The sequence below is a fragment of the Theobroma umbraticum genome, unplaced genomic scaffold (assembly GCF_002168275.2).
Source record: "Theobroma umbraticum cultivar Fairchild unplaced genomic scaffold, ASM216827v3 scaffold_239.0, whole genome shotgun sequence".
NCBI lineage: Eukaryota > Viridiplantae > Streptophyta > Magnoliopsida > Malvales > Malvaceae > Theobroma > Theobroma umbraticum.
Window position 1 is genome coordinate 822,502 of NW_018397279.1, and position 125,096 is coordinate 947,597.

The following is a 125,096-nucleotide window of genomic DNA, read 5'->3' on the forward strand; positions in this document are numbered from 1 at the left end:
GGTAGAGATTAAATTGCATGTCATGTTTAAATCATGTCATTTAATAAATTTGTTACATGCAAGTATGGTATGTAACAACTCTGAGCAGTGTTTTGATTTACAGATTTCACTTGTATAATTTTAACCCATCAACTTTGAGATTATGTGAATATAAATCAATAAACCCAATGATGCTGCTTTTTGGTTCATAAATCGATGATGATATGCGAGAAATAGATAGAAAGAAATAGTGTTAAATTTGTTACATGCAAGTATAGTATGTTTTAAGTTTTTATAGATTTTCTTATCAAAATTTCAATTAATCATCAACCATATTCTTTTTTATTATGTCATATATGGGTTATATCTTCTACTTGCCATTTTTTTTCCTATTATGTGAATTTTATTTTTTATGATTGTAGTATTTAAAAATTAATAAATTATTATATAGCTCTTAAATATAAGTTGTAGTATTGCATTATTACTTAAAATTTCATCAATGTATCATTTTTTATTAATCCTAATTATGTAAGAAGAAATTATCTTAAATATATCTTTTTAATATATTTTACATTTTATATTTAGTTGAAAAAAAATTATTTTGAATATATAATCTTCAAACAATTCTGATTATATAGGAGAAAATTATTAATCTAGTATATCGTATTTAACTATTTATATCTTATGTATTATAGTTTTTTATTTAGTATTATATGTTTAAATAGAAATAAATAAGAATATTGGAGGTTGATGATATTAATTTTTTTTTCAAGTTTAATCAAAGATAAGAAAGTTCAAAACAATTGACAAATTTTTTAAAAGAAAATATATAAATTATTTAAATGATTCTCCTATATTTAAGCCATTGAATCTTAATGATTCAACTCATGAACAATAGCAACGTGAATCAAAATGCGAAAGACTCAATCTTAAAAAAATAGATGTTTTTCAATACATAATTAATAATTGATAAATTTAAATTTAAGAAATAGAGCACAACTTTCTTAAAAGATTACTATAAGTCTATTTTTTTCTTGATTTATATGTTATATAAAATTATTTTCTATTATCAAGTTTTTTATTATTGGTTAATTTCAAAATATTAATTTTTAAAATTTTTAACCCTTATTTTTTTGTCTTTTGACCCCCAACAAAAATTGACTAGCTTTGCCCCTATTGCCCATTCATTGATCCCTTTATTAATATCTTTTTCATTGATTCATATTATGTGATAAGTTTAATTTTTATTCGAACCTAAAATTGACAGAATTTGGTCCCATAGTATTGAACGATAGATGAATCGAAATATTTGGAAACTCCACATTCCCATGAACAATGTTAGAATTCAATTCGTACAGGGTTGCATGAATTGGGATTGTATTGCTAAACTATAATTCAAATTCCTTAGAGTTATTTTGGATATATAAATATATCTAAATAATTTTAGATTGAATGTTTACCTTAAAAATTTAATGACATTAAATTTAAGTGTTGCCACCCATTCATTGACCCCTTTATAGATCTTTTTTTCATTGATTCATATCATGCAATAGGTTTATGAACCTTACATGCCAAGGGAGTATTAAATGGTGATAAATGAAATCTCAAAATATTTTGAATATATAAAAGTAATAACGACTTCTTCATCTATTACCAATTAATTTTAGGTCAAATATCCGTCTTAAATATTCAACTTCAATAACAACCATAAAAGGATTTAAAACTCAAATATTCAAAATTTAATGATATAATATTTTTAAAAAGTTAAATTATTTAAAAAAATTCAAATAAACTTTTTTTCTTTATATTACGTTTAATCGAGTTTCAATATATTTAATTCATTTCAAATAGGCTTTTATAACTAACAATTGATTAACAATTATAAATTAAAATGTCACTTATCATTTTTTATATCCACGTGATATTAACATGTTAATATGAAAAGTGAAAATATTACTTGGGTATGTCATAATGCTATGTCAGTATGATACATCATTATCTATTATGACATTTCAAAATATTACATCAGCACTATGTGCTATAAAACGATAAGTACTGTACTTTGACTAATAATAATTAATCAACCGTTAGAAATAAAAGTGTATTGAACTTAAAATAAAAATAAAAGTCTTTGATTAAACATAATAAGAAAATAAGAAATTATTTAAATTTTTTTTAGATATTATATCGAATTTAATTCAAAATGGTTTTAGACATAAAATATAATTTTATTAAACTTTGGATCAAATCGAGATTGAAACTCTTAAATCCAAATTTTTAGAAAAATCCAATATATTTTTTATAGATATAATTCCTTACTTTAAATGGTATGAGATATGTTTTTCCTTTCTCATAAATCTCTTTTCATTTATAGACGGTCTGTACTATTTTGTACAGTTGATAAACTTTATATTCGTAAACCAATGAATGAAAGAGTAAGAATATGGCCCTTGTCAGACGCTGCAATTCCAATTCATGGCTGGAAATTCGGGGGACCCGCAGATGAGAAGACAAGCATGTGATTACGGCCTCACAGAATATAGAGTGGCGGCCAGCCTAGTGACCTAAGGTGGAGCCCTGTCAGCACTTCTTTGACTTGTTTATTTTTTTTGGATGGTTAAGGCCGCCTCTGCCGCCCATTCGCCACCCCCACCATCAAGATTTCATGGGGGGCCGCCGACTGCCCGCCAAAGATCTCATGCATGTCGTCATTCTTGAGAGCATGCTTCGCAACTTAGTAACGGGGCGGGGGCTCCTCTCCGCAAGAAATCAAACCCCCCTCCTAACTCTATTCATTTGGTTGTTTGCTTTCTTTCAATTGGTGGTCCTCGATTCCTCTTTGCTCCAGTTATTGCCTGTCACCTTCCAATGTTTTCCATCATTGCTTTCCCTAAAACTCGTTGAGAAATATAATACTTAAAAAAATTTTAAATTATTTTTTAAAAATTAAAAATAATTTTTTATTTATATCACATAATATTAATATAATATATTAATATATCATTATTGATAATAATGTAACTTACTAATATGATTATGTAATATTTTCATTTTTTACATTAACATCACATCACGTAAGCATAAAAAATAAATAATATTTTAATTAATAGTAATTAGTCAAGTGTTGATCATAAGAACTTATTTAATCAAAGATAAAAATATAAAAAGTTAATTAAATATAATAAAAATAACTTATTTAAATGTTTCAAATAGTTTAAACATTATACCAAAAAAAAAAAATCATTCATCGTGTGTTTATATTTTTCTTTGTAAGTAACTTATGTTTACTCATATCGTTGCTTTCATTTTGTAAGATAAAATAAATATTTAAAATTTATGAATAAATTAACTTTTCATAGTCGAAAAGAAATGTTAATATGTTATTAAAATATAAGGTAAACTTTATTTACATATCTTGTAATTTTATTTTTTTTTCAAATGATATTTTATAGTTTTTGGTTTTCAATTAGTACCCTGTGAATAATTTATGTTTCCACAAAATGTTAGAATATTAATTTTATTTAATAAAATTATCAAAATATATTCTCAATTCAAAGTTAGTCTAATTGTTCAAATTTTAGAATTTTTGTTTATAATTTTATTGAACTAAATTAATACTCTAGCTTCTTATGGAAATAAAAGTTATCCACGTAGTACTAATTGAGACAAAAGAAGTCACAAATTATTGTGGAAAAAGTAAAAAGGGGTGTGCATATAGCTTATCCTTATATGTATATATATATATATATATAGTATAATTTCTAAAAATTAATACTTGATAAATTAATAATTTTTATTAAATAATATTTTTGATAAGTCTCAACTTAGGATCAATGTGGTCAATTAATAATTAACTAAATTTATAAGATAATACATTGTTAAAAAAATAAGTACGTCCCATTTGATATATAAATTAATAATATCTTTATATATCAAAATTACATATATACATAACTCAATTATGAGATATTTATAAAATATGATTCTAATATTATTTATTTTCTCTTGAAATTAATGTCTTTTTAAATCTCATCTTTAATTTTTTTTAACGTATTATCATATTACAAGAGAAAATTATGCAATATAATTGTTGCTTTGAATGCATCTTTACCAGAGTCAAACTCTAATATGAAACTATCATATTCAATTTCACGTTCTTTGTCATTTCTTATGACATATTTACCAAATAGATAGATCTATGACTTTATTTAATAAGACTAATTACATTCATTAACTTGTTTTAGTTAAACAAATATATAGAATAATGATAATTTGTAATTCAGTAATTAAGTAATATTCTTATAATCACAATACACAATAGATATATTAAGTTCAATGTTTAAAAAAAAAAGAGATAAATAATATCTTAATAAATTATTAATTTATTGATTAACTAACATATCGATTAATTAATAAATTTTCAGGATCTCAAAAATTTTAATTTTTAGAGATTTAACTGTATATTTAGAAAAATTAAAATAAATTTTTATTGCAATCAATTCAAGCATTAATGATTAATGATTATCTAATTATTTTTTATCAAAATATTATTTATCATTTTATGTCACTTAACATGTTATAATGAATGATGACGTGACATAATAACATGATCATATAATATTTTTTATTTTTTACACCACTATCATGTTAGCATCATGTGAAAATAAAATGATAATTGATATTTTAATTATTAATAATTAGTCAACTGTTAGTTATAATACCTTAATTGATAAAAATAAAAATATATAAATTGGATTGAATGTAATTAAAAAATAATTTTTTATTTTTATTTAAATAATTCAAAAAAATAAAAAATATTATATCCAAAAAATAAATTAAGTTATTTTACCGTGCACGCAACAAACAAACAAAAAACAAAAGGTGTAATATGAACAATCTCTCACGGCAACTGAATTTGACAAATACGACTGCATTTTCTTTTGTAACATTAATGTTATAATGTAAGGTGGACTGGTGAAGCATAGTAATGAGAATTATTCATTAGCTGAAACCTAGAACCATAGTAGACACTAGCTTTATAAATGAAAGCAACAGATATAATTTCTCTTGGGTATAATTAATGGTATAAATTTTTGACATTGAATTCTTTTTATTAATATTAATATTAATATTAATATTACTCACATGAAATCAAAGCATTGAATTTGCAATATAGTGTTGGGAAAAAATGGTCGGATATTTGTCTATAAATTCCTGGGAGGATTTACTCCTTTGTCGGACTGGTTCAACCCACGCATAGGATTCCCTTACTCCCACCAAGTACAACCCATTAATTTTACATTCAATAATATGGTATGGACTTAATTTGATTTCTACCATTTTTCTTTTTGCCTTTTGGTCCAAACATGCACACGTGTTGATCATTACAAGTCAAACCTTATGCTATAATTAGTTCTCTTTTTTTTGAATTTTGAAATTTAAAATTTGGGAAATTTAAAATAAAAAAAAAGGATGTGAGGGGTTTTTTTTTTTTTACATATGAATAGGATTCATATAATTTTAAACTTTAATTAGCTTCAAATAAATTGTTATGATAGGGCATTTGTAATATAAAATAAAATCTGTCTTTTTTGCATATTGTGATTTAAAATTTTAAAAGCATTTTAATCAATTTAAGTATTGAAAATCATTTGGGTATTATATAAAGGAATTGATATTACATGTGTAGTGGAGAATTGAGGTTTCCGTTTATTAAGAGAAGACGAATATGTAACATAATAAAAAAAAGTTTGATTGTGTATAAGTATTTGAATATATAATGTATGAAATCTTTACAAAAATACAATGTACGTGTTATTTATTAAATATGAATTAATATTAAATATGAATTAATAATGAATAATCACAATACGTATGTGGTTTGGATACGTCCTATACGCACATCTTAAAGGTATTTTAGTAGTAGTCCCAAGAGTAAAACATATCAAATGAGAGAATTAAATCAATTTAGTGACGGAAATTTCACTAAATATGGCATATTTTCCTACCATAGGGTCAATCTATCCATGGACATTTTAATGGGCTAATCAAAGGAAATGCTCATGCTCAGCCCGCTCTGCTGTTGCGTAAACGACGTCGTTTGGTAATTCCTTTAGCCAGTACGCCGGTGATTGTGCCCTGACTGGGCAGCATCAGTTCCCAGGAATCAATAATGTCAAAACAAAGGGCAAAACGGGAAACCGCCCGTAATCTCGGCGGGAAAAAGAGCCGTTGCTCATTAGCATACCAAAAATTTGGCGCCAAAATATTTTTCTTCACTCGGTTTTGGCTGCCCGTAAATGTCCGGGCAGCCCCCCTTGTTTCTCTCTCTTAAGGTGACAACTCTGTCTCGCTCGCTCTCTCTCCAATCTCTTTTAAGAAATCAAAGTTAATATAAACGCCTCTTTCTCTTTGACACAACTCTTTCTTATTTTCCCTCAAAAACTCTCTCTTTTCCCCCTCGTTCAAAGCTCTCTCCTTTTCTTTTATTCCATTCTCTCTGCCTCTTCATTTGTTTTGATTCCTTTGATCAAAAACTCGTCTTTTTTCTCTTCTTTGTTTCCATTTTGTGGCTGGTTTCGGTCAAAGACATCACCCTTTCGCAGCTTTGGTTCGGTTCCCTTTCTCTTGGATTGCTCTGTTTTGTTCTGTTTTGAGTCATTCTCATACAAAAAACCAACCATTTCCTCACTCAAAATCCCTCCTTCTGTTCTGATTACAAATGGGGTTCTCCAAAAAGCCACAAGTAGATGGAGCATTAGACTCTGAAGGGAAGAAATGGGTAATAGCCGGTATTGCTATAAGGACTTCATTGAAGCCAATAAACACAAAACCAAGAGGAAAAGAAATCGAAGAAGATGAAGAAGAAGCATGTTCAACCACTCCAACTTCAAAAGAAGCAAGAATACCAGACAAACTACCTTGCCCTCCTGCTCCAAGAAAGCGAAGGCCTCCTTCAAGATGCCATTACACTGGAGTTCGGGAGTTCTTTACTCCTCCTGATTTGGAAACAGTATTTAAGCTTCATGTTGAGAAAGCAAATTGAGTTTCAAATTAGCTTTCCTTCTTTTCCCTTAGAGTAAAAGTTTGAGCTTTTAGGTTAGGAGGTTTTGTTGTGCCTTTTTTTTTTTTTCCTTTTGCATTAGTAACTCCTCTAATCAATATAGTGGAGAAGAGTTGAAGGTGTACAAAGATATGATATTAAATGACTAGTTTAGTTTACTTTAGTTCAGTTGAAGTTCTTTTTTTTTTTTTTGGTTTTATATATTCTCAAGTTTCTTGCTTTATTTAGCTAGTAGTGGTTCATACTTTTTTCTCTTGGTGCTTGTATTGGAATGGAGTGGAATGGTATGGATTATGGGTCTTCTTGTACCGCTTTAGATGTTTGAATTGAAGCTTGAAGATTATTAGAAACGTTTTGGTTTTTGGTCATTCGAGTTTAGCTAGAGAATCTGGTTTGTAACTTGTAGTAAGGTAGAAAAGTGGTCTGCAGGTTGAGCCACTGAGCTCAGTTGCCTTCAAATTCGCTCCACGACATTTAGGTGTTTGAATTGAAGCTTGAAGATTATAAGAAAAGTTTTGGTTTTTCGTCATTCAAGTTTAGCTAGACAATCTGGTTTGTAACGTGTAATAAGGAAGAAAAGTGGTTTGCAGGTAGAGCCACCGAGCACAGTTGCCTTCAAATTTGCTCCACAACAGTCTATAATTCATCACAAGCGTCTGTGGTCTTTGGTCATCAAAATCTTTGCTCCATTTACCGGTCAGGCAGGGTCTCAGTAAATGATTGGCATAGATATTTCCAGTAAAAAATGGCAAGGAATCTCATATCAATTTTGCACTTATTCCAATTTTCTTTCAACTCTCTCTTTCTGAGTACTTCACTCCACACAAAAATACACGTGTAGAGTACATAGGTTTTTGGCATACGCAAGGGCAAAAGTTCTAGGTGTCCCAACAAATATTGTAAAGTAAATCTTTTACATGGCTGAGATGCCACAGCAGGGATGCTTCAACATAATTTTGTGATTGACTGGCCAATCCCTCCTCCAAATATTCTTAGAGCCCAAGTACTTCTTTCATGCTCTGCCAAACCCATCTTTAATCTTCCTATCTGCCCCACTTAACCTGACCCACCACCCAATAGCTCCCCTGGAACTCCATGGCAAACCCCAAGTTGCTGCTTATGCTTTCTCTGATCATAAAAAGACAAAGTAATATTGAGCAGTAGATTAGAATCCTATGTGGGGTTTTTGTTTTTTTGACAACGAGAAACTCTTTAGTCTTTTAGGCGTTAATTTTGGAATTGGTATCAAGTACCATCAAAATATTATTTATTTGGAGGTAATGAAGTCTTGTCTTCATGCCCATGGTGTGGTAAAGGGTCAGAGATCCTTAAACCAAACAGGTTTCAACTGGGTTGATTGTAGCTTTACTGTTCACTTTACTTGTGTGTGTATATATATATATATGTATAATATTCTCCATTGACTAACCCAAATTTGTACATGTTTTTCCAGTGTCCATCAAGTTAAAACGATGGAATCCAATGCAGGGCTAGCTAGGAAGGGGGGGGGGGGGGGGGGGGGGAGTGTTGTTTACTTTTGTGAGTATTTTTCAAACCACTTGATGGCAAGCATAGCTTGTGAACTTAAAAGCTTTATTATTCCAAAGCTGATATGGTTAGTGGATAAGATTTTCAGGCATGTTTATCACACAACAAAAACCTAGATTTGTTTACAATGGAGTAGACAGGATATACTGTGCATGATCAAGCCATTTGTCTAAAAGATGATAATGGGAGGGTGGGAGAGAGTTTAACCTTATCTTAAGGTTCTCTTTGCATATTAAACAAAGGGCTTCTAGGGATTAGCTTCCTTTAAGAAAGCATATAGTAGTAAAGCTGTACTAGAAATTTATGGTCTCTTAAGTAACTTTGTCAGATAATTGTACTCATTCTGGATTACAGTGTTCACCCTAAGTGTTACTGTGTAAACAGATGTCACATGAACTTAGCTTGTTTGTATTAGGTAATCAGTATATTTCTTTCACCTAATTACTTATGGCTTTTCCTGTTGTCCCCAGGTGGGAAGCAACAGATTTTATCTACTAACTTTTTTCTTTCCCTCGGTTTTGTATGTAGTGTAATACGATTTCAGAAAGCCTATGCCAGTGAATGTGAACTGCTCCTTCATAAATAATACAATTAATCTTTCAAATTCTTTGCATGATCAGCTATAGAATCAATGGCTTTTTAAGGGTGTCTTTTTGTTCTTTTTGACAAATAAAATCAAAAGAAAAATAAAAAGCTTTTTGGCCTTCTACTTTAAAGAAAGGGGTTCATGCAGATAAACAAGGGATCCCCTCGAGCAATGAAAGTAACTGCTCTTGTCTCATAGCGTTTCCATCCTGAAATGGACTCATCCCTTAAGTAAGCTACATCCAGGTGAATGACTTCTGCATGTCTTGGCCTAATGCCTTCTCAGCAAATCTTAGTGGGCAACCTTCATGATTTATTTTCCTTGTCTGTGGGGACCAAATACAAAACCAGCAAACTTGACAAGGACATTAGAAGAGCTACTTGCAGTTCAATTTATTACTCAGTTTTAACAGTTTCCCTCCTATCATCCATCACCCAATTGCCACATTGTTATGACCAATAATGGGGATAGAGCGTAAACTAAAGTATTGGACACCATAATGCTGGTGTTTTCAAGCTATTTTAATGTTAAAAATGATAAAACAATCTTGAGATGGGGATAAGCAAGGATTGTTTTTCTTCAGACTGAAGTTTGAAGGGGGACCCTAAGTAACTCCAAACCTAGGACAAACCAATTGTTTAGCACTAGTTGGAGAATTATTGTTCCATTGATCACAATCTCTAAAACTAAGTGAGGTTGGAGATACTGAACCATATGGGGCATCACTTTCTCCCACAAGCACAATAAGGAGCCAATCTTGGCTGAACATAGTATCTTATTTTGAGAGATCAGATGGCAGGAAGTCCTTATTGGTTACATAAGAGTGGGGAAAGCTTTTAAAACAAGCTTCAACCAATGCACACTCTGGGGAATACTTGGTAGATAGTGCATTTTGCTAACTACCATGTATAATATCCTGTTCCCCCCTTGTGCAGAGGGAATCTTGACAAAAATCTAAACTTCAAAACATTTTGATAATTCAATTCAAAATTTTATTGGGATCATTATATGCTACCAATCATGGTAAAATTGTTTAGATTAGTAGGCATAAAAAACTAGTCGAATATAAGCACAAGTATTAATATATTCTTTCGAGTATTGGATTTAACGATAAATATAAATATTTGGATTAAAAGTATTAAACAAAAAGAATAAAGGATGGGAATACAAAAAGGAGACAAAAAAAATATCATTGTCCTATAATAGTTATAGTGAAATATAAATGCTGCTTTCTCCTTCTAATTCTTCAATCAATTTGACCTACTAGTTTGTATAGTTGAAAGGCTGATCAGTCAAGGACAAAATCTGTGTTCTTTCCTTACCCATTCCATTAAGAAAACTTGAACCCCATAAACTATCTTCAACATTATTGACTTGAATTGCATTTCATTATTACATTTTGCAACAAAATGTACACACTTCACAAGGACTTGAAGATTTTGCTGCCACAAAAGAAGCCGTCTAAACCGAAATAATGGTTTGGGTTTGAGCTAATTAATGTAGAAAGAAAAGGAGGAGACGGATTGGTCTAAGAACAAAGTTGAGAGAAAAGGGGGGAATCCAATGTAGACATGTACACATGGGCAGAGCCAGGAATCCTAAGAGAAAGAAGATTCTAAACCAATAAAATTAATTGAATTATGAGTTAGGACACGAGTAGTACCCTACCCATTTGACAGACCAATCATCGGCTTTCTTTTTGGGTTTGACGCGGTTTTGATTCTCTGATTTTTTTGGTGTTTAGTCCCCGCGCTCCCCCTCTGGGGCTGCCCCCCTTGGGGGGTCTGCCCAGCTGCGGCTGCCCGGGTATATTTTTTTCCATTTTTTTTATTTTGGCGGGAAAATTGCCCTTAGGGTATCAATTTTAGGGATTGTTTCCCGCCAAAAAAAAAATCAAAAAAGAATTTAGCCCGGGAAAAGCGGGGCTATGACGGCTGGGCTTTGTTTTTTTTTTAACCCTAGTTTGCGGACATGAATGCAGGGCTATATATGGCGGCTGCCCATTTTTGTGGGCTGAATCAGTGGGCCCACTGGGTGTTCCAATATAAACCGTAGTGGGCCCTACTTAGTAGGTCCCACATGATTGGAGACGTACACTTGGTTGACTTTTTCTTTTCTCATGCTTTATGCGTTTTTTTTCTTCCGCTTAGTAGGGACCGGATTGGCTTGATTGATCTAAATTTTGATCTGTTTGATTTGATTAAGAAGCTGAAATGCAAGGGTATTGTTTGGTGAGGTATGTTTGTCAAAAACGTGTGCGCTTTTACTTTGATTATGTTTTTTTTATATATAAATAAATATATATATATACACATAAATATTTTTATTATGCACATATTTTCAAGTACACGTGTAATGTTGAAAAATTTACCATAATCCTGAAAAGAGTCAAAAAGTAAAAGTTTGTGGTCTGTGGGCGTCCAAAAATACAGATACAAGGTACCGTGTTTGAAGTAAGCTCTTCCTAAAAACAAAGCTTTTTCCGTTTCAATGGTTTTAAGTTGACAAAATATTCAGAAAAAATTTTTGAATTATTTTAAAAAATTAAATAAATTTTTAATATTTTATTCAATTTAATTAAATATTTTTATTTTTATTTTAAATTAAATAATTTTTTTAATTAATAATAATTAATCAAAATATTATTTATTATTTATTATTTTATATAATATTAATATAAAATATTAATATTTTATAGTGAATGATGACGTTATGTTTTTTTTTTAAGAATTGAAGTGATAAAAAACTGAATCTTAGTGGACCGTTATAACAAAACCACTTTATTATTTATTATATTTGATCACATATTTAAGTCATTTGTAAAGGATTCTACTTATTCCTCGATCGGAATTATATGTTTTAAAGAGGCCCACATGGCTCATTTGTTGTAAGGGTTGGACTTATGTCACGTGCCGTTCAGGGGTCAAAAAATTCCTATTGCAAGTTGGTAATCGGGTGACCCGCACGTCCGTCGTTTTTGACTCCAATTTTGATTTAGAGGTGTTTAATCCTAATTAAAAACACGTTAATTTCACATCATTAACTTTTCAACTAAACACAATAATCAATTGTACAAATCAAGTGTTTTTTTTGTATTACGTTGAATTACTATTATAACACAACTATCGATAGGTTAAAATTAACTTATCTCATGATGTTACATGCTGATATAACTGTGTGATATTTTTTACTTTTCATATTAATGTTACATGAACAGAAAAATAACAAGTGACGTTTTGATTCATAATAGTTAAATAACAGTTAATCTTTAAAGACTTAATTGATCTAAAATAAAAATATAAAATTTTAATTGAACATAATAAAAAATAAATATTTATTTAAATTTTATTCTTTTAAAATATTATACTTTTTAACATAATTTTGTAATTTGTCTAATATACAATAAATCAAGACATAAAAATATAAAATCTTGCATTTAGACACATATAAGATCAAAATTTTGATGTCTATTTAATAAATATATATTTTAAATTAAAAAAAAATGAAATCGTGATATAAAAAGATTGGAACCTACCGCATTAGCTCTTGGGCTGACCAGTTGCTCCAGTTTAGGTTCAGGATGGCTCAACTCCCATGGGCTAAAAACGTTGGAAACGCATATAATCTAGTTGGGCTTGGAGTTAAGCCTTGGTCAATCAGGCTTCCTAGAAAACACAAGGGAATCAGGAGGAGGAATGAGCAGAAAAGATGGCAAGCGAGCAACAAAAGCATCAGCTTCATGTATGATGAAGACATTTATCTACAACATTAACTAGGCATGTAATGGATGGAAAGACAATCCGGTTATAAAGAAGAAAACAGAAAAGATCCTAGTTGAAGCTGAAAGGAATGACATAATGGCCAACCTACCTCGCTTTTGCCGAAAGTAAGGTTCCATTGACAGCAACATATGGGAGAGAAGAAACATGCGGGAATGCTGCTGGTCAATTTCCAGGATTTATTAAGACAGCTCAAGTTTCATCAGAGTCCTTGTTACTAGCCCCCAACACACAATTTGCTGCTGGTAAATAGATAAGTAGATCAGGTCAGTTTTGAGTATTGGTAATCATGGACAGTGGAAGCCATGGATGACTTGCATCATGTATCATCATTCCCCTTGTGGGGAGCTGACTGAATGAAGATCTGATAACCATTCAAACAGAACACAAGGCCACCAAGAAACATTCTGCCCCTGAAGTACTCTGCAATTACCAAATCTGAGAATGATCTGCCCTGGCTACCAGAAAATATACTACTCATTGCTGCTGAAAGAAACATGGATATCCTTGTAGAGTAATTTAGGATATGATTGCATATTGAACGATTGCAGCACCCTCTTTTCCACATGTAAGTAAAATAGGCTTAGCGTAAATTCTTGAAGCTTTGTGTTAAAGATATAAAATTTTATATAATACAAGATTTCTCTTCTCGTAACATGGCATCGGAGTTTTGGATTCGATAGATCAAGATTTTCTAATACTCTGAAACGTGTTTTAACCGGTGGACTATGCGCTTGAGAGCAAAACATTTTAACTCTTCCTGTTGATGCATTGCAGACAAACGAATTTGCCATTACCAAATCTCTCCAAACTATTGCAAAATTTAAAGCCAAATTACCATTACATCTGACTTACCTGATGGTTTCATTGGTCTGGTTGGTAACAAGTGCTCACCTTTTTGCATTGCTGACAATTGCAAGCTATCGTATCAATGAAAATATCTTCCTTCTTTACATAGTATGTTATGATCATTTCCTGATGTAAACATGTCAACAGCCGAATTTGCCCTTATATCCCTCCATGAATAAGATATCAGAGTGCTTGAGGAAACAAATTTCAATTCCCCATCGAGGGAGACAAATTTATTATTTCAAAGGTTCATTACTTTAAAGATAACCACAGTAAATTTCTATCAGTGAGCAACCAGAGAACAGGGGAGGCTAACTGGCTTTGCTTTCAATCTAATATCGAGAGAAAATTTGACTCAACGGAATACCTTGCCTCTCGAGTACTACTTTATTTGATAAACATTTATACTCAATGAACGCATAAACATACAAGCACCATGAATATGAAATGATTTAAGGCATAAGTATAATTGGTGCAGTGTCAGTATTCCATAGAGAAACCAACATATCATAAGAAACAATGATTTTTCCCCGTTTCAATTTCCAAATAGAACAACATTCAAGTTTTATTGCAGTTAGCTTATTACAATATCAAAGATTTTGTAGAGACATCGATTATTTAGAGAGCAAAGCAGCTCTTTCTATTCCATGACCTGAAGAAATGAAATATTTACAGCAAACAAGCTGAGTTTTGTGGTATATAGCAATTCTGTTGGAACTTCAATAATTTAATTATGTACTTCAATCATGAACTCATCAACCACTAGTTACCTCTATAACTTTATGCAATGCCCATGTCCTTGAAATGACTGAGAGCTTGCTCTCCTCAATCTGCATCTGTCTCAGCTGTGGACAATTCAAGACAAAGAACTCGACAGCCTGAGCTTCAATCCCAGGACAATTCATAATATCTACACTTTCCAAACGCTTGCAGGTCTTAGATATAGAAACCAAGGCAGTAGCAGTTAGCCTTCTGCACCCTCTCAACTTCAATTCAGTCAGATGATGGCAAGAAACTAACATAGAAATGAACTCCTTATCAAGCAACGTCTCATTATAAGACAAGTCCAATTTCCTCAGCATCCTCAAATTCTGCCCCAGTGTGGCTAGCAACCCTGGCTCTCTTTCAACAACATCACAATTTATTAAGGCCAATTCTTCAAGACTAGAATGCAAGGCAGTCCCGAGAGTCTTTAGACCTTCACCAGTAACAAGACAGCAACTTTGAAGCCTGAGTGTTGACAGACCTCTTAAATTCATAGCAACAGCTAAGAGGTGATCATTTTTGAGGTCTAGCGGTAACCTAAGGTCGAGCTTCTGCAGATTACACCTGCAAGTGCTTATGAATTCCAGCAAACCCTCTCTGCTGCCTCCATCATAAACCAACAGAGAGTTCAAAGAAGCACAATTCTCAGCCAATCTTAGTAACACCCCATCAACTACACTCCTACATTTCCTTAGCTCCAGTTCTTGAAGACCTTCCACGCACAAGATAAATGAGGAAAAAGACTCTCCATCACCAATACTCTCACAGCTCTTTAGCTGCAATTTCTTAAGCCTTTTGCAGTTCCTCCATAGCCAACCAACACCCTTATCATCTGCCTGAATTCCTGACAAGCAAAGACTTTCTAAACCGAATTCTGCATCCAATTCCTCATTTAAACACAACCGAATTCCCCCAACTTCATCATCAACACCATCAGTAGAGCATACATATAAACATAACTCCTTTAAACAAGAAAATGAAACAACCCAGTTGAAATAAAGAGGCCTAGATAAGGAAACGGTAATAGAAGTAAGGTGGGAACAAGCTTTCGATAGAGACAATAAAGAAGAAACAGAAACTGGACCAGCTAAGAACCTGAGATGATGCAGGTTAGAACAAGAAGAAGAAACTACAAGAAGCAGGTGATCATAAAAGGCAGTGCTTGAATTCTTGGAGGTATAGGTGGTGGTGGCATCAGATAAAACAAGAGAAAGAGAAGAAAGAGAAGGGTAATAAGAAAGAAGAGAAGACAGAGAAACAATCACAGAAGCATGTGGAAGGAACCTGAGAGAAAGAGAAGTTTTTGAGCTCCTGTAAAGGTTAAGCCAACGCTTGGAAACTAAAGAAACTGATAAAGAAGATGATGGAGTTGATGGCAGTCTTCTAAATATCTCTTGCAGTAGTTCATCACATAACACGGTATCCATAATCTTCTTGCAAACTCTTCAAACTTCAAGAGTTTTCTTTTCTGGGTCTTCTTTGTTTTTCCTCTTCTGACACCTACCAAGAAGTTCCCATGTTTTCCTGAGGCTTTGAGCTCTTTGTTTTGTTATTGGTGTTGACAACTGTCTGTCTGGCTGTGATTTAAAGTTTGAATTGTGATGATTAGGTGAGAGAGAAAGTTGGGTTTCGATTGCAGAGGGAGATTGATAATTTGGGCTAACCGCAGATTGAAGCGCGTGCAAGACATGCTGTTGTTGGAGGAGTTAAAAGATGTGGCTTCTCTCCATGGAAACAGGAAACTGTCTCTGACTTTCTCTCCAATTTTGAAAGATTGGAACTTGGAAGTTACTGCTACATTCAGGGGAATGCTTTTCTCTTTAAGATAATGATTTTTCAAAAGTTTTGTACATATTCCTTCACCTAGATTTATTCCTGATTCTGGGGTTTTTCATCCTTTATTAAAATTTATAGATAATTGAGGTAATCAACCATTACGACAACTGAAAAAAAAGAAGGTCCAATGTGTCTGAATTATCAACTTATTTTCTTTTCTTTTTTTTTTCATATTATCGATTTTTTGTTTTATTGTGTATCTTTAAGTTGAAAAAAAATTGATTATTTGAATATTTTAAGCATAATATTTTAAAAAAAATTTAAACTATATAAAAGTTTTTAAATAAATTTTTATTTATTATTTTTAATCCATTTCTTTCATTTTCATTTTAAACTAAATAAATCTTATAACTAATAGTCGATTAATTATTTTTAATTAAAATTTTTTTATATCATGTGACACTGACTTGATGATGTATTATGATAACATTATCATATGTTATTTTTATATTAACATAACATGGATACACGTCAACGGTTATTCATAAAAACTGATTTGATAAACATAAAAATATAAAAATTTAATTAAATTTAATAAAAAATAAAATTTATTAAAATTTTTTTAAAACATTATGAAAACTTTTTAATATTGATATAGTAAGTTATCCTGATCCAATCATACCATAAATAATATATTTCCTTTTTTAAAAAAAAATTGTCACATTTTTCTGTATAAGTTAAAAAAATTTTGAAAAGTTGACCAAATTAAAAAAAAAATCTAATCACCTAACCTTAGGGTATACTTTATGACTTATGAAATCATCCAAATAATTTTTTTTATTACTTAGAGGCAAAGGAAAATAATAAACTGTTATCTTAAATGTATATATATATATAAATATTATATAATCTAAAATCAAGCTAGGAGATATATTTTCCTTCCTAATTGATGTTGGAGGCAGGTAACTTTCACTTGAGAAAGCGCGTTTGGGCTTAGGGTTTGCCTAATAGGTCCCACCCACCTTTTTCTTTTGTTCTCCACGTCATCATGATGAACATGAATTATTATATACCCACGAACGTATGCAAAAATGAAAAATTAGCATATTTTTCTTTTTTTTTTTTTCTGATTTTCTTTACACTTAATTTTACGTGTTGTGTTTTTGCATCAACGCTTATCAATTCTGACTAGAATTCTACTGCCTGTTTCCTTGACAGATTTTTGTGCAGTTTGGTTTGATATTCAAGGCAGAATAATTCTTTTTTCCCCGCTCTTATAATCTAATTCGTTTTTTGTTTACCATTTTTGCCCTGGAATTTATTGCTTTGGATCTAAATTAGGTGACCACCTTGCGGTCTTTAGCAGGGTCATCTGTCCTTTTCCTCTTTACAATTTTTAATTCTAATTGAACCTTTTCTGCTCTCTCGGAGAAAGCTAGGTGCTGTGATGTTTTAATCTTGGGTGTTTCCTCAGAAAAGGATGTGTTTTGTTGTTTAGTAGCTTTTGGTAGGCAAAGGCTGAGGTCAGAACCTCAAGCCGGTTTCCCTTGCCTCTAGTCTTTTTCTGGCAGACTTTTTGTCGCCTTCTCATGATGATTACTGCTTAACAATAAAACCTATCTAAAACAACATACAAATTTGCAGTTCAAATCATACATTCGAACTCATTTGAACCTGTGTTTGTGTGCGTGCGCGCGTGTTTGGAAGGCTCCGTTAAAGGCAATCGAAAATGGATTCCCAATGAGAACATTTATAAGCCTGCAATTAAACTCCCACCAGAAGCATAGAATCAATAGACATCAATTTGCAATCTTTAAGAGAGAATAACTGTTGCTACTGTCACAGGTTCCTTACCTTTTGAGTGGGCATCAAGCGTTGTTCATAGATATCTCAGCATCTTTTGCTCATCCATGACAAATAGAACACTTCAACTAGAACAAAGTTGGCAAATAAAACAAACATATTCTGCTGGGAGCTAATGGTCAGCAAGGCATCTAGTCCTTATCATTTTCTTTCATCTACTTAAATTTACTTTAAAGAGCAGTGCAAAGCAATCGCCTTTTTTAAATAATACCCCACTGGGGAATTAGGCAAAACAACAGAGGATTCCCTTGCATCCAAAGAAACTATGTCCACTTGACCAATATTATACAATAAAATACTGGCTGATTTTCTCTTTCATGACCTATCTTTTTCAGAGAAATTTCAAGAAGTGTGCAACCATAAACTTGCATGCAAGCATTTACTTGTGTGTGGAAGAGTATGCACCTAAAGAAGGCAATCTACATGTATGGATGCTTCCTCCTTTCAGACCAAAGTGTACCTCTGCGTTAGTGGCCACCGGTTAAGCTTATTTGCATTTGCATGCCCAGGCTCTAGCTGTGAGGGGAAATTTTGAGTTGATTCCGGACGAAGATAATCATAAAGACCAATAACAAGTATGTCAAACCTCATTGTCAGCGTGCCAGCCACCCATCTAATTCCAAAATCAGCCCCATAACATCCGAGTTCCAGAGCATTTACAAACAACAATTGCATGTGCTCTACAGATCAAGTCCAATTTTCATTAAAAGTTTGCAATTAGGTAAGAATACAAACATTGAACTAAAATGCCCTTCATCTTCAATTTGCAGGTCCGAACAGAATTAAGCCGTGTCAACAAGTATGAAGCAAAATGTGAACGCATAATACCCAACAGGGCAAGTATACCATACCAATGAAGATATATGTAGCACTGTTCCATGCCCAAAGAGACTCAACCCACATCCAGAAGTCACCAATATTGACACTGCCAAAACCTTCAAGCATCCCTTTCAACAGAAAAAAAGCAGCTGGAGGAAAAGCAATAAGCCCTAAAACCAGATTACAAACCATTCTAGAAAAACTTCTCAAACTACCAGCTCTAAGATCAAACTTCAAAGGTCGAGCCAGCAAACACATTGGGACCATCAATAAAGCACCAATTTCTGCAGTAGCAAAATTAATGACTGACATGAGCCCCAAACCAATGAACACATATGAGATGGTCACTGATTTCACAAGAGCCCATTCTTTTTCTTGAGAAGTATTATTGCAAGAAAAAGGAGAAGCTAGAACTGAGTACAGGGTTAGAAGACTGATCAATGAAAGGACAACCCAGATCATGAAGCGGATTGTTGGGCTGGAATCAGGTATTTGGCAGATGAAATATGGAAGTAATGAAACAATAGCACCCCATACGTGAACAGCAAAAACTAATTTTGCCGAATTAAGCCACCTCCATGATCTGATGGTGATACCACCCTCACCAGTGTCAGCAATTGTAGATGGAGTGGACTTATTAGTTTTGGAATCCAAACTATTTGCATCAACGTAAAGGGAAGCTGCAACCATTGGAAGTGGCGCAATGAGAAGTGCAAATGCAATCATGTAGACCCCTACTGACACAAACTTACTAGGAGATGTTAAGAGGTATAAGAAAAATGATTGGTGAAACTTCTCAAGGAGGTTATTTACTGATCGTATAACTCCTTCAATCAACCTGCACCGAGCAACATGAAATGCTTCAGAAAAATGAAAGTGACAAAAACCAAGTTATATACAGCTAATCTACAAGTTAAGAAACCCATCTAAAGGTAAAGACCTGCCTATAGAACATCTTAACTTCAATCATTCAAAAATCACCTGAAGTTAAAATTTCAAGATTAATTTCTCACTTTGAAAACTACTTATTGATGAGAACCCCAATAGCAAATCGAAACAGAAAGCAATGAGAATGAACACTCACCTGCCACCTCTAAGAAGAATGTCAATGCGTCTGAATTTATCCAGTGAATATTTGGGTGAAATCTCCAATGTGATTGCATCAACTTGGTAGTCACGAAAAGCACCATGAGGGCCTGTTGGTACACCTAGTGCCTACAGCAAATAGGCAATATGGAGAGAGAGAGAGAGAGAGAGAGAGAGAGAGAGTAAACATCGTCTTCATGAAGAGAGAGAACCAAAAATGTGCAACCCCTTAAATTTTTTCTTAATCCAATTTGATACTATTTTAAATAGAAGATTTGTGGAAAAATGAACCAAAAAAGGAGGGAGACAACGGATAGATCATAAATGACAAAACAAGAATATTACTCTACCTGATAATACAATGAACTTGCAAGTGTAGCAGTGCCTTCAACATACTCTGTTGCTGGGATGCCAAATTTCCATTCTGGGTTTAAGCTTTTAGCCACTTTTCCGAGAGATTCAAAGACTTCACCCAAACTTTTGAGCCAACTGGAGTTAAGAAGGGACCACAATTTCTCCACCTTTACACGCAAACCTTGTCTATGCACTGCCAAATAATTTACAACATTAATGAGATCCAAGTTTGGCATCTGTCCATTAGATGCCTCAGCATAAATGCTGATAGTGTCTTCATATTGTTCACTTTGATCACTGACCTTCAGGACTAGTGCAGCAGCCATAGTCCCAGCACGTCTAAAACTATTGGAAAATTTACTTCCAGCAATCGAGTTGATTTTCAATTCATAAAGATTATTAATATCTGGACACATCTCAGAATTTGGTGTACTCAGACTGCTGAATTTAGGAATCTGATAATCTCTTAACCAAGCAGCAACTGCTGCATATTCTCCATATCGTGAATCAGCAACAAGCCATATGACATCCTTGGATAGCCAAGTAACTTGGGTTAGCAAGGAAAATACTGAATATGCAATTCCTACAGATACAGCCTCACCAAGATCACTCTTTAGGGTATTGTATGGTGTTACCAAGACAATAGCCTCCTTCCCATCACCACGAGGAGCTCTTATGATCCCAACAGTGTTGATACCATAGGACGAACAACTGAAGTTCTCTTGTATTATTCCAGAATCAGGACTAGAGAAAAAGTGCAGTGGATGAAACTGATTCAACTGAGCATGGAATTTATGAAAACTAACTTCAGCGCCCAATTCTAACATGTACTGTGCTATAACTCTTTGACTTTCTCTGAAATGGCAATATAAACAAAGTAAACAGAATTGCATCACATTTCTTTTACCTATTTTTTCCAAGCATTGTTAAGTCAAGTAAGGGATAACTACGAGCTTATAACCCAAAACCAAAAAATGTAAATGTCAAGAAGGTGAAGAGAAAACATAAAGAAACAGCAACTAATCTTCATAGACTGACAACAGCGTATCAAGTGTCTAACACTATAAGAAACAGTTGCATATCTAATATATCACATGAAAAAGCTTCTCAAAACAAACAGAAAAAAGGCAAGTCCTAATCTATTTTACATCATATACATAAGCAAATTCGGAATCAAGTAGCCTATAATATACTTGGTCAGCTCATTTACTGCCCTAAAACAATTTTCAGAAGATTTCATATGTTCGTGTATAAGCAGGTTTGCCTCTGTCAATTGAGCTTAGCCCAGCTTTAGCCCCATAATACATGTTCAACATCAATTAACAAGAACTCTAAATAAAGGTGTACAACATCATATATGCAAAAAACGGACATGACAACTATAACTTGCTCATAAGCATAAAATTCTAAAGGATTCTCTATAAATGCTACATGCTAAAATACTCAAACTCTTCGCACAAAAATAAAAACTATGCAACCAAGACTACAAAAGCATATACATGGGATCAGCACATACATTCCTGTTTCCGAAGATTTCAAGTCTAAACTAGTTAGATCCTTCACCAATTTATTTCCATCCGAAACATGCTGAGTGGAAAGCATTGGACTCGCAGAACCTGCATAAATAATACAAAAGCCACACATTAAATATAAAGAACATGTATACGATAAACAAACACTATTATAAACCAAGAAATGAATCCAATGCTTGTAAAGTAAATCACACGCATAACAAAATTAATATAAAAGATAAACTTAAATCAACATTTTCTTTCTGTGGATGAATCTAAAGTTCTATTTTATCATTTGGCATCCAACTAAACAGTAAATTTCACTCAACTTAACTTGAACACAGCTAAAATAGCTACTTCATCGGATTTAAATTATTTAAACTGAAAAGGATAATGGAGGGAACCTGGCATGAGAGCATTTTCGGAAATGTAAGTATTTTTAGCAAGAACAGGCAACAGAAACAGAGCCAAAACCCCAGCAGTGCAGCAAACGACACTGAAATATCATCAAAGCGACAACCCATTAATAACAGACTTTAAAAACAAAATTGCAGAAAAATGGAAAAATCAAATTATATAAAGTGAAAGGTAAATAAGGCTACCTCACGAGGAAGCTGTGAGAGATGAGGAAGATTCCGAGGCGAACGATTGGCCTAACTCTGGGCTTCGGTTTTTCGTCTTTCTCGCTTGTCTCTTTGGTTTCCGCCATGATTTTTTTGAGGAGATTGAAATTTGACTGATTACAGTAGCAATCTTCTCGCTGTGAAGAGCTAAAACGAGGAAAGCGGACCTTGGATGAGCCGAGGAAAGGCAGAAAGGTGGAATTCTTCGAGCCTTGAAGAGAAATGGATCGGATCGGAGGGTGTGACTAAGGAGGTTGTTGGGTCGTTTTCAGGCTGGATTCTTTTCGGCCCGTTTAGTTCTTTTTGCAGAAAATCTGGCCCATTTACTTTTTTCAAATAAAATCAAATAAAATCCTAAAAATTTAATATGGAATTTTCAATATAAATTATTCAAAATTTAACATTAAAGTTTTCAATAACATGCATTTTAATGATGTATGTATATGAAAATCCTACCAATAATAAAAAATTAAATCAAATTTTAAATAATCAATTTGTTGAAAATTCTTAGATAATGGAATATATTTAGAATTTCACTATGTGTTGGGAGATTTAAAAAAAATTAAACATTAAAGTTTTCATTTACTATTAAATAAAATTGACAAGTGTTTAACATTAGAAGTAAAAAGATAATAAAAAAGAAAATAAAAAAAACTGGGACAAAAAATAAATTATTAAATAAAATCTTAAAAAGGGTAAATAAGAAATATGAAAATTATGAAAAATAAAATTTTATATTTGAATATTTCAAATACTATTAATACATTAATGTCCAAATTTAGTCAAAACGACATCATATCAGCTGGCTGCTGAAACGCACAGTTTTGTTAACAAACGAATAGATAAGTCGATAACGAAGTGATTACCGTTGGCCGTTGGTCTGAGAAGCAAACTAGCGCCAAGCTCAAGCTCCCGATAGAGTTTTTTCTACCCCCTCTTCGAAAGGAAATGATTTTGATCCATGAAATACCAAAATCTCCCTTCCTATGTATCTAATTTTACACCTCCATGGCCATCGCTCTGTCCTCCTCCATTCTCAAGCACAAAACCAAAACGACAGCGCTTCAAGTCTCCGGCTTCCGAGTTTTCGCCTCCAAACAGAAGCAAAACTGCAGATTTCCCAAAAGTTCTGTCAAAGAAATGCTCCGGGGGTTTGGGAGCTGTCCAGCCACGTGACAGCTGGTGGAGCCTCCGTGATATCGAAGCTCCAAAATCCTCATCGGAGAAGCCTGTTACTGTTTGGATAGCTCTTACTCGAATGTGGAGCTTGATCGGAGACGATAAGTGGATCATCTTTCTCGCTATCGGTGCTTTGAGTATAGCTGCTGTTCGTGCAATTCATAATCCAATTGAAAATTTTAGATCTTTCAAATTGATTTCTTTCTCATTTTGAAAATAAAATATTCAATTCTAGGTTTCGGAGATTTCGATGCCTAGGATATTGGCGGCGTCGGTTTTTTCTGCTAACAGCGGCGAGTCCGCAGCGTTTTTTAGAAGCTCGAGGGTGTTGATATTATTGTTAATTGTTTCAGGAATTTGCAGGTATTTTTATATTTTAAAAAATGTTATTAGCATTTGTTTGAAAATTTAAAATTTTTCTTTTTTAGCTTATTTTTTATGCAAATTTCAGTGGCTTGCGAAGTGGATGCTTTGCCATAGCAAATACGATCTTGGTGAGAAAATTGTCACTTGGCTTTGTCAATTTTACTGCTAGTTACTCTTTTGCTTCAGCAAGAAAATGGGAAACAGCAATGACTTTTATAGCATATGGAACTATTGTTAGTTGTTTGCTCTCTTTAACGAAAATGATTGTGCTTTAACTTCCTAGTAAAATCTGAGAAAAATTACAAATAAGTAGGCAACATGGCCTCACTTTTCCTGTCACTTTTGTAGTGACTACAATACTTTATTTGCAGGTTAAGCGTCTTAGGGGAAGCTTATTTGCATCTCTTATTTTTCAGGTTTGTGATCTAGTTGTGATTTTTAGTACCCCAGGTTGTGATGCATATAAAATTCATGAAAAATGAATGGATATATGTCTTAATTATCTATTTAGTAAAATACTGTTTGCTGCCGATGCTTTGGGTGTAGGATATATCCTTTTTTGACACAGAAATGGTTGGTAGCTTGACAAGTAGGCTTGGAGCAGATTGTCAGCGACTCTCTCATGTTATTGGGAATGATATTCATCTGATAATCCGCAATGTCATTCAGGTTTTGGTTTTTATCAGATATTTTATTATTTCTGAATATTTGTTTCATGGTAGAGTGTGATTGCATTTTCCTTTTGCATGTTTAGGGAACAGGTGCATTGATAAATTTACTGTCTTTATCTTGGCCTCTCACATTACCAACTTTGGTGATATGTTCTGTTCTGGCTATAATATTTTCTTTTTATGGCCGGTGAGTATCCTTTCTCTTTTCACCTTAATTCAGCTATCAGATTTTGCTTTTGAGCTTATTTAGAATGTTAGTTCAGTTTGAACCAAATCCTGTCTCAATCTTGTCTTAATTGCATCAGGATCCGAGTTTATGATAGATTGATCTGTTCTACTGAACTAAAGCCTATCCAACTCTATGTATGTTGTACTTATTATGCTTTTGCTGAATTAGCATGGTTGATGTTTTTGATAGGTACCAAAAGAGAGCTGCAATGTTTGCGCAAGAGTTCAATGCCTGTGCCAACAATGTAAAAGCACAAAACTTGTTTGGATTGCTGCAAGAGTTCTGCTACTTGAATAACATTCTAATTTAACCAGTTTCTTTTATGTAGGTTGCACAAGAAACACTTTCTTTGATGAGAACTGTCCGAGCTTATGGAACAGAAGGAGAAGAACTTGGAAGGCACCATTCTCTCTGGAATTTCTCCATTAAGCATTCTTAATTCTATGGGTTTATTTTTTCTTCTTTGATTGGCAATTCTTTGGAAGGCACAGACGTTGACACCCAAGGCTTTTGTGTCAGGAAATTGTTAGTAATTTTTATATTGTTAATCCTGTTGGTGTTAGGTACAAGCAGTGGCTGGATGAACTAGGTTTTGTAAGCATTCGGGAGAGTGTGGCTTATGGGTTCTGGAATATGAGTTTTCTTAGCCTTTACCGTTCAACACAGGTTACTTACCTTTCACGCTTTACCTTTGCCTCTGGTTGGATGAATGACACTGCAAATGATAACATGTATGAAGATGGATTACAGTGACCAAGAAATAGTCCTAACATGAACGAAGATCTATTGTATGATTCATACTTTTATTTCAATATCATATTTTGCAGGTTCTTGCGGTGCTGTTAGGAGGAATGTGCATTATGAATTCCCACGCATCAGCTGAACAGCTCACTAAATACATATTATACTGTGAGTGGTTGATTTATGCTACTTGGAGGGTGGTAGACAATTCATCATCACTATTGCAATCCATTGGAGCAAGTGAAAAGGTCTTCCAATTAATGGATCTCTTGCCTGCTGATCAATTCTTCTCAAAAGGCAAGCATTGCTTGTCTCTTTTTGAGGGGATATCCCATATGCATAGATATTCTTCAGATTAATGGGGTTGTGTTTCGCTTCATTTGGTTCAGCTTTCATCATATGACATGCTGTGAGAAGCACAATTTCTTGCCTCTTATTATGATTCAAATTATTGATTCTGCATGGAATCGCTTAAACAATTTGCAGAACTTTGCATTGTCTTTTTATCTGTGTAACTTCTAATATGTAAACAGAAAGAAATGCTGATGAAAGATACTGGAAATGAAACGAATATTGATGAATTTAGAGTCATGACTGTTTCTATTTTAGCAATTTGATCTTCTAATTCCTTTTTGATTCAGAGCTTTATTGTGAATCTGGTGTTTTCATTCAAACTAAGTTTTCTTTCAAGTAACGATTTTTTTTAATTGTCTGCCAAGTTGTTTACAGGAGTGAAGCTGCAGAGACTAATGGGAAATATCCGGTTTGTGAATGTATCTTTTCACTATCCTTCACGGATAACAGTATGTGTCATGTCCTTGTAAAGCATCATTACATGAGATTCTAGATTTTTATGTGGCTTCCTCTGCATGCTATAATTGCCATCATCTTAACATTCATCATTAAGATTTTATTAAATCCTTCAACCGGGGAAGGGATTCTAGAGATATGTCGGAGGGCCAACCACCATTGCACAACTCCATCCTTTTTAAAAGATAATCCACATAACTAAATTGGATCAAGATAAGGTCCTCCTCCTCTTCCTGATTTCCCCATGTGATAAGAGTGGATTAAAAGAAAAAACACTCTCTGTTGTCTCTAATTTTCTGATATTTTCCCAGGTACCTATACTAGATCATCTAAACCTTTCTGTACAAGCAAATGAAGTGGTTGCAATTGTAAGAAATGCCATTGCATGGTTATAACTCTGTCTTCAATTGGAGTTGAAACAAGTTTTTGCAGTTTGACAACTCATTCTTATCTTGTTAAGGTTGGTTTAAGTGGTAGTGGAAAAAGCACACTAGTGAATCTTATGCTTCGTCTCTATGAGCCAGTAAGTGGACAGGTTAGCTTTCTCATTCTCTCATCTCCATATCATCAATTTGAATGAGCTGTCACAGGCTCTCGGCTATGACGGTCATTATTCTCGTTTCAATAGTCTCTTGTACTTATTATGCTGTTCCCTTTTTGTTTTAGTTTTTTTGTAATGCACCTAATGAATTACTGGTACTCTGGAAGTTAGGCAGAAGGGCTTACATGCTAGGTGCCGCTAATTGCAGATATACATAGATGGTCTCCCACTCAAAGAGTTGGACATCAGGTGGCTGAGAGAAAAAATTGGATTTGTTGGACAGGTTAGGCTACATATTTCATTTTCTGTGAGGCATGCTTGAATATTGCTATGCAATATACTCTAATCTGCATTTCAGTCAGGACCCCCATCTTTTCAATATGGATATCGAGTCAAACATTAAATATGGTTGCCCACGGGATGTTGAAGAGGAAGATATAGAATGGGCTGCAAAGCAGGCCAATGCTCATGAATTTATTTCATCTCTTCAACTTGGGTACCAAACCATTGTTGATGGTAATTTGCTTAGTGGGGGACAAAAGCAACGAATTGCCATTGCTAGGGCCATCCTAAGAGACCCTGCAATTCTTGTCCTGGATGAAGCGACCAGTGCTCTGGATGCAGAAAGTGAGTACAATGTCAAGGTAAGGACATAAATAAAATTTTCCGAATAGGTAAAATGTAAAAGAAAACGAAATTTGTTGCGGGTCTGTGTTTGTTGTTACTGATGCATCACCTTCTATGATCTATAGGGGGTTCTTCATGCACTGAGAAATGAAAGTAGAGCTAAAAGAACTGTCATTATCATAGCCCATAGGTAAGCTCTTTTCCTTTTTTCACCTCCAGTCATTTCGATTTCTATTTTCAAGTTTGATCTTATTTGGAGCATGGAAACTAATAAACTTTGCAGGTTGTCTACCATTAAAACCGCCGACAGAATTGCCGTAATGGACGGTGGTCGAATTGTTGAGGTAGGATCTCTTCGTCTATTCTATTCCAAATGATCATGTATCTTCAATCAACCATAGCCCACTTATGCATCTCTGGCTTTATTTGTGGTCAGATGGGTGACCACACTGAGCTTCTACTCAAGGGTGGGTTTTATTCTCGATTAGTCAGAGCCCAAGCAGAATCCCTGGCTTGATCCTAAAATCCTAGGACATAAAGTACTGGCTGTTGTGTTCTTCCCTCTTTTGCAGCCACTGTGTCCCTTATCATACGATGGAAAAAAGAAAGGTGAAAAGGTATATGCAAAGTTCCAGTATCTTCACTTTTAGTTACAACAAAACAACAAATAACAAAAAATACAGTTGTAGAAGAACAGATGAAAGAGGAGCGATGGGATTAAGATGTGATCACTTGTTTCATCATAGATTCTCAAGGGCTTCAGTGGAGAAATCTCCTGGCTGAGGAACTTGCTGGTGAGGTAGGCCTTTCACTCCCTCACTTTCCTTCACTGCTTTCTTCCCACTTCTTTCCCTAGCATCCAAATTTTCCTTCTTTCGAGCTTCATCATCAACACCCGGTGGCTCATCCACCACACCTTTAACTTCCATAACCGTCTTGCCTTTCGTTTCGTTGCTGGTTTCTTGTTTCTGTTGCTTTCCATGACCAACAATTACCGTAGCTAACTTTTAAGATTTGTTGGGCTTTTTATATGTACAATTAAATGTATCTGGTTTTCATCAAATGGGTGGCATTAGCCGTGCTTGAAGTGCAACACGTATAGTGTTTTGGAGGCAGCTTTAACACGTGTCTTTGAGCCTGTTCTTCGATTTCATGCGCTGTATACTCATCCTATGGCGTATGCCAAATGGCAAGTTTGCCTAGTGACCTTGGATTGAACCGTGTGTCAAAGATTGAAAACATTTTGATATGCTAAATCTTTCTTGGAGGAGTTGTAGGTGCTGAGTCAGATTCGGTTTGGGATCCGTAGGTTGTTGTCACTTTCTCGTTAAGGCTTGCATGCTTCAGTTTCAGTCTTGGAATAACAACGTTTTGTGAACTCAACCTTTTCGTACTTGCAGCAGTAGATTGGGTTATTTGGCCATTAACTGGTCTTACTTTTTTTCCTCTTGACAACAGTAGATGTAGGAGCCTCAACGGTAGGTTTATTGTCCTTCATCAAGCAAATCTCTTTACACATGGAATTAATACAACCTCCAAATTCAGGTTGAGGTGAGAACACTGAGCCTTTAACAAGATGGAGCAGCTATTCATATGCCTTAAGATATTCACTCTTTAAAATAGTTTGTCAAGTACCTAATAGGGTCTTCTCCCTCATAGTAGATTACATTGATTGCATGTTGGCATGACATTCCGCTTATGTCCCAAGCCCTGTGGCTACACGCCCCATTCCACGAACATACCGAGTAGTTTCCTCTCACTTGTTTATCAACAATTTCCCAAAAGATTTCATGAAGATGATCCTCATTCCAATTCATCTCTCATTTAATTGCCAACCACCATATTTCTCTAATTTACTGAGTATATGAGAGAGTTATACTCAGTTTTCCACTTCCTTGTCTATTCCCTATTTCGAACCAATCTTCTCATCACATAAAGCCTTAGATTCTCGAGCATGCTGATGATTGATTTGCAGCTTGCTTTTATTATAGCTTCATTTAATGTCTCGCTCATGTTATTGTCAATGACATCACATTCAGAGAAATCAAAGAAGAATGCTTGACACTAGTGAACAGCATTCTAATTCTTAATTAAGTTGTTGTGTGCAGGCTCATTTTTGAACTCTTTAGCTAAAGTTCAAGAGGCAAATGGAATTTTTGAGATCCATGAATGAGTTTGCATAAAACAACTTGGTTGAGAATTAGGATGTTGTTCACTACTATCAAGCATTCTTCAAATGACCTTTTTCACCTAGGCTAAACTTTAATAAGTGACATTTTGATTAATGTTAATTAATTAAAAAATAATTTTTTAACCCTTAAAGATAAAGTGATTTTGGAAGTAAACTTTTTCATAATTTTAATTAATTTTAGTTAAGAGAAAAAATTTTTGAACAAAATTGCCTTGAGTGAAATTTAAGCTCACGTAAAAAAAATGTTATTATATGTCCTATTAAAAAAATTTATTGTATGTCATGTTAAAAATAATTATTTTATATAATGTAGAAAAAAAATTATTACATATCATGTTGAAAAAAATGATCGAAATTTGACATTTTATTGTCAGATTTGACCACAAGATGATAGATTAGTATAAAGAAGCATTGTCGACTGATTTGAGAGAAAAGAATAAAATAAGAAAAGCAAATATGTATTTTAGACATTTCATGTTTAGATATTAAAGTCGTATATACATTTGGAACATCATTTACATATTTGAGATGGAGTATTTTTTTTAAAATTAATGAATTTGTGTCTAATTATAATTAAAAATTTTAAAAATTAATATATTTTATTTTAAATTGAATTTGTTTTATACAAGGCAACCCCAAAACCTAAGTACATACAAACAAAACTTGCAGCCCAACAAACCGACGAAACCCAACTGAGCCCAGAAAACAAGCACCCCAAAAAGCACAGAAACCAGACAAAAGTACAAAAACCACCCAACTGAGCCTAGCCCAAGAAGCGGATCAAAGCCCGAGAGAGAACCTAAAATCCTTCCACTGAGTGAACAGATGGAAACCAAAGAATAACTTTTTTGATAAAAAAAATTAAAAAAAAATTGAACCAAATGGAATTTAAATGATAAAATTCAAATTTGTGACATAAAAAAAGAATACATGAACAGTGTCTTAAGCATGTAGTATGTGCAAACAGTCGGTTTGATGTTAAAATTTTAAAAATTAAAAAATTAAATTTATTTTATATAAAAAACTGAATCAAATTGAATTATTATACTTAATTGATTCAATTGAAAATTGAATTGTTTTGACCGATTTTAAAAAATCAAATTGAAATCAATCCTTTATAATATTTTATCAATTTTCAAGATAATATGTTTAACTATAAATTTCAACGTGATCAAATAAATTTAACAATAGTTTAAATTTAATAAAATAATCACTAAATATTCTCTAAAAGCAATAAAGATGTCTATTCTCTATCTGATGTTGTCATTGATTTTTAATCATAATTATGATTAATTTTAAATTGGAGTGAGAAATCAAATCAAGTTAAATTAAAAAAAATAAAACCATAATAAAATCATAAAGAACTACATTATTATTTATAAAAATATTGACTACATGTAATTTAAATAAAATAAATCAAAAAGATTGACTTCATCCCATCAAGCCGTTCTTCTTCTTTTGTTGTGATCAGATAAGAGAGTCTCCCAAGCTTGACGGACGATCTTGAAAGCACCCTCAGCTGCGATCGAATCATTCTTGTCAGGATGGACCAATAGCGCCACTTCTTTATAATGTTTTTTAATCGTAGCCAAATCAACTGAAGAACAATCTTCGATAAAAAGAATTGAATATAGGACTTCAGTATCATTTATCTTCATCTTCTGGCAAAGGCTTAGCATCGAATTAAACTTGTGAATAAGATAAGCTGCAATATACTCCTGGACGATTCGTAACTCAGGATTCAAATCAAGTGCTGCGAACCCTTGTTGGATGGCCTTGTCGATATTTCCTAACTTGAAGTATTCTTCTGCAGCTGCTTTAGCATTTTCAGTAGCGATTTGCGTGAGTTGAGATTGGCAGAGACCTTGAAGACGAAAATCTGCCATGATAGCACAATTTCTTCAAAGAGAGTGAAAAATTGATATTCAAGAATGGTTAAGATTTTTGTGAATTATTAAAAACAGTAATTATATTAATGAAAACTTAGCTTCAAAATAAAGCTAATATTTTTGAGTTATAGGATGAATCAACCAACTCAAATTCAAATTCAAAATCAAATCAAAATTTTTTTTTTTGATTTAAAAAGAAGGGATAAGATGGGAATTTGAGTTAGTAATGATTTGAGTTAGTAGTGATTTGCCAAAGCATGAATGCCATAACCGGTCTCAAACCGATCTGGAAGAAGACTCCTCATAGCATAAGGACAGCTTTGGAGAAGGAGAGTTCTGTACAATTACATCCAAAACTGCTTGATAAGTAAATGCAGTATCCAAGGTGCCCTTCCTTCAACAAAAACTGGGCAATCAGGAACGACAAACACAGCTGAAAAGCACATGATCAGACCATTTCCTTGCTGCAAAGCTTGGAACCACGGAGAAGCAGCTGGGAAAGATCATGCGACAAGGAACATCCGTAGAAGACACGCAAAAGGATCAAGTGAGGGACCTGTTGGGAGTGCATGTTGGCTTCAACTCCCTCTCTGTTCAAGTAAACTAAAGGCCATCAAAACACACCTTCAGCTCGACAATCCCGAGAGAGGTGAGCAGTTAATGTATTGGAAAGAGGGGGGGATTTGGATTCTATCACTCCTAATTCAACTCAAAAGATTTATGAAGAAAAACAAATTTTGCAAATTGCAGATTAACCCAAACTTTCAGCAAGTAACCCTCGATCAGCATGAGAAGGATCATTGTAACTTCTACAAGGAATTTTATTCCCTGTTTTTGAGTGGAATGATTAATTTTTTTTAAAAAAGAAAAATCTCCAATTGCTGCATAACATTGCTTGATACTTATTGATCCATTGATTATAGTTCCAGGCAGACATAACTTTACAAGTTTACCCAGGCCTGATGAACAGAACATGAAAGTTTTAGTAGCTAACTAAAGGTAGAGTTGCCCATGATAGAAGAGACCAAAAATAACTTTTAAACAAATGGAAATCCATGTGTTTTTCTTGAACTGATGATATTGCAATTTTTCAGTAGGCATCAGGATTTGCCAGGATGTAAGCTTAAACAGGTTGTATTAAGGAATTTGTGTCAGAAATATACAGAAGACAATACACTCAATATCATTCACACTGGATAGCTTGATCACACATCAATATTTTTAGTAAATATTTTTTCCATGATCCTTTATTTAGTATTGCAGGTGACAATTATAGTTCAAGCTTCCCCGTATTTGAGACAAACTATGAACTCTTATTAGCAATCAGAAGGGCACATGGACCAACAACTGCAAAAACTAAAAACCAGTTAAAAAAAAAAAAACCAAAAGAAAAGGTATCTCTCTCACTCTAGCACATTTGTATGATAATGACAATTGAAGTGGATGGTATCTCAATATTGGGATTTTTAGTAGGCATCAGGATTTGCCAGGAGGTAGGCTTCAACAGCCTTGAACATTCCCAAGGCCTTATCTTTGCCTATCTACTGTTAAACTTTTTAATCTTAATTGATTTTATTCATACTTTTTCTTTCTCTAACTCATCTTTTAACCTTTTTACCTTCCAAAAATGTCATTTAGACCCAAACTTTTATGCTATCTTTCTATAAGATTCAAATTACCTTTTTCACCTTTTATAAGGCTAAAACTTTTTTTTTTACACCTTTTTTACCTTTATACAACTCAAATTTGCATATAAAAATCATCATGATTTTAAAAAAAATAATATTCCTAATTTAAAGGGATTTGAAAAGTTTTTGAATGCTGAGATAAAGTTGGATACTGAAATAAAAAATCCATTAATAAATTTCAAATTAGTACTAATAAGTATTTTAAAATTATATTTTATAATGGTAAATATCACAAAATTTACCTTATGTACTTCTTTGGTCAAACTAGTCAACTCCGAAATGGGCGAGGACTGTGACTTTAAAGCAAAACGACGACCAGATGAAAGCACCTGAAATTTCCAACGACAAACAACATGAAACCCCGGTCGGAGACCACGTGACAAGCACAATCCGTCCGTTTTGATCTAAAATTGCCTTGCCTTTTGTATCACCACCAATCCTCTCACGCCACGTACTCCTCACCGTTCGCCCTTTCCGTTCCTCGTAAACCCCCTCTAAAACCTCTCCTCTACTTACTTCTCTTAGGGCTTCTTCCTGTTTCTTCTCCTTAGAGCTGAGCTCGCTGTAGCTAAATTTTTGCTATGCACAAACCTTCATAGCTCTGGCTTTAGTAAATTTCGAGGTTGAAGATGATTTGGCTCAGTTTGTTGCTTATTTTAACCGCTTCGTTAACGGCGGTGACCGGAACGACGTCGCATTCGAGCTCCGGTCCTCACATAGCCGACGTCAACATACTTTTACCTCCAAGAATGACAAACCCCGTCGAATATCGGCTTCAAGGAAGCGACGGCTGCTTCAAATGGTACTTTCCCTATAAAACATTTCCAAGAATACGTACATTTCTGCTTATACGAATACGTATAACTTTGTTGATTTTGTTTTGCAGGTCGTGGGATCATCATGAGATTTTATCAGTTTTGCCGGAGTATAATGTGACCAATCATTGCTCGACAAGTGCACGGCTGAGATCGATTGCGCCGTATTCCGGTAGAAAAGAAACGGCGGTATATGCTAGGGACGTGTACACTGGAATCGTGATTCGCTGCAAAGTTTTCATTGATAATTTTGATAGAATTCGGATATTTCATAATTCTATTAAGCTTGATCTTGATGGCCTCGCTACGCTCCGCGTTCGTGCCTTTGATAGTGAAGGTAATTTAACAAAAAAGGCTAATATCCACTCTGTTTTGTTGTTGCTTTTGATAATTAAAGAAAACGATAATGCTGACGAATTAGGAATTAAAAGAAAAAATGTAAACACTCGAATGACAAGATGAAAGATATTGGTTTTATACGACAGGTTATAGTTGTTTACATTTTACATTTTAGTCTTTTTTTTTTCTGTTTTTACACACCCTTAGTTAAGTAAGATTTTGCTTAATTAGCAGAAAACAAGTAGTAAAGGCAACTTTCAAAGGTAGCATTACGTTCTAAACTCTTTAACTAGCTTAAAAAATGTGCAATGTCGATGTGTAGTATGATACAGTTACAAAAGCTACTGTGGGTTATTGTAATAGCTGGCAAAATGAACCCAAACCTGGATTTTCATTGAAAAACCCAAACTTGAACCCGACCACACTTGAATTGACCAAGAGGCTAAAGACCCGAATCTGAAATGATCTGAACTTGTAAGAATCTGAACCCTAAAGAATCTGCACTTGAAACAACTTGAGCCTGAGACTGAACCAACTCAAAGCTGCAATAACCCAAACTTAAACACTAAAAATGCAAAATGTAATAACTAGTTTCATTCCAATCCGAACTTGAACTGAACTTGAGATGAACCGAACCCAAAATGACCCGATCAGAACCTGCAAGAACATACGTGTTTGCCACCTCTAGTTGTTGTACTATTTATTTGTAGCTTAAGGTTAATGTAATAACTAGTAATGCACTTGTGATCCTATGGCTGAGGGCTTTGCTTCTTGCATTCTTGTAATTAATTGCTAGTCCAATTTGTACATTTCTTATTTCTGATACTGCATCTTGTATTACGTGTTCTCTCATGTTGAAGAACATTCATCCTTATTTAACTGGGTTTCCTGTTGTTTTTCTAATTTTTTAGGTTTTGTTGTATTCACCTTTTACTTGTGTTTCAGACAATGTGTTTTCGTCCTTGGTGGGTTTACAATTCATGTGGCAGCTGATGCCTAAAACCAATGGACCGCAACATCACCTGGCCCATGTTCCTTTGAAGGATTCTCCCCTAAGTGACTGTGGTGGATTGTGTGGTGACTTAGATATCCAGATACAACTTGAAGAAAAGGTACCCATTCTACAATTTCAATAGTAATGAGTTGCCATGTCCTCTTGCTTTTATGTTGAAGCTTATTCTTTGGAATGTGCTGCAGGGTGTATTTTCTGATTTATTTGTCACAAGAGGCATTCATATTGGCCATGAGAATGTTTCGGTGCAGTTGCTTGAGCCAATGTTAGAGGGCATGGGTGATAAGATTGTTCTAACTGTGGCTGAAGCTATGTCACTAGATCCACCATCACCTGTTTTTGTCCTTATTAATGCTACTCTTCGTTATAGTCTTAAGGTTATCCGTGGGACTGTTCCTCAAGGTTTTTTTTTTTGAATCCTTTCATAAAGACTTTCTAGGGATTGAATTAATGGGTGTTTCTTTATGCTGTCAAGTTCACACGGGGTAAACTGGCTGTTGATTGTTTCATTCATCAATGTTCTTAGAAGAAGTCTAAGTAACTTTCCACTGGTATTTGCAGAGGTAACTCTTCCATCACCACATCATCAATGGTCTGTCTCAAACTGTTCAGTTGCTCAAGTGGACTCTATGCTGGGTGTCATTAATGCACTAACATTGGGGGAAACAACTGTCATTGTTGAAGATACTAGAGTTGATGGCCATAGTCAACTGTCATCTCTTAACGTGGTCTTGCCAGATACACTTTCTTTGTACATATCACTGTTATCTACTTCTGGTGATCCATTAGAAGGAATGGAACCCATTCCATCTGTGGCACGTTGGTATGTTGTTTCTGGCAAACAATACCTTATTCAACTGAAGGTTTTTTCTCTGGGACCTTACACACATGAAATCTACATTACAGAGGTAAATTATGAATTACTTATATTTTCACCATTTAGCTGTGATATAGGTGAGCTATGTTGTCTTTGTAACATTAAGAACTTTTTGGACTGATGTGCTTGATTAGGTTCTCATACTTTCTTCAGTTTTTGGTCTTCCTTTTATTCCTCTTTATTTCCCTTTGGTTATGCTTCGATGGTCAATCAGTTTTGAGGTTAAAAGTTGTTGTTATTGTCATTTGTTAGTTCAATAGTGTAATTTGATATGCTAATTAGTTTCTCATTATTTTCTTGGTTATTTTCCACTCAGACTTCCTTTCCTGCATTGCAGAATGATGATGTTGAGTTTTATGACAACCAATCTGGGTACTGGAAAATTGTCCCAGTGTTAGAGCCTATTGCTTCTAGATATGGCTGGAGGTATTCTAGAATTTTGAAAGCAACTTCAGAGGGAATGGGGAAATTGACAGCCTCTTTAGTATACTATAATGGGCATCATGATACTACGGAGGTGAGATGTCATTTACCTCAGAGGGACTGGGGAAATTGACAGCCTCTTTTTCTTTTCTTCTTATTCTTTTAAGAAACAAGATTGTAAAAGCATCAGTATGTTTTCTGATTTGCTTGTTTGCCATCAATGATCCGCTTATAGCTTTTGCTAGGAGACTAAGTTCTCTCTTGGCCTCGTCATTCAGGTTCTCAAGGTTGTGCAAGAAGTTATTGTTTGTGATCCAGTAAAGTTTAGCTCGGAAAAAATAACTGGTGAATCTCAAATTATTCTTCTTCCCTGGGCACCTGCTGTTTATCAGGAGATGGAGCTAAAGGCTACTGGAGGTTGGTAGCATTTTACCTGTTGAATTTTTGAAATAATTTTTTCAAGTTCTAACATGTTTTAATGGGATTCAACACTTTTATAGGTTGTGCAAAAACCTCCAGTGACTACAAATGGTTTTCTTCAGATATGACTGTTGTTTCGATCACTGCATATGGAGATGTCCAGGCTAAGAAGCCTGGTAAAGCTACACTGAAGGTGGTGTCAAGTTTTGATTCATTCAATTATGATGAGGTACTGAAATTTCAGAATCTTGTTTCTTCTACTGCTTTCTGTGTTCTTATAGTTGGCAAAGATCCTTGTGTAGTATGAAATTAGTAAAAATCATGTGTTTATGCAGTGGTGTTACTGCTTTTGTCGTTGATGCATAAAATTCTGAAATATGGATTATCTTGTCTGTTTTATGCCCTGAAAAAGCTTCCAGTTTCACATGCCCTTCATTAGTTAAAGTTTTCTTTTGAGCTTATTTTTTGTATCATTTTTAACAGGTGGTGGTTGAAGTTTCAATTCCATCCTCTATGGTTATGTTGCAAAATTTCCCTGTTGAGACTGCTGTGGGATCACATCTCCCAGCTGCTGTTACAATGAAAGCATCAAATGGTTATGCTACATTCCACAATTATTTGGAAACTTAATTTCTTCCCTGCCAACTCTTCTGAAGTTGACTTGCCATTTGCAGGTGTCTACTTTTCTAGGTGTGATGCGTTTCATTCCTTTATAAAGTGGAAAGCTGGAAGTGAGTCTTTCATTGTTACCAATGTAACAAGGGAGGTGCCAGTCTTTGAAAAGCAAGAAAATTTGGAACTTCATGCCCCAGTGTATGGTCCTCCATGTTCATGGACTTATGTATATGCTTCTGCATCTGGTCCAGCTATGCTGCACGCAGCATTTTCAAAAGAATTTCATCATTTTGATCCGTCTTTTAGTGGGCCCATTGTTTTAAAAGCAACTTCACGAATTGCAGCATATCAGCCACTTACTCTGCATCAAGCAGGTGATGGGAACCATTTTGGTGGTTACTGGGTTAATACAGCTGGAGCAGAAGCTGGTAATCAATTAGAAAACCTGGATAAGTTATATCTTGTCCCTGGAACACTTTTGGATGTCATGCTTCATGGAGGACCAGAAAGGTGGGACAAAGGTGTTGACTTCATGGAAACAGTGGAGATTGTTGATGAAGAACATGCACGTGAGAATGGGGTTCATATGCATCAGATTTCTAGCAGCCATGGCAGTTTGTACAGAATTTTATGCCAAACAATGGGGACATATGTAAGCTACTGCACTATTTCCTGGAAGGCCCTTTATGAGTTTCAATTGAAGTCCATGCACCAACAATTTCTTTTCTTATATTGTGGTCTATCTAATTCAGAATCATGATATATTTGCTTTCTGTGGTTCCAAATTGTTCAGAATCTTGTTTTTAAACGTGGAAATTTGATTGGAGATGATCATCCTCTTCCTGCAATAGCTGAAGTTTCATTGTCTCTTGCATGCAGCCTTCCTTCCTCGATTGTGGTAATAGTGGATGAACCTGGTAAATATAATGATTTATGTTGGACAGATGTGAAATATGGCCTTTGGTTCCTTCCTGCACTTCTTTCTTTAGCCCCCTTTTTAATGATGTTGTGTGCTATTGGCCTGATGCTACAGTTAATGATCGAGATGTTATACGGACAGCTATTCAAGCTGACCGTAGCCCAGGGCAAATTCATGTTACCCCTGTTACTGTAGCAAATGGACAAACTATAAGAGTGGCTGCAGTCAGCATTAGTACCTCTGGGGAGCCTTTTGCAAACTCTTCTTCAGTGTGCTTGAAGTGGGAACTAGGCAATTGTGACAGTCTAGCTTATTGGGATTATGCTTATGATTCAGAGAGCTCTAAAAAGTCTAGTTGGGAGAGGTTTCTGGTCTTGCAAAATGAATCAGGATCGGTACTGATGTTGATATTTATATTAATTTCTATCTCTTATTTTCAGTTATTTTTAGCAATATCTTGGCCATGAGCTAACAGGCGCGAAGCCATCATTTCTTATTAAGATGATTCTATGTATAGTTTTTATTTCCTTCAGGAAGTGCATGTTGGGTTTGATGCTTCATTGTTGTATGCAATTCTTTAAGCTGTGCAAGAATAAGCATTCTCAGTTATGGGGTTATATATAGTCCTTGCCCTTCCACTATTTATTTGTGCATTCATACTTTTCTTCAATATGTTTTGCTCTCTAGGTCTCATAACGATATTTTTTCCAAGGTTTGGTGATAGTCTTGTGTTCACCAAGGACTGGATGTTTTCTCGTAGGTGTGTCAATTTGTTTTACTTAAGGGAGAGGTGGTGAGAGGTCTTTGCCAAAATGAGGAGGGGGAGGTTTGAGGAAAGTGTGGGTTCACTCATATACAAAGAGGGTAACTGTGCTAATAATTTTTTAAATTAAAAAAAAGATATCTATCATAGCATAAAATATTAATAGTATCTTGCGGCAATAATATCTTTAAGTTGTTAAGCATGATAAAAGTGCTTTTGGGTTCAAATTGGCTTTAAATTGGCTTCAAATAGAAGTTGGTGGTATACATAAATACGCTTTTGCAGCATTTTAGTATCTACTATTGGTTTCCAACTGATTAGCAATCAAGTTATAGACACATAATTCTCGCATATTAGGTCATTAGAGTAACTACAGTAGCAAAAGATTACCTGAATGGGAAGCCCTCATCTGCTTCACCATCTTTTGTGTTTTTATCCTCACTTGTTAATAATTATGAACTATTTGGGCGTAATGAGTTTTTCTTTGATATTTCTGAGCAATTATTTTACCTGTTGCATTTAGAGGTTGTACAAGTTTGACAATTTGTATTCTTCCTAGCATTTAATTCTTCTTATTGTTGGTAATTGTAATTATATCAATAGACATTGTTTACCACTGATGTGTAATTTTCTTGCTAAGATTTTAGAACTTCTGTACTGTTTTGATGGTTGGCCTTAGATTGGTTTTCAGTCCCTCCATAAGTATTCGATACTTGATGCTACTTTTTTCTTCTCATGATGTGTTAAGTTGTGATAAAATGAGATTATAATTTCTTGTTTCTCAGTGTATTGTTCGTGCCACTGTTACTGGATTTTTGGGTACTTCCACGGCTGATCGTTATTCTGCTAAATTGCTAGAAAGTTCCAATAATTTTCTAACAGATGCTGCACGGTTACAGGTAGGTTATTTTGGCAGGTTTATATTCCCATCTTTGTTGCATAAAATTCATTAAATACCTTCCTCTGTGATTTGTCACGTTATGAGTGATCTATTCTTGCAAGATTGGTTCTCCCTCTCTCTTTGTTTTTAATTTTTTTCTATTAGCGTTATTTATTTATCTGTTTTTTGTGTTTAACATAGGATGAAAATTTCATTCTAATATTTTGATTTGATAACATCGGCAGCTTGTTTCTACTCTAAGAGTCAGTCCGGAGTTCAATTTGTTATATTTCAATCCTGATGCGAAGGTAGATTCTAGCACCATCCCTGCTTACTTGATTTGCTGATTTTAAATGAATATGCATTACGAATGCCCTCGAAACATGTTTGATGATGTTGCTGTGGTAAGCACTACTTTGGAATTTTATTTGATCATTATCTCTTTGTGATATGCATTGCCTTAGAAACATTTGATGATTTTCATGTGGCACCTATTTTTGCTGATGGTTATATGTTATGGAGTTTGATGAGTGAAGAATGGAACTCTGGCAAAATGAATCTAAATTTTTCCCTTTAGTGAACTTGTTTGCCATATATTCATTTAATTGTTTAACAAAATGGTGACAGTTGCTGTTTTGATTTTCTGTTTTTTGGGCTGTTGCATTCTTGCAGATCTAATTATTAGCTTGGAAAATCTGTTACTGTGGTCTGCTTGCTAGTTGTTACTTTTGGAATTCTATGAGGATTACTATTTTGCATATCTAATGACTAATGATTAGCTTGGATTACAATGTTACTGTGGTTCCCTTTCTAGTTCCTACATTTGCAATTTAATAGATGATGGCAGTGCTTGCTCTTAAGCCTTCAATAAGTGAGTAAATGAATGGATATTTGAGGCTTCAAACCAATCATAATTTTATTGCAAAATAACTTTCATCATTGCATGTCCATGCGAGATAACTTGGAAAAAGATTAATGGTAAAATCTATCAGAATTATTGTAATATTTTATTACGATCGATTCATACCACCGATTTTAACAGTTTTATCTAGCCTGTATCATAGTATATTAGCCTCTTAAATGATCAGTCAAAAAGGAGATTGCACTACTAACAACATTTATGTAATCACTGCTCATTCTAAGGCTCTCAGAATGAGAGGCTCTTAACAGGATTTAGTATCTTCTTCCAGCTCCTATTTATTTGTTAATTATGGTGTTGCTCCTTAGCTGAAATAGAAGGGCAAATAAGGTTTTACATTTAAGGGCTATAACTATTTTTAGTGAGTGAGATGTTTAATGGTAACTAACTATTTTTAGTGTAGCATTTTGAGCAGCTCATCTTCAATCCTTCTCAGCCCAATTTATTTTCAAACTAGTCCTGTTGGTTTAATTTTGTTTTCCAGCACACCATATGTGCTTTTATTCGGGAACTGTGTCCATTTATAATCATCATACAATGTACTTCATCACTTTCTCCATTCAGGCAAATTTGTCAATTACTGGAGGGAGCTGTTTCTTGGAAGCAGTTGTGAATGATTCTCGAGTAGTTGAAGTTACTCAGCCCCCCCCTGGTTTACAATGCTTACAAATGATGTTATCACCAAAAGGCCTGGGGACTGCACTTGTCACAGTTTATGATATTGGGCTTGCTCCTAACGTTGCAGCTTCTGTCGTGGTAATCTCTTACTCGATTTTATTCGTCCTTTAAGATTTATGGGAAATTGTGTATGAAAACACTTTTATTTCTCCAAAAATATCATGCTTTTAATGTGTAGATACCTTCAAGAGAACTTCATTTGGAGTAGTTTAAATAAGAATTGCTGCTTAAAGTAGGTGCTTTACCTTAAGTCTCAAACTATTTTGAAATACATCGTCTATTTTGACCTTTAATGTTACAGATTCAATTGTGATACATTAAAGGAAAATGCTTTTTTATTTATTTAAAGTAACTTTTAGGCTCTATTTGGCTTGTGGCAAAGTTGAAGGAAAGGAAAGTATGAAGCAAATCCCACTGTGGCTGTTGATGCAATTTACATTTGAAAAATTATGTAAAAGCAACTTGCCCAAACACATCACTTTGTTGCCTAGCTCATTGATGTGATTTATGTAAGTTCAGATGGGAAGATTCAGTTACAAATCAACCCCTTTTTTAATTAAAGAAATATGTGGAACTATAATTTCTGAATCTTTATTATGCCATGTACATGAAAAAGTATCTTGAGTAATTACTTAGGTCAATTTAAAGTTTTCTTTCATTTGCATTGATTTGAAATGCTTGGTTAATATGAAATTACATCATGCTATGTTTTGGAACCTCTTTTGTGCTTCCTTTCATGCCAAGAGTATGCATTCTCCTACTGATGATACCTTCATGTTTGATATCTCAATTTGCTTGTAATTTATCATGGTGATGACCTTTTTACAGGTCCAAGTTGCAGATGTAGACTGGATTAAGATTATGTCTGGAGAAGAGATAAGCCTTATGGTGTGTTCTCCACTATAGCCTTTAATTAGTTAATCTTTTTTATTTCTTTTTTTTTTTTTGCTTTTAACCCAGAGCAGCATGTAATTGTCTGCCAATTTTATATTTGAAGGAAGGAAGTTCACAGTCAATTGATTTGATGGCTGGGGTTGATGACGGAAGCACTTTTGACATTTCTCAGGTTTGAAATGATTGCCCTTATCATTTTCCTAAAGCTCTATGTTCCAGATTATCTTTTGTCGAAACATGTTTTAGACTAAATGCTGTAGGAAGTGTGCTAGGTATTTAGACAAACTGAGTGTAACTGAATCTTGGTTCACATGTAGAGAGGTAACATCTGTTGTGAAGGAATGTATCCCTTTGACCTCTCATGCATTGGATCCTTTTGTGATGTCCAACTGGCTATGTTAGAAGTAAAAGATGTACACAGCTCAAAATATTTTGAAAACGTATCTCATAAAATAGTTTGTTTGAAGGTTTCTGATGTGTCTATGTCCATGCATCCATGTGTATGTCATTTTTTCACATTCTTTCCATTATCCTGATGGGATCCTTTCCTGCAGTATGCATACATGAATATTCATGTGCATATTGAGGATGATACAGTTGAACTTGTCGACAAGGATGATATCTCAGCTCCTGGTGGTGGATATATTGGTGCACAGAATTTTAAAGTTAGGGCAAAACATCTTGGCATCACAACTCTTTATGTAAGTCATTTTATCCTCTTGCCAATATCTTTTATGTTAGCATTTCTTAAGGACTCATTGAGATTTCTAGATCAAGGGTTTGGTTGCATAAATTTCACGATAGATCTTGATAACAGGTCAGTGGTAGAAGACATTCTGGCCATGAAATATTGAGTCAAGTTATAAAGGTTGAAGTTTATGCCCCCCCAACAATTCACCCGCTTGATATTTTCCTAGTACCAGGTGCCTCTTACATGGTATGCTTCTTTCTTTATTTGTTATTTATATTATGTTATTCTGTGAGCAGTTCTTTTATCATGTTGAGCTCCATATCTTCTCCCCCTTAACTCCTTCTTGCACCCTCTTTCCTACTTTTATTTGGAAATTTAATTCTTTTTTTCATGCTATTAATTGCATCTGCTATTACATTTATTTGTCATACTATTAGCTCACTATGAAAGGAGGTCCAACAATTGGTGCCTTTGTGGAGTATACAAGTATTGATGATGGCATCGCAACAGTTCACAAAACTTCAGGACGACTGACTGCAACTTCACCTGGGAACACTGTAAGATATGAGATATGATACTGATCTGATACTTAAATTAACAACTGTTTTGCTTTTCTATGCATATGCAATGATGCATTGCTTTGTAACTTTACCCTCATGAAGATGCTATAGTTTGTTGAGCACTTAGAATTTTCAAGTTTAACTAAACCAGGCAGTGCAATTGAATGGATTTGGGTTATGATGAAGGGAGACCTCTTGTGTGTGCACATTGTTGAATGTTCATATTAACAGTAGCTAGAACATTAGTTTGCTGTGGATGCATTGTCTTCTTATTGTTTGCAGTCATTTCTTCCCTCTCTTTCTCAATTTTCTACTGCCACAAACAGAAGTGTGAAAATCTCATTTGGACTCAGTAACCTTGCTAATAAACTGACAGCTGCTGTTACAAGAGTATGTACGTGGATAGCTAATAAGTCTTTGTCAACTGTTCATTGTCATATTTGATAGGGTTAGAGAAAATGGACCCACTGCCTGTGCTACAGTGGCTTACATTAGTTCTTTTGGTAAATTTCATCATTTAAAATTCAATTAAGATCAAACACTTATCACCAGCTTGCTATATCACCAAGACAGCAAAACGCTACCACTTGATTTTCCCCTTAACAAACTAGTTTTAACTGTATGATAAGTTTTTAATTTAGATGTATCTTATGCTTTTATCATCAGACTTTAGTTGCTACAGTCTATGGCAACGGAGATAGTGTGATTTGTCAAGCATATGGCAGCGTTAAAGTGGGAGTACCATTTTCAGCAATATTGAATGTACAAAGTGAACAGCTTGCTGTTGGCCGTGAGACAACAATTTATCCTTTATTTCCAGAGGCAAGTATTGAGAGCCTGAAGAAATATCTCTATCAACTATTTCTTTTTGAATTTTGACTGAGTTCTTGTATTTTCAGGGAGACTTATTTTCTTTCTATGAGCTTTGCAAAGATTATAAGTGGACTATTGAAGATGAAGAGGTTGAATTAAGTGTTCTGTCCAATTGTATTTGTCTGCAATTTATTGTTTTGCCATCTGATTGAATATTAGTGAATTTTTGTATTAACATCAATTTCTCTTTGTTTTCTAGGTGTTGAAGTTTGGGGTCCCACTGGTTGGTTCAGAGGCAGTTCAGCGCTTGAGTACTGTGGACAAGGAAGAACTTAAATTTATTAATATCTTTTATGGAAGGTATAATTATGTTAATGAAAATTAGGCAATGTTTCTTTTGAATTACAGAAACTGATAACTATTATTGTGTTATTTATCCACTGCCTCATGTAACCAATTAGTCTTGGCTAATTAAAATGCATATAAAATATTCTGGGTTCAGTATGGACATAAGTTTAGTATTTTCCAATAGATACAGGTGATACATCAGCCATGGGAAGTGCGCTGCACTTGAAATTTCGTGTTTCTTTTTTTTTTCCTTTTGGAAGGGGTGGGGGTAGGAAGACCAGGATGAGTATGATTGTAGTTGTTCCTACTTCTGACAAATATGAAGCCTCCTCTATTAAAGCTTGCTGGAGTTTGAATAGTTTTTTGCTGCATCTAATTCATTTGATGGATGGGTAAAAATTGTGTTTTTTTTTTGCAGCAAATTTGTTTGGTTTTTTAGAACTTTTTAAGAAAATTTTAAATTGATTTTGTCTTTAAATGAAGGTATCCAATTTAAGATAAAGCATTTCATCTGTAAGGTCGACACAGCGGTATATATTCTTCTGAATATCCTTTGGAATATAACTATAGCTGAAATTAAGATAGTCATTTTTTTGAGTCCAAACTCTAGCAAATTGACTCTGGAATAGAAAACACAATCAATAAAAATTTCCTTTCTGCCTCTTTATAATAGTGAAGTTTGGTCTTAGGTATTGGAGGTTGTTGTGGGGAATGATGATATCTAGATTGTTTTCTGCCTAAGTTTACTCAATTGAACAACATTGGTCAAAAACATGATTTAAAACTGATAGGCACATGCTTCTAATGCTAACACATAGCCACTGAGCCTCAATGGCTCATTCAGATTTCTAACCTTTGAGTGACTAGAAATTAATGCTGGCTGTCTGAATCTTCTTTCTCATCTGACCAAACTCTACGATTACACTTGCTTTTCAAATGACCATTTATCTCTCTTGTCCAGGGCCCCTGGTAGGACGAATGTTGCAGTTTCATTCTCATGTGACTTCATTTCTTTTGGTTCACACTTCGAGGCAAGGACTTACAGTGCATCTATCTCACTATTGGTGGTGTCTGATCTTCCCCTGGCACTTGGAGCTCCAATCACATGGGTTCTTCCTCCCCATTATACCACGTCTAGCATTTTGCCTTTGTCAACAGAATCACACGGGCAAAGAGATAGTCAGAGTCGCAAAGGAAGCATAATCTATTCTCTATTAAGAAATTGGGAGGAAGCAACTGAAATTTCACAGCGTGCTGTTTCCATTGATGGGGATAAAATTAAAACAAAAGAGAGCAATAATCTTGCTTGCATTCAGGCAAAAGATCGCATCACTGGAAGAACTGAGATTGCTTCCTGTGTCCGGGTTGCTGAGGTATTTGTACAACCTTTTATATTTTTTTTTTGAAGGGAAAAAACACAGCAATATGTACGACCTTTTATATGTCCTGCTAAATTTCTAAGATATAGATCTAGCAAGCAGCTAATTTTCCTTTTCCATTCACCTTTTGACTGTCTAGCGTTATTACTGTCACCATGTGTTTTAAATTTGAACTTGTTACCCTAAGTTACATAGACTAATTTTATCAACGTCCTCATCATGCAATGGAAGTAAATGTTGAACAAAAGTTTCTCAACAATTTCATAATATCTTTTGGCAAATTGATTTTATTTCTGATCTTTGCATAAATTTAGTCTGCCTTTCCTTATGATCATCATAGAAGAAGCAATTGACATAAGCTGGCTAATCGTAGCTCATTTGACTATTTTTTTTTTTGAATAGCAGCTCATTTGACTATTTAGTCTACAGCATGATTACTTCATAGTTTTGGCGAATGTATTTGATATTGTGGGTTGATCCTCTTTCTATTCCTTTATAACTTTTTCTTTAATTGATGAATATTGATGTTTGCATCACTTCTATTGAGATTTATTCTATATAATTTGAAACTTTCCTGTTCATTCTTAAACTCAGTAGAGCATCTATGTTCTTTTTAGGTGGAGCAAATAAGAATAACAAACAAGGAGTTTCTGGTCCATGCAATTGATCTCGCTGTTGGTGCTGAAACTGAACTTTCAATAAGCTATTTTGATGCTCTAGGTATCATTGTTATCATGTTAGTTAAATTATATGCACTCTGTTATTTTAGATCCTAATCAGTATTCTCTTTTGATTTTGTATTTTGCTAGGAAATCCCTTTTATGAAGCATCTAATGTTATTCTCCCTTATGCTGAAACTAATTATCCTGATGTAGTCTTTGTTAACGCGACCCATGATACCAATACAATTCATCTCAAGGTCTGTTAGTCTCTCAACATTAATTCAACATTTCAGGAGATTAATTAAGGAATTTTTATTGTTTTGATTTCTATTGCTATGTATTTTTATCATTTAGAGTGTATTTGTGTGAAGGATCCCACATATAGTCACAACAATTTTACCTCAAGTAATATCATTTAATCATATGGTTCTGCATGAAGGCAATGCGACATGGTAGAGCTCTTCTACGAGTTTCAATTGACAATCGTCCACAGAAGTCAGACTATATGCTGGTACCTGCTTCCCCTTTTCTGAACCACAAATTATATTTTTGTCAGATGAACATGGCACAACATGCAACTTTCGATGCGCGCATGAACTGCGTTCAGTTGTTCAGGAATTTTATAAACTTTCTTCAGCCCAAATTATTTGAGGCTTTTCTAAAGACTTAAGGCCTTATTTTGACACGCGTTTATTCAAATTTCGTTACTTTTATTGCTATACAAAATGCTTTCTACGTATATCATTGCTTTTCTTCGCTTACATCGACTAAATCGGTTCATTTGTATTTTCAATAGTTTCTCTCCATTTCATAATAAGCTTAATCCTTTTCTTCAGATTTCAGTTGGTGCCCACGTGCATCCCCAAAACCCTGTCCTCCACCAGGGGAGTTCTATTAACTTCAATGTAGTAGGTGGGTTTATGGTGGAATATTAATTTTACAAAGAAATTATTATATTTCCTCTAATGCTTTACTGGTTTTTAATTATATGTGGTAGGTTCTGATGATAATACTTTACTTTTGGTTCATTATATGTGGTAGGTTCTGGTGATCAAGCTTCAGGTCACTGGCTTAGTGCCAATGAAAGTGTTATAGTTTTACACATGCAATCTGGACAGGCGGAAGCAGTAGGGGAGGGTTTGACCCAGGGTACTAAATAACCGTGAATAATATCTTTCACTGCATTAAATATGCTAGTTTTTAGAAAATTGATGTGGCAGATATCTTTCATCGCTTAACATTTTGATCATTGAGTTGCCATTCAACTGATTTATACGTTTGTTATTTCTGAAAAGTTTCTTTTGAAAGTTCTGGTGTCAAGCTGCAAACAACAGTCACAGTGCTACCTGGAAGTACTCTTGTTATGGATGCTCCAAGGGAGATGCTGACAAATGTTCCTTTTCCCTCACAAGGATATAGCTTCTCTGTGAAGTTCAGGTTTGTAGATATAGTTGAAGCTTTTAAGTATGTTATGCCAGCTTGCAATTTGACTCTATGGTTGATGTATTGGAGGCTGAGGTTATTCTGACATTTTAAGTGGTTAAGATGTAAGAAGACAACTAATTGCAAATCCAACTTTTAACGATTAGTAGGAGCATGCTACTCATCTGTGTCTTCCGAGAATGTAGCATTCGTAACATTGTTCAAATGAATATAAATTAATTTTGATCTGGAATAAGCTTGCTATGAAAAGTGGTTAAAATTCTACTCTTCCTTTCTCAATATGTATGTACCTTTAAATATAATCTTCATATGTCACTGTTTTGTTTTATTCTTAATTAAGTGTGATACAAACTAATCTCAAAATAGAACTTTTGGTAATGCATTGCCTAGAGTTGTGGAGGTTTATTGGCGATGTAACCATCTAGTGGCTTACTTGAGCGTATGGATGGTATTAAGTTTCTGGTCATCAAAATCTGTGAGAGTGTACATCTTATCAAACCAGCATTGCTTACCTTGACTAAAACTTTAAGCTAGTATTTATTTTTCCTTTTCCAAATTGCAATTTTCATGATTTTATGTGTGAAAAAAAACCATATATGACATTTTTATGGAGTTGGCAGACCATTATCTTTGGTGTAAGTATGTTGTGTATGTATCGTGGGACTCATTTTTTTGTGTGAAAGATTGATGATTATTCATGATGTTGTCTTCAGAGCAAAACCAACAATGATTGAATAAACAAAATTCTTAAATGTGTCTCTTTCCATACCCAGTGATACAAAAGACAAGATCAACGCTCTTGGAAGCAGTAAAGGAGCCCCATATGACTGTAGGGTAGACCCTCCTTTTGTTGGGTATGTCTCTCTCTTGTGTCAACTTTGAATGTTGATCTAGCATATAATACTTGTATTATTTATAATGGTTTTGTTTACTGCAGCTATGCAAAGCCATGGATGGATCTTGAGACTGGCAACTCGTTTTGCCTTTTCTTCCCTTACTCTCCAGAGCATTTGGTGCACACCACACCCAAGTTCAAGAACATGAAACCATATATATATGTTTCCATCAATGCTACAATGAAAGAACACAGCCATGTTTCTGGATCTGCATCTGCACTTTTTGTCGGGGGATTTTCCATAATGCATATGGGAAAGGTAGTTGGTCGATGATTTAGATTTTTTTTCCAGTCAGGTTTTGATATTGGTAGTAATAATTATGTTGAATTCCCTTGATTCTTCTGTATGTGACATAAGATCATTGAACTATTAGTATTGGGTTTAAATTTTGAATGTACTGTTTCAGTACTTATCCTGTGTCTCTCTGGAACAAGTTGCTTGCATTAAACATAGATATGGATCATGAATGACTTTGTAAATATTTTGTGTCTTTCAGAATATAGTGCAGTTGAATCTGACACCAGACTCCAACAAGACTATCATAACTATTTTGGGAAACACAGGTAAATGACTTGGGCACGTTCTCTCTCTTTTCATCTCCTCACCTGACCTCCTATACCACCCCCTTCCCCCTTTGTTCTATTTTTTTTTTCTTTATATGGACTAATGGACATGATACAAGTTTCCTGATACAACCCCAGAGACTTAGCAGCTGGTCGCTGCAGAGTGAAGATGAGTGTATTAAGGCTATTAATGTATGTGAATGAAGGAAGAGGGGAAGGGGTCGGGGAGTTGTAGTGAGGTAGTAGTAACAATTCTCTGAAAATTACCAGAATTTTAAGCTTTAGAAACTGATTAGGTACATATAGGGTTGGCCTTTTTTATTCTACCGAAGTTTAAAAGAATTCACCAAAGGTTTTCTAGTAAGCCAATGTGTTCTGGACTTATATTTGCTATAGTGAATTGCACAGTTCATTGATGGATGATTTCAAGTATGTGGCATTTGGGTCTGACATTTTTCAGTTGTGATGATTAACCTTGTAGGCTTCTGTTACATTGAGCTTGAAAAGAGTTACAATAGTTTCTGTTTTCTTGAGGTTGTCTGTTTAATCTTACAAACTCAGGAACTGTACCCTAATCTCACTGATGCGATGATTACTTGTGCAATGCCATCTCCAGTGCCCTACAGCTTGCACATGCCTCTGATGGATTCCATAGTTTCACTTGTCAGTCTAATATAATTCTACTAATTTATCTGATATTTGTAGATGTTGACATCCGCTGGCATATCCAAGATTTGTTAATGATCACTCCCATCCAGAAAGAAGAATTTGGTGTTGGTGGCCATGTACAGTATGAGGTGAGATTGTGCATAATTTGCTTATGTAAGAATAAATTTGTTCAGCCACATGGGCTTAGCTCAACTGGTAAGGTTGAGATTGGGTTTGGATAGAGATCCTAGGTTTGAGTTACAAAAAGGAAGAAAATGAATAAATTTGTTTTGCTATCAGAAAAACTAAGAAGCACAACATCTTCTGAAAACAGCAATTGTAGACCGAATAACGCCTGTATGGAAAATAGTATAATGGTTCAAAATCCTAAGAAGCTTGCCTGCAAGTTGTAGATAAGTCTTACCATTTCATAAAGCTGATATCAAAATTGGGATATATGGAATGAATTATTTCATGGCTATGTTATTTTTAAGCTCCAATCTTTTCATTTCTTGATATTGCTGTACTTGCAATTCAGGTGAAAGCGCTAGGTGCCAAGCCATTCAAGGATAAAATAATTGTCACACTCCCATCCACTGGTGAGCTTAGTCTTGAATCCAGATTTATAGGTTATCATGAGGAGGATTGGCTTCTCATCTATGGTTTCTATTTTTCAGGTCAAAGAGTAGAAGTGGATGTTAACTATGAAAGAGCATTGATCATTGACGTTACTGTCATGAACCGTTGGCTTCTAGGTTCTGCCCTACTAGCATTTATCATTGCAATCTTCATACGTATCTTGTACTTACCTTCGCGACCTTTTCGATTTGATTTTCGGCGACCATCCACACGCCCTCCCACTCCAAGCATATCAGCACCTGTCACACCTGAGCGGAGCAGTCCTGCTGTTCCTGATGAACAATCTCCACGAACACCTCAGCCATTTGTAGATTATGTGAGAAGAACTATAGATGAAACTCCATACTATAGGCGAGAAGGTAGGAGGAGGTTTAATCCTCAGAAGACATACTGAATCCACCATTATTTGGCATTGATAGATCATTAGCACTCTCTCTCTCTCTCTCTCTCTCTCTCTCTCTCTCTATATATATATATATATATATATATATATATCTTTTAGTGCTTAGAAGTTGGAATGTGGCAAAAAGCTGCCAAATTTTGTTGTATCATGTGTATACTTGAACTCGAGTTCATGTCTGATTTGGTTGCAAGTATTGTAGGATTTGCACTTTTAGCTTTGAATTCTCCTAATGCTGGATATGGCTTCATTTGCTTGATACTAATTCTTTTTATTCTCCATTTCTTTATTCTTTTATTTCTTTTTTGGTATAATGCCTAACAAAAAAAGTAACTTTTAAACTATTTAAAAAAATTTAAATAAATTTTTTATTCTTTTATTGTGTTTAATCAAGTTATTGTATATTTATTTTAAATTAATTTTTTAAGATTAATGGTTGATTGATTGTTATCAAATTAAAATGTTACATATTTTTTTATATTATGTGACACTAATAACAAGGTATATTGACATGTTGAAATTGGTTTTAATGTGATGCGATATAGTTATGTAATATTTTTTATTTTATTATGTCGATCTTATTTAGTAGCACGCGAATGTAAAATGATAAATAATATTTTGATTAATAATAATTAAATACTTATTAATTATAAGAGTTTATAAAAAAAAAAAAATTTATTTAAGTTTTTTTTTTAATAATGTAAGAGTAATTTCAAATAATTTTATTCTTTTTACTTTTTATCATTGTAAATTAAATTTTAAAAGGAACTTTGGGCTTTCAAGGTTTGCTTGGGCTGGAATCTGTTCTGTCTTACTGTTCTTGGGCAGCCGCATTGTTTTTTGGGCTGTTCTGGGCCTGTGATCTTCTGTTGAATTGGGCTTCTGGTTGGGCCCAACAGCATGAGCGGGCCATCTCCATTTACCAGAATAATTTTTAAATTTAAAACGGCAATCTCTTCTATAGCGGCACCTCAACCCAAAAAGGAAAAAAGTCTCTCCTTCGAGGCTCTGCTAATTCATTGTCTGTTCAAATTAATGGGAACCCGCGACGATGATTCATTTCCCACCGGAAGGAGAGGAAGCCCCGGGTAATTTTCCTCCCTTTTTCCCTTTGTTTGTTTCCCGAGAAAGCGCGGGAAAGTGAAAAATCAATCCTTTTTTGTTCTTTCATTGCAGCAAAATTTTTATAGGAGGAATACCAAGAGAAACGACAAGAGGTCTGTATTTTATTTTCTTTTTTTAAATAATATTTATATGGAGAAATTCATAGTTCTTTTTATTTTGATGATTATTTTGCAGTACAATTTTTCAAGCATTTTCATAAATATGGTGAAATCAAGGATTCCGTTATAATGCTAGACCCGAGAACCGGGATAGCACGTGGATTCGGGTTTGTTACGTATGAAAATCCCTCTGTAATTGATAAAGTTATCGAGGACGCTCATGTAATCAATGGAAAACAAGTAAGCTTCAGCTTTAATTTCAACAATAACCTTCAGTAGTTAATAATTGAATTATTGTCTTGGTTAATGGACATTTTTTTCGCCATTTTTGAGGTTCTATTTAGGTAGTTATTAAGAGAACAATACCAAAGGGAGTTGTTGGGACTAAGGATTTCAAGACTAGAAGGACTTTCATTTCTGGAATTCCTTCAAGACTGACTGAAGGTAATGTTGAAATTGGAACAATAATTGTTTTGGTTTGTGTTAAATGGCGCTAATTTATTTGTTGCATTGCGTAGATGAGTTTAAAGACTTGTTTAAACAGTTTGGAGAGGTCAAGGAACACGGAATCGTGCGAGATAATAATGCCAGTTTCCTTGGTTTTGGATTTATTACTTTTGGCACGGAGCAATCTGTTGATGACCTCTTAGCCAAGAGGAACAAGGTTGAACTGGATGGAGGATCGCAGGTGAATGGAATGCACCGTTTCTAGTTTTAGTTGAAAGAAATTCTTGTTGATTTTGTAATGCTGATTTCTTTCCATGGATAGATTCTATTGCATAAGGTGTATGCTAGATGGGAACGTCCTCCTAGGAGATTCTTCAAGCTCAACTCTGATGGGTCTTCTGCTGGCAATCCTGGAAAGGCAGGAGCTGGTGGTATTATAAGAAATGATCAGGGGGAATGGATTGTGGGGTACTCTAGGAAATTGGGCCAAGCAACCAGTACTTGTGCGGAACTTTGGGGGGTTAGGGATGGATTGCAATTAGCTGTGAAGCGAGGACTTTTCTATGTTATTATAGAAGTGGACTCGCAGGTTGTTTTGGATCTAATCTGTAAAGAAGCGGTTGATTCCCATACACTAGGCCCTATTATTAAGGAGTGCAGGTCGTTACTTGAGCAAATTCCTAATCACAGGTTCTGCCAAATCAATAGAGATAGCAATTCTTGTGCAGATCATCTGGCAAGAATGGGAGCAACGATGACCAAAGACTTTGTTATATTTGAGTTTCCCCCAGATTGTGTTAGACTGTTGTTATTTGCTGAGTCCTTGGAACCAGAAGACAATGATGTTATACTCGGTGGAGAAACTAATGAATTTAAATCTTTGAACCACACAAAGGATGACGACTCTCTGCCTCAGACCAAATGTGGAGCAAGTCCTGGGTACATCTCTTTCAACGTGGTTGGTGTCTGTCTTTCTGATAAAGTGAGGAGAAAGTGCAGGATAATTTTTAAACTTACTTTTCCCGTTACTCAATGACTTGTAAAAAAAGGACAGTAAATAAAAATTAGAATCACCAGCTTAAGGTTCAGCTTTTAACAAAATTCGTGAGACTTTGTTTAGTTAGTTAGAAAAGTGACCATAAATTGAAAAGAAAATGAGAGGAAAACAGGTTCTTTCTTAATTTTATCCTTTTAATTTAAGCATTTTGACCTATCTTAAGTAGAAACCTGTATATCACATTCAAGTTTACATTCACAATTGCTTAGATCTAATTGCATCATGGCTTATACTTTGGATTATAGCTTTCTTATTATAGCATCTTGTAAAAGGAAACTTCTAGTTTGAATATTTTAAAATATTTTATAATTTTGTTCAGCATGTCTACTTTGCAGCAAAATTTTTGTTGGAGGTTTAGCAAGAGATACAACATCTGGTTAGTTCTTAACCATAAAATTTTTTAATATTGTTGATATTGAGAGGAAATGCCTTTTTTAACCCACTTGGATCTTGATAATCTTTTATGCAGCACAGTTTCTTGAGCATTTTGGCAAATATGGTGAAATTGTGGATTCTGTGAGAATGAAGAAGAAAGAAACAGGGCAGCATCGTGGATTTGGTTTTGTGACATTTGCAGATCCTTCTGTTGTTGATAAAGTTATTAAGGACACTCATATTATTAATGGGAAACAAGTAAGATTCAAGTTTAGTCTCAATCTATATTACTGTGATGGACATGGGTATGCAGGTCCAGCCCTCTAAATATTAGGATCAGTTTAGGAAAAATTGAACTTATCCATATTGGACACATGGCCGTATCCAACGCTCATCCCAAGTCCGTATAACATAGGACTCAATATTGAGTTGGTTATTCTGCTTTCCTTGCGATAAATCATAGGTTACTACTTTAGTTATTGACTTGATTTATTGACATTTGGCATGCTTTTGTGTCTTTTAGGTAGGGATTAAGAGAACAATACCTAAGGGAGCTATAGGAACTAAGGATTTCAAGACTAAGAAGATTTTTGTGGGTGGAATTCCATTGGGAGTGTCTGAAGGTGATCTGTGTCTGTGCACATTCTTTTTTCAGCACTATATCAAGTTGATGTTTGATAAAATTTTGTGAAAGGTGGTTTTAATTAATCTTTTGCTGAAATGCGCTGATATATTTATTTTGCAAATGCCCAGATGAGTTCAAGGACTTCTTTTCACAGTTTGGAGAGGTCAATGAACACCAGATCATCCAGGATCATGCCACTGGTGGTTCTTGTGGTTTTGGATATATTACATTTGACACTGAACAAGTGGTTGATGATCTCCTGGCCAAGGGGAACAAGGTTGAGCTGGCTGGAGCTCAGGTAGATGGAATGCTTGCACTTCTTTTATTTCTTTGTCCTTGTTCTCAACAGTTGACGTCTCTCTTTTTATAAACCAGACTTCTTTGACTTATAACAGTGAAGAGACATGAATTAATTGAATAAATTCTTGTTGCTGGAGCATTAATAGTTTCTTTGAATGGTCACTTTGTCTTGTACATGATGATGATGACCCACCAGTCCATTAGGTCATAATAGAAGTCTTGCGGAGCCAACCTCTAATTGTAAAATTTCCAGAATCAACTACCCATGCTGGTCCAAGTGTAGGAGTAATTATCACATCTTAGAATGTGGATGCACATTTCAGTTAAATTAACAAAATCTAACATGACTGGCACATAAGGTCTGCATTTCTTTTTTCTGTTCTTGTAGGTTGAGATTAAGCGGGTATCTGAGCTGCATGGTGATTCTAGGAATGCCTATGATGGGTTTGAAGATTTTTATGGTGGATGTGTTGGTTTCAGGTTTGACAATATTGGTTACAGATCAGGTGGCAGTGGCCCTCGCTGGGGTGGAGCAGCTGGTCATGCTGGATATGATGGAACTGAATTTGGTGAGTATGGAGGATATGGCAGTGGTATGGAATTGTATAGGGAAGAGCCCCGCCTTGGATACTCAGGTCGTTATGGAGGAGGTGAATTTGGTTACTATGGAGAATATGGTAGTGGCACAGAGCCATATAGGGGAGATCCCTCCCTTCAATGCTCACCTCATCATGAAGGAGGTGAATTTGGTGGGTTAAAATGCTATGGTGGTCTTATGGAGCCACATAGAGATGAGCCCTTCTTTGAATACTCAGGTCATCATGGAGAAGGTGAGTTTGGTCGTTATGGAGAATATGGTAGTGGTATGGAGCTGTATAGGGGAGGGCCCTCCCTTCAATACTCGGGTCATCATGGAGGAGGTGAATTTGGTTGGTTCAAGTACCATGGTGGTGTTATGGAGCCATATAAAGAAGAGCCATCCCTTGAATACTCCAATCATTGTGGAAGAGATGAATTTGGTGGTGGAATGGAGCCATATAGGGGAGAGCCCTCTAAATTCTGGAGGCATGTTGAAGGTGGTCTATTTGGTGGGTATGGTGGTGCTATGGAGTTGTGCCAGAAAGAACCCTTTGATGAGCACTCTATTCTTTCTAGAGGTTTCGATAAAGGCTATGATGTGGGACATGGCTTTGGAGGCCCTAGTGATATTTATGGAGAATATGGTGCGGGTGGCATCAGTCGTGGCTATAGAGGTGGTGGTGAAGGTGCCTTCTTCGGCCATAGAGGAGGCCACGGCGGTGTAGGGAGAGGTGCTTGGTATCATCCTTATGCTAGGTAGGAAGAAGGTTGTTGGTGGAATGGAAACCTTCGTATACTTATATACATGCGCTGGAATTGTAGGTTGTCTCAGGTTGAAGTACCTTGGCCCTTCTCTCTTTATTAATAATAATAATAATTATTATTATTATATCTGGTCTTTTGCTTTGATTTAGGTAACTTTTGTTTGATGTTTTTATTATAATAAAATTTTTATAAATTAATAATTTTGATTAAATAATATTTTAAATTGATCTCGACTTAGGATTAATGTTATAAATTAATAGTTCATTAAATTTATAAAATAATATATTTAAAAAATAGGTATAAATTTTACTTGATATATAAATTAATAATTTTTTATATATTAAAATTATATATATATGACTTAATTAAGTAATTTTTGTAAAATATAAATTTAATATTATTTTTTTAAATTATTTTTTTTATTTTTAACTTTTTTTAATACAGTAAGGAGTTTTGGTGTCGTATTTTCGTATTACAAAAAAAAAATACAATGTGATCATTACTTTTAGTGCATCTTTACGCGAAACAGGTTTTAGTACAAGATAATTATTTTTAATTTTATTTTTTTTGTTATTTTTAATGATCTTTTCAATAATTTTTTTGTTATAAATAATAAAAATTTGTAATATAATAATTAAGTAATATTCAGATAATCTTAATATATAATAAATGTATTTAGTTTAAAATTTAAAAAAATAAAAAATATTTTGATAAATTAATAATTTATTAAAAATTAATTAATGTATAAATTAGTAAATTATTTATTAATTAATTAAATAATATATCAATTAATTAATAAATGTTTATAATCCCAAAGATATTAATTTATAGGGATTTTAATATATTTATAATATTTGATATTTAATTTAATTTTTTATTTTTATTTATTTTAAAAAATAATAATAAAAATATCAATCAAACAATCCTAAATATTTTATTTAATGTTTGAAAGATCTTATAATTGATAAGGAATTTTTTGTAATCTATGTGGAAAATCTATGTTATAATCTAGATCTTTATTAGTTCCCTTAAATTGTTTATTTATCAATAAATAAATTATTCAATTTAGTCAAAATAAGTTAAGAACTAGATTTAATGGTTATCGTATAATTCCTAGTAAGAAAATAACAGGGAACTCTTGAAAATCAAGAAAAAAAAAAGGAGTATAAAGTAAAGACAATGCTCAAAATTTATAGTTTTCTTCTAAATCACTTATATTTTCTATAAAAAAATAAGAGGCTTGAAAAAAAAGATAAAATGTTGGTAATAAATTCTCTATTTTAAACTTAATTCAGATATAAAGTAAATTTATAATGCTACTATCAAAGCTATAGTTTTTTCTTAAATTAACATTGCTTCATTAAAAAAATTAAAATTGTTTATAATGTAGGGATATCAATGCAAAGAATACAATATCTTAATTCAAAATTTGTTATTCGATAGAGTATTTGAATTGTATAAATATTTGATTAAAATTTTGAATTATTACTTGAACTCATATTTAAATATTTTAAACATTATTTATTAAATATTTGATTAAAAAATTTTAAATTAATTTTATTTATATTTTTAATTAAAAGTCAATTAATAAATTAAAATTATTTTTAAAAATTAATTAATAAATTAAAAATTAATTCATAAAAATAAATTTATGCTTAAAATCATATTTAAAATAATTAGTAAATTTTAATAAATATTGCATTAATGATCAAAATTTTAATATTAAAAATTATTATTTGTAATAGAGCTCTAATAGTGAGTTGAATTTGTGACGACTTAAATTTAATTATTGAATATTATAAATATTACATATTATAATAAATATGTTTGTTTAGAATAAATCTAAGAAAAAAAGGAAACTAATTTTAAAAAGACTTAAGGTTTTCTTTATTTAGGCAATCACAACTGTCGGTGCTTTCCATTTCTAGGGTTTTATCTGGTTTTTACTTTTTAGGGCTATCATTTACATTTCTAATTTCCAAGCAGAAACTACAAAAGCAAACGTTTTTAGGGCTACAGTTTCGTTTCGTTTGTTTTGCTTCCTTCTCCACAAGCCCAAAGCTCTGAGAAATTTTCCATTTTTGCCATGGACCCTCGAGACGGTGAAGCAATTCTTGACGGAGAAACCAGCGATTTTAGATCCTCTGACCATCCGGAGGATGACAAGTCTCAGCCTCACACCGGAGATGGAGCCAGCCCTGGGTAATTTTGTTTTTTTGATTTGTTTCCTTGGAAAGTGCGGGGAAGGTGAAGGAAAATCTTAAGATTTTCGATTACCCATCACTTATTGACTTGTAAAAACGTAAATTAGCTCAAAACTAGAAACGCTCGTTTTTTTTAGATTTAGTCTGTTTGTTTCCTGAGAAAATGGTAGAAAAGTAAAGGAAAAGGTTGAGGTTTTGCATTACCCTATTAGTTAATGACTTGAAACAAAAAAAACGTAAAATAGGTCAAATGGACATATCCATTTTCGTTCTTTCTTAGTTTCCTCTGTCTATTTCCAGGAATTTTATGATATATTTAGGTATTTGTTCCTTTGAAAGGTCAACTTTAAGTGTAAATACTGTTGAAGTGATTTATGACTATATTCAATATTTGGAAATTTGCAGCAAAATTTTTGTAGGAGGTTTAGCGAGAGAGACAAATTCTGGTTAGTTCTTTAGCTTGTTAGAGATTTTTCTTAATGTTGTTGAATATTAGCACAAAGTGCATGGCCTGTAGTCTCTACCCATTTGGTTCTTGTTATTAATTTTATGCAGCACAATTTCTTGAGCATTTTGGTAAATATGGTGAAATTACGGATTCTGTGATAATGAAGGACCGGAAAACGGGGCAGCCTCGCGGGTTCGGGTTTGTCACTTATGCAGAGCCTTCTGTAGTGGATAAAGTCATTGAGGACACTCATATTATTAATGGGAAACAAGTAAGAATCCGCTTTAGTCTCAATGTTAAGTTGATTGTTCTGTTTCCTCACTGTAGTCCAGTGGGCACTATTTTACTTATTGACTTGAGCTACTGGTATCTGGCTTGATTTTTGGGCCTACTAGGTAGAGATTAAGAGAACAATACCAAAAGGAGCAGCAGGAAGTAAGGATTTCAAGACTAGGAAGATTTTTGTTGGTGGAATTCCATCGTCTGTATCAGAAGGTGATACCAATCTTTTTCTTCCTTGATTGTGCAACTCTTGATTCATTATTGATATTTTGTTTAAGTGTTAATCTATTTGGTTCAAATGGGCAGATGAGTTTAAGGACTTCTTTATGCAATATGGAGAAGTTAAAGAACACCAAATTATGCGGGACCATGCCACCAATCGTTCTCGTGGTTTTGGATTTATCACATTTGAGACAGAGCATGCGGTTGATGATCTCTTGGCTAAGGGAAACAAGGTTGACCTTGCTGGAGCTCAGGTATGTGCAATGCCCATTAACTTGATTAGATTCTCTATATTTTCTTCTTTCAATGCTGTTTTCATGCTTGAACCTTCATTGAATTTGAATGGATGAGACACGTGTTAATCAAATGATCTTTTTCTTTTTAATTTTACTAACATATAATGTCCTTGTCATGAAGCTACCTTTTCCAAAAACCAGTGGTGCCTTTTTTATGATCTTATCTGTTTTTCTTCTTGAGCTTTTATCTAGTGACAGCTTACCATTAATGTGCACCATTTTGCTCGATGAGCTTTAATTTTTGACCTGAAAACATACTTCTTGAGATTTTTCTATTGCTTTGATGGTAATTTGTAATGGAAAATAGGAAGGATTAACGCTTTATGGAATCTTGTATTTTCCATTATTTAGCAATGGTTCTTTTGTGCTTGAAGCTTATGAGGAAGGGAATTTAGAATATTAATATTTTTCTTTTAATTTTAAAAAGGCTAAATGAGTCTCATGATGGTTCTCTTTACTTGTAGGTCGAGATTAAAAGGGCAGAGCCAAAGAAACCAAATCTGCCCCCACCCCCATCCAAACGATATAATGATTCTAGGACTGCATATGGTGGTGGATATGGAGATGCTTATGGTAGATATGGAGGTGGTGGATTTGGTAGTGGTGGTTACAGATCCAGTGGGGCTTATGGGGGTCGGGCCGGTGGTTATGGGGGTTATGGAGGAGGTGAATTTGGTGGGTATGGAGGTTATGCTGGTGGTATAGGGCCTCACAGGGGAGAGCCCTCTCTTGGATACTCAGGTCGTTATGGAGGAAATTTTAACAGAGGCTATGATATGGGAAGTGGCTATGGAGGCCCTGGTGAGATTTATGGAGGATATGGTGCTGGTGCTACTGGTGGTGGCTATGCTAGTAGCTATGACACTGGCCTTGGGGGTGGCTATGGCGCTGCTGCTGGTGGTGCTGGGAACTCCTTCTATGGAAGTCGAGGGGGATATAGCGGAGCAGGTAGTGGTCGATACCATCCTTACGGAAGATAGAGAGGTTGTTGCTGGGAAAATCTCTTCGAAGTTATAAATGTTCTCAGTTTGTACCTTGTAGCTCCTTGATGTCATTATTCTTAGTTTAGTTCTTTCTTATTTGAGGTTCAAGGATTGGATCATCCTGTTTACACTTTACCTTTACTGGACTGTGAGAGCTAAGTGGGTCTTATTTTTGTACTTCTCTTTTGATTGACATTAACATGCAAATTTTGCAAGCTGTATGATTGATTCTTGAATGAGTACAGCAGGCAAAAATGAAAGGAATTCTTTTTCAATTGAGCTCCTATTTTCTGCTTGTTAAGTTCTGATCCTCAGTTCCTGTCCTCTTCTAAGTTTTGACATACCTAGATTTTCAGATAAATAAACCATGCATGTAATTTTATTACTAAATTTGGAAATTATCAAATTTAAAAAGAAAAAAATGAAAATCATTAGCACTAACTATTTCCATGGCTTAAGTTTGCTTCAAACATTAAAGAATTAACAAAAAATCATGATAAACAAGATACATACTAACCCCTGAGCTGAAATTACTTAACAATTATTTGGCTTGATAATAATACCTTTTATATTTGGGTTTTTATTTAATTTTAAAAAATATTAATCTAGATTTAATTTTTAATTTTTATAAAATTATGGAGAAAAAGGCAAATAAGACAAGTGGCAATAGGACAAGCAAGCTTTTAATTTTCCGACCACACAGTTTCCCAAAATATCTCACCAGTCCTTGCTAGCACCATAGCTTTGGCTTTGTGTCTTAAAACTTTGCCATTTGGGTAAACAAAGGACAGAGAGAGACAAAATTTTTCTGCTTGGCAGCTCCTCTCTCCAAACAATATTAAAACAAAACTTCTGCATTCAAAAATTCTTTCCTCTTCTCTTTCTTTCTAGTTTCAACCCAAAGAAAGAAAAGGAAACACCCAGAGAGAAATTTCTATATAAAGAAATGGCAATGGTGGCAGCATCCAATTTAAGTACATACCCAAAGGTGAAAGTTTTTCTATTAAATTTGGGTTTTTTTAAAAAAAATCTTTTTGCTTTTTTGTTCTTAATAATCAACCTAATTCTGGGTGACATTTACTCTGTTGACAGGCTCAGATGCTTCAGGTAATATGCAGAAGGAAAGAAAGAGGAAGAGAACATCACAACAATTACCCCTATAAAGTCATCGAAATTACACCCCCACCCAAGTCCCTTGGTGTTCGTTGCTTCCCTCCTGTAAGTCCCATTTTCTTCCTGTCTTTATCTTGTCTGAATAGTTTTTTGTTTTGGCAGAGGTTTTTTGTCTGAATACAAGTCTTTGCAAATGTGGCTCTATGTCTTTGTAATAGATTGAAAATGGTGAGTATTAAATTATGGGAAAAATGACAAGAATGTGAAGCCTTTGCATATAGGATAAAATATTGATTCCAATATCTAAAGGTCAGATTACAAAAATGCCCCAAGTATGCTCCTTAGTAAAACTATGACGTTGGGTATTGAATCATGTGCTTTGTAGCTTATTCTGGTGGCATTCTTGATCTTCTTTATTTTCATTTAAGATCACTTGAACTAAGGTATAGAGTCTATAGACGATTGGTGATGGCTATATTATTTCCATTTGAAAGCAAAGGCTTACTTGTTTTTCTCAATTCTGAAGCAAGGTCTGATACAAAGCCTTTGCCCCGTAAGGCATGGCACTTTGGAGTCTTCATTTTGTTCTTGAAGATTTAATGGAGTAAATTGAAGGATAGAGTACCATTATTTTGTAAGCATTTTAGAGATTCTGGTTTACATTAGTGAAATTTTAATTAATGGTTTGTTGAGTTTACGTGGAAGCAAGCGTTTGAAACCTGTTTTCCAGATGTAAATGTTGGGTAGTTTGCAAAATCGGATCGAAGGAGAGGTTATCCGGTTTTCAGCTGTTGGTGGTCTCTCATTTCTTCTTTTTCCTCCCTTCCACTAATTTGGCATGATGATGACATTATTCGCATGATGACAAGAAGACATTAGAAACTTGTAATCAGGTCTAGACAAATGGAGTAAATATAACGAGGAGTTTTCAACGGAAGAAGAGTAGTCAAACAACAGAATGAGTTCCAAAATGGCTAATGTCCGATGTAGGAAAACTCTCCAAAGTGGGATGCTACCAGCTCAGCTGGTCGCATTCGATGGGGACAATTCTCTCCTGCTTCAGCATAAATGAGCTGCCAAAACAATGCAGAAAATAATTGAACACAGCAAAACATAGTGGTTTAGGCTATTAGCATGGAGAGGACTTTAGGAAATCGTGCTTGTGCAGATTATGTAATGATTTGAAGGGGTTTAGGCTAACATATGTTGATTTATTCCTTTATATTATTCTTAATTTTAAAGTCAATTGTATAGTTTATGCATGACTTATTAGCAGATGAAGATGGGTGGTCCATATATTGGTTGTAAATTTCCAAACTATTGAGCTATCTTGTTCTGATGTACTACTTGTTTAATGAGTTGTAGGTGTCAAGGGCCCTTCATCATGTGTTTTAGAAGCAGAAAGCTAAGAATAAGCCCTTCTCTCAAATTCTAAGCACAAGGCATACAGAACTTTAATGATCTGTCATCTTTGTCAATATTGCTACACTTTTTCATGGGGATCAGTAGGTCCGATACAGTTGTGAAACTAGAGACTATTATGACATGATATCACTGCTGGGGCATTTATGTTCCATTCTGTCAGTTCTGATTGTTCCTTCTGTATCAGAATTTGCAGTGTGGGGAGAGTGTGACAATTGAAGGCCAAACATATACAATCTCAGCTGTAACTCACCGCTACCAGCTTCGCAAAGGAAAGTATGAACCTAGTGAAAAGAGGCTTGATGTTCTGTCCACAGGGAGATACATCCTTAACTTATATCTCGAAAGCTTGCTAGACCAGTCTTGATGCCTAGTTTCAAACCATTTTTTCTTCTTTTTACCTAGATATAATGCCTTTATGTCTACTTACAGAACAGAAAAAAGAGTCAAGATTATCAGATTGTAGATGTTTGAATATGCTTTAACTAAAGTAAATGAATCCTGAAGTTGTGTAATGCTTGATTTATGTATGAAACCTTTATGGTAACCATTGGCATATGATTCAACAGGTGATATTGCTTTATTTTTTATTTTGTTTTTGCTTTTGTGAAGTCGTAATCCCTATGTCTTGGTCTCACAGTTTTGTTGCATTAGAAACGCTTGGGAAAACAGTTCAATACTCAATCTCACTCTAGTGCACTTTTCGATGTGAGATTCATGACTTCCCTCTAGGACCCCATGACAGCTTCGATCATTCCTTGCATCCTCAGCTAAAAAGGACATTGGCTTACCAACAGTTCCAACTGTAAGGATTTGGCATCCATGATCCAACACTTTATATCCTGCTTTTTTATTTAAAAATATAGAAACAGCTGCTTCTGTCATGTTTGAAGAGTGTTCTAATCATGAGTGCTACCATTATTGTCAAGTCCTAGACATATATAGTTTTATGTTCCATTAGTTAAACTCCCCCAATAGCTTCATCCAACACACTCAATTATTGGACTAAAAAATTATATACATTACATCTCAAGTTTAAACTAAACTAAACTCTCTTCCATAATAAGATTAAGCCACGGTAAATTCGTATTATGAATTGACGATTTTTTCGTGTATTTTGTTTTATTATTATTTTTTAGGATGATATTTGTCTCGAGTTTTTATGCATAAGATTGAAATGTATAAAAACAAAGCAACACGTTGATATTATTGCAATTATGAACATTTTTTTAACATGTTGCAAGAAAATGTAACATAATTTTGTTGAGACCTAAGTATTTGAGAATAATAATTTCACTTCCATGCTTATCCTAAACCTGGCCACAGAAGATCATGGAAACCTCCTCTTGCGGATGTGGTCATCATGGAAGGAGGGAGAGAATGATTTCATACGTTGCACACTGAAAATGATCGTTGTAACATTGTTTATGTGATTGGTGACAAGGGTCCCACATATTGGGACCCTGTCTGGATAACCACCTAATCATTACACGTGTCAACATCAGGAACCGTGACAGGGACGCTTAGCAACATCAAACATCCCTTCAATCCTCCTAGGGACCGTCCAATTCGGAGAAAGTCCTACCCGCCACCGTTGGATCATCATAAAATTCTATGGTCAAGAAGAAGGGTAGTTGGTGGGACCCGAGTTACGGGTTAACCCTTTGTTATTTTTTAAAATTAAAAAGGAAAAAGGCATTAGGGATCAAGGACTGCCCAACAACCCTAAGCCTAACATCTGCCCTACAAAATTCCCAAAAAGACCTTAAGTGGGTCCCATACATTCCCCACCACCCCACCCACACCGGTCCAAAGAGCACAGTTGTGGGACCCCGCAGCGTGGCAGGCTGACCCCATGTGTCTTAAGTTGCTCCTATCAAGGATTGGACATCGATTTCCCCAATTTTTTTCCCTTCAAAAAAAAAAAGGGGGCCAAAGAGGATATAGGGTCAATATGAAAAGCCATTTTGCCCCCGTGATTAAGGGCGTTAATTACTAATTTAAAGAGAGGGTGCCCGTAAGGGGAAAAATCATAGGTTATATTACCCGTGGGTGCACGGTAATATCATGACAGCCGTCCATGTGCTCCTGTTCATGTTTCACGTGCCTGCATGTGAAGGGCTTTCCTCGTTCCCGCCAAAAAAAAAAGTAAAAATAAAAATAAATATGTTGCGGTTATTTAACCCACCATGTGATTATAATTAATTTTTATTTTGTTTACCTTCCCAAATTTAATGACTATAAATTCAAAAAAACAATAAGTAAATAAATAAATAATCATCTAATTGTTACAGCGTGAATCTAGTTGTTGTGGCCAATGAGAATGCATGATTCGAGCTGTCTAATAAAATCATTGTCAGTAAAAATTGTGAATTGGAAAACCTTTATAAAGTCCATAAAATAAATAATTTCAAGAGAATCTCAATATTGACTATTGCTTTTTGAATAATTAACATTGTTTAAATTTTAATTAATTTAATTTTTTTGAGTTTTATATTTAAGATATTACAAGTTATTAATATGCTATCACTTAATCTCAAAATATCACATCATAAATGTATAAATATTTTTAAAATTATAAATATTTATAAAATTTTATATCACTTGTTGGTTATAAAGTCACATGTACTTTGGCTAGAAAAAACAAGTAGGAAGGTTAAAGATAAATGGATTTTTTTTTTTTATAATTAAAGAAGGGAATTTATAAATTTTTCTCTTTAAATCATACATAATGTACCAATTAATTAGATAAATGTTTAGATGTCGAGTTTTTTTATATAAGAATAAATTAAAAGTTATGATTTTGTTATTTATTTTGGAGAAATAAATACAATATTTTTTTCCTATAAAAAAGTGCCCACTTTTTTTATTTTTTGCTAAATTAAAGGCTTTAAGTGCATTGAAAATAGTACTTGAATGGTTTTAATGGGGAAAAGTTGGTAGTGGGAGGGAGGTTATCAAAAGAGGGGTGGCCCAAATTTAATCCATCTGTTTCCACTTAAAACTTTGAAGATTTTACAAGAACAAGAACAAGAAGGTGAGGAACCAAAGCAAAGCAAAGCAAAGTAAGAGAGAGAGAGAGAGAGAGAGGGAGATATATATATATATATATATAAAGGCAGAAGCTTTGTTTTTTTCCTTTATTGCCTGAGAGGGAACAACCTAAAGATAAAGACGGCTTTAAGCTTTGCTTTGCTTGTCAAGTTAGCTTTGTTTTTCCTCCTAATCTTCTTTCATAAAACGACGAAACAAAACAGAACATAAACTTTTTTTTTTTCATTCATAATTTTTTTAAAAAAAAGAAAAAACAAAGCCAATTATCATTATTATTATCATTGTTTTCTTTCTTTCTCTTTCTCTATCTCTTTTCTTGTTTGGATCGGATCTGGAGAGCTTCTTAGGAGAAGAGAAACACACACGAAGACAAGGCAAAATCCGAAGAAAGCTGTTTCACTTTTCTCTTCTTAAAAACAGCTTTTTCTTTTTTTTTTTCTCTTTTTTTCCTTTCTGGGTTTTTCATTTCATGAAAGATTTCAGTTTGCCCAGCATTGTTTTCTCTGTTCTATGATCAGGTAACTTGTTTTTGGCCTCTTTAAAGTTTTTTTTTTTTTTATGATGGGTACTTTGGAGTTTTTTTTTCTAAGCTTGTTTTTCTTGGTCATGCATTTTCTTAGTAGCCAAACATTGCATTTTAGCTATCAAAAAGAAAAAAGAAGTTTGCATTTTGGGTTCTTGAGATACTTGAAAGTTATTTTGTTTTTTTTCTCTTAAAAAGCAAAGAAATTGGCTATGCTTCAATGGGTTGGATGCTTAGAATTTTGCATTCATTTGATTGTTAATTACGGTTTATTATCTTGTTTTAAGGGCCAGCAGTTTATATCTTGGTATCTCCGTAATCTTTGGTGTTTTCTTTGATTGTAAATTCTGTTGGTGATTTTGTTTTGTTCAAATTTAGGACTGCTGCGTGAAATTTACTTTTCTTGGTTTCAACAGCTTAGTATTTTGACTAATTGTATTTCTGTAACAGTTGATTTTGTGTTGTTGGGACATTTAAGTTGGATGATTCTATAATTAATGGCTGAATCGTAGAGTTTTCACCTAGAGGAATAAAGTTTACTTTTGCTGAATTGGACTTTGGTTTGGCAGTGGTTGGTGATGTTGAATTCTTCAATGGAATCACTTGCTATTTCTTCATCAAAGAGTCAAAGTCCCGGTTCTGCCATAGGCAATAATAACCCTCATTCAGCATCTGGTACGCCTAGGCCTTCTCGGCCTCCATCTCCAAAACAATCAAGAAATGAAGGACCTTCTTCTACATCGCAAGTAACTACTCTTAATCATGGCGTAAGGATTGTTCGACATCCAAATGGTACTATAGGCTATCAAAAGCATTCGTACAAACCAGCCTATGGCAACATGCAGCATGAAGAATTGCCTAACATGGCAAAACACTATATTGATTCAAGTAAGGGGAAATCTGAATTGGTAGGAAAGAACGAGGCCACTATTCCTAGTCAGAAGGAGATTTTGACAGTGGAAAGCAAATCTTCCTTCAAGCACCCAGTCGATGATCATAAGAGTTCTAATTCAAGTGGTCCATTGGAATCTGCTAAAATTGTATCGGGTCCTTGTAAAGGAGGTGTTGTGCAGTTGACCAACCATGTCGCATCTCAATCAGAACCAAGCTTTTGTCAAAGTCCTTCAAATAGTATGTGTGCTGGCACGCTTTATGCTGAAGCCAAACAAAGTTTCACCAATACAGAAGTTAGTGAATGTGCAAGCAGTGTTGACAAGTCTGCTGAAAGTGTTGAAGTTAGTAATTCCTGCGATTTAGTTGAGAGTAGGAAGACAAGCATCTACAGAGGGAGCACTGGCAGTGATGTTAGTGATGAAAGCAGCACTAGTTTTCTAAGCAGTGCCATCTACAAGCCCCACAAAGCCAATGATATAAGATGGGAAGCAATTCAAGCTGTCAGATCTCGAAAGGGAGATTTGGACTTTAAGCACTTTAGGGTGCTGAGGAGACTGGGATGTGGAGATATTGGTAGTGTTTATCTATCGGAATTGACTGGCACTAAAACTTATTTTGCTATGAAAGTTATGGATAAAGCTCTTTTGGCAAGTCGTAAGAAGCTTCTGAGAGCCCAGACAGAGAGAGAGATTCTGCAATCTCTGGATCATCCCTTCCTACCCACCTTGTATACGCACTTTGAGACAGAGAAGCTTTCTTGCTTGGTGATGGAGTTCTGCCCTGGAGGAGACTTGCATGCCCTGAGGCAAAGACAACCAGGAAAGTACTTTTCAGAGCAAGCTGCCAGGTTACCTATTGGTCTTCTTCTTCTTATCTCCTACGCTTTATTCTTAAGTCGGTGTTATTGCATTTTGAATTTAACTGCTGGACGTTTTTGAGATTTTTTATGCAAACCCTTGGGTCGATTTCCTGTTAATATCGTCTCTCTAGGACTCAATTACCCTATCAGATGAACAACACAACAGTGCTAGGAAACTCATGTTACAATTTTATGTTAGTATTATGGTTCTGGGGCGTGAAGGTGCATTTAGAAATAAGATGTCTGGTGTCTGTATCTGTAAATTGGAATAACTTTTATCAAGTTGCTCATCTCCATCCTGACGTTATCCTCTAGTGGGGCACCATGAAATCCTGAGATGTCATCCTCTATCTTAACAAACCTTTTGGTATGTTGATAACCTTTATATCCCTCCTTTTTTTTTAAAAAAAAAAAATCAAATATAGTTAATCTTTGTCAACAAAGTCATCTTCTGGTATGTTCATGAGTGCTCCATCACAGTCTTCCTCATTCAGGTTCTTTAGAATATCAGATGTTTCATATTCTTATCCCCCTCCACTCAAGTTTTTCCTCCATTAAATATCTACAGTTTCATTATGATATATCCTACAGGCAGGCTTGAGAATGCATGTCATTATTTTTCTCTTCCTATTTTTTTAAAAAATTTTCTGGTTCAAGTTGCAATTATAATCTATCTGTTATTTCTCTTAGGCTGATAAATTTGTCTTATCCTGCAAAGTTACTATACATTTTATCCTAGATTAAAATTAATTCAAAAAGAAAAATGACGTGGACAAATTTTGACCCTAGATTTATATGAAGTACATTTGTCACTCTATGGTGAAAATTGTGGGCAGCTCTACTATTGTTTGCAGTGGTGAGGATCCTTAACTCTTAGGTTGTACTAAGTGGCAATGATGACTACAATCATAAGACTGTAGAGGTTCCTGAAGACTTAGATTCAGATCCTATATGAACTCTAACTTCTAATATCTTAACATAGTTATTAGTATCTGACAATAATTAATAAGACTTTAAAGCCCATAAATATTGTAATATGCCATGGGTCATTTGTGCACGGGCATGCGCCATCCTAAGAATAAGAACTGAATTGAAATTTCAGATGCATATGTTCCTTCTATGTTAAAACTTGATAAATGTAAATATTTATGATGACAATGTAGTTTGATATGGGCAGATTGCAGTAAAAGGTTAAAGCCAAGAAATTCCTGCTAACTATTGTTTTCTGCATTGACTTTTCTGTTGCTCTGCAGGTTTTATGTGGCAGAAGTTCTCCTGGCTTTGGAGTATCTGCACATGCTTGGGATTATTTACAGAGACCTTAAGCCGGAGAACGTTTTGGTGAGAGAAGATGGACACATAATGCTTTCAGATTTTGACCTCTCTCTTAGATGTGACGTCTCTCCAACTCTGGTCAAATCTTCAATCTCAAGCCTAGAATCAAAAAATTCAGCATACTGTGCTCAGCCTGCATGCATTGAGCCAACTTGTGTAATGCAGCCAGATTGTATCCAACCTGCATGTTTTGGGCCACGTTTTTTCTCAAGCAAGCCCAAGAAAGAAAAGAAGAGCAAAGTAAAGAATGAAACTAATCATCAAGTGAGTCCTCTTCCCGAGCTCATTGCAGAACCTACATATGCTCGCTCAATGTCCTTTGTGGGAACTCATGAGTACTTAGCACCTGAGATCATTAAAGGTGAAGGACATGGAAGTGCTGTAGATTGGTGGACATTTGGGATCTTTCTGTACGAACTTTTGTATGGTAAAACCCCATTCAAGGGGGCAGGGAACCGGGCAACTCTCTTTAATGTGGTTGGCCAGCCATTGAGATTTCCAGAGTATCCTTCTGTGAGCTTTGCTGCTAGGGACTTAATCAGAGGTTTACTTGTAAAGGAGCCACAGCATCGGCTTGCTTATAGGCGTGGGGCTACTGAAGTTAAACAACACCCATTCTTTCAGAGTGTAAATTGGGCACTCATTCGTTGTGCAAATCCACCAGAAGTGCCAAAACAAGCCATGATGGACTTTTCTGCCAGAACCGATGTGGCAAAAGTACCTAACAATGACAAGGTTCCGGGTGTCGATGTGAAGCCTTCAGGTAATTATTTAGAGATTGATTTCTTTTGATTCTTGTGATTATTTTTCTTTCTTAGAAACAATGTTTCCACCACCTCAGTCGAATTGTGCTCCAATGGTCTAATCTTTTGCTCTTGCAAAAGACCTATTTGGAAGCTCATGTTGTAACTTCACTTTGAACTTGAAGCATGATAAACAGCACTGCGAAATGCAAATGAATAGAAATGAGGAATGAAGTTGCTGTTCTATCTTTTTCTTATTTCTTGTATACTGGAAGTTTACTTCTATGTAAACTTGTGTAGTACCAAAACCGGCACAAAAACAGGCAATCCAAAGATGTTTCATCATAGTTTCAACATGCTTAAAGACCATATATCTATAAAAAATTGGTATATGGGAAGGTAGGGAATGCCAGTGCCATGGAATGCTTTCATTTCTGCACAAAACAGCACAATTGTAAGTTTCTTTGTTGTGAGGCTTTTCATCTGAACTTGTTCAAGTTGACTAGGGTTCAAAGAGTTTGGAACAAAATGAGTCTGCAAAACTTGCAGCCCCAAGTGTCATGCTTAACCAAGCATATTGTTTCTTCATAAGAGCATTCCTCAAAAAATGGACTACTTGAGTGAAATATTTAATAGTTTTATTAGAGTATGTTCCTAATATAATTATATAAGGTAAGAGTATTAAGTATTTGGGACCAAAAGAAAAAGCTTAATTTTGAGACATAAAAGGATAAAAAAAATAATAAAAAGAGAATAATTTGGGAAGGAAAAAAAAAAGCTTAAATAGTTTTATTTACAGATCAAATAAAAGGGATCGAAAGTTAGGGATAAACCAATAATCATAAAATGTGTGACGGTTGTAAAAAATTATATAAGGATAACATTTAAAAAAATTTTAAATTATTTTAAAAATTTATATTTTTATTTAATTAAAATAAATTTTTATAATTAATAATTAATAATTATTTATTACTTAAAATATTATTTCTCATGTATATTAATGTGATATATTGATATATAATGATTGATAATTACATGAAAGGTTGATACAATTATATGATATTTTTTATTTTTAACATAATTAAACTTCTATTCAAAATAAAAATAAAAATATTTCATTAAATTGAATATAATAATAAAAAATTATTTAAATTTATTAACGATAAGTGTCGTCAGAAAAAACAAGTTGAAGGCCCAACCATAACCGTCCACGTTAGCAAACTCTCTCTTGTAGCAAAATTGCTCCACGTGACGAAAATCATCAGTTTTGTTTTTTCTCTTACAGCCTCTTCCGGGAAAATTGCAATGGTATGGGACTTTTAACAATCCAAAAATAAAACTTCCACATGAAATCCACGCGCTTCAAGAACACGCGCCAAGGCAGCCGAGAGCTAGGTGGGGCCCTGGCTGGCCACCGACCTGGCGTACACGAAACAATCTTCATTGCTCCGATGTGATCGGAGCGGAGGACCCAATCATGTACGCTCGGACCTAGGTTGGGTCCTCGGTTTTGACTTTCGAGCCTGGCTGGGCCCCTGGAGGTTTTCTCTAGCCTCCTTGGAAAAACAATGCGTACCTACCAAAAAGTAATTAGAAAAATGATTTATTGGCTTGGATTTTTCTTCATTCAAACCTCGTGATCTCTTCCAAATCGACTATAATTATTTTTAGCCAAAAACTTTTTTGTTAGGAAACTTTGATACATAATCAGTCAACTATACTAATAATAATAGATGAAATAAATAATTTATTTGAATGATTGCAATTGAATGATATTTGAAAGCTACAAAAATATGTAAAGAAAAAAGAGACGTGATAAATGCTACTTTTATAATTAATTTTTTTAAATTATTTATTCTTGTGACGTATTATTTATGTTTATAGTTTTAAAATATTTATTATTTAAAAAAATTATAAATTTTATTTTAACATTTAATTAAATTTTATCTTTATAATTAACAATTATTAATTAAAACTCACTTATTATTTTTATGATATATAATATCAACTTGATATATACCATACTAATTCATATTAATATAATACGATGATATGATTACATTAAATTTTTACTTTTAACGATAACGTTATTAATTATAAAAATAATAAATGATAATTTTAATTAATATAATTAATTAAAATTAATTAAAATATTTATTTAGTTTAAAAATAAAATAAATATTTATTTAAATTTTTTTAAATAATTTAAAAAAATAAAATATATTATGTCAACTTAAATTAATACGTTTACTATGTTAAGAATAATAGTATTTAATGATGAAATTATCATTTAATTGTTATGAATAAATAAATAACTCAAGATAAATATTTTGTTCCAATTCCAAAAGCGAGACAAAGGATTTTACTAATTAAATGAACTTGTTGTAGATAAAATTATTAATTAATTTTTTAATTGTTGTCATCTTTCATATTAAATTAAACAAATAAATTAAAAAATTGGGTAAGTTTTTTAAAAAAATTAATACAATTATAAATAATAAATTATTTACGACAAATACGTGAAGATTTGGAGAAAGTCTTACGTTGGACCTGAAATGCATTTTGTTGACTATTGGATGAATATGAATTTTTATAAATTTAAGTTTATTAACCCAAAAAAGCCAAAATGCAGTTCTACCGAACCTTCCATGGCCATTACACCACCAAATCGTCCCCAGCCAAAATCCCCCCGCGCGTTTTCGCCACGCGCAATTTCCGTTCTCATTCAAACCCAAAAGCCCACCTCCAGATCCCCCCCATGCGCATTGCGCACTGCTCCCGCTCTCTCTTCTCCTCCATCATATCCTTCACTCGACCTCGCCGTCACCCTTCCCCTAAACCTTTGCCTTTGGCTTGTCTTTCTTCTTATTCGATGGCGGATATAACAACCTCTCAAGTGTCTCTGCTGAAGATGAGAAGCAGTTCGGGTTCACGCGCGAGGAGATGTACTCCAGTAATCTTGCTGGCACCGTCAATCCCTACGACCGTCACGTGTTCCTTCGCTATAAGTCGTATACCGATTGGGCCTCCCGCGTCGAAGAAGATCTCCTCCCGAAGCTTCTCTCCTCCGCTCTTAAGTCTCGCAAAAGCGACATCCCTGCCAAGGTTCGTTCTTGTTGCTTGCGACCTTTTGTCGATTGCTTTGCAGCTTTAAATTTTCAACTAATCGTGGTTTTTCTTTTTCCTTTTATTTTGATAGACATTGTTGACGGTTATTGAAGGAGAGGGATCTGATGGAGATGTGTTGATTTTCCCTGAAATGATCAACTACAAGTAAGTTTTTCCTTTTTCCTTTTTTTTTTTGGGAATTTTCTGGAATTAATTTCTTTTTGTAAGTGTTGACTTTCCATTTACAAGACCAGATACTGTGCAAATGAAAAAAATTTGGGATTAGAAAAGATACTTGTTGTAATTGATGGGATTAGGAATCTGATCTTTTCTATGTTGAGCAAGTTCTGCTAAATTCTTTTTGATACAATTATACTCTTAAAAACTTTTCCCGTGTGTTCAATTAACTGTAAATAAAATATTAACCTTCAATTCTTCATGGGTGATTTGTAATAATTACTTGACTTATTGAAAAAGATGATTACATGTCAAAATTTAAATGGAAATAATATTTGTTGAGGTGAGGCTTGCAATAATTTCTTGTCTTATGATATCAGATTTTTGGATAATAGTAGACATAAAGGCATGTTTAATTAAATGCAAATTTGTCAAAATTTCAAAAGCACTCGTGGCATTAAACATAACCATCCTTGTGTAATTTTAGGCCAGCATAGTGTGAGGATTAAGAAGTGTTTTGTTTATTTGCTATTGTTTGTTGCGTTGAGATTGAATGTTTTCTTTGTTTGGAAAATAATGAGAGAATGCTATAGTAAGGGATTTTTATGCTGAGGCTTATTTATTGTTCTGATGGAAGGGGTTTGACGGACTCTGATGTGGATGGCTTTGTCGAGGATGTGCTTGTGAGCGGCAAACCATGGGCTTCTGGAGTGCAGGAGACCTTAACCGGTTCATATGTCTTTGTGTGTGCTCACGGTAATCGTGACAAGAGATGTGGCGTTTGTGGACCAGTTCTAATTGAAAAGCTCAACAAGGAGATTGAGTTGCGAGGACTGAAAGATCAGGTGTTTGTTAGTGCTTGCTCTCACATTGGAGGACATAAGTACGCTGGGAACTTGATTATCTTCAGCCCAGATTCCAAGGGAAAGATTTCGGGCCACTGGTAATATCTACATCACTATGACATTGCGCTTCTATGCATTGGATGGTTGTTGATGGTATTGGTGGTTTTTTTTTTTTATTGCATCAAATGATTGCAGGTATGGCTATGTTACTCCTGATGATGTGCCTGAATTGCTGGATCAGCACATTGCAAAGGGAGAAATAATAGAACGCCTTTGGAGGTTTGTGTTTTTTGTTTATCCCGAACTTAAGTTGGTTAAATTTATAGTATTTCATTTTGTGCCATTTCTGAGTACATTCATGTATTGGAGATGGACTTTCTACCTCAAATCTTTTGTGGTAGATGAAGTTTGACCATCAACGTTGTCAGTGCATACTTAAAATCCATAATTTTTTAAGTTATCCGGTGAAAGAGTTCATAGTTTACTATCAGTGCTGCTTCATGTCTTTCCTAGCATTGATTGTCTTATCTTTTTCTCACAAGGCAGCCAATGGTATTATATACATGTAACTAATTGGCTCTTCTCTTAGCATTATTTTGCACTAATTCAGCTTCTGAACTTTGATCCTGAAGGCAGTGCGTTATTTCATTTCCCTATAATGCTCTTTTGAAAATTTTCTTTTATGACTTTATGCTACTTATTTTAGGCTGTATTTTTTTGCCAGGATTTTAGTGAAATCACTCATAGTACTATTATTTACAATGTGCTTTGCTTGTGGGAAGCCCCATCTCTATTGTGTGACTCATTGCATATGCCATATGAAGCTTTCAATTATTTCTTCTTTATGTCAATTTTTTCATTTTTTATAGTTGGGATCACTTGTATTTTTTCCAACTGTTTGTAAGATGACAAAGTATGTAAAACATGCATCTGCAGGGGTCAATTGGGAGCTTCTACTGAAGGGGGTGATAATGCAGATGAACAGAAGCTTCCAAATGGGACAAATGCGGAGAAAAATGAGAAGCATGAAGAATCGACTGCTCAGCAGACCAAGGAAAATGTGGGTGGTTGTTGTCAGGGTGCTAATGGGTTCACCTGTTGCATGAATGCTAGCTCAGAAGTAAGTGAAAGAAAGAAAAGTGAAGAAACAATGGAGGAGCATGGAAAGACTGGGGTGTGCAGATTGACAAGCTGGGTAGAATCATGGGAGCAACGTGATGTTCTTACAGCAGCAGCTGTGGTTGGAGCTGTGGCTACCGTTGCTGTGGCTTATAGCTATTATAGAAGGTCGGGCTAAACTAAGCCCTGTAATCCAATGTTGTACTGTGTGCTTGTGGGTTGTATACCCCTTGGTTTTTTGGTCGTAGAGGCAATAGTGATGATAAAATAATCCTCCACTTCGCTAGGAGATTGATACAAATAGTCACTTTTACAATATGGGGATGAAATACCAAATTTTTTAGCCATATTTAAGGATGAAATATTATGGCATTGATTTCTTTGGTTATTAAGATGTTGTTTCACTACATGTAAAGACTTTTGAAGCTTCATCCTTATACATGAATAGCTATAATTTATGATTTAGAGAGGTCTTCTTCAAGATATGTTTTCTCTGCCGGAAGTGCTGTGCGGGGTTATCAGAAAGCCCTGTTTTTCTATTACTAGACGGTTGTGCATGGTAGCTTGTATTCAAAGTAAGATTGCTTACAAATATTCAGGTTTGGTGCTAATTTCCTGAACTCCTTCATTAAATCAATGGAGATTCAAAGTCATAACCTGTGGTTTTAATTAGTTGTCTTTGTAAGCACTGATGTTAAATAATCAGGCAATTAAAAGATAAAAACCCCCGAGAATTAGCAAGCAACAGCCAATACCAATATTATTTACAGAGATTTCAGTGCCCTGAGTAAGCCTATAATCTAAAGGCTAAAGTGTATCACCTAAAGGGAAAAAATTTATGTACTGAGCTTGGTTATCATCTCCTCCACCAACCTCAGAGTTGTTCCTGTAACTTTCTCTCCATCTGCATCAATTGCCTGCATAATCTGCTCCATGAGCCCATGTTTTGATTTACTTGTCGAAACATAATTCGAGCAATCCCTCAGAAGAAGCAGCAGCTCTCGAGCCATACTCTTAGCTCTCCAGGTTCCATCAACACTAAGTTGAAGCAGCCCAGGCATTACACCTTCCCTCAATATCAATCCTCTGTATTTATCTCTACAGCTCCGGCACATGTGAAGAGGATTCCCACTGCATGCTCTTTGCATTGAGGAGAACCCTCTTCCACTGCCTCCACTATAATCCTGATTGCACCACCAGTACCGGCTGTTTCTTGAATTGAATTCTCAGAGGAGGAAACAATATTTTCAAGTAGAGCCATCGCCTTCTCTGTCAGCTCTGATGACTTTTCTGAACAGTGGATAAGTTGAAGCAAGCTATATATCACACCAGACGAGGCGATTGATGGAATTATCTGATGACAAGTTGAGAGATTCTGTAGTGTAGCTATTGCATCTATGCTTGCTTGCATGCTAATGCTACTAATGTCATTGGCATCGGCATTCACCAGGTTCAGGTTCACGTTCAGGATTTCTACAAGGAGTTGTATAGCCCCCGAAGAAGCAATTGCCAACTTGTTTGCTGTGCAAGATGACAGGATCAACATCGCTGCGATTGTGAGTTCAATCAGCTCCTCACTTTGGCATTGAAGAAGGTCTAACAATACCGGAATGACCCCAGCCTTTACAATCCGGATTTTGTTTCTGCACAACCAAATATAGTATCAGCTACAGAATTCATTGGATTCTGCAAAGTAGTAATGAACACGGAAAGAAGCAAGAAAGAGACAAACTTTTCACTGCCAAAGGCAAGACCAAGCAGGGCCAACAGAGAAGCTTCAATGGCTTCATAATCTTGTGACTGAAGCATCGAAACCAATGGTGAAATAATCCCTCTTTCAGCCATCCTATGCCTTTGCTTGCTGCTTAGTTTACTGAGTTCAGTCGCAGCTTGAATCTGCACTTCTCTATCGCCACTGAAGAGATTTTCCACCACCAAATCCTCCATGGAGAAGAAGAAAGAAAGCAAAGAAAGCAGTTAACACTCTCTTTCTCTGCTCAATGCTTAGTCTGCAAGTTCCCTACGCCAAGTCTTTCATGTAGGCAACTGAAGAAATAATTGAATTGATATTGGTTGCTTGAACAAGTGATGTTAGGCTTTTGCGGGTATCCATTGTTTCAACTTGAAGCAAAGCTTGCTATTCTCTTTGGGTCAGCTTTTGTTTTTTACCTTGAACCTCTGATTTAGACAAAAAACAAAAAAAAAAACAGATGCAAAAATACCAACACAACAAAACATGATTCCTTAACTTTCCTTTTATATAAGCAAACGCCGTCAGCTTTCCTTTTTAATGCTTTATGGTAGGCTAAAGTATTGAATAGGGTACCCAGGGGGATTGCTTAAGCAAATAAAAGGTAATTATATTTGAGATTTCTTGGGGGATTTATGACCAAAATTAATGGGTCGGTTAGGTTTATTATTTTGGGAATCTTCTAAAGATTTCATGATTTACGTCCAATTATTATGGTATTATGAAAATAACATGTGGTGTTGCATCCGTATTGGCTTAAGATTAGATTGAGATTTACCTTTTTCTTTTGGTCATTTCTTTTCTTTACTTGAATTCGATTTTTCCACCATTCCCTATGAGTAGTTCCTAGAACAAACAACCGATAGAAATTATGATTAAATGAGGTCCTTTTGGTACCTAACTCCACACCATACATAAAAACTTAAAAAGAGTTTAAAAATATATTGATTTGATGCCTAATTATAACGTTTTTCACCTTAATAATGCTTAGCTTAATATTAGCCACCTGCAGCATGTGTCACGATATCATTATCAATTCTTTGAAAGATTAATTTATATTAAAATATGTAACACTCACGTTTATAAGTTTAAAACCTCCCTTTTACTTATTAAATTTAAAATTTTATTTAAAATAATATAAATAAAATTAAGACATAAATGAAAATATCCTTTAGTCAGTTTCAATTTAATGCATTAAAACTTGACTTGAGAAACTCAAATTAAGACAATTAGATACATTACCCTATAAAGAGTAGGTGGGTTGCTCTACTTTAAGATTTTTGATAAATTTGATAGTAGTATAAATTTCATCAAAATTTGCTCAACTTGCATTAAAATAACTCCACTTAGGTCTTTGTCACATTAACAAGAAAGAAAATTAGGATGTAGCACTTATTGAAAACTTCAATTTTAGTATCCCAAAAGGCTTATCTCCATTACTTCCATGATAATTGCTAAAAAAAAATAATTATAAAAAAAATGGGTTGTATTTTTGGGATTTTTCAACTTATTCACTTGATCCAAAACTGAGATATATTGTACTATAAAAATCTTGACAACATCTGTCCTTTTTCTTAAAAAAAATATAAATTTTTATTTTTAAAGTATAATACATAAAAAAATTTTAAATTATTTAAAAAAAATTAAATATATTTTTTTCTTGTATTGCCTTCAATCAAGCTATTATATTTTTATTTTAAACAAAATAAGTTTTTATAATAAATAGTTAACTAATTATCGCTAATTAAAATATTATTTATTTTTTTATATCATGTGATATTGATATGGTATTTTGACATGTCATTATAAATAGTAATATAATATGTTTATATAACATGATGACATAATTACATAGACATTTTTACTTTCCATATCAGCATCATGTAGGAAAAAAAATAACCAGTGATATTTTAACTAATAATTCAAAAAAAATGTATAAAGACTTAATTAAAATATAATAAAAATAATAATTTATTTATATTTTAAAAATTTTAAAATGAAAAATAGTTTGGGAGGGAGCTAAAATAAGCAATAATGATTAATACAATAAAAGAAAGGAGAGTAAAGTAAAAGATGGAAGGAATGGGACCATCCATTTATTTTTATTTATATTTGATAGGAATCCCCTCAGCTTTACTTTCGCCGCTATTCGGCGGCCTTGCCTTTACGGAAAATACTTCTCAAATTTCCATGATGTTTCCTCTTTCTTGAGAATTTGGTATTTAAAATTTTAATTTCTTCAATTTTTTAAGAAATTATTTAACAAAAACTTTATTAAATTTATATTATTACGACTTACTGGCATTTTAGGTGATAAATGGTGATTAGTGATAGAGTTTAAATTTGAGATATTATTAGTATATAATTCTACATGTTATCCGTAAATAAAATGTTTATTGTTTCGTTAACAAAATAATTTTAAAATTAAGAACTCTAAAAAATAAATATTCATAATTTTAAACATATTTATTCGACCTTTGTACATCTATGAGTTGAAATTTTGTTATTATGTGATTAGTGTAAAGATATTATAGCTCGACAATTATTAAATATAAACACTCAATGACGTTAAATTATTCTAAAAAATCTATTTTGGAGATAAGTATAGAAATTACAAAGGGCCTGGATTGGGCTTCCCACCCAGCATGATCCATGATGAGCTAAATGGGCTAAATTTAATATCTAGGCCCATTACAAAATATGGGCCGAGAATTATTTTGTCAATTATGTACTACTTTAGTAATATTTATTAGTAATAAGAAATTTACAATTAGAGGGAATTATGAAATATTTTAGTAATATTTTGGCCTAATATCTTCTCTAATTTGATTTATTAATCTTCAATTTTCCTCTGGCTAATTTATTTTTATTTTTATTTTTCCTTAAATTTCTTTGTTAATTAGACTGTGGGGAACTTATTCATTTTATCTCTCTCATTCAATCCACGAAGCAGCAATCTTCTTCAGTGAGTCTCGGATCTTTGCTCTCTCCTTTCTCTCTCTCTCTCTCGTCAACATAACCTAAGCTTAACATTAGACATGGATGATATTACAAGATTATGTTAAAAGCAATCGAACCAACTCCCAAAGATTATCCCTCAAGATCTAACAGGAAAAGGCATGGGAAACACCGATCTGAACCAGATGATGAAGAACCGAAAACCAATGAGGAACACCCTGATTCAGCTCCAAGCAAACAACCAAGGAAAAGAAGGAGAAACCCAAGACGGAAAAGGTATCAACCGCCATTTTCATCGAACGATCCTGCCGTACGGACGGCAATGTACGTAGCCATGGCCCATGCAGGGCTTGCTTTAACACTGGCTCTCCTCTTCGGCCTCAGCAAGCTCCTGCAGAACTACTGGCGCCCCATCCAATGGGCCATTCTTTGTTCCATGCCTTTACGTGGGCTCCAAACCCTGATAGTTTCCTTCTGGTCGCACCCTCTTAGTCTCGGCCTTTTCGAAACCCTGATCGCCATCCCCATTGCCATTCTACGCGCCACCACCGCCTCCCTCCTCGACTCGCATGCGGCCCTCCTCCGCCTATTCAGCTGCCGCTCCTCTCCTAGGCCGGCTGGTCGCCGGCGGACACGTGTTGGTTTCTATAAGCTCATGCAATGGCTTGTCTCTTTTGGCCTTTTTGTTCTTGTTTATGAGAGAATAGGGTTTTTCTCTATTCCAGCTGTTACAGTCCCTTGCTTTGTAGCCTACACAAATGGTTTTGCAGTTATAATTAGGCCTGGCCTTGCAACAACTCTCTCAAGGATTTCATCTGCTCGACAAAACAGAAAAAAATTTCATAAGAATAGAAGTTTCTCATTCTTTTGCAAGGGAGGTCAATATATAACTTCAATGATGTTTAAGAGATTGAATACAATGGTTGGGATTGGTCTTATTTTGTTTATGATTGTAGGGTCTATATTAGGATTTCTTTTCTTCTCTTATAAAATTGCAATTGAAGGGAAAGAAGCAGTCATTTCTTTGAAGATTCATTTGGAAGAGAATAATTATGGTGAGATAATTGGGATTAGTAAATGGATGGATGAGAATCAAGTCCCTGAATTAATTGATAGCTACATGTCCAAGTTTTATGAAACTTTGTCACAAAATATTGATTCTTGGGCTGTTTATTACAATGTGACAGAGGTTGTTGATGGTTTCAAGCAGTATTTTGTGCAAAGCTCGGTAGTTTCTTGCATTCCTGATGAAAAAGTTGGCTTCCGGAGGCCAGTGTATGAAACCCTTTATAGCCTTCAATCAAAGGTGAGGAATGGAGAGTGGAAAGTGATTTATAGGGATATTAATGGTGAGTTTAGGAAATTCATGTCTCTGATCGCTAATGAGGATTTGTTGGAGAAGATCAAAGCATTTCTTCTTCAGAGTTTGGATGTCTCGAAAAAGGTACTTTTTAGCTGTTCGATGGTGTTAGCTAGAGGTGCAAATCTGTTGTTCTTTGTGGCCATACTGATTGTTTCAGGAGCAGCAGGATTGGTGAATTTTATATTTGAATTGATGGTGTTTTTGTGGCTTTTGTATTATCTGATCACTTCAGATTCTGGAGGAGTTATGGACCATGTTTTAGGGATGTTGCCAGTTTCAAGATCCACCAGGAATCGATGTGCCCAAGTTCTTGATCATGCTGTTAGCAGTGTATTGCTAGCTACCGCCAAGGTCACATTGTTCCAGGGCTGTTTTACATATCTTCTGTTCAGATTCTACCGCATTCATTTCCTTTACATGTCCACATTTCTAGCTCTTTTAAGCGCTCTTTTACCTATAACTCCAGCTTGGATTTCATCGATCCCGGCAGCACTCCAGTTAGCCATGGAATCAAGATACATTGAAGCTATTCTACTGACAGCAGTTCATGTGATACTATTGGATTATGGGACTATGGCTATCCAAGATGAGATTCCAGGACATAATACTTACTTGACATGTCTTAGCATATTTGGTGGCATTGCCTTTTTCCCCTCTATATTGGAAGTAATACCTCTTTCTTAATAGATATGCACTATTTGATCTATCTATCATCATGATTTCTAAATCTTCTGTCAGCCTGTAGGGTCTTCTATATAATAGGAGTGCTTGCATTTAACCCCCCTCACTTTTACCTAGTTCATTTTCTCCTATTGTTCTTTGGAATCAAATATTTTGTCATGCTTTCTCTGTCTTTACAAACCATAACTCGGTGGTTGTGTCTCAATTACAGGGAGCAATTATGGGTCCTCTAGTGATGACTGTGATCATTGCTTTGAAGAATCTTTATGTCGAATTTGTTCTTGCTTTTGCTGGTGAAAACAGTCGCTAACCAAAACTTGTGGTGAGGGATTTGATTGATTTTGTATTTGGTGTTCAATCTTTGCCCATGAATTATTAAAATTGGTTCCTGCCTAATTGCCACGTCTACTTTTAACCTTCCATTGTTAATGCTTGCATATCCATCCCCTGTTTTCTTAATGTTTGGCTTACATCACATTGAATATTTCTTCCTACATACAATGTTTTCAAACTTTTTTCTATTAAATTGCAAGTTTCCTGCATGGTTTCTCATGGGAAGATCTCTGTCACTGGCTGGCAACAAGGCACAAGCTCTGCCTGAGTCTTTCCTGGCAGGCCTACGGCATGGGAACCTATAGCCCTGGTCAAAACCCATGTCCAAAACCTGGAGCTCATGATGCTAGGAGACTCCTCTAAGAACTGTAAAAATTCGATTCCATTTCCTAGGAATGAAGAATGGGAATCAAAGTAGTACTACTAGGTTTGTCCATAAATGATAAACAAAATAAATAAAGGGAGAGAATTGAATCATACTATAACCAAAAACATTTAAAATTTAATTAGTATATGAACTTGAGAATAATATATGTTTAAAATAATATCAATTATGAGAATTAAAATTAAGTTGGATATCCTTCCAACCATCCATTTCTTTGGTCAAGAACTTTTTTCTAACCACAACATTATTATTATTATTATTATTGCACCCTTACTTTGAGGATAAAATTATATTTTTTCTCTAATGATTTAAATGATAAATTGATGTAAGCAAGATTAAATTGATAATCCATAATTTTCTTCATGTCTCTTGACACATACTGCAGCCACCATATATTTCAGGCATCTTATTGGATTTTTGTGTCATTTTATTTCACTTAGAGTTAAATTCTTAGCCAAATAAAGGCAATAAGCTTTGTAAAGGTTTAGATTGAAAAAGATTAAATAAAAATTAAATTAGAATTGATTATACTTGAATCCATTTTTAATTTTAACATTTGTTTTATAATTTAACTTAAAATTTCATATACTTCACCTAAAAAATTTTGGAAAATTTTGTCTAAAATTTTTCCTTTCAAAGGCAATAAAATTTTTAGGATAATACTTGAAAACATCCTAAATTATTCAACAAAATTCAAATAAATCTTTATTTTTTGTTACATTAAATCAAATTCATATATTTTTATTTTGAATCAAATAGACTCTTTATTATCGACAATTGATTAATTGTCATTAATTTTAAGTTCATGTGATGTTAACATGGTACTGCGTGAAGGATTAAAAATATCATATGATCATGTTGTCATGTCACGTCACGTTATTAATATTATAACATGTTAACATATAACGTAATATAGAATGATAAGTGATATTTTGCATAATAATAATTATTCAATCAGTAATTATAAGAATTTATTTAATTTAAAATTATTTTTTAAATATTATATCAAACATTTTGATATAAAATTAAGCAGACTTTAATTATAAAATTGTGTTTTAATTACAAATGTGTTAATCCATTTATGACATCAAAATATTCATATTTTATTTGAGTTGATCTGAACATGTTTAATCAGTTATAGCCAACGAAGCTTGAATACAAAAGGAAGGTTGCTTGGTAAAACAAGAAGAAACTTTGATAGATCAATTTACAATATTACTCAATATAGATAAATTGTTTAAATTCATTTATTAAATTGTTAATATAAAAATATAATTTATCATTGATATTTCAATAAGTTAATTTAATTGTGTCACTGTATCAAGAATTGAAAATTCTTATTGAAAAGAGGAAAATGACGAATTATAAAATGTACAAGTGGTTGTAACATAATAATAGGACAATATTGCATACATAAGGAACTTATCTTCGTCCAAATATTCTAACATGTATGATTAATGTAAAATGGATCTAGCATTAGATGAACTGATAATTTATTTGTTTATTTATTTTCAAAATTGTTTCATTGAGTTCATAATAATAATTTAAAACTCAACAAATCTAAAATTTTAAGCCAAATAAAGATTCTGATAGGCATGACTAAGGCCATGAACGAATGAAAATGAACTCTGATTGACCAATTGTTGGTATGCTGCCAGCACTGGTTTCCAACTCAGATCGAGTTTTTGATTTTTTCACCCATCTTCTTATTTTCAATGGGGGAACTTTCAAGTTCAGGGGACCTTGGTTTCCTAGCTTGGACTTCGTTCTCACTAGCGACCCCATGAATGTGAACCGCATCTTGTGCAGAAACTATGATAACTATGAGAAAGGTGCAGAGTTCAGGGAGATTTTCGAGCCATTCGGAGAAGGAATTGTCACTTCGGATTCACATGTATGGAGAAACCAAAGGAGGGTATTGCAATCATTCACCAAGAATAACAAGAAGTAGGCACTGTATTGGGATCGAATTTTCTGGCAAAAGCTGGAGAAAGGTCTGATCCCGGTCCTGGAACATGTGATGAAGCTCGGAACTGAAGTAGACCTTGAAAATCTGCTGCAGCGGTTCGACTATGACCACATATGCGCGCTTGTTGGCAATAGGCTTTGACCCCAAAACACTCACTGTTGAATTCCCAAATGTTCCTAGCAAAGTGGCGTTTGATGAAGTAGAGGAGGCTTTGCTCTACAGGAATATAGTGCCTAGAGTCGTCTGGAAAATGCAGCGATGGCTCCAGATTGGAGAGGAGAAAAGTTGAGTGAAGGCATGAAAATCGTGGATGATTTGTGTACAGCTGCATATCATCCAGATGAGAAAAGTTAAGAAGCCAAACAAGATCGGAGGAAGATGATCAATTCGACTTGTTGACAGTTTTTATGGTTGAAGAAGAAGGATCAGAAATGAGTGCATTCGGAAAATCTGATAAGTTTCTAAGAGACAAAGCTTACAGCTTCATAGCAGCAGGGAAGGACACTATAAGCATCGGCCTGACTTGGTTTTTCTGGCTCATTGCCACACATCCATCTGTAGAAACCAAAATTTTGGAAGAGATCAAAGCCAATTCCCCAACAAGCAGTGATGGGAACTTGGTCTCTTTTACTGTGGAAGAGCTGAACAAATTTGTTTACCTACACGCAACCCTGTGTGAGACACTGAGACTATATCCTCCAGTACCTGTCAATAACAAATCTCCAATCCAATCAGAAATACTCCCAAGTGGCGATCGTCCTGGTCGAGGCACACGGATCTTTATCTCTGTCTATTCAATGGGGAGGAAGGAGGAAATCTGGGGTAAAGACTACTTAGAAAGGTGGATTTCGGAGAGTGGAAAGATTATACATAAGCCATCTTACATGTTCATACCATTTGGTGCGGGGGCTCGAGTTTGTTTAGGCAAGGACTTGAGTTTCAAACAGATGAAGACGGTGGCAATCAATGTACTTCGGAATTATCAAGTTGAATTTGTGGAAAACCAAACTGTTTCTGTCAGCAGTAAGTCCATTGCACTTCACACTGAAAATGGCCTTATGTATTCTACTGCTGTGCTCAAGTACGTCAGGCTGTAAAATTTGGGGTTGGGCTTAGAAACTCACCGGCTTTTACAAATTGGCCCGTGATTGGCAACATCCCAATGTGTGAACGTTTGGGTTCACCGGCTTTTTTTTTTTTTTTTGAAGCCTTTCTTCTGATGGGTTCTTCTTTTCACGTTTTCATTTTCTTTACTATTTTGTTTTTTGTTTCTCCAAGTTCATCTTCTTAGTTAGGGAAGAGCACAAAGTGAACAAGACGGGAGAAGATCTGTGAACGTGTTCAATGGGGGAAATAAAAGTTCATGATTCATTAATTGCTAACATTAGAAGCAAAAGTGAAGAAATTGCTTCCACAATTAAAAATTCAGTTGAAATAAACATTACTCTCAAAGCTCGGGAACGTACATTATTCATAAATCAAGATACCACCACTGCAACAGCTGATTTGTGGTGTTATTAATTGATATCATGATGATCAACAATAATCATAAATGCTTATTCTAGAATTCATCCTTGCGTGTAAGTCCCTTAAGCACTCCTTTTCTTGATCCTAACCTTTAAACCATTCTTCATATGAAGCACTATGGTATTGCCCGGGGCAACATGATGGCCTTGGACCACTTGAATTTGATAATGCCATAGCACAGAGATAGCGACCAACTTCATCTGAATGAAGCTTATGTTCCTACCTATACAACTCCTGGGCCCTGCGTTGAACGCTATGAATTTGTGAGATGGTACGTGTACAACATCTCCACGCTCTGAAATCCACCTCTCTGGTTTGAATTCTAAACAGTCTTCACCCCATATTTCTTCCATTCTTCCCATTGCATAGAAGTTAATCAAGACCCTTGTGTTCCGATTAATGTGATGACCGCTTGGAAGGATGTCTGGTTGAATTGCAGTTTTGTGGTTAAAGGGTACTGCTGGATAAAGCCTTAATGTTTCACGTAAAACAGCATCAAGGTAAACGAATCTCTTCAGCCCTTCCACACTAAAAAACATATTTTTCTCATCATTGATTGATGGAGAATTAGCTCTCATCTCTTGTAGAAGCTTGCTTTCTACGGATGGATTCATTGCAACAAGCCAGAAAAACCAAGAAAGGCTGGCACTTATGGTATCTTTCCCTGCTGACATGATGTTGACTGCAACGTCTCGTAGGAACTTGTCAGATTTTCCATCAACACTAGTCATTTCCCCTTCATCTTGGACCATAAAAGCTGTTACGAAGTCATATTTATCTTCCTCAGCCAGTAATTTGCATCGTAATTTTTCTCGTTTTGATGCAATGCACTGATATAGAAAAGAATCAACGGTTTTTAAAGCTTTGCTCAACTTTTTCTCCTCTCCAATTTGAAGCCATCTTTGCAACTTCCACAATCTCACAGGCATCACATGCCTGTACAACAAACGCTCTTCTGCTTGAGTGAATGCCTTCATTATCGGAACTTCAGATAATTCTACTGAAAGAGAATTTGGATCAAGACCTACTGCCAACATGCACACCACGTCGTAGCTGAAGCGTTGCAATACTTCCTGAAGGTCAACCTCAATGCCAAGTTTCATGAAGTGCTCCAGCATTACGATTAAACTTTTCTCTAGTTTTTCATGCAAGATTCTCTGGAAATGTAGCACAAACTTGTCGTCTTTCATCAACAGCAACATCACCTTCCGCTGGCTTTTCCATGAATCAGAGTTTGAGTTAAATATTCCTTCACCCAAACAATCGAAAAATATTTCATTGAACTCAGACCCTTTCTCGTAGTTATCGAAGTTCTTGCACAAGATGTGGTTGGCATTCATATGATCAGCCGTGATAATGAAATCCAAGCTTGGAAACCATGGTCCCCTGATCTCGCAAGTGCCCCCACTTTGTCTGATACAATCGTTGGCAAACGCAAAAATTCTCCTTGCGTTGTAGAGAAGCCCTGGCAGCATTCCAATAATAGGCCAGTTGGTGATCGGCGGGGACTTCCTATTTTGATAGAGGTACGAAAGAAATAGAGGAAAGAAAATTGTCGCGAGCATGAGGATGGACTCAAATTGTGCCATTGAAGACAGGAGCTTTTCTTTTGTGCTTCTGCTTTTTTAACTCATGCTTCTTTATAGAGATGGTTGGCAGTATATATAGCGACAGAAATGTGGGAAATTATTTGTAATTACAACGGATGGAAATCCTCTGCCCCTATATTCAGTCAATTGACATAGAGAATTGAAATTATAAAAAACATAAAATCTAATTAATTTCACTATGATGTAACTTACTCTTTTATATATATATACTCATACACGGCATTGCTCATGTCCAACTTGGTATTAAACATGGCATATCTGATCCCTTGACACTTGTCGGGCTTTTAGTTTTATTTGAAAAATGGAGGATTCTAACTCTTCCTTTTATTTTGATGAAATAATACATATAAACATATTTATAATTCTTAGTTGTACAATAATGACCGAAAAGTTAGTTGAATTGATGGCAATGATCCTTTAATCGGAAGTTAGGTTAAAGCCACATAATAATTAAATTTCAAACTTTGATGCAAAGCTACCGACTCATCCTTCTTCATAGTCAATTCTTTCTTGTATTTCTCATAATTACCACATGCAATGCCAACCTACTTCTAGGCTTATATAGATTAAATTCTTCTACGTCTAATTAAAACAATTAAATGCGTCGGGATCAATCTAAAAAGAAGAAAGATGTTGGATATGGAAAATATCTACTTAGACATCAGGTAATGAAATAATAATAAAAATTACAAGTTTTGAAACTGAACATTGTCGATCGTAGTCGATGGCCACAAAGATTGTTAAATAATTTGATTATTATTTTAAATTAAGTTAATTAACTAATTAATTAATTAATTAAAATATCTATTTTTTTAAATGTAAGTAATTTTATTGCTAAATAGCAAAGTTAATATACTTTGGATTTTATAAGTGCAATTTGAGATAAAGCAAATAAAAATACCACTTCCTAAAGCCCAAATTTGGGGATATTTAGGCATAATTAACTATCCTATAGAGCAGCCCACAACTCATCAAAATCCAACGTTAAAAGTCGTCCACAGGAATTATGCAAACAACATTTGAAACATTCAAACTCATATTCGCTTCAGCTTAACAAAAATCATGGGTTAAATGTCGTCCAAAAGATATGGAACCAGCATTTAACTTGTCCAAATATATATATATATATATATATATATATATATATATATATATATATATATATCCACTTGTTCAAAAACTGTTGTGCAGTCCCCAATTAGTCCATGCCTATCTATTTACGCTACAACGTCTCAGTTAGAGAGTCCTAGCAGCTTATGAACATCTTTCCGCCTTGGACTTGTAAGCAAAAAAGACTCCTTATGAGTCAAGGAACTTTGAATTTTAAAACCATTAACAAATGCTTATCTGCTTTAAGGGCGGCATCTTTAACTTATGAAAACTCTACGATAACTTCAATCTCTTAATGTCCGTTTCATCTGATTTATATTTAATTTATCTATTACTTAAAAGTAAAAATTGACTAAACAAGATTTTGTAAAAAATTTTAAAAAAATTTAGTTTTTTTTAAAGAATAAAATCTAAAAAAAAACTTTAAAAAAAGCTCCAATTAGAAGCTTTCTCTTTTTTTAAAAAAAAAACACACCAACTTATTAAGAAAGCTAATTTTTTTCCCAAAAATCCTCCCTCTCTCCCTATCGATCTTCCTCTCCTCTCTCCTTTTCTACAAATCATCATTCTAAGATTTTTTTTTATTCTTACAAAAATTTAAAAAAAAGATTTAAAATTCAAAATTATATATGGGCATTATTTCTTCTTTTTTTATTTTATTTTATTTTTAACTTTGAAAACTCTCTTTATTAGTTGATATTTCTCAATTTATTGTTTGATATGCCAATTATGTGATGTTTATTTATTGTTAATTTTTTTATGGTGTACATAAAATTTGATGATTATGATTAAAATAATTAATTAAATAAGTTAATGGTTGTTTAGATAAATTAGACGAAAATTGAAATAACATTTGTTGATTGTGGTTGTTGGGATAATATTATTCATGGAAGTGAACTTTGTTGGTAAAAACATCAATAGCTAAACAAGATTTTCCTGAATTATTACTACCAACCTAAATTTCTCTTCTTCTTTTATGGATTATCCTCCATTGTTAGGGTTAAGGGTTTTAGTAGTCGACTCACTACTTTCTTTCATCTCTCATTTTTTTTTATTTGATTCAATTTTTATTTGATTTTATTTATTTATTAGTATTCAATAAAAAATTATTTATGAATTATGTGTTAGTTATAAATTATTTTTTAAACTTTTTTTATAATTTATTTTTAATTATAAACTTTATGTTATATAAAAATCCTTTTTACATTTTCAAAAATTTATTTTAAATAGATAGAAATAAAGTTGATTTTTTTTATTTTGAACAAAGAAATTTATGATTAATAAAAAGTTATTTATTAAATATCCTTTATGGTAATTTTAACTAAAGTTAAAGTTTATATAAGTTGTTTTGCCAAACAACTTATCTATAAAAAAAAGCTTATAAAAAGTAAATTTATCAAACAACTTTAATTTAATTTTAAAAGCTATTATTTTTCATAAGAGTTTTATTATAGCTTTTAAGTCATGCTTTTAATTTGTTGGCATCAATACTTGTACCACTTGATCACTTTTGCAAATTCCATTCTTGGCAAACTGATTAGCCTCATTATTAGTTTCTCTATACACATGTGTCACTCTCCAATGTTTAGTCTTTTTTTGCAAGCCTTCCAAGTTAATAATCAATTCTCTAAGTGCCTGATTGGCCTAACTTTTTTTCAACTTATCTATCTCTTAAAAGCAAAAGCCAAACCAAATAGGATTTTTGAGAAGCTCTTAAAAATAATAACTTTTTTAAAGAACAAATTTTTTTTAAAAAAAAAGAGCTTAAAGAAAAGCTCCAAAAAGGAGCTTTCTTTTCTATTCTTTAAAAAACACACCAACTTTTCAGGAAATATCCTTCTCTCTTAATCAATCTCCCTCTCCTCTCCTTCCCTCTACAAATCACTTTTCTCCAACATAAATCGTGACCTCCCTCTCCTCTATCACTCTCTGCAAAGATTACTAGAAAAAAAAAAATAGAAGACCTAGCAATAGAAGAGCAACATCTAGGATGTTTTGGTTGCTGCAAAGATTAAGAGAAAAACATACTCAAAATTCAAAACTGCATTCAGATACTATTTAAAAATTTTCTCTTTTCTTCACCAAAAAGGATTTTAATGTCAAATATATCGTTTCCTCTTTCTCTTCTTTCATGGAGAATTCAAGCATTATAGTCCGATTGCTTGCTAGATTAACAAAACCATAATACTATTACTACTATACAAGTTTGAGAGTTGTTTTGTTTCTTTATGGATTTTTTTGATTTTAACATCTAAAATCATATATAAACTCGAAGCAAACTTGTTTCGCTTTAGTTTATTAAGTTATTAGAGATGGCATGAATACTTTTTATGGTAATTTTAACTAAAATTAGAGCTTATATAATTTACTTTGCCAAACAGCTTACGAAACAACTTTAGCTTAATTTTAAAAGTATTTATTTTTTTATAAGAGCTTCATAAATAGCTTTTAAGCAAAAAAAAAATTTAAACCAAACATGCTCTAAGACTCCAAGGCACTTCCTTTAGATTATTAGTCCAATAAATTGCATTCATAGAATCAATTTCTATTCATAAATTATAATCATTGCTGTGCACACTATTGGTGAAAATATACAAAACTTCTCTAATGGCCAATAATTCAACTTTGTTCAAATCCACAACCCCCGAGGACTTAGAGAACTTTACCTTAACCATGCCATTACAAGATTGTAAAATTTCTCTAATTCCAACGTCACTCAAACCACTTGATGATGCCCCGTCCACATTAAATTTCAGCCATCCGCTTGGTGGAGCTATCCGTTTATACTCCAATCTTGCAACTTTGTGCCTCTGAATACTTTTCACATTATTAGGATTATGAAAAATCTCTTCCATTGAATATGGAAATTTGCCATTTGGATTTGACCCACACTACAACTCTCAACTTAATGATCTCATATAATTGAATCACATCCCATACTTTGCCATAGAAAATTATATCATTTCAAAATTTTCACAATGACCAATTAATAGTTGTTGTCGGATTTACAAAGCAAGTGCACATATCATTAACAAATATTCAATAAAAGGACATTAATTGTGAAGAATCTATTCATTTATTTATTTTTATAATGTTAACCCTCTTTTTAAAGAGGTAAATTATGATGATGATGTAGGCATCCTTCAAGAACAAATTGAGGGAGCTTGATCTCAATATTAAAGGATCCAAAGTGAATGAATAAGCAACATAAAAAAAAAAGCAACAAATTAAACAAATTGTTGAAGAAGGTGAGCCTAACTATCTAATGGTAAGACAAGAGGTTGTTGAAAGCAAAATCATTGATTATCCTAATCAACGGGTAAGAACTAAAGCTAAAGTTCAAAATGTTTGTGAGTATGTAGCCTTTATCTCTCAAATTGAACTAAAAAATATTAATGAAGCCTTAGATGATGATTATTAGACATAAGCTATGCAAGAAGAATTAAACCAATTTAAAAGGTGTCAAGTATTGGAATTAGTTCTTAGGCCAAATAATTATCTAATTGTAGATGCTAAATGGGTCTTTAGGAACAAAATGGATGAAAATGGAGCCTTTCAGTAATCAGCTTTCAGTGTAATTCATTCCCTCATCATATATCCTAAAGATGATAAGAGTATGATACAATGTTTGCTCTTATTGATCTTCATATTTATTTTTTAAGTTTGATCATTAGCTTTATAGAGACTTATGAAACTCCTTTTATAATCTCTAAGTTGCCTTGGCCAAGGACTTTAATAAGCGAATATTAACCAAAAACTATTAAAATATATCCCCTAAATCACTTAGGGTAATGATTCCTTTCTTAATCACTCATTTGCCTTCACATCCTTAATGTTATACCCAAAACCATCCTGTTTTGGCATCCTTGATTAGGTACCTTTAGTGATGAAATCAAAACATAACACTCCATAAATAAGACAACCTAATGTTTCAAGTCTAGAGAGTATTTACACAACTAACACATGAACAATATTGCATAGACACTTAAGTGAAATACAAATGCACTTCTCATGATAGGTCATACTCAATGAACTTGCTCTCCTAAGCAAGCACTTACATTTTAATTTCAAGTATCTATGCATTTCAACCTATGAGATCAGTTGCTTACTTCCCAAGTAAGCAACATAAAATGTACTAGTCTCTAGGTATCATTCATGTCCAATCTCAATGATACATCGATCAGGAATATTTAAAGGTTATGGTTTGATGCATAGGAATCTCATAATTGCAACTCATTACAATTCGCTTATAAGGCATATTAATCTCATAGACTTTATCTAATTAGATATATAACCCATTATAATAACATCTTATTAATGAAAGAAAACATCTAATCATTTAACATGAATGATATTGTTGCATGATTACAATCAAATCTTAACCAATCTCAATTAGCTACAGGGCTCATCCCAAGATAAACAATCTCACAAATAACATAAGCTTTCTCTAGATATGCAAAAAAAATAATTTCACAAAATTTTGTTTTTCCAAAGTCTTTCATCTTAAATTCTTTCTTTATAACCTTCTTTTAACAAATATTCACCAAGGCAATTATACCATATGCATTTAAATTACTTTAATCCATATAAAGATTTATTTAATTTGATCAAATAAATTTCATGTGAATTCAAATTTTATGCTTCAGGCAACTTAAATCCTTCAAGAATTTTCATAGGGATATTGTTATCAAGTGAGCCATATAAATAAACTATAGCTACATTTATTAAATGCACTTCAATCTTTTCTTTTATTGCTAGATTAATTAAATATTGAAAAGTAATTACATCCACCACAAGATAATATATCTCTTCATAATCAATACTAGGTTTTTGGGTAAAACTTTTTATGAAAAATCGTGCTTTATATATCACAATCTCATTTTTCTCTTTTTTTTTTTTACACAAATATGCATTCATATCCCACTAATTTTACACCATTGGGTATATAGTTCAAAAACCTTATGTTTTGCAAGTGAATTAAATTGTGCTTTGATTGCATCTTTTCACATTGGTCATTCATTTTTATGTCTACATTCGTCAATAAATATAAGTTCAAGATCCTTATTTTTGTTTCATAATATTGAACACTACATTATTTGCAAAAATATTGTCGATATATATTTCATTCTGGTTCCATCTTTTATCCATTATGACATAATTTATTAAAATTTCTTCATTTTCAATGATTTCAAGTATCTTTATTTTATCAATTATGTCAAGGGTCTCTTCTAGAGTTTTTATTTATTCTTTCTGACCATGTTGAATATTTACTCTTTTCCTTTTTTTTGAAGATTTTTATCTTTGGAATTGTTTGATCTTCCACGTTTTAGCATGCCAGAACTAATAGGTCTTCCACCCTTTTGGCATGTCTTAAATTCATTAGCAATAGCAAATTGTCCTACTGGGATATCAATTCTAATTAGAACATTTGCAACTGGCATATGAGATTTAGTTACTCTCTTTAGGTCAATAAAATCATTTGACAATTAATTTGTTATATTTTACACATTAATTATCTTTTTAATTTCTTGTTCACACTAATTTGTGGGATAATCAAAATTAGATAATAATAATACATTTCAAAATATTTCCTTTTTCTGTTGCTTATTTTTTCCCCCTAATGTTAGAAAAATTGTTTCATTAAAATGATAATCGGCAAATCTTGCTGTGAATAAATCTTCTGTTGATGGTTCTAGATATTTACTTATAGATGGAGATTTATATCCAACATATATTCCTAACCTCTTTTGAGGACTCGCCTTTGTGCGTTGTGGTGGAGCAATTGGAACATATACTACATATCCAAAAAATCTTAAATAAAAAATATTTAGTTCTTAACCTTGAACCAATTATATAAAGGAAATTTGTAATAACTCGTTGGCCTGATGCATACAAGTGCTATTGCATGCAAAATGGCATGTCTCTAAATAGAACTTGGGAGATTAGATTTCATAAGTAATGATCTTGCAATAAGTTTAAGGCGTTTAATAAACGATTCAGCTAGATCGTTTGTGTATGAACATGAGCAACAGGTTGGTCAACAGTTATTCCAACTGAGATGCAATATTCATTAAAAAGTTACGATACAAATTCACCAACATTGTAAAGACGAATTATTTTGATTGCATAATTAGAAAAATGTGCTCACAAACAAATGATATGTGTAAGTAATCTTGCAAATACTAAATTACAAGTTGATAATAAGCTCGCATGTGACCATCTTGTTGATACGTCGATTAAAATCATAAAATATTTAAATGATCCACATGGTCAATGTATGGGTCTACATATATCACCTTGAATACATTCCAAAAATGTAAGAGATTCAGTCTTGACTTTAATTGGTAATAGTCTTACAATTAATTTGCTTTGAGAACAAACAGCACATGAGAATTCATTAGATTGAAAAATCTTTTGATTTTTCAATGGATGATCAAATGAATTTTCAATAATTTTTTGCATCATTATTAATCCGGGATAACTTATGCAATTATGTCAAGTATTAAAACTATTAGTAAACTACTAGTTTACTATAACATAAGTTTCAATTATTTTAATTTTTGTGTAGTATATTTCAGAGGACACAATAGGTAATTTTTTTAATACACAATTTTTACCCAATATAAAAGATGTAATATAAAGGTAATCAGTACCTCTTTCATTCGTTATCTATATATAATATCCACTTAGACGAATATCTTTAAAACTTAATAAATTTCTTTGAGACTTGGTAGAAAATATTGTTTCCTCTATTATGAACTTTGTTTATCTGGGTAGTCAAATATTGGCTCTTCTAGAGCCTTCAATTAATCTTATACTATCCAATATTGTATTGACATTGACCTCTTCTATTGTCAAATGGAAAAAATATTTCTTATCTTTAAATATAATGTGCATTTTAGCAATGTCTACTAAACATATATTTGCATCATCGATCTTAGATCCAATTAGATAAATATTCATATTTTAAAATAAAATATATAGTAAGAAACTTGCAAGTTAAAATAGGAGAATATTAAATATAAAATTTATTATTAAAACACATAATAAGAATATATCATTTAAATATAATGATAACATATAAAACATCTTTATAATAAAGTTATACAAAAATATACCAACAAACTATTAAAAAATTTTATTTTTAGATATTTTTATCATTAATTAGATGATCAATTCCTCTTTGAGGGTGGACAAGAAAGTTAGCAACATTCAGGTGTGTTATATCAATTTAGTAATGGTTAAAATCATTTTAAATAAAATTTATTTTGATATATATTTTTTCTTTTTAGCTTTCAATGATAATTGGTAAAGTTCAACATGATATTTCGGTGTATGTAACCAATGACCTTTCATACCACATCGATAATAGATATTTTCTATATTCTTTTTATTTTATCTATTTTTATCTTTTTCTTGTATCTTTTTACTATTCATCTACTTCTGACAATTAAATGTATCCATTGACTTCCGGTAATTAAATATATTCATCTACTTCCACTGGTTAAATGTATCAATCCACTTCTAATGGCTAAATGTATTCCAGTGATTAAATGTATCCATCCACTTTGAATAGTATTTTTATTATTAGAATAGTAATTAGTATACCATCACAATTGTAATTATTATCCTCACAATGTCCATAAACATAATTATTAAATAATATCACATTTTTAATAATAGCTCATTATTTTGCTCAACCACAAAAAAATATGAAATCCAAAACAAAATGTATTTTTAAATTACCCAATGTAAAATATTTTTCACTTGTTATAAAATAGATAACATATAAAGTTAATTTCATATGTTCAATTCAAAAATGTCGAAATTCAACAAATAAATCATATATCGAGCAAATTATATTCTAAAACTAGAAGAAAGATATCATATATAATTATTTATATGTATTCATGTTCAACTTGATTTAATAAATTAAGGTACAATAGATTATACATACTATATGATAGCAAAATTCACATTAAAGTTGATTTTCAAGGAATGAAAACACCAAAGAGATATTGAGTTTCTTACTTCATTCAATCAAACAAAAAATCAAATATCAACCATTGAAATCCTTTTGAAGCCAAAAGATGATAAAAACTAGATAATACCGAAACTTGATAAATTAGAGAATCGTGCTGATAACATGTTATAAAATATAAATTGAAATACTAACTATAAGAGAATAGCATTAATAAAGTAAAAAAGATCTTATTCAAATGTGCATTTATAAATGAAGTAATGGGGCTTATTTATACTCTTTAAATTCTAATCTTAATCCAATTCAATCTATATTCAAATCAAGATATATATAATCAAATCTAAGAGTTCAAATCATATTACACTTATTATGTTTGGCCGGTTACGCTATTTGACTTAATCTGAACTTCTTGTGTCATAATATAATAAATATTTACACATATATTCATAACAATATATTAACAAAATTACATAAAACTTATATAAATTATTTATTTGGGTCGCGAACAAGTAAATTGTTTACAAAAAATAGACACAATAGCATAATTTAACTAAATGGGTTATACAAGTCGACACCGTAAAATGATTAACTAAATAAGTTAAGCAGGTTAAACAAATTTGACATATTTAAGACATGAAATTATCGTGTTTTAAACATATCGACACGATCAATACATAAAATTATGATTATTCTAAATCCAAACTTGCTTAATTTCGTATTTTGCTCGTATTCCTCAATCATTTCAAATGGTAATAATGGGATATGTTGAGATTTTGGAAGTACTTAGGTGACAATATTCAAAGGGTTTTTTCTCCTCAATTGCCTGGTAAAATTTAAGGAGCTCTTGATAGATTTTCAGATTTTATAAATGAAGTTGTAAAACTTGCCATCTGGTTTAAGTTCACTGTGAAAAGATTGAGCACTTCAAAGTAGATAAATGGCTGGTAATGTGAATTGAAACATCAGAACAACTTCTTTACAAGTTTTCAGACTAACTCAGGGTTCGCACCAAGAGTGTGCCCCTTGATATGTGCGATTCCTTTTTACAAATAAAGAAATGGAATAATAACTAAAACATTAATGAGCCAACATAACTGATTTGAACATTTAACTGCCCCTTATCTGATGCTGATACCAAGGTAGACCTGCCAATCAAATGTTTTCTTATCTTTCCTTTACTTCTCCGATCTATGTAAAGCCTTGTCTTCTCTCCAAACTTTGCCAACCAACACAAACTTCTTTCCAGTTTTTGGTCTCGTGTTAAGTTTTCAGAGTAGAAGAATGGCAACCACTGCCGCTGAGGAGGAGATGGCAAAAGAGACTGTTAACTCTGAGAATGGAATGAAGGGTGCTGAAGACAAAAGCAGTAGGAAAGTTCACGAGAAGGAAGCAGGCGGTGAGGTGCCAGAGGATGAGGCCAAGAAAGAGGAGGTGGCAGTTGAAATGGAACCCAAGACTGGGGTTTCGTTTCCAGTTAAACTGGATGATGGGCAGCAGTTGAATTGTTTTGGTCTGAGGAAGAAATCCATGCTTGGCCTGGGCATAAAGATTTATGGCTTTGGTAAACTTCTGCAAAGTCGAGATACTCATTTTACCTGAGTTTTTTACTTCATGTCTCATATAAAAACATTCACTTCATATACTAGTCTAAATGCAGCATAATAATATACTAGAAAGATGTGGCATTCCTATACTTGCTGGCAGTGCATCTGTTGCATGATCCTTGGGACAATCAAGTGGTATTCAACAGTGTAATCAATGATCTAACTGAATCAATTAAACAGTCATTTAACTCCTAGAATTAAGGTGGAAATGTGCCCAACCTTCTGCATTCAGCATATTTATCAGAGTCACCATGGTGAATCAAGAATTTGTCATGACCCGGTTGTGTCTCTTACATGTCACTACAATCGAGCTTGAATGCAGCATAGCAAGCCATGCCATTTCTTCAATTTACAGGGATGTATGCAGATAATGAGAAACCGACAGATCTTTTGAAGTCAAAGATCGGCAAAGCCCCAGAAAAACCAACAAAGGAGCTGCATCAGGTGGCAATTGACAGTGATGTAGAGATGATGGTAAGGTTGGTGATTGTATTTTCATGCCTCACCATGGGCATGGTAAGAAAGAACTTTGATGAAGGTCTTGGAGCATCCATAAAGAAACTGACTGGGGGGGAAGAAGAATGACGAGCTAGCAAACAAGTAGTCAACATGATATTCCCTGCTGATATTTGTATTTAGTTATGAGAAGAACTGACTTCAAGCTGGATTACTTATGTTTTTATTGATAACAGGTTCATGGGTCAAGCGTCAGATGACATCAAGCTAACACCTGGTTCTCTTATTGAAAATTGTCGGCTTCCAGGATATGTTCTCCAGACAGAGGGTGACTGCTATAGAGATGAGTTAGTATATTCTGATATCTTAAAGGTACAGTTAGATACAGAAATGTAACATAAGTTGTTTCCAATGGGTGCAGTAATAGGTGAGGTGGTGAGCAAGGTTAAGAGCGAACTTCTCTGCAGGGCCTATATCAACATATATCTGGAAGATGATGCCCTTGACGAGGGTGCCAAAGAGAAATTTGGGATGTCCCTGCTTTCTCTCTTCTAGATTCTAGATTTAAGGCATAAGGTTCAAGTCTTTCATTGTGGCTGAGCAGTTGCTTAATAAGAATGATGATAATGCAAATGCAGCTCCTTAGGGCCTAATATTATAAAAAGAGAGAAAAGAAAAATCAAGTTTTATGCCATTTAAGCTCCAATTCCACCAAATCTTTCCGCAGAACTTCATCATGCAATTAAAGACATAATTCAAGGTTTCAATTCTACTTAATTGCTATTGCATCATCGAATTTTGGAACTCATATCTTTCAACAATAGCTCCTAGAGATATCGGTTCTACCTTTTACAAACAGGCAACATAAAAAGATATATATTCCTCTCTGACAACGTGACCACTGCTATATTGTCAACTATTTCGTTCAGCTGGATTAGTCATTCTTTAGGATTCTAGGCAACAAAAGGATAATACACAAACAAGTGCACATATATTATACAGCAAATAAGACTTAACTATTTGAATTATGAGAAAACCTCCATTTACTCCAAATCTGAGGTCAGTGAAAACCATAAAGAACCCTTCGAGGATCCAACTGTCCACTGCAATAACTCGAGGACACTGTGGAGATCTCTTGCCGGCCCTTCCATTCTTCAAATGGTTTCAAGATGATTGGAGTTTCAATAGCAGCAGAATCTACACACAACATGGATTGGTAATCCTCATCCCCTAAATCCGGGAGAGCTTTAGCCTTTTTGTCCCATGGATTCCATACAACTACACACAAAGTGATTTCAGATTTATTAGAGAGAATCCATTAATAAGAAGGATCATGGCAGGAAAGTAATTTAAGAAATTTTAAGGCATAGAAAAGAACCTGCATCTGGCATCCCATCCTTCCACAATTCGAATGTTCTCTTCTTCTCATGGTCTATGATGGCAATCTTTGTTGGGGTGCTCAAATATACCCTTTCAAACTGAAGCAGACCAAATATATATTCTTCAGATATGGCTTTGGGCCTTACACATGCAATTTTTACTTTTCATTTTTTATTTTAAAAAGAAAGTATATGAGGGAGTGGAGATGTTCCAATACACATGATATAATGACAGAAGAAATTTGATCAGCACCTCCTAAATTCATCTTTACTAGCACCTAAAACTGGTGATACCTCTCTATTGCAAGTTCACACACAAGAGTAAATGAAAAACTAAAAACAAAAAACAAAAAGAGAGAAGAACAAATACCTCGCCATCAAAAGTAATTGCATCTGCTTGTTCTGTGAACCTTTCTCTGTTAATCCAATTGTCAAAGTAATCAAGCGTCTCCAAGCCCTCCACACGCACTTCACTGCAAATTTATGAGAGGTTTTGAATCTCATGTGACACTCTTTCCTTCATCAATTATAAATGAGTAATACCCAAAGTAAAATAAAGCAGAAAATGAGAAAACTATCCTGATATGTCAGTGAACAGTTCATGTTCAAATTTAAATTGATTAGGGCATTTCAACAGTAAAAAGCTTCCGGCCATTATTGCATGAAAAAGAAATAGCTCCTGAATTCATGGCCACACCTGATGTCTGATACAGATAGGTAGTTGCAGAGTGCAAACATGAAAGAGAAGGCCTTGTGGTCTGTATTCCTCACACGAGGGATCAAAGTTAGCTTTCCAGCACTGAGAGTTACACGAAGACGCAATTCGAAGCTGCAAAATTACAGGGCAGAAATTCATAAGTGCACACATGAAGCTGTATTTTCAACGTTTAGTCTCAGAGTAAAAAGAATACAGTATTCACAAGCATACCTGCGTGACCAGATCTTTAGATCCTCTTCTGTAGACTTCAATACTAGATCCACTGATGACTGGTTGTTAGCTGGAGGCAAAGGTGAAGGGTCACTGTCCAGTAACCACATTCTGTTCCTGGCAAATCCATGTTGCTCCAGTGAACCAAGATTTCCAAACTGTAATAGGCAGTGATCAGTTTAGAACACATGACCCCGACAAAGTCTCCAGCCTAAGGTCCTTACAGACTCCATAGGACATAGGACTAACCTGTGGAAAGCAGACTGGTATACCTCCCCTGATGGCCTTAGGCGGCTTCCAACTTGCCTAAAGAACACGGGAAGGAAGATATGTAAAGGAAAAGACTTTATTGGCATTGAACATCAAGAAGTCATAGTATAAAGAAGAATTGCTTTACCTTGCTGCTCATAAAAAGCAGTTCTTCCCTTCGTTCATTCTTCCAAGAAACAACTTGCCCACCATACAGTAGCACCTGAAACTCTTTTATGTCAATTTGAGGCACCCTTTATGTACTAATCTGGTAGAAATAACCAGTAGAAAAGGACAGGGAGAAAGATCGTTAACATATGATAAAGCGTATGCATCTTTCAAAATGTTATCAACAAGCAAGCTAACTTATTCCATCATTCAAGATTAAGAATTATATCGGCAACCCAATATTGCCAGTCAGATGAAATTTAGCCCTTTTAATTATATAAAAATTTGCAATAGGGAGGACCGGTCCTGATACATCAGCCCAAAAACAAGACATCATCATTAAAATTCTCAAAGTTAAAATGATGATAATTGATAACTGTACGAAATGTACTGAACCATGCCTCCGAATATCCCAACCACTTTAACTGCCCTCATCTCCCCTATTTTTCATCACTGTATTCACCATAAAAAGACCAATCTCCACCTTTCCCTCTGCTGCTTCAGGGTTGAAAGGACTTTTTCTTTTTCACGACAAATTTATCCATCTTTCTTGTTGAAATAATTGTTCTGATAATTTCACACTAATAGACTATCATAGACAATCATTTCTCCTACTATCAATCCAGCCAGGATTATGCTTCTTTAATTTCAAACAACACAAACTGCACTCACATACAAGATACAGACCAACAAAATTAAAATAAAAAAAAAAGAGCTAAAAATACAGGAAGAAGAAGAAGAAGAAGAAGAAGAAGAAGAAGAAGAAGGCATAAACTAACCTCAGCAGATGAACCAGTTGGCTCAGTGAGTATGATTCTGGGCAATCCATCAGCATCACGAACTATATTCGGTGGCATCGCTTTTGGCCTTAACCTGGCCTTTATGCTACTCACAAATGGATTCACTTTCCCCTTCCTCCACTCCAGCTACACCATACAAAGAAAGCCAACCCAAAAAACTTTTTTCAACAAAAAAAACGAAAAAACCCAGTAAAACAAACATACAAACATGCAAGAAAAGCATGAAATTTTCACATCAAGATTCATATTTGAATGAACATATCAAGCTAACATGACAAACCCACATTGAAAAACACATAAAAAAAAAAAAAAGAAAGGTGAGCAATACAGTGAGCTTACGTTTACAATTACTGAGGATATAGCAATATAATGAATAGAAAAAAGATGGAAGATTTTGTTAGTATTATCGGTTTCGAGTATGAAGAACGACAACTTTCACCAACTCCGAGTTCGTGAAAAGTCTATGATATAGGCAAGCAAGATATTGCATATGGAAGGCATTACATTGCAATATTACATTTATATGTGTAAAAGAGTGAGAGGCAGAAAGAGAGAACGAGATGGGACCTTTTGCGAAGTGAAGGATATCCAAAGAAAAACCACCAAACAACTGTTCTAATGCCTTTTGTCATTGGATGCTCTGCTCCCCTCTGTCTCTCTCTCCGTCTGTCTCTGTCTCTTTCAGTGTACCATTGATCTTCTGTGTTTTGTCCTAGATTTTCTTGCTACACTCTTACACTTTTCCCACGTCAACTGTCAAGCGCCTCTCAGATGAGCTAAAAAGCTAAGTACATTTTCATAATTCTGTGTCTATAAACTGATCAAATCCTTTAGATTAGTAAAAGAAAAATATTTTTAATACTAACATTTAATCCAATTTAAGAACACATTAACTATAAATAATTTTACAAAAAATCAAAATTTTTGGATTGCAGGAAGTGTATGGACTGAAGGGCAGCACCAGAAATGGAGCTTGTAACTTAATTTGACTCATTACCAAGACATTTACTAGATCCAGACATAGTTGATCTTTCTTGATTTTAACATAAGTTCTTAAAATACTTCTAATTTATTGAAATTCAATAAATATTAATCCAAATTGGAAGATATTATAGAAGGTTCTGATATTTTCTTTTATTGCAAACGTGTCATTCAATCAGAAGTCCTCAACAAAGGAAGATGACGACCGGTTACCGCAGAGGATCATAGCCACTGAAGCTGACACATAGCGCATGTCACAAAAATTAAATGAATATTATTTTATAAAAAGGAAAACTTTAAAATCAGCGGTTCTTATTAATTTATTGAACTATCAATTTTTGTCTTTTTTTTTTTTCAAGTTTTCAAAATATTCTGTGATGAGAAAATAATTGAGTCCATTTCACTCACACCCCAATTGAAAATGTCCAATTTCCTTTACTTATTTTTCATGGCCTCTCAAAAAAATATAATTTTAAAAGTAAAAATAAATTGAAATTTCACTTTTGGAAGGTTCATATTCTTTTTACAAATTTCAATGGATTTATCTGAATTATATTTTTTAAAAAAACATTTATCAAATTCAAAATATCTAATGGACAACCTAGTCAACTCTTCATTACGAGTCACATAAAAGATTCTTTGATGATATGATTTCACTTAAGGAAGAAATTGTGGGTAGAATATAATTACACATCTCTTTTATTTCTTTATTGAGAAATTTCAATTTTCACATTTATTTCAATTAAAGTTTTCAGGATTAATCAAAGCATATCATGAAAAACAAAAGTTGTCATGTATAAGTTTTTTTAAAGTATAATATTTAAAAAAATTCATAAATTATTTAAAATAATTTAAATATTTTTTATTAAATTTTTGTATTTTTAATTTGAATCAAATAAGTTTTATGATTAATAATTAAATAATTATTATTAATCAAAATGATATTAGAATGATATTAATTTATAAATTAAAATGATCACGTGATAGTTTTACTTTTTTTCTTAATTAATCAGCATGTAACATCAATATAATGTGAGATTGAAAATAATAAATATCAATTTAATTAAATATTTATTTGATAAAAACGTAATTAAATTCAATTAAAAAAATTCGGTGATGAGACTGATCTTATCTGCATGAAAAATGCATGCAAAAGAGGGAGAATTATGAAACAATACGCAAAGAATTAAAAATTAAATGAAGTACATAGATAAATATTAGGTTGGCGCCCCTTAGCTAAGGCTAGGTATAAGTCGCTTTTGTTGTACGCAATTTGCGAAGAGTTAAAAAAACAAAAGGAAATTAAGGGAAGATGCCCACCTGTTCTTTCAACTTTCGGTTCTCCAATCCAACCTTACATCACGATTGGGAATTTGACTACAAACAGGTACTCTGTTAGAGAGCCCCGATATAATTCTCAGATGGAGGGTTTTTTATTAATTAATAAAATTATATAATAAAAATTTTAAAAATTAATTAAAAATAAAATTATTTTTTTACTTTTATTATATTATTAAATTAACGAAAACATTAATAATTGACTAACTGTTAAATTTACTATTCAACAAAAATTATTTATTTAAAATTAAATATTTATTTTAAAAATTATTAAACTTTCTTATAATTTCAATTAAAATTTAAAAATTGAAGATATTTTACTCTTATTAATAGTATATTACTCTTGCGTCGAGCCTAAAAAATCATATTTAGGCTTGACTTAAGTCTTGACATGACTCGGACTCAAACCCAAGTTTGAGTTGGTTCACAATTTTAATGTTAATTATTTTTCTACTTGTTTTAAAATTATTAAAATTAATGTGTTTCCAAAGAAAGAATTTATTAAATTATTACCCTAACATTAAAAAAAAATTTATCCAACAAAATTGCTTCAAAAAAGAATTATTATAAAATGCTTTAGGTTCTAGAATAAAGAATTTAGGAATCGACCCATTTTAAGGTAGGCTTGAAAGGTCTTGCTTCTTTCATCAAACTCGCCCCGTCTTTTTCTCCCAAACTAAAATTATTTGTAATTTTATGGTATAATATTTGAAAATATCTCTAAATTATTTAAAAAATTTAAATAAATTTTTATTTTTATTATATTCAATTAAATTTTTATATTTTTATTTTAAATCTAATAAATTATTACAATTAATAATTGATTACTTGTAATTAATAAAAATACTATTTATCATTTTATACTCACATGACGTTTATGTGAAGATAAAGAATGTTATATGATTATGTCATTATGTCATATCATTATCTATTATAATATATCAATATGTTATATTAGCATAATATGATATTGAAGGATAAACGATATTGTGACTAAATTAACTATTAATTATAAGTTCTTATTTGATTCAAAATAAAAATATAAAAACTTATTTAATTTAAAATAAAAAAAATAAAAATATTGAATGAAATAAAAAAAATAACTTATTCAAATTTTTTTCAAATAGTTTTTGAATTTTTATAGATATTATGCCTAATTATATAAATTAGAGTACTTTTCAACTGTATTCCTAGAATAGGTACTTTGGCCAACGAGAAACTGAGAAAGCTGCTCGAATTTAAATTTCCTCTAACCCGATTTGATTGGAAAAAACAAATAAAATCAGTCCAATTTGAGCTCAAAAAGAATCTAAAGTCCGAAATGATCTAAACCCAAAGCAACTTGAATGATCTAACTTTGAATAATTCAAAAAATTAATTCAAAATGATTCAAATTCGAAAAATCAATTCAAATTCAATTTTATTTGATTTTAAAAACATTTACAATTTTAACTTAAAATAATTTGAATCCGAATAACTTGAAATAATAAGTTCAAACTTTCTATTTATTTTCAAATTCTAAATATTTCTTGTGAAAAAACCTTAATTACTTTTGTTAATAAAAAGAGATTTTTTCTCCTAAAAAAAAGTAAAAGAAAATAAATACCACATAACACCCTAAAATCCATATCACTTTTTTGTAAAGAAAAAAAATCTGAAAAATGCTATAGCTAACAGTAGCCAATGCAATGTCAATCTATTAAATGGTAAAATTGAATTTTGCTTTTTAAATAAGAAAATTATGTAGCAATCAATAATCAAATATCAGATGTAAAAAAAAAAAAACTTAACTTAACTTATTGACTTATTAAATACAGGATTGGCATGTAAAAATAATAATAATAATTCCTCCATCCACTAAAAATCTAGATTCGGGGATGTCTATATACATCAACATTGTGCACACTAAGGTCTTGCATGCTATACTTGTTGTCTAAAATTAGAAAACTACTTGTCTAAGTCCCAGCTTGCTAGAATCTCTATTCTCAAAGAACTATAGAGTTCACAGTCCAAGGAAATGCTAATGTTCAGCTTAACATTGTTAATTATTGGACCGAAATTGATCATTTTTTTGTCAGAATATAAGAACTTAATTTATACAAATTATTATAAAAATATTAAATCTGACAATTTTCATATAATATAGAGATTAAATTCTAAATCTAAGCTATTAAAAATCCTTTTGTTTTGGCTGATCAAACCAACCCAATAGTTCACATTCCTCTCATGGCATTGCTTTGTTAGTTTTGACACAACAAGCAATCTATGCATGGCAACATGCATAGTGTCAGCCATTGTCATGCAATATTACCACTTGGGATATTGCTTGTCGTAATTAAAATGATTTACGTATTTCTCTCATTAAACCTGTCAACCAGCTCTACAGGATAAAAGCCTAGCTCGAAAACTATATACCATGAAGAAATTAAAGCAGAAGATCAAAAGGAAAGCTCCTCTCCAATGGCACAATTTGAGTCTATCCTCATACTTGCAGCAATCTTCTTCCCTCTATTTCTTTTGCACCGCTATCTAAATAGAAACTCCCCGCCGATCACCATTTGGCCTATTTTTGGAATGTTACCGGCGCTTCTCTACAACGCAAAGAGATTTTTTGAGTTCGTGGACGATCTTGTCAGACAAAGTGGGGGCACTTGCGAGATCAAGGGATTTTGGTTTCCGAGCTTGGACTACGTTGTCACTGGTGATCTTATGGATGCCAACCACATCTTGTGCAAGAACTTCGATAACTACGAGAAAGGGTCTGAGTTCAATGAATATTTTTCGATTGTTTGGGTGAAGGAATATTTAACTCAAACTCTGATTCATGAAAGCCAGCGGAAGGTGATGTTGCTGTTGATGAAAGACGACAAGTTTGTGCTACATTTCCAGAGAATCTTGCGTGAAAAAATAGAGAAAAGTTTAATCGTAGTGCTGGAGCACTTCATGAAACTTGGCATTGAGGTTGACCTTCAGGATGTATTGCAACGCTTCAGCTACGACATGGTGTGCATGTTGGCAGTAGGCTTTGATCCAAATTCTCTTTCGGTAGAATTATCTGAAGTTCCGATAATGAAGGCATTCACTCAAGCAGAAGAGCGTTTGTTGTACAGGCATCTGATGCCTGTGAGATTGTGGAAGTTGCAAAGATGGCTTCAAAATTGGGGAGGAGAAAAAAGTTGAGCAAAGCTGTAAAAACCATTGATACTTTTCTATATCAGTGCATTGCATCAAAACGAGAAAAATTACGATGCAAATTACTGGCTGAGGAAGATATATATGACTTCGTAAAGCTTTTATGGTCCAAGATGAAGGGGAAATGACTAGTGTTGATGGAAAATCTGACAAGTTCCTACGAGACGTTGCAGTCAACATCATGTCAGCAGGGAAAGATACCATAAGTGCGAGCCTTTCTTGGTTTTTCTGGCTTGTTGCAATGAATCCATCCGTAGAAAGCAAGATTCTACAAGAGATGAGAGCTAATTCTCCATCAATCAATGATGAGAAGAATATGTTTTTTAGTGTGGAAGGGCTGAAAGAGATTCGTTTACCTTGATGCTGTTTTATGTGAGACATTAAGGCTTTATCCAGCAGTACCTATTAACCACAAAACTGCAATTCAACCGGACATCCTTCCAAGCGGTCATCACATGAATCGGAACACAAGGGTCTTGATTAACTTCTATACAATGGGAAGAATGGAAGAAATATGGGGTGAAGACTGTTTAGAATTCAAACCAGAGAGGTGGATTTCAGAGCGTGGGATGTTGTACACGTACCATCTCACAAATTCATAGCGTTCAACGCAGGGCCCAGGAGTTGCATAGGTACGTGAACATAAGCTTCATTCAGATGAAGTTGGTCGCTATCTCTGTGCTATGGAATTATCAAATTCAAATGGTCCAAGGCCATCATGTTGCCCCGGACAATGCCGTAGTGCTTCATATGAAGAATGGTTTAAAGGTTAGGATCAAGAAAAGGAGTGCTTGAGGGAGTTACAAGGATGAATTCTAGATTAAGCATTTATGTATTTATAGTTTCATATAATTAGTTTTGTAGTTTTTTACCTTTTCGCGTACGTTAAGTATTTCAAAACAAAATTGGATTTTAGATTTAACAATCTACTTGTAACTGTCATGAATGTAAAGTTTTGAACCTTGGTCCACAATTTTAATGTTGATTATTTTTCTAAGCAAGAATTTCTAATTCTTCATGATATTTATCTCTAATTTAATATTTTAATCTACTTTAAAATTATTAATGAATTCCCTGGTTTTCAATGAAATAATTTATTTCTTTATCATAAAAAGAAAAATTTATTAAAAAATAGTTTTGAAAAGAAGTGTTGTAAAACAGTTTCTGATGGGTTTTGAAAAGAAAGAGTTCAAATTGAACCCATTTTAAAATGGGTTTGCATGGTCTTACTCTTTCATCCAACTTGACCAGTTCTTTCGGTAGTGTTTATTATTTTAAAATGTAATGAGATTATTATAAAGTGATTGTTAGAAATGTAATTATTGAAAATGTTATTGTTAAGAAGATAATATTATGGCGTTTGATGTATATGAGAAAGTATTGATTAAAATACTGAGAAAATAATAATGTAATGTTTTGTTTATAAATATTTTACTAGAAATGTTATATTAATTTTCAAAATTACCATTGGCATTTGGTATCTTACAATATAATGGGATTGCTGTAAAGTGATTGTTAGGAATGTAATTATTAAGAACATGATTATTAAAAAGATAATATTGTAACATTTAGTATACATGATAAAGTATTGATTAAAATACTAAAAAGACAGTATTGTAATGTTTGGTTTATAAATACTTTACTAAGAATATGATATTAATTTTTAAAATTACCATTATGTATGAAAATACAAGTTTGATATACCTGCATGCTTTTTATAATTATATTAGTTTATTAAATTATGCAATGATAAATGAGTCTCCAATCTTGACTTTTGGTGTTTCATTATGCTGATGGATTGTGGATATTCTTTGAATTTTATTATGGTTCTCTTATATTGATATTGATGTTAGATTTCATTATACTTGTGTTGGTGTTGATGCATTTTTTACATAATTGATGGATATTATTGTTTTGTTTTAATTATTTTGCAACTATTAATTTTAAATTTGAATAATAAAGTGACATTTTATTTATATGTACATTGAAATATATTATTAACTAAAAATATTTTAGTTTAATCATGTTAATTGTATTTAAAAATTTGATCACGTTAATCTTGTTGATTGTTAAAATGGGTAATTTATCATATGACGTTGTAAAAATTTAATTTGATCAATTTAAAAAACGTGGTAAGCATATTTTGTCATTTTACATATTTAATAAACATATCCTTGTACATGTTTACAATTTTAATATGTTTAATTAATCGTATCATGTAAATATATTTACCTATATAACTGTTAATACATTATGTTATTAAGGTAAAAAAGAATAAGAAAAACCAAAAGAAAAATGAAAAAATAGTTCTAATGGGTTGTAGACTTTTGAACTAATGGGCCTTTAGCTGGTGAACTTTGGGCTTCAAAAACAGACCAGAGTCATACCCAGACCAACCTAACTTCACCTTTCTTAAAAAACCCAGTGTCCAGGAATGGCCCAAACCAGCTCAATTCTTCTGCAAAATCTTTTACGAAACAGAGCAAAGGGTTTTGGAAGCTGTTGAAAGCAGAGGGGGCAACCAGACATCATGAAAGAAGGACAAGGCAGAAAGAGGAAACGGGCAAGACACAATAAACCTCAGAAACCCCAAGAATCTTTGCAACCAAAACACTCAATAAAGCATAAGAAAGAAACCCATCAACAGAAAAGCCATGCCCATCGGTCTTCTGCTTCTTCAAAGCCGCCCAAGTCGTCTTCTTCTAATTCCTCCAGTTTTCTTGACAAGGTCCCTTTTCTATATGTGTTCGTATATATAAACGTATGTGAAGTTGGATTCCATTTTGATGGGATTAATTTGAATGCGCAGATGAGAGCAAGGTTGGCTGGAGGGCATTTTAGGATGATCAATGAAAAGCTCTACACTTGCACGTATTTCTCTCTCTCTCTCTTTTTACTTCTCTTTTTGTTTGAATTCTAGTTACTTATTTGGCTTGCTAAAGGGGAAGGGAGAGAAAGAGAGAAATCTTAGCTCTTGGTTTCTGTTTATGTGTATGACAATGGAGCATATATTATGCTAAGCTTTATCCTGTTTTTAAGTTAATTTTGTAGTTGCAATTGTGGCTTTGTTACTTGATGACGCAAAATCAGCTTCTTTTCTTTCGTTTTCTTAGAGGTAAAGAAGCACTGGACTATTTCCAAGAAGACCCAGAATTGTTTGATATGGTAAGGTTTTAACTTATAACTAATCTTAAATTTAGCTTCTGTCTAATTTTCAATGCATTTATTGCGTTTGCTAGTCTTTTTAAGTCTTGTGATAACAATTTGCATCTAAGGTTGAACCCTTAGCGTCCAAATTTCTTAGACAGCTTGGCCGATATCTTCAAGTAGGATGTTTACTTTGAATTTTTATTATGCTTGTACATTGCCTTATCAATGTTCAACTATATTATATTTTTTATGTAACCATGGTGATGTATCTAAAGTGCTTCTGTCTCTGTTAGTTGCCATTTGATTTTCATGAACGTCAGATAACCATTGTTCTGAAGCATGATTATTTAGGTGGTTTGGTCTTATATTGAAGCTGCAATTGGACTTATTTATTTCACTCACTTGGACAGTACCATACAGGATATCAGGAGCAAATGTCGCATTGGCCTGAGCTGCCGGTCAATGTAATCATAAAATGGTTGAAGGATCATAGTTCTTCTTTAATTGTTGCTGATTTTGGCTGTGGTGAGAATTTACTGAACTTGATTTGCCATTTTGTATTGCAATGATAATATGTTGAACTCACATTCATGATAAACGTTTAACAACTTCTGTTATATTTATTTTGGTTGTTCTGTCATTGTCATCCTTCTCAATTGTGTTTCAGGTGATGCACGCCTTGCAAAAAATGTGAAGAATAAAGTTTTCTCTTTTGATCTTGTGTCAAACGATCCTTCAGTAATTGTTTGTGATATGTCAAATGTATGTCTCCTCTTCACCCCTTATATGAGCTTGTTATATCACACTTGTTGAGTGACTCCCATATGTCATAACTGAGCACTTTTACATAATTTTGATCCATCCCTAGCTATGCTGCAATTTACCATCAGTCACAAAACAGCTGTAGGAAAACTATTGCATGCTGCTATCAGTTGCAAATTTTGAACAGGAACATTTGGATGGTGTTTGCTAGCAAATGCTGACTTTTATTTCCTTTTTAAAAAAAGAAAACATAAACTAGCCAATGGAACAGTTTTTTGGTTTCATTTTGTACAATGAGTGCATCCTGATATATGGATCGAGAGGAAAAATTGAGAATCTCTGCCTCTCTAACTGTGTGCATCTGTGCAAATGTGTGAGTGTGCAGGATGTTGGATGCTTTTAAGTAGTAATTAATTGTTTTTGAGTTTTGCTGGCAGATACCACTTGATCCATCCTCCGTAGATGTTGCTGTCTTTTGCCTTTCATTGATGGGGACTAACTATGCTAGTTACCTTCAGGAAGCATATAGAGTTCTTAAGCCAAGGTTTGCTAAGCTTAAATATTATTTAATGCTAGTTGTTACCCTTTGTTGATGAGGTTTTGGTTAATAATCCAATTCATTGTGGTTCTTTGTAGTGGTTGGCTTTTAATAGCAGAGGTAAAGAGCAGATTTGATCCAAATAATGGAGGAGCGGACCCAAATAAGTTTTCAAAAGCTGTTTGTGAGATGGGATTTACATCAGCATTGAAGGTTATAATTTTCTTTTATTTACATCAATGCAACCCTTTATCCTTTGCTAACTCATACACATTATGTGCAGGACTTCTCAAATAAGATGTTTGTTTTATTATACTTCAAGAAAAAGGTCCGTTGCTTTTATAGAGAAGATATGGCTCTTGTGTCCTATTAAATCTCACTGACATGCAGGACAAAGTTTCTAGCTCCTTAATGTCTGTTTATACTTTCATTTGTAGGAAAAGCAAAGCTCAAAAGGGAAGGAAATTGAATGGCCAGAGCTGAAGCCTTGTATATACAAGCGTCGTTGAGGTTAGCACACATCTTTCGCTGTTATAAGTCAAGCCTGTTGTCAATCCTAGATTGGCATAATGTAACATTAGACCACAGTTCAGTTTTATTATGGTGCTACATTTTTGTTGTGAAGTTTGTCTAAATGTCCATCTATTTGAATTTGTTGTAAGATGCTGAAACCCCATCCCATAGTGCATTGCTCCCATGTATGGGAGCATGTTCTGGTGCTCCTTCACTTGCCATTCTGACATGCACATATACAAACAAATTAAGCACTGGTACTATATTTTTTTGTGTTGGTTAAATTTCAGCATATTATATTCAAAGATGTCAGAGAAAATGATGTTCAGAGATGCCTTTTAAATGTGAATCCATTCTTTTCTGTTTATTGATGTTTAAAGGTGCATTATTTGTTTTAACAGAGTTCCATGCTCTTCTGTTCCTGAGCTTTGTAAGGGGAGATGGGCACAATTGAAAATATAGCAAATGGAAACCAATCAGGCTTTGAGTGTGATACAAATCACTGTAAAAGAAGAAGACAAACCCTGAAAATAATGATGAAAGTTTAAAGTATTCCTTGCCTTTATCATTTTCATACCACTTTGGATAGAAGGCACATATGGCTACCTCAAGTTGGCTCAACTATGGCCAAATTCCCTTTGGTTATCGACGACATAGCCTTGCAAGTCAGATTAGCCTGAAAAGAATGATGGAACAATGGCAAAGTATCTGGATACTAAAGCAGAAAAAACCATGTGAATCAATGAAATACTGAAATCCATTTGCTTCAAAGGCAGTTTTTTTTCGGCTGTGTCGAGGCCTCAAAGCGAGCCATGTGAATCTTACATCGAAGAAATTATATGCTTTCAATTAATAGAGCTATAAATCTCATATGACAGTGAGATTGGACATTTAAGAGTTTATATCATCTTCAACCTAGAAGAAGATGCTTTTGGTGAAACAAAACTATGAGGTTGGTAGGTCAAAATGCATAATACTTCATAAGTTAATATGAACAGTAACACAAAGTCTCATTCTGCACTTGTAATTAAACTATTGGATTTGCTCCTTCCAAATAGATTGATACTATTGTTAATGACCCCACCTCTTCAATCTGTCGATTTGGGCAATCACTCCCTCTTCCTACTTAACCTAAGCAATCCCTATACAAAAGTGAAATGTTTATCTTAGTCCCTTTACTTTAATTTTAATTAATTTAATTTTTATATTTTAAATACATGTCAAATTAATGACAAAAAGATACTAAAACAACAGTAATAAAAAAATAATATGGAGTTTTTTTTATAATATTTTTAAAATTTCAATAAAATCACGTATCAATAATTATGAGAGAAAAATTTGTGTTAATTTCATATATCACCACGTCATCATAATTAACGATTTCCCGTTCACAATATTATCATAAATTTAAAAATACAAAAATATATTGATCAAAATTATACCGACACTAGCCTCTCCATGTGGGGAGTTATCCAAAAAATAATAAAAATAATTTTGTACTCCAATGGCAATGGCAATGGCCCCAAGATTCTAATCCATGTCCATTCATATATATGGTACAAATATTAGTACTAGAGGTACCCTATATAAAGGGAATATATAGCTTGTTAAAGCTCATCCATTAATTGTATCTTAATGAAAAAAACAAAAAATGGGTAAATTAAAATATAAAGAAACATAATCAACGGAGGTGATTAACAAGATCAATCTATGTATAATTTATCCATAAAATGGTGAATAATAAATTGAAAAAAAAATAAAGGAAAAGGTCCATGAAACATGTGGGAAGCAATGGAAGGTGCAAGAACCTATCCTGCCTGCCCTACTTATCTTTTATATCCAATACCTGCAAACATTTCCATCACATGAATGCCTTATTTACCTTTTCTATATTATCATTTCTCTTGGTCTAGTCTCTTCAATTGAACAAGAATTTTTTTGTATTCATATTCCTCTAGCTTGGTGATTGAAATTAGGTAATTATCTCCCAAGGGTCAAAGCCCTAGCATCTATAAACTTTGCACATGGAATAACCTATTTTGTCGTGTTTTATACACGTCCGTTTAACATAATACCGAAAAAATAATAATTTAAAATTCAAAATTTTTTTCATATGTATCTTGAAAAAAAGTCTAATTTTATATGATACATCATAATTAAATCGAAGACTATAATAAATTATATGACGTCAGAAGAAGTTGCAAAGATCTTAATTTTAATTTTCCCTATCCAATCAAAGACAGATATAAAATACCCAGACGAATTCAATGATTAAATTTTGGAAGTCAAAAATTGAAAGGCTAATTCACCGACTTCACACCTCCTTTTTTATCACAAGTCTCATTGCCAAAAAGTCCAACAAATTCACAAGCAAACCAAGAGCTTGTGACTTTTATTCAGCTTTCTTCATTGAACATTTAATTAATTAATTAATTAATTAATTAATATATTAGCAAAGGACAAACGGCTTGAAAAGTCCATGGCTAACACATTATTATTGGTTTCGTATTTTGTACACTCCAAAATTGATTCGGACCCACTGTTAAGCATAATTTTCAATGGGCTCCAAGCCTTTTTGCAGCCCACCGACAAGGTTTTTTAAGACGTTTGTGGGTGAAAAAATAGAACAAAAAAACAATTCGGCTTTAGTCAAAAAATATGGCTCTTACTTCTAACTTTTTTTGGATTTTTTTAAAAAATTTATATTATTATTTTTAAAAAATTGATTATATTTTTTTAAAAGTTATTACGTAAGTAGCAGTTTTATTCATATCACTAAATTAAAAGATCTAGATTGTAAAATTTCACGTCATAAAAGTGATAATCATGAGTATTTATTTTATGGTTTCAAGTTTTTTAATTATTTATTAATAATGAAGAAACATTGGGTTCATTGATAATATATAGATATCACAAGTTGAAACTTAAACTTAATTTCGTACTATTTTAAGTTTTGAAAATGTAACTTAAGGTCGTATAAGGTTGAACATAAATTTTAATTTGTGACAAATGGTATCAGAATAGATCAAGATATTCACCAATGTTAGGTTTTCGTGAGAAATATAGAGATTGAGCTAGATTCAGATTAATATAAGAGTTTTTTTTTATGAGTAAAGAGCCAGTGCAACGAAAGCGTTGCACAATTAAATAAGGGTAGACTATCACGAATCTCATATTAGTAAGAAATGAGGTAAATCTTGAGAATCTAAACATGAATATTTCATTATTTATCATATATATCTATATTAAGTTAATAATACGAGCCTGTATTTTATAAATTCACTTAAATTTTATTTTCAAAGTTTAAGGTGGTATGGGTTGAGTTTAAATCTGACACGTGATGCACGAATAATACATCGAATATAAATCTTATTTTAAATACGTTAAAATTTTAAATATTTTTTTAAATTTCATATTTGACAAAACAACAAATTTGGTTGACCATGGTGGGAAAATTGGCCGAGGAAGAACAAGCATTTAGGTTATAGTCAAAAAAGAAGGATTGAGGAATTGAGTTAATTGGATGGGTAGTTATGCTTTTCAAGCTTCCAATTAAAAGTCATATCTTCCAATGTTTCTCTTTGATGTAAGCTTTAAGAGTAGGTGAGAATTGGAGTCCCATAAAGTAAATCTCATTTTCCAAATATATTAATTACGTACCCCACTTTGACTAGTAGAAATAAAAGCTCCACTTTTCTTAGCTTATAATCCTCTTTTAATATTGACTTCTTAATCATATAACTTTAATTATAATATATATATATATACTTGCTTCTCAAATTCAACTTAGGGAATATTCTAATTTAATCCAAAATATTCCCACCCTGAATTTAAGCTCTTAATTAAGAGAAAATTTTTATCTTCATTTCCCTTTTTGATAATTTAAGCTTTAGCATATTTATATTTGAAAATTTTCCAAATTGAAATTAGGAATATAATTCAATTTACATAGACAATTTAAGATAAAAGAGGAGTAAATTTATGATGCTATATTAATACAATAAAATAAAATAAAAATAAGTTGATCTTGAGGCCGGTCCCAAATAAAGAAATCGTCAAAATAAGCAAAAAAAAAAGTATAATATTTTCAAAAATCTTTGAATAATTAAAAAAAATTAAAATAATTTTTATTTTTTTATTATATTCGATCATATTTCTATAGGTTTATTTTGAATTAATTTAAATAGACAATTTACAATAAAAAGAAACGTAAATTTACAATGCTATTTACGCACAAAATAAATTAAAATAAAAATCAGTTGATTTTGAGGTCGGCCCCCAAACAAAGAAATTGTCAAAATGAGGAGAAAAAAGAAAAATAATGTAAAAAAAATCAAATAGGAATTGAACCGATAATCGCTCCAGCAAATAGGAATTTGACACGTAATCATTCTTGGGGTAAATCAGGCAAGTCAAGGAAAAAAAAATCAATCAAATAAAGACGTGGCAGCTGATTGTTGCTTGACTGACTCGAAAACCTAGATGTCGGTGTTGAGATCATTGAAAAAAAGTCAACGTTCTTACGTGGGGACAAGAATCTAATCGATCCTCTGATTTAATTAAAATTAATTAATCACCGCGTAAGATAGTAACTAAGTAGGTAGATTTGGGTGGAATTTTTTTTTTAATTTTTGACTAAAAAATTTAAGACAGAAATTTAATTATAAGTATTTATTTTTAATTTTTTTATTTTTAACTAATTTATTAATAATATAATAATATTTAATTTATTGATAATATATAAAATTTATGTACTAATAAATACATCAAATATAAACTCATTAATTTAGATATGATAAGTCGTTCTCTGAGAGAAACATAAGATAGTTCATTTTTAATTAATTTATTCCAAAGTTCAATTAAATCAAATGAAGCAAATTTCACTTTCATTTAGGAAGAAAAAAAGTAGGTTAATTAAAATTTTTTTCAAATATATAAAGTATGTGGGATATTATTTAGATTATTATATCTTGTCAACAAGAAAAAAAAACCAAATTTCCTATTATTTTTGTTTGCTTTACCATCGTGTTTCTATAGTCTTATGGCCTTTTCAAATTAAATGATTGAAAGGACACCATGACTTTTCTTCTTTCTCTAATAACCAACTACAAGAACAAACAAATATACTAGTGCAATCATTCTTCATTTATAATTTTACAACTAAAATTTATGAAAATGGAGATTGTAGATTTGAATTCATAATCATTTACTAATCAAAATTTACAACTAAATCAGTTCTTCCTCAACAATCATTCAATATTTTCCTCATCATGTTAAGGATCTCATGATCCATGTATTATGCAGAGTGAATAGTCTTTCTCAAACCTTCTAACACTCACCTAGGAAGAGAAAAAAAACCAAAGACAGAGACAAGAAAGAGGGGAGAAACAATAGAAATCACTGTTGTTAAGACAAAGACTCACCAAGGAAACACACAAGGAAGCAAAAGAAAACTGGCTTTCATTGATTTCAATATATTTTCCATTTAATATAACGCGTGGAAAACAAAAAACAACTCTTTCTACTATTAAATAATCTTTCTCTCTTCCCCTCAGTAACCAGTAACCACTTCCCATCCACCATTTCACTATCCACTCTCTTCCCAATCCTCCCATTAATTTTTCCTTTCCTTTCCTTTCCTTCCCCCCCTTATATATTCAACCCTTTCTTTTCTTTACTACTCAGATCACTTTCCCATAAAAAAGCTTTATCTTTTGTTGTTGTTGTGTCAGTGCTTGCTTCTTTGCTGAAGGGAAGGGTCTTTTCTATTTATTTGTTATCTCTCTGTGTAAAGTTTTTATTTTTATTAAAATTTTCTTGGTGGGGGGGTGTCTGCAAAAAACATGTGGGGCTTTATTCTTTGCCTCCCATTAAAGGGCAGTTCTTGACGGTTTTTTGGATCTGCAATCCGTGATTTTTGGGATGGGTTTTATTGTTTTGAAACTCTTAAAAGAAAAAAAGGATGCAAACCCAGACTTTGGGTACTTTAATGTAGGCAAAGACATGTCCTTGTTTAGCTTTTTTCTTTGGTCAGCTACAAAAAGTTTGGTTTTTTAAGTTTTTCCTGTTTACTTCAAATGTGGGATTTTCAAAAAGGTTTGTTTTTGTTTAGTCAATAGATGGTAGTTGGACAATTCTTGTTTTGAAAAGAGGTGGTGTTCGAAAGATGGGATCTGGAAATGGATTTTTTTCAACTCAAGCGTTCAATTTAGATGCTAAGTGGTTGATTGATCCTCAGCAGCTTTTTGTTGGTCCTAAGATTGGAGAAGGTGCTCATGCTAAAGTGTATGAGGGAAAGTAAGTCAATTTCGTTTTTTTTTCTTGATTCTAATTAATTCAAATGTGTTTTTTTTTTGGACTAAATTCAGCTTTGCTAGGCTTGTTGGCATTTCAGTTTGACCCTGATCAACTGAGAAGAACAATAACCTTAGGTTTTTAAATGAATCCTATCCCTTGTAATTCTTTTGGTGTAAATGTTCTTGATATCTTGAGTAGATGAATACTATTCTATAGGCCAGATAATTGTGATTATTGGTGCTTGTTATTATGCAACAGTTATCTCATGTATTTTAATCCATATGATGTATTTAGATACAAGAATCAGACTGTTGCTGTTAAAGTTGTTCGAAGAGGGGAAACCCCTGAAGAGATTGCAAGGCGAGAAGGAAGGTTCGACAGGGAAGTTGCTATGTTATCCAGAGTTAAACACAAAAATTTAGTGAAGGTTGTTGAATCATTATATATGCCATTAATTTCTTCTTGTTGAATTTATGTTTTTTTCTGTCAATAGTAGATATTGTCAATGACTATCTGTCAATCATGAAGTTCTAGATTATATGAAATGGAAATAGGCTCATATCTCACCCCAGCTTTTATTTGTTTCCAGTTTATTGGAGCTTGCAAGGAGCCTATCATGGTGATAGTAACTGAGCTCCTACTAGGTGGGACATTGCGTAAGTACCTTCTGAGTATGCGCCCAAAGTGCTTGGACATGCGCATAGCAGTTGGGTTTGCACTTGATATTGCTCGTGCAATGGAATGCTTACACTCCCATGGAATCATTCATCGAGACCTGAAACCTGGTATGAGTATAGTATTGTTTAGTGTGCTAATAAGTCTGAACAAGTAGCATCGTGTCAAAAGGTTGGCAACTTCTATGTATAATTGCATTTTGTCTTGGTATATTTTTAAGATTTGGAGTTTCTGCCGTTATGGCTTTTGTTCCTTTAGTATTCTCTAATCTGACTTGTGAAAAGGAAAATAAATTCCATGATAACCAATAGCATGTGGCATAGGTTATCTCTGTGCTTTCTGTTTATATAAATGGTAGGAAGCTTGCTATACAACATTATGAGTTTACCACTGATGAACCGTACTTGATTCTGTGTTCCATGTTTGTTAAACTGTAAGTGAAGTTTGTGCTCCTGGAGCAATTGATACACACACATATATCTTTAAGTGTTGTTTTTCCCTGAATGAATTATTCAAACTTTCTGCCTGATGGTGGACAATCTGATGGCCCTTAGTTTATCGTATCCATTAGTGTTAAAGGGATTGAATATGTTATTTATGTTTCTAATAACAATTTTGGCTGGAAGTAAAGGAAAATGGTAACAGCCTTTTTGTGGACATAAAGTAATATTGTTCTATCACTGGTTATAGGTTGTATGATCCTGATAAATTCTTTCCATGTGTAGAGAACTTGATCTTGACTGAAGACCATAAAACAGTTAAACTAGCAGATTTTGGTTTAGCCAGGGAAGAGTCATTAACAGAAATGATGACTGCTGAAACAGGGACATACCGTTGGATGGCTCCAGAGGTAATTTACTGAATTATTCAGAACTTGAAAATTGATTTTTTTCCTATAATTTTTTTTTTTGAGATGCTGATTATTCCCCTCATATTTGCTAACAGCTTTATAGCACAGTCACATTAAGGCATGGAGAGAAAAAACATTATAATCATAAGGTAGATGCCTACAGCTTTGCTATTGTGTTGTGGGAACTCATCCATAACAAGTTGCCTTTCGAAGGCATGTCAAATTTACAAGCAGCGTATGCAGCTGCTTTTAAGGTAATCATGTATAGCCTTTTTATATAGTCATAATTAAGATGGTATGATTTCTCGAGTATGTGCTTGTCAGCCTGCCTTCGCCTGATGCTAAAATTTTTAAATATCTGCAAACAACCTTCTGTCAGTTTTGTAGGATTCTATATACTGTCAAAGACACCCTAAGACATAAACATTAACATTATGGATGAGAAATGACCTGTGACCACTATTGAACCTTGATCGTGTTACCTTCTGTTATGCATTTGAATCATGAGGCTATCAGTCAGTCTCTAGTAATTCTAACCCCTGCCTTGTTATAAAAAGACTCCACTTGACTTTCTCATTAACTATGGTGATTCAAAAGGGTGTCAGAATGGGAATCTTTTTACCTCAAGCTACAGCACAATCTAGTTTCTCAAAATGTCATGCACCATGAAACCTGTAAAAAATTTATTTTCATCATGAATAGAACTCATATATCATTATGTTTCTCCAAATGCAACTATGAATTCTGATATTGGCTTCATTGTCTTAAGTTTTAAACTTTGTTATTCCAGAATGTTAGGCCTAGTGCTGAGGACCTTCCAGAAGATTTGGCATCAATTGTGACCTCGTGTTGGCAAGAGGATCCAAATGCACGGCCCAATTTCAACCAAATCATACAGATGCTATTACACCATCTATCAACCATTTCACCCCCAGAGCCTGTCATGCCTCCTAAGAGAACAACTTCTGAGAATGCTGTATTACCACCAGAGTCACCCGGTACAAGTTCATTGATGGCTGCAAGAGATGATGTAGGGGAAACCCCAAAAGCCACCGTGGAAGACAGGCCAAGAAGTTTCTTCTTCTGCTTTAACCAGTGTTACTGATCCCCTCCAAGGCACAATTCCGTTTTCGAGGGTTTCACAAATTATTTTTAGGGGAGTTCAATAAGCCATTAGTCTCAGATATTAGAAACAAATACAATCTTGGTAAGAACAAAAAAAAAAAAGAATGTCAGATCTAATCAGATTAGTTTAGTTCAGTTATGACAGAAAAAGCTGTCTGGTATCTGGTGTATCCTGTTAACTTTGCATGCCTGCTTTGCATCAATTTTAGTATGCCCTGACTAAGATGGATCCAGAACTTTTGGGGTAGCGGTTGCTGTGATGGAATTATCAATGTAAATAAGGTGCATCCAAATGCCTTTGCTCCTGTTCTTTTTCTCTAGAAATTTGCATAAGTGTGTTGGTGCAGGACTGTCAGAAAATCTGGCATGTGAGCTTAGCCCTTGGCCAGGAGATTAATTTCATTAATCACTGTTGGTTATCCATATGCTGAATCCATATTAATAAATTCGACAACTTTGCTTACATGCTGATTGTCTAATTGGTGTGACCTCTACTCTGCAACTTTCCAACATTTCCCATCATTCCATTAAATTGAAAGCATTGCCTTAAAACTGGAATCATTGCGGATAGCATCAAAAGCAAACTGAAACAGGCCTGTCTCCTCAGTGCAGACTAGCTGGGATTCTTTCAACTCTTTGGGCTGGGATGAGCCTCATTTCCAACCTCAAAGCTGCATAGGCCCAAAGTTTTTTCTATGCAGAATAACTGCCAAAAACGAAACGCCGTTGCCGGGGATCGAACCCGGGTCACCCGCGTGACAGGCGGGAATACTTACCACTATACTACAACGACTTGTTGATGGAAAGGTGTCCACAAATCATTCTATTTATCTGTACATTTTGTTTAAATGTTTTTTCCAATAAATTAAATGTTTAAAAAAATATATGAAAACTAGCTTTCAACCCATACATCGGAATTTTCGTTATACAATAAAAAATTCTAATTAATTTAGAATGTTTATTTGTTCATATTAATTAGTACAAAAATAAAATAAAGATAAAAGCAATGGCAATAAGAACAAAAAAAAAAGCGGTTGTTCTTAACAAAAAACAAAAAAGAAAAAGGAAGAGAGGTAAATGCAATAATTAAATTAATAAATGCTATTATATTTTTTTATAGTTTAAAATAGGTTGCTTTTTCTAAGAAAATATTTTTTTTTGAAGAAAAAAAAAAGAATGAATAAAAGATTATTTCATAGTTTCAGTTTATGTGCTTGTCTAATCATTACCATGATGGGTAGTACTTGTTTTTCCCCCCTTAAATAAAACATATCATTTTCATATTAAAGGCCTTAGT

General features: G+C 33.5%; 17 protein-coding genes, 1 non-coding gene and 2 pseudogenes across 23 annotated transcripts; 14 read left to right on the forward strand and 6 right to left on the reverse strand.

Moving 5' to 3' along the window:
- The first annotated feature begins 6,366 nt into the window (after positions 1-6,366).
- Positions 6,367-7,368, forward strand: LOC110427911 (cyclin-dependent kinase inhibitor SMR3-like protein). Its single transcript, XM_021443551.2, has one exon. The coding sequence runs from the start codon at positions 6,701-6,703 to the stop codon at positions 7,022-7,024; it is 324 nt and encodes a 107-aa protein (XP_021299226.1). The 5' UTR covers positions 6,367-6,700; the 3' UTR covers positions 7,025-7,368.
- Positions 7,369-14,309: 6,941 nt separating this feature from the next.
- Positions 14,310-16,143, reverse strand: LOC110427954 (RNI-like superfamily protein). The gene has a single exon (XM_021443617.2). The coding sequence runs from the start codon at positions 15,994-15,996 to the stop codon at positions 14,560-14,562; it is 1,437 nt and encodes a 478-aa protein (XP_021299292.1). The 5' UTR covers positions 15,997-16,143; the 3' UTR covers positions 14,310-14,559.
- A 2,318-nt stretch (positions 16,144-18,461) lies between these two features.
- Positions 18,462-22,801, reverse strand: LOC110427914 (GPI transamidase component family protein / Gaa1-like family protein). Its single transcript, XM_021443555.2, has 6 exons — positions 22,581-22,801; positions 22,383-22,474; positions 21,984-22,083; positions 20,464-21,322; positions 20,112-20,242; positions 18,462-19,865 (listed from the first exon to the last, which is right to left on the reverse strand). The coding sequence occupies exons 1-6, from the start codon at positions 22,685-22,687 to the stop codon at positions 19,001-19,003; spliced, it is 2,154 nt and encodes a 717-aa protein (XP_021299230.1). The 5' UTR covers positions 22,688-22,801; the 3' UTR covers positions 18,462-19,000.
- Positions 22,802-23,485: 684 nt separating this feature from the next.
- Positions 23,486-29,035, forward strand: ABCB26 (transporter associated with antigen processing protein 1). Of its 2 annotated transcripts, none has more exons than XM_021443327.1 (18): positions 23,486-23,928; positions 24,016-24,143; positions 24,232-24,274; positions 24,518-24,562; positions 24,693-24,815; positions 24,901-25,004; positions 25,236-25,290; positions 25,375-25,445; positions 25,610-25,712; positions 25,874-26,084; positions 26,517-26,590; positions 26,909-26,965; positions 27,058-27,132; positions 27,347-27,421; positions 27,501-27,782; positions 27,891-27,955; positions 28,049-28,109; positions 28,202-29,035. In XM_021443327.1, the coding sequence occupies exons 1-18, from the start codon at positions 23,563-23,565 to the stop codon at positions 28,280-28,282; spliced, it is 2,019 nt and encodes a 672-aa protein (XP_021299002.1). In that variant the 5' UTR covers positions 23,486-23,562; the 3' UTR covers positions 28,283-29,035. The 2 variants fall into 2 exon arrangements, with proteins under 2 accessions (XP_021299002.1, XP_021299003.1); XM_021443328.1 differs by having other exon boundaries at positions 23,792-23,917.
- Positions 29,036-33,820: 4,785 nt separating this feature from the next.
- Positions 33,821-52,426, forward strand: EMB3012 (embryo defective 3012). Its single transcript, XM_089785519.1, has 36 exons — positions 33,821-34,335; positions 34,420-34,685; positions 35,633-35,799; positions 35,885-36,101; positions 36,261-36,607; positions 36,914-37,093; positions 37,278-37,416; positions 37,500-37,648; positions 37,903-38,014; positions 38,094-38,686; positions 38,828-38,951; positions 39,068-39,348; positions 40,502-40,615; positions 40,842-40,904; positions 42,080-42,271; positions 43,022-43,081; positions 43,191-43,259; positions 43,642-43,788; positions 43,905-44,024; positions 44,216-44,335; positions 45,005-45,164; positions 45,242-45,300; positions 45,411-45,511; positions 46,461-46,872; positions 47,496-47,598; positions 47,688-47,797; positions 47,980-48,051; positions 48,377-48,452; positions 48,582-48,689; positions 48,836-48,977; positions 49,757-49,837; positions 49,921-50,137; positions 50,376-50,442; positions 51,148-51,239; positions 51,629-51,689; positions 51,768-52,426. Exons 1-36 carry the CDS (start codon positions 34,163-34,165, stop codon positions 52,121-52,123), a joined length of 5,850 nt encoding a protein of 1,949 aa, XP_089641645.1. The 5' UTR covers positions 33,821-34,162; the 3' UTR covers positions 52,124-52,426.
- Positions 52,427-53,088: 662 nt separating this feature from the next.
- Positions 53,089-58,036, forward strand: LOC110427969 (uncharacterized). Of its 2 annotated transcripts, XM_089785520.1 has the most exons (11): positions 53,089-53,217; positions 53,306-53,346; positions 53,429-53,592; positions 53,697-53,796; positions 53,871-54,040; positions 54,122-54,738; positions 55,192-55,232; positions 55,326-55,489; positions 55,755-55,854; positions 55,985-56,154; positions 56,545-58,036. In XM_089785520.1, the coding sequence occupies exons 1-11, from the start codon at positions 53,165-53,167 to the stop codon at positions 57,493-57,495; spliced, it is 2,571 nt and encodes an 856-aa protein (XP_089641646.1). In that variant the 5' UTR covers positions 53,089-53,164; the 3' UTR covers positions 57,496-58,036. The 2 variants fall into 2 exon arrangements, with proteins under 2 accessions (XP_089641646.1, XP_089641647.1); XM_089785521.1 differs by lacking the exon at positions 53,306-53,346 and having other exon boundaries at positions 53,108-53,217.
- Positions 58,037-59,248: 1,212 nt separating this feature from the next.
- LOC149526317 (heterogeneous nuclear ribonucleoprotein 1-like) lies at positions 59,249-62,210 on the forward strand. The gene is made up of 6 exons (XM_021443635.2): positions 59,249-59,702; positions 60,110-60,150; positions 60,260-60,423; positions 60,548-60,647; positions 60,741-60,910; positions 61,417-62,210. The coding sequence occupies exons 1-6, from the start codon at positions 59,587-59,589 to the stop codon at positions 61,930-61,932; spliced, it is 1,107 nt and encodes a 368-aa protein (XP_021299310.1). The 5' UTR covers positions 59,249-59,586; the 3' UTR covers positions 61,933-62,210.
- Positions 62,211-62,695: 485 nt separating this feature from the next.
- On the forward strand, positions 62,696-65,031 carry LOC110427971 (uncharacterized). 3 transcript variants are annotated; one of them, XM_021443637.2, is made up of 3 exons: positions 62,696-62,923; positions 63,028-63,153; positions 64,658-65,031. In XM_021443637.2, the coding sequence occupies exons 1-3, from the start codon at positions 62,882-62,884 to the stop codon at positions 64,835-64,837; spliced, it is 348 nt and encodes a 115-aa protein (XP_021299312.1). In that variant the 5' UTR covers positions 62,696-62,881; the 3' UTR covers positions 64,838-65,031. The 3 variants fall into 3 exon arrangements, 1 of the variants encoding a protein (XP_021299312.1); XR_002446392.2 differs by having other exon boundaries at positions 62,912-62,923; positions 64,414-64,800; XR_016352135.1 differs by lacking the exon at positions 62,696-62,923 and adding an exon at positions 63,575-63,682 and having other exon boundaries at positions 63,081-63,153; positions 63,779-64,800.
- A 2,524-nt stretch (positions 65,032-67,555) lies between these two features.
- On the forward strand, positions 67,556-72,122 carry LOC110427968 (protein kinase PVPK-1-like). The gene is made up of 3 exons (XM_021443631.2): positions 67,556-68,042; positions 68,617-69,788; positions 71,054-72,122. The coding sequence occupies exons 2-3, from the start codon at positions 68,626-68,628 to the stop codon at positions 71,925-71,927; spliced, it is 2,037 nt and encodes a 678-aa protein (XP_021299306.1). The 5' UTR covers positions 67,556-68,042; positions 68,617-68,625; the 3' UTR covers positions 71,928-72,122.
- A 2,492-nt stretch (positions 72,123-74,614) lies between these two features.
- LOC110427896 (uncharacterized) lies at positions 74,615-77,592 on the forward strand. The gene is made up of 5 exons (XM_021443536.2): positions 74,615-74,983; positions 75,078-75,151; positions 75,801-76,106; positions 76,204-76,287; positions 76,945-77,592. Exons 1-5 carry the CDS (start codon positions 74,822-74,824, stop codon positions 77,303-77,305), a joined length of 987 nt encoding a protein of 328 aa, XP_021299211.2. The 5' UTR covers positions 74,615-74,821; the 3' UTR covers positions 77,306-77,592.
- A 140-nt stretch (positions 77,593-77,732) lies between these two features.
- LOC110427897 (ARM repeat superfamily protein) lies at positions 77,733-79,297 on the reverse strand. The gene is given in 3 exon segments (XM_021443537.2): positions 77,733-78,244; positions 78,247-78,770; positions 78,860-79,297. Coding segments are annotated over 3 exon segments (1,020 nt in total). The 5' UTR covers positions 79,075-79,297; the 3' UTR covers positions 77,733-77,963.
- A 2,638-nt stretch (positions 79,298-81,935) lies between these two features.
- LOC110427986 (uncharacterized) lies at positions 81,936-84,575 on the forward strand. Its single transcript, XM_089785573.1, has 3 exons — positions 81,936-83,864; positions 84,091-84,172; positions 84,439-84,575. The coding sequence occupies exons 1-3, from the start codon at positions 81,936-81,938 to the stop codon at positions 84,573-84,575; spliced, it is 2,148 nt and encodes a 715-aa protein (XP_089641699.1).
- A 1,637-nt stretch (positions 84,576-86,212) lies between these two features.
- Positions 86,213-87,663, forward strand: LOC110427987 (alkane hydroxylase MAH1 pseudogene; annotated as a pseudogene).
- Positions 87,664-87,917: 254 nt separating this feature from the next.
- On the reverse strand, positions 87,918-89,768 carry LOC110427830 (alkane hydroxylase MAH1-like). Its single transcript, XM_021443446.2, has one exon. The coding sequence runs from the start codon at positions 89,680-89,682 to the stop codon at positions 88,156-88,158; it is 1,527 nt and encodes a 508-aa protein (XP_021299121.1). The 5' UTR covers positions 89,683-89,768; the 3' UTR covers positions 87,918-88,155.
- A 9,973-nt stretch (positions 89,769-99,741) lies between these two features.
- LOC110427727 (chalcone isomerase-like protein 1) lies at positions 99,742-101,571 on the forward strand. Its single transcript, XM_089785527.1, is given in 5 exon segments — positions 99,742-100,355; positions 100,754-100,965; positions 100,967-100,998; positions 101,091-101,182; positions 101,276-101,571. Coding segments are annotated over 5 exon segments (750 nt in total). The 5' UTR covers positions 99,742-100,075; the 3' UTR covers positions 101,410-101,571.
- Positions 101,572-101,715: 144 nt separating this feature from the next.
- LOC110427725 (aldose 1-epimerase family protein) lies at positions 101,716-104,934 on the reverse strand. Its single transcript, XM_021443293.2, has 9 exons — positions 104,718-104,934; positions 104,358-104,504; positions 103,559-103,633; positions 103,411-103,467; positions 103,162-103,319; positions 102,931-103,062; positions 102,604-102,706; positions 102,233-102,332; positions 101,716-102,132 (listed from the first exon to the last, which is right to left on the reverse strand). The coding sequence occupies exons 2-9, from the start codon at positions 104,433-104,435 to the stop codon at positions 101,915-101,917; spliced, it is 921 nt and encodes a 306-aa protein (XP_021298968.1). The 5' UTR covers positions 104,436-104,504; positions 104,718-104,934; the 3' UTR covers positions 101,716-101,914.
- A 4,208-nt stretch (positions 104,935-109,142) lies between these two features.
- Positions 109,143-110,868, forward strand: LOC110427724 (alkane hydroxylase MAH1 pseudogene; annotated as a pseudogene).
- Positions 110,869-112,347: 1,479 nt separating this feature from the next.
- LOC110427726 (S-adenosyl-L-methionine-dependent methyltransferases superfamily protein) lies at positions 112,348-115,832 on the forward strand. 2 transcript variants are annotated; one of them, XM_021443296.1, is made up of 10 exons: positions 112,348-112,617; positions 112,699-112,760; positions 113,003-113,054; positions 113,450-113,564; positions 113,707-113,801; positions 114,239-114,345; positions 114,438-114,552; positions 114,623-114,667; positions 114,777-114,849; positions 115,254-115,832. In XM_021443296.1, exons 1-9 carry the CDS (start codon positions 112,420-112,422, stop codon positions 114,846-114,848), a joined length of 861 nt encoding a protein of 286 aa, XP_021298971.1. In that variant the 5' UTR covers positions 112,348-112,419; the 3' UTR covers position 114,849; positions 115,254-115,832. The 2 variants fall into 2 exon arrangements, with proteins under 2 accessions (XP_021298971.1, XP_021298970.1); XM_021443295.2 differs by lacking the exon at positions 115,254-115,832 and having other exon boundaries at positions 112,350-112,617; positions 114,777-115,000.
- Positions 115,833-120,227: 4,395 nt separating this feature from the next.
- On the forward strand, positions 120,228-124,262 carry LOC110427872 (serine/threonine-protein kinase STY13-like). Its single transcript, XM_021443504.2, has 6 exons — positions 120,228-121,149; positions 121,444-121,576; positions 121,739-121,934; positions 122,550-122,674; positions 122,770-122,928; positions 123,465-124,262. The coding sequence occupies exons 1-6, from the start codon at positions 121,019-121,021 to the stop codon at positions 123,777-123,779; spliced, it is 1,059 nt and encodes a 352-aa protein (XP_021299179.1). The 5' UTR covers positions 120,228-121,018; the 3' UTR covers positions 123,780-124,262.
- Positions 124,263-124,520: 258 nt separating this feature from the next.
- TRNAD-GUC (transfer RNA aspartic acid (anticodon GUC)) lies at positions 124,521-124,592 on the reverse strand. The gene has a single exon. It is a non-coding gene; the product is annotated as a tRNA-Asp (tRNA).
- Between the last annotated feature and the right edge of the window lie 504 nt (positions 124,593-125,096).

Excerpts from the sequence above, each read along its gene's own strand:
- LOC110427911 (XM_021443551.2), top strand. The coding sequence starts at position 6,701 with ATGGGGTTCTCCAAAAAGCCACAAGTAGATGGAGCATTAGACTCTGAA.
- LOC110427954 (XM_021443617.2), bottom strand. The coding sequence starts at position 15,996 with ATGGATACCGTGTTATGTGATGAACTACTGCAAGAGATATTTAGAAGA.
- LOC110427914 (XM_021443555.2), bottom strand. The coding sequence starts at position 22,687 with ATGGCGGAAACCAAAGAGACAAGCGAGAAAGACGAAAAACCGAAGCCC. Across the intron at positions 22,475-22,580 it reads TCTCACAGCTTCCTCGTGAG|TGTCGTTTGCTGCACTGCTG; the intron begins GTAGCCTTATTT and ends ATGATATTTCAG. Across the intron at positions 22,084-22,382 it reads CGAAAATGCTCTCATGCCAG|GTTCTGCGAGTCCAATGCTT; the intron begins GTTCCCTCCATT and ends TTATTTATGCAG.
- ABCB26 (XM_021443327.1), top strand. The coding sequence starts at position 23,563 with ATGAAATACCAAAATCTCCCTTCCTATGTATCTAATTTTACACCTCCA. Across the intron at positions 26,085-26,516 it reads TGATCAATTCTTCTCAAAAG|GAGTGAAGCTGCAGAGACTA; the intron begins GCAAGCATTGCT and ends AGTTGTTTACAG. Across the intron at positions 27,783-27,890 it reads AAAGTGAGTACAATGTCAAG|GGGGTTCTTCATGCACTGAG; the intron begins GTAAGGACATAA and ends TATGATCTATAG.
- EMB3012 (XM_089785519.1), top strand. The coding sequence starts at position 34,163 with ATGATTTGGCTCAGTTTGTTGCTTATTTTAACCGCTTCGTTAACGGCG. Across the intron at positions 42,272-43,021 it reads ACGTTGCAGCTTCTGTCGTG|GTCCAAGTTGCAGATGTAGA; the intron begins GTAATCTCTTAC and ends ACCTTTTTACAG. Across the intron at positions 45,165-45,241 it reads TCCTTTATTTCCAGAGGCAA|ACTTATTTTCTTTCTATGAG; the intron begins GTATTGAGAGCC and ends ATTTTCAGGGAG.
- LOC110427969 (XM_089785520.1), top strand. The coding sequence starts at position 53,165 with ATGGGAACCCGCGACGATGATTCATTTCCCACCGGAAGGAGAGGAAGC. Across the intron at positions 53,797-53,870 it reads TCCTTCAAGACTGACTGAAG|ATGAGTTTAAAGACTTGTTT; the intron begins GTAATGTTGAAA and ends TGCATTGCGTAG. Across the intron at positions 56,155-56,544 it reads TTGAGCTGGCTGGAGCTCAG|GTTGAGATTAAGCGGGTATC; the intron begins GTAGATGGAATG and ends CTGTTCTTGTAG.
- LOC149526317 (XM_021443635.2), top strand. The coding sequence starts at position 59,587 with ATGGACCCTCGAGACGGTGAAGCAATTCTTGACGGAGAAACCAGCGAT. Across the intron at positions 60,424-60,547 it reads ATATTATTAATGGGAAACAA|GTAGAGATTAAGAGAACAAT; the intron begins GTAAGAATCCGC and ends TGGGCCTACTAG. Across the intron at positions 60,648-60,740 it reads TCCATCGTCTGTATCAGAAG|ATGAGTTTAAGGACTTCTTT; the intron begins GTGATACCAATC and ends TCAAATGGGCAG.
- LOC110427971 (XM_021443637.2), top strand. The coding sequence starts at position 62,882 with ATGGCAATGGTGGCAGCATCCAATTTAAGTACATACCCAAAG. Across the intron at positions 62,924-63,027 it reads ATTTAAGTACATACCCAAAG|GCTCAGATGCTTCAGGTAAT; the intron begins GTGAAAGTTTTT and ends CTCTGTTGACAG. Across the intron at positions 63,154-64,657 it reads GTGTTCGTTGCTTCCCTCCT|AATTTGCAGTGTGGGGAGAG; the intron begins GTAAGTCCCATT and ends CTTCTGTATCAG.
- LOC110427968 (XM_021443631.2), top strand. The coding sequence starts at position 68,626 with ATGTTGAATTCTTCAATGGAATCACTTGCTATTTCTTCATCAAAGAGT. Across the intron at positions 69,789-71,053 it reads TTTTCAGAGCAAGCTGCCAG|GTTTTATGTGGCAGAAGTTC; the intron begins GTTACCTATTGG and ends GTTGCTCTGCAG.
- LOC110427896 (XM_021443536.2), top strand. The coding sequence starts at position 74,822 with ATGTACTCCAGTAATCTTGCTGGCACCGTCAATCCCTACGACCGTCAC. Across the intron at positions 74,984-75,077 it reads AAAGCGACATCCCTGCCAAG|ACATTGTTGACGGTTATTGA; the intron begins GTTCGTTCTTGT and ends TTATTTTGATAG. Across the intron at positions 76,107-76,203 it reads GGAAAGATTTCGGGCCACTG|GTATGGCTATGTTACTCCTG; the intron begins GTAATATCTACA and ends AAATGATTGCAG.
- LOC110427986 (XM_089785573.1), top strand. The coding sequence starts at position 81,936 with ATGTTAAAAGCAATCGAACCAACTCCCAAAGATTATCCCTCAAGATCT. Across the intron at positions 83,865-84,090 it reads TTTTCCCCTCTATATTGGAA|GGAGCAATTATGGGTCCTCT; the intron begins GTAATACCTCTT and ends TCTCAATTACAG. Across the intron at positions 84,173-84,438 it reads ATTTGTTCTTGCTTTTGCTG|ATCTCTGTCACTGGCTGGCA; the intron begins GTGAAAACAGTC and ends TCTCATGGGAAG.
- LOC110427830 (XM_021443446.2), bottom strand. The coding sequence starts at position 89,682 with ATGGCACAATTTGAGTCCATCCTCATGCTCGCGACAATTTTCTTTCCT.
- LOC110427725 (XM_021443293.2), bottom strand. The coding sequence starts at position 104,435 with ATGCCACCGAATATAGTTCGTGATGCTGATGGATTGCCCAGAATCATA. Across the intron at positions 103,634-104,357 it reads CAACTGGTTCATCTGCTGAG|GTGCTACTGTATGGTGGGCA; the intron begins GTTAGTTTATGC and ends AAAGAGTTTCAG. Across the intron at positions 103,320-103,410 it reads TACCAGTCTGCTTTCCACAG|TTTGGAAATCTTGGTTCACT; the intron begins GTTAGTCCTATG and ends TGCCTATTACAG.
- LOC110427726 (XM_021443296.1), top strand. The coding sequence starts at position 112,420 with ATGAAAGAAGGACAAGGCAGAAAGAGGAAACGGGCAAGACACAATAAA. Across the intron at positions 112,618-112,698 it reads CCTCCAGTTTTCTTGACAAG|ATGAGAGCAAGGTTGGCTGG; the intron begins GTCCCTTTTCTA and ends TTGAATGCGCAG. Across the intron at positions 112,761-113,002 it reads GAAAAGCTCTACACTTGCAC|AGGTAAAGAAGCACTGGACT; the intron begins GTATTTCTCTCT and ends TCGTTTTCTTAG.
- LOC110427872 (XM_021443504.2), top strand. The coding sequence starts at position 121,019 with ATGGGATCTGGAAATGGATTTTTTTCAACTCAAGCGTTCAATTTAGAT. Across the intron at positions 121,577-121,738 it reads AACACAAAAATTTAGTGAAG|TTTATTGGAGCTTGCAAGGA; the intron begins GTTGTTGAATCA and ends ATTTGTTTCCAG. Across the intron at positions 122,675-122,769 it reads ACCGTTGGATGGCTCCAGAG|CTTTATAGCACAGTCACATT; the intron begins GTAATTTACTGA and ends ATTTGCTAACAG.